Source organism: Pristis pectinata, chromosome 11, assembly GCF_009764475.1.
Source record: "Pristis pectinata isolate sPriPec2 chromosome 11, sPriPec2.1.pri, whole genome shotgun sequence".
Lineage (NCBI taxonomy): Eukaryota > Metazoa > Chordata > Chondrichthyes > Rhinopristiformes > Pristidae > Pristis > Pristis pectinata.
In genome coordinates, this window is record NC_067415.1 from 27,821,207 (window position 1) to 27,928,169 (window position 106,963).

General features: G+C 39.0%; 1 protein-coding gene across 5 annotated transcripts; it reads right to left on the bottom strand.

Moving 5' to 3' along the window:
• Positions 1-7,917: 7,917 nt before the first annotated feature.
• On the bottom strand, positions 7,918-75,362 carry LOC127575907 (actin-binding protein WASF3-like). 5 transcript variants are annotated; one of them, XM_052026132.1, is made up of 10 exons: positions 75,240-75,301; positions 63,841-63,964; positions 52,603-52,764; positions 33,310-33,444; positions 29,965-30,118; positions 27,377-27,494; positions 18,573-18,739; positions 13,073-13,336; positions 10,593-10,963; positions 7,918-9,398 (listed from the first exon to the last, which is right to left on the bottom strand). In XM_052026132.1, the coding sequence occupies exons 2-10, from the start codon at positions 63,944-63,946 to the stop codon at positions 9,241-9,243; spliced, it is 1,635 nt and encodes a 544-aa protein (XP_051882092.1). In that variant the 5' UTR covers positions 63,947-63,964; positions 75,240-75,301; the 3' UTR covers positions 7,918-9,240. The 5 variants fall into 5 exon arrangements, with proteins under 5 accessions (XP_051882092.1, XP_051882091.1, XP_051882095.1 ...); XM_052026131.1 differs by lacking the exon at positions 18,573-18,739 and adding an exon at positions 21,738-21,913; XM_052026135.1 differs by lacking the exons at positions 18,573-18,739; positions 63,841-63,964 and adding an exon at positions 21,738-21,913 and having other exon boundaries at positions 75,240-75,362.
• Positions 75,363-106,963: the final 31,601 nt, after the last annotated feature.

The window sequence follows — 106,963 nt, forward strand, 5'->3', positions numbered from 1 at the left end:
TAATGAGTGAGCAAAAGTTTTCTCAGACTGAAAATTGGGAAGATCAAAGCAATTGCATTAAGCTCCAAACACATAATTTGCTCTCCAGACAGAAATCCATCCCTTTCTCTATAAAGCGTATAAACCAGTCTGCACAGCCCTAAGAACTGGAGGAGACCATAAGCCATCACTAAAACTGCTTCCACCTCTGCAACATCACCTGATTGTGCCCTGTCTCAGTTCATTTTCATGTGTAACCTTGATTTGTGCCTTTATTTCCAAAGCTGACTGTTCCAACACACTCTAGGACAACCTCTGTAAATATGATGTTATCTAAAATTTTGCTGTCTGTGTCATAACTCACCACAAGTTCCATTCATTCATAATCCCTGTGCTTGCTGATCTCCATTGACTCCCAGTTAAACAATACCCCAGTTTAAGAATTCTCATACTTGATTTTAAATTTCTTCATGCTTTACTCCTCCTAAATTCTATATTCACTTTCAACCCTACATCTCACTGAGAGTTTCTTGCTCTTCCAGTTCTGGCATCTTGAGCACCCATAGATTTAATTACTCCAGCACTGGCAGCTACACTTTCCCTCACCTCTAGATTTCTTTCCTAAACCTTTCAACTACCACTACCCAACAAAACTCCCACCATCACTCTTTCTTCTGTTGTAATAACTAAGAATAGTCATTCAATTTTTTTTAATAACTAAACTTCATACTCTACAAATCTTACTACTCTTCCATTCATTGAGTCTGCATAACAATTTCTAATGTACATTGAAAATTTTTATTGCTCTCTAATTTATACAGCTGTGGTCTTATGAATTCTGAATTATGCTGGGCAAAATGCTGAAAATAGATAATGGAATTGTAATCTATGGATGAAAATGTTTGTCTTATTCATAACAATAATTCATTTGAATTACATTAGCAGAAATATCAACTTTCTAATTCTGAATCACTGTATAACATTTTGTATCAATATTTACATTGATTGAAGTAATGCAAACTGGGAGTCCTCTCTTTTGAATAAATATACTAAATCTAGACCTCAACACAGATGTTGTTTTCATAGCAAAATAATGGCCAAAATGATGAAACTCTGATATGGCAGGCATGAAACTTACATTTGTTCTGTGATATAGTCTGATCTAACATTTGCAGAAATAAATAGACATTTAGGTCTAAAATCTCCCAAAGGCCACCCATCTGATCAGCCATCCATTAACCCAGCAGGAGCTTCCATTTCTATAAAGCTCAGTACCCCAGTGAAATTTCCCAGGCTATGTGTCAGCAGATGGTCCATGTTACTAGCAAGGTGAATAAGTCCATTGGAATATCAGGACCCATATTGAAAAAGGTGCCCTGGGATGAGCCTTTCATTCACTCTCCAGGCAATGGCAGGAAGATGGAAACTTTGCCCCAGCCTGAGGGGTTGCCAACCAAGAGACCCAGCTTGAAGGAGCAGGAAAAGGAGGAGGAACTGATTCAAACCATCATCAACAGCTGATCGTAGCCATGGACCAATTGGTGTCCACAGGACAACTGAGGTGGGTTTAGGTAGTGGATGAGTTGACAATGTGGTTTCAGCCCATTGTGGCATATTGATAATCTTGTAGAAGAAATTAGTGTGGAAACTGATAAGGGAAATTAACAAACAGCTTCCTGAAAGGCATTATAGTGACCCAGAGTCACAAAAGTCTGGGGGACCACCAGTTTATCTGACAGCTGTCAAGCTGGGCAGGGTGGGCGTCACTGGCTGTGAAGAGCACAATGGCTGCTTATAGTCAGATAGGTCCTGGACTCTTCAGTTATGGGACAGCTGCCTCTGGGAGAAAGCACACCGGTCATGCTAGAAGAAACAATCTGCTCCATATACCATGTGATTTGTGAATTCAAGTGGCTTGTCTGTTATTGAAATCTGCGCCCTTTATATTTCACTGTGAGGACCAAAGACCATCAATTGATCGATCGAGGAGAAATGAGTTGGCACAATTTGTGAAGAGCTTTGAATGAGCAACCCTGCCTACAGACAGACTTTCCACTCTCACTTCAAGTTTCCCTCCGCCTCACCTCACCCCTCCTTGGCTCCAAGATAGAGAAACAATTTTTTCTGCAAAAGTCACACTTGCATTAATCACAAAGCCATGCTGACATATTTTGTTATTACCACTGAGCCTATTCATGAAAATTCATCGCAAATATCTGACGTATAACTAGTACTCTTGTTGCTGTGTTGGCACTTTCCCTGTCTTTAAAAACCAAGTGAGAAAATAGGCATATTTTCATCAATCCTGCCTTACTGAATCGCAGCATGTTTCAATTAGTATTTATCTTGCCTCTAGATGGCATTGCTTAACCAATTAGAACCAATCATTACTGTTAGTTGTTCTGTAAATATAATCCAGGAATTTAAGGTTCCATTTTTGTTTTGCTTGAGTCAGCTTAATCTGTTAAGAAGAATGTTACACATATAAACCTTTAGCTCTGAATTACCTGCTGATTATGAGATGAAAAAGAACTTGCCTTCATCAAGACACCAGCATCTTGTGTGGGCTGTGAGGATCCTAATTGATAGCCAGAAACTCAATGCTGTTTGAATGATTTAAATTTAAAATATTATTGTTGTAAAATTAGTAAAAAGAAACAGTGGAATGGTTTACTAATTAAGAGGTCAGTGCAAAATTATGTAGCACATTTATATAAAGTAGTGAAGTAAACAAATTTAAAATGTAATTGAAGCTTAAATTCTGTTTAGATCAAAGTACCACCGGAAGGACTGCACAACAGTTGACAGTAGAAACAATTTGCTCTTTACAATTCCCACACCATTCAATTTACTCATCTTCTTGTTACTTTTTAGTGCCAATTCTGTTTAAAAGTCCTGCAGATTACCTGACAAAAAAGACTCCAGCTTCAACATGGAGCTGCTCCTAAAATTCGTTGGCAGAAGTCCTGCATAAGGCAGACACCTTAAGTAATTCAGCTTTCTGACAATCGTTAGCATTAAAGGAACTTTCAGGGTAATTATGCATCATGTTATTAGAAATAGCAAATCTTACCTTGTTTGAGATGTTGCTGGCATTAAATGAAACAAACAGCTTCCCAGTCCAAAATGTAAAATTACCTGTCAGTATAAAAATAATTTAGCAGCATCACTGAGGTGGTTTCTAGCTTGACTGGCTATGCATTATGTTTAAATAGGGATTATTCAAGTGGAGGAAACTGTGAAGTGGCTAATGAGACAATGCACTGAAGCACACACAAGGTTTGGTTGCTGGTCTGCAGGGAGTTAACTGGTGGTTATTCATGTTCCAGTAGCAATTATACCATAGCCTTCCTGTCTCTGTTCCTGATCATAGTGCAATGACTTCGGCTGATAAATCCAAGTGTGCAAACTGGGAATTCTCAGTGCAACCTGTTCTTTAGGGTAACATAAAAGGAAGAAAGAACTTGCCTTTAAGTAACTCCTGTTGCACATTAGGAAGCCAAGAATAATTGTAAAAAAACAACAGAAAATGCCAGAAATACTCAGCAGGTCAGGCAACAACAGTGGAGAGAGAGAAATAACATTTCAGATCAATGAGCTTTTGTTAGAACGAGGAAACTTTTAAGTGGCAAAGAAGGGGAAAGAGTAGGAAGAACAAAGAGAACATTGGTGATAGAGTGGAGACCAAGAAGGGATGGTTGGCACAAACTGGTGTTGACTGAGAGAAGGCAATAAAGGCATTTAACTTAGTTCTTTTTTCCCTCTCTCCACTAAATTGCTAACTGGCCACTGGGATTGCCCAGTATTTTCCTTTATTTCAGATTTTCAGCAGATTTGTAGCAGCTGCTGTGCTCGACATCTCACATTTCCAGCTGGTTTTACTTTTATTTCTCTCACTGTTCATCTCTATTTCAACCTCCTCTGACAGATTAGCTGCTATTAACAAGCCTTCACTACCCTCAATGGCAGACACCAATCTGTGTCATACATCTTCTCTTGGTCTCCACCCTATCTCAGACATTCCATTTCTTCTCCCCACTCTACCCCTACCTTTCACTGCAACTTAAAACATGCTTATTTTACAAATTTTCCCAGTTCTGACAAAAGTTATTGACCTGAAAACGTTAGCCCTGTTTTCTTTTTCTCCATAGATGCTGCTTGACCTGCTGAGTGTTTTCAGAATTTTCTTTGTAAGAAGAACAGGACAGCAATTCCGAAGTGACAGCCTAGGTCACGTCATTAAATCTCCTGAATAGAATTAGAAAGCTTTCATCTCCGACTCATGGACTGTATGTTTATACTGAGGAAAGGCTAATATTTAAATGTATGAATAAAGCAATAATGCTTAATTCCTATAAACAAGCATTTTCTGAGATCAAAACTGATTGGTAAGATGCTTGCAAACTTGTAAGTTCACACTATAGATCAAAAATACATCCTATATAAGTTTTTTTGACTACTTTTCTATTTTTGATGTAAAAGAATGTATTTTGAAGATCTTGTTTATAATATCCTCATTCTGTACACGTTAGCCTCTGCTATAATTTGGGCTATGCTTATTACTTCAGCACTTTACAATTGCAAACCTTTAGGCCAACACTTTATAATTGCAAGCTCCGAGTTATTGTGTCACAATTGGAGGATACCTGTCACCAAGCGTACTTCCCCACGTTGCAAACTGCTCTGTACAGATCTACTCATTACCTTTACTATAATCGTTCTTCACTTTTAAATTTCTACCCCACAGTGATAAGACTATTGAACAGTTCCCTTATACAATGAGTGATGGACTATGACCTCACGATCTACCTTGTTGTGACCTTGCATCTTATTGCACTGCACTTTCTCTGTAGCTGTGACACTTTGTACTGTTATTGTTTTTACCTGTACTACATCAATGCACTCTGTACTGACTCAATGTAACTGCACTGTGTAATGAATTGACCTGTACGATCGGTTTGTAAGACAAGCTTTTCACTGTACCTCAGTACAAGTGACAATAATAAACCAATACCAATACCATCTTACTGTTTGCTCCTTCACCATGAAGTGTTCCCCCTTCATTTCTTGACCATGAGGTCTAAACTGCTCTCAGCTTAAGCCTCTGCTGCGTATTCAACCATTATCTGAACTTCCATATTACTTCAGATGTTCACCTTTCCAAAGTCGTCAGTTTTAACATTTATCATAATCATTAGATCTCGCAGAGATTCTTCCAGGTGCTGTTTCTTTTGTTCTATCATCCATGTACCCATCACCTGCCATTTCAGGCTGCCTCAGAAAAGTAACTTCTATCTTAACCTTTCCGGGTTCCCGGTTGCATTTGAAATGTCTATTAATTTGCAGTATTCAATCTTCATGCATGTTCTGTGCTCACCCCAACTCCACCTTCACACACACATAGAGCTGGGTCATTGTCCTAGACAAAAACCTTTAGATCTTCCAATTTTTTGATGAGTTCATGGTTATCAAAGGTTTGGTACTTGAAACACTTTTTTAATGTATGTAATGTGTAGCTCAGGAGGGGCAGTTAAAGAAAAAGGGATAGGCACAAGAAGGGTTATGAGTGAGGAGGAAGGGTTAGGGTTGATGAAAATATCGCTCTACTTCAATGCTATTCATAATTGGAATTGTCATGGATTGCTTTAAGTGGAACATAAGAATATAATTGGAGCAGGAGGTGGCCGTTCATCCCTCAAGCCTGCCCCACCTTCAATATGATAGTGGCTGATCTGCCCCAAGCTTCATCTCCTTTTGTGCCAATTCCTCATAGCCATCAATTCCCCAATCTTTCAAAAATTTGTCTATTTCCTTTTCAAATACCCCCAGTGAACTAGCCTCCACAATCCTCTGGGTAAAGAATTCTAGAGATTCATCACCCTCTGGGAGAAGAAATTCCTATGCACCTCAGTTTTAAATAATCCTCCTCTTAGCTTGTAAATGTATACCTTTGTTCAAGATTCTCCCATTAGCAGAAACATCTCAACATGTGCTCTATCATGCCCCCCGACCCCAAGGATCTTGTGTGTTTCAGCAAAATCATTGTTTATTCTTCTAAACTACCAAAGTATATAGATCTAACTTCTTTAGCTACTCACGATAGCATGATCTGCTCATCCCAAAATTAGCCTCATGATTCTCTTTTGTTCTGCTTCCAATGTCAGTATATGCTTTCTTAAATAATGGGACCTAAACTGCGCACAGTTATGGTCTCACCAATTTTAACAGTACTTCCCCATTTCTAAACTTCAACCCACTTTCAATAAAGACCAATTAGTTATTTACCTTCCAAACCACTTGCTGCACCTGCCTGCTAACTTATTGCTGTTTGTGCACAAAAACAACTAGATCCCTCTGTACCTCACTCATCTGCAATCTTTCTCCATTTAGATAAATCTGCTTTTAGATTCCTGTTACCGAAGTGAAAAACCTCACATTTTCTCACATGAAATTCCATGTGACAAGTTTTCACTGACTCATTCAATCTACCTATAACTTTTGCAGAGTCTGAATATTCTCAACACTACATGTTCTCCCACCTATTTTTGTGTCATCAAACTTTAAACTTACTTTTCATGTGGTGGATTAAGTATTTTCTATCAACAGAGATTATAAAGATTTGGAATGTTAATCAGGGTATAACCACAATGAAATATTTTGTGCCTGAGCAGCAAAGAAAGAACTTGCATGAGTTTCTACAGCACTTTTTTTTTGTGTGTTGCTCCAGATTCCAGCATCTGCAGAATCTCTTGTGTCTCTGTTTACATTTACATAGCACTTCTTGCAACTTTAAGACATCAAGTATTTTGCAGCCAGGAAACACTGCTGTAAAATAGGGAAACACAGCAATTTGTGCATTCTAATAAATTACAAATGATAATAAAATACATTTTTAAGCAGCTTTGACAGAGGGTTAAGTATTGGTCTGTATGTGGGAAATCACTTATCAAACATAGCATGGAATATTTTAATTCTACTGAGAGATTAAAGAGGGCAGTCATGCCTCATCCAAAGGATGGCAGGAACAACAATAAAGCCACTGTCTTTGCATCAAGTCTAATTCATTTTAATATTAAGACAGTAAGAAGAAATGGAGAGAAATTGATTATTTTCACACTGAAATCTGTATACTATATAATAGTTTGAAGCTACATTTCATCTGGATAGAATGTAATTTCAGTCTATTTCTCATAGGGACAGGGGAATTCAGGATCATATCATCATTTACTGAGATACTGGACAGAATGTATACACTCCCTGGGAGGAGCATGGGCCACATGATTTCATACACTACCAATAAAAGGGTCTGCTGCTGTTGAGCTGTAGATGCACAGCAGAATAAAGCATGAAAGTTATGGTATCTATTTTACCTGGAACAATTTACATGCTGACATACCCTTCTGATTTATTTGGAGGAACAGTACAATTTCTGAATTAGATTAGAAGGGAGTGGAAAGGGGGGCAGGAGGTGGCAGTGGAGAAGGAATCTTAGGTATCTCTTCATTGTGCCAAGAGCTGCCAATTGGGAATAGAGGACTCTCTGGCTCCCAACCCCATCTCAATGTCAGCAGACCACCAATCCATAATACAGTAGCAAATTGTCACTATGAAATCCCACAGAGGCTACAGAATGGTCACTCGAGCAGTTCCAACAAGGATGTGGGCACTTAACTTTGAATAACTTTGTCACTGAGATTTTGGATGGAGTGAAAGAAACTCAGCCAGGTAAACAGAAATTCTGCACTTCTAAGTTCCAACAGTGTAAATGGACCTAATGGAATTTCTGAGTTATGATTCTAAAGGTTACAATCCACATTTAAGAGAGTAAGGTATATCCTCCACAATATTAGGAAGTTTGTTTGATGAAATGCAAGAAAACTGGGAACAACATGTTTTCTTTTTGTTGTTTATTTGACTTCAATTTCATAATTTCAGCCATTATAATTTTACACATCTATAAGATTAGAAAATAAATTGTTGTAAATGGAAATTCAGTATGAAACAAATCAAGCATAACCTATGTTTACAAAGTGGCTTTGATGCATCATTTTTAAAATTGTTAATACTGCAAATATATTAAAACAAGAACAGTAATACCAAAGAAATGGGACTTATTCGAATTACATAGAAGATCTATGACAATGTATACAGGAATTAAAATAAAGCCTGAACTACTGGCAATATATCTTGATGTCTACCTCATAAGTATTGTACATCAGCAGAATAATATTACATTTCTGTGTAATATTATAATATAATTTTTCCAATTTAAGGTACTATTTAGAGGGGTAATAATTTAAAATATCAAAATAAAACTAGTAGATTGAGAATGAATGAGTTGCAAATCTTGACTGCAAAATAATAGTGTACCTAGCTATTTTGCAGTTATTATTCTCAAAGTTTATACTGTATGGATAAATAGTCCTTTAAGTTTAATGAAAAGTTAACTCTAGTTTATCTAATCCTTAACTAGTAACTTTCCTCCTTTGTGAAGGGGAAAATGTGGAGTCTTGCTGAGTTCAAGTTGAAAGGATATTGAATCCTGTGCTAAGCAGATTCATTTCTGTCCAGGGATCCATTCATTCTCGATCTGTGGAGCTACTTCAAAGAAAGAACAGCAGGCTTGGATTTATATAACAATATTCACATCCGTTTTATGAAAATTGAAAGCTGTCTGTTGCCCATGATGTGCTTACAAGTGAAGTCACTGTTGTAACAAAAAAATGATTAATAACCTGTTGTTGTTTGTTTATAGGAGCAATGTATACATTAATTGCTGGATTCAATAACTTAGGTGGCAAATATTTGCCAGGACACTGGGGATAATTTTCACCTGCCAAAATCGAAAATATAATGCTCAATTTCTATGTTTCGAAATTTAACAATTTTTTCATACATCAATGAAGCATTTTCAATAACACTGAAGCTGATAATGAAATGGCATACTAATTGGCATTTGATTATGAGTTTCTTAATCTGTTCCTACAAGGTATGTTCATTGTAAATAAACAGCTGTACTTCTACAATCCTAACAAAAAAAAGTAAATCGGTCACACTCCTGGGTGGTGTGTTTAAATAATTCAATTTATGAATAAATCTTGTAAATCATTAGCTATCGAAACAATCACAACACTCCAGCATTCTTTCTTACTTCATCCAAAATCCATTTAAATAACTATATTGTTTCAGATTTGTTCCATATTACTTTTTGTAATAATTTATGAAATAACATTTAATAAAACTATTGTAGCACCCATGCTGCTAGTCAGACCAATCATTCTCATCAAACTCCGAATCATCATCTGAATCACTATATTCCACAGCAATACGTCTTGACAGAATAGTTGCCACATCATTCCCAACTGGCTCTCGCTTAGCTTCTTGCTCGCGTTGCTCTTGAACTTTTTTCAGTTGAATTCCTAGAGAAAAGAAACATGGCAGAACCTGTTGAACTACAGGAAATATACCTTTTGCTTAGAATGAGGCATCAGAACAGGACAAGTCTAAATTGCACCTTTATACAACAAAATCATAATTACTAAATCAAAACTAAAAATTTCCACAGAATATATTTTTACTTTTTACTGAAGTTGCTACTGTGAGTAAACTATCACTGCTGAGAGTTATAAATCATATTCAACAATAATAAACCTTGCGACAGACAACTAATTTAAACAGGAAATGTTATCCTTACACTTGGAAGTACAATTATCAATGGCAATTCTGGCTGAAATCAATTAAACCAGGCAGAATATATCAATTTGGTTTCTATTTCCAAGGTATTTGTATTTGTCAAAAGATAACCATAGACAAAAATTACTATTTTACTAAATATATCTTGTAACTGTGTCCCTATTTGGTCAGGATATTTTATAATAAAAACAGGTACAACTATTCTATGTTTAAATGTGATTCAAAGTAATAAATAAAGAAATTATCATCACTAAAACTGTGGATAGGACATGAAAAAAACAATCATATTCCAAACTGCACAAATTACTCTAATTATTCCAGAATTATACACCACTGTTCATTAATCTGCACTAATTGATTTCTATCCAGTTTTGGCCTGGGATCATGAGGAAGAAAAATAAACAAATCAAGAATAGAAATGTTCAAAAAGAAAACTTTTTCTTCCACTCCTTATAAAAGAGTGGAAATACTGGCAATTAACAATAAAAAGTTTAACCAAATCTCTAGAAATATTGTGATGAATGTGATGAGCTAATAACAGGACAGTCTCACTTTCTAAACAGTGTTAAATCTCATTTTTAGCTTTATCCCCTTGTTCTAATGAATAGTTGGGTCAACTGCAACATCAAAATTGGAAACTATTTCCAGATATTATTCATTTTACAATGTGAAGTGCAGGGTTCTTTCAGGTGGGGGTAGTCAGATGTGGGCAAAATAGAGAAAAATACGAACTATAAATCACAGGTACAGTTCCATTCAGTTAAATTGTTCTCAGCTTTCTTTAGTTCTTCCAATAAGATTACAGATAAAAAAAGGATGAGAGCTTCTGTGCAAACTTATACCACTAATACCCCTGCCCCCACTCAATGTTAAACAAAGAGGTTTGCAAATTAATAAAATTCTCCACTGTTATTACTTACCCACACGAATAGCAGCAAGGAGATCACTTCTGGCATCATTGAGGGGAGTACTTGCTGGTTCATGCCGTTTGTTTTCAACTACAAGTTGACAGTGCATTGGAGAAGATGCAAGGGAAGAAGGTGGTGCTGGCAGAGCCGGAGGCGGAGGTGGAGGAGGTACCGGAGGACCAAGTGGAGTAACTGCCCCAGGTGGCATTGGGGATGAAGTAAGAGCAACCCCTACCATTGATCCAGGATGGGAAGTTGGAGGAGCAGGCACTTGGAGTGGACTGACAAAGGCTGTTTGTGCTGATGGAATTACTGGGTCAGGGGGAAGCAGAGCAGGGCCTGTTGAATTGTAATATTCCATCATCTGAGGAGGAGGTGGTACACTACAATAAATGATATTTATTTAGTTTAAAAAGCATGCAACATACCCATTTCAACAATTTCATCTAGGATAGATTTGCTCTTATCATATTTTAAACCTTATAATTAAATAAACTCTGATATTCTAGAATCTCAAAATATTTTAGTAGAGTGGTGACATAAAACACAGAAATGGTTCATTTATCCCCACCAACAAATTAAAAGTTACTTTTTGTCCAACTCCCAACCAGGAGAGCTGAATATACAATCAAGAAACAATTAAAACTGGGTTTTGACATACCTGAACACAGAAAATGTGCTAATATGTAAATCTATTTTAAAATGATATATTGGTCAGAAAGAAAAGTTTAGAATCTTTTTATGTCTTCTTCCAATTTACTTTTGTTTATCAAACTTAATTATAAGATTTTGTTGCTGAAAATCTTAAGTTCATTTCATTCACATTATTAAGCTCCAAGTGACCATCCAATAACACTTTTTAATTTCAAAATTGTTTCCTTAATAACAGAACAGCTAGAAAGTCAGCCATCTGTATCAAGCATACTTAACATCATAATCATGGCAATGTGTTGGTTGCCTGGTATAATCATTATTGTATCAGTGTCTGAGTACCTTTAAAACGAGGGGAGGGTGGGTAGTAGAAATCATCAATGAGGGATATTCTTCTGTACTTAAGAATAGGTAGCCTTCTACTCAAGAACAGTAGCTAAAGTAAGTACCTGGTAACTTTGTGATAAAATTCAACTTTAAAGAATGAGGCCAGGTGATACACAAGACATTTCTGGCAATACATACTTCTTCTTAGGCAGCCCCTCGGGATCAAGGATGACTTGGTCCCACTCTGTGGGTCCTGAGGTGCCAAATGAGGCCAATATGGGAACTACAGACTCTTCCACAGATGGAATAGGAAGTGCCTGAGGGTACAAGCAGGTGGATAGCTTATGAGCTGGTCCCCTCTTTCCACCACATACACAGGGGCTTCTGTGTACTCCCAGAGCATGAACAAGGTTCTTAATAGCATCTGAAATGATCCTTCTCCGCACAGATTGGTCATGGCCAAAGATACCCAGGAGAGGGTGGTGCAGTTGCCTTTCTTCAAGGAGGCTTTGAGCACATCCTTGAATGTCTTCTTCTGCCAATCTGATAATCTCTTCCCATGAGAGAGAGACCAGAATAAAATTACTGTTTCAGGAGTGATATGGGACATGCAAGCAGAATGGCCTACCTAACATAGCTGACTGAGTGTACTTAGGACTTCGTTGCTGGGGATGTTGACCTGGGAGAGGACACTCATGTTGGTTTGCTTATCCTTTGGAGGATTTTGTGGAGAAAGAATTGGTAATATTTTTCCAGAGCCTACAGATGCTGGCTGTAGGTAGTCCAGATCTCAGAAGGATATAGGTAAGCAGGGATTACTGCTACCCAATAGACCATACGTTTTGTGCTGGGTCACAGATCCTCAAGTACCTTTGCTCCTCAATCGACCAGAGACTGTGCTCGCGCACTCAAGGTGGTGGTGAATTTCTTCAGCGACGTCTCTCTTTATAGAGAGGTGACTCCTCTCCATGACATTATGTTCCCTTAAGATGTTTGAGATATGCAGAATTTAATGGCTTAAAGCTGTGTTCTGTGCCAACTTTTAAAACCTAAAAAATATTTAAGGACCTTGTGTTTTATTGCACCCAGTTGTCAACCAGAAAGATGTAACTATGTTATCCTATTGTCAATCCAGTCAATTAGAAAAAGATTAGCACATGTTTTCATATAAAAAACAGAACAATAAAAGCATTATTGCTTAAGAATATCAATTTTCCCCTAAACGTAATTAGATAGCTAGATTTTCAGCGTAACAAAACTACTGAAGCACTACTTATATTAATATATGAGGAACAAAATGCTGTAAATTTCTAGCTCTAATATAGTTAAATCAATATCGGAAGATTTAATAGCAGTACAATATAATTGGAGTTTAAATTCTATCATATACAAGACAGGAAAAAAAAAAGAAATACGGCTCCAAATGTTATGCGATAAATTAGTTTTGCTTAATGGAGTTGGTTTATTGTTCAGGATTCCCTAATTGAACAAGTGATAAGATACAAGCAAATTACCTGTGGTCCACTGGTTGTTGTGGTAATGGACGGGCATCATTTACAGTAGTTGGTGGTGGAGGTGGTGGGGGTTGTTGAGGTCTATTCAATGTAGTGTGTCTAAATCCTGTTGCAGCAGATCTGCAATCATGTTCCTGAACTTGATTTCCAGTTGCCAGTTGTTGGTTATCATCTGGCAAATATGAAGCTGGCATTTGTTGCTGCTGCGAATGATGGTTTGGGGTAGCAGGGTATGAATAATCTGTGAGATCTGATCCATGGGATCTGGTGTCAAAGGCATAAATGAAGTATTTAATAATCAGCAAATATAATGGCAAGTATTCCAGAGAGGTTTTCCACAATTCAGTTTCAAAGCATAGTATCAAAGCTGGGAAATTTCTACAGAGTACTGTATGTAGCATTCAAGTATACAACTTAATCAAATACATCCAAAAATAAATTATTTTCAGAAAACTATAGTAGAAAGCTAAAAATTTGTGATCAACATTTCCTTTGATTTATCTGAAAGCTGGGAAAGAATAAAAGATAACTTCTATAAAGACAAATATGTAGACAGACAGAAATGAGTTTTAGTAGATGTTGTATGCCACCCTGTCACACAGTCTTCCCCACTAATGCAGAACACTAAAGCCACAGACTGACACCCACTCTAGAAGGCAAAGAAAAACAATTCAAAAACTTACTATTTCAGCCTCAGTCTCCCAATAACAACACAATTCTATCAAATAACTACAAAAAGACCTAGGTGTTTAAAATAATGTAATGATAATAGAATTATTCTTTTGCTTCTGAGATGGAAGTGTTTTTTTTGTAGTTTCCAACTCTAGCTACCCCAAATCTTTAGGATTTAGAATGGAAGATGAAAAAAAGACATAACTGCTGAAGATGAATACCATGTATATCACAAACATCTCAAAAGGGAGACTAAAATTTCATGTTAACAACAACAATAACTTGTATTCATATAGCACCTTCACCACAGTAAACATCCTAAGGTGCTTCACAGAAGTGTGATGAGATACACCTGGGTGTTATCAGGTAATACGTGGAACCTGTGACTGTGTGTTAGGAAGATATTGCTGAGGGGGAGTTACAGAAATAGGTGACAACCAAGGATGGATCCTTGAACACCCTGTAATGGTGTGGAGGCTAGAAAAGGCATAGTAGGATCTCTAATCAAGACTGGGAAGGTTAAAACAAAGGACAGCCTTACCCAGATTTGATGCAGAAGAATGGTGTGGTTAACCGTGTCAAAGGCAGAAGACAGAAGCAGGTAAATGAAGCCCTTTATAAAATTGAACAATGTGAATGGATGGGAAAGAGAAGAAATCCCTAAGTACTCTGATTCCTCTCAAGAGGCTGAATCACAGAAAGGTCGGCAGGGATAATTTCAATCTAGTCACAGAAAGACAAATAAAAGCACCAATGTGGAGAGAAGTAAATCAAAATGTGGATAAGAATATTCGAAATTCACTGGTTTACATTACCTTTAATTGGAGCAGTATCAAAACCCAACATTAGGAAGGTCAAAGTGAAAAAGGAGAATTAATGCAACAAATCATAAAAAAGTCAGGATCATACTGAAAACAGAAGGGAGATGCAGTTATCTATTACATGGTTAGTCAATTAATACAGAGGACACTGCAGATGCAATATGTAGGATTATAAGGAGTACATGAAAATTGCTATTCTGCAGGGAACAAATGTTTAAGGACTTGGATAATGTGTGGGAAGAAACAAATGTAGATGTATTACTATGCCACAGTTGCAAGAGAAAGTGTAAGGAAATGCCACAGGAAGTTGGACTGAGAAAAGAAAGCAGAAGGTATAAACTGGAAAGAAAAAATGCCTTGGTAATTTAGAAAGATATAGCACATATATTTGTTGGTCGGATTCTGTTCTGGATAATGAACCATGGAATAAGGGAAATTCTAACCATGAAGAAAGATCAATTCAAAAGCTCTAGTGGGGAAAGTAAATGTCTCAGAGCATACATAATGAAGAGAGGAAAACTGAGAGGAATGGGTGGAAGGAATGGAATATTTCACAAGAAGTCAAGTGAAAGGGAATACAATTAATGTATTGCAGCAGTTTGTATGCTTGTTACAGATAGGCATGTAAGAGAGGGAGAGGGAGAGAGAGTGGGAGAAGAGGGATTGGCTGTTAAAATGCTAGAAAACATCATCAATTAAATTATTTAGGTTAGTGAAAGAGGAGGAAGTCACAGCAACTAACATATCAGAGAGAAATTAGGAAGGCCTCTAAGTCAAAAGATGTTTCATATTTGAAACAAAAAAGAGAGATGGTTGGCATTCCTATGCAATACCACAGATATATCTGCCTTCAGTTTAAAAGAACATAAGAACAGAACTGGGTAATTCAGTCATTCATGCTTGTTCCACCTATCTAATAGATCATAGCTGATCAGTGCCTCAACTCTGTACACCCATGTTAAATCTAACTTATTGTTTTATCTCCTACCAGGGGAAATAGTTTGCAGTTATCCTATTGAATTCTTTTATCATCTTAAACAGCTAAATTAGATCATCCCTCAACTACCAAACTGAAGTACGTACAAACTATGTTTATAAGGCCTGTATTCATAATTTGATGACGTAGAACCCGGTATAATTCTGACAAATTTGTCCCATTCCAGACTAAAGAATACCCAAAACTGAATGAAGCATTCCAGATGGGTGTGACCAAGGTTCTGTATTACTTCAGCACATATACTATCCTTTGTGCACCTGCTTGAAAATATACTCTCTATATCTCCAACTAAGTATCAAACCATGCCACAAAGTTACTTCTAACTCCATGTGCTTTGATTTTAATTATTAAGAATAATTAATCAAGAAAATTCTTTAATCAAGTTTAAGAGATAGAGATGTTTGAGATGCCTCTTGACAAAGAAGTACAGAGACAAGAAATTGTCCTGTTCTCTGATAGTGGGAACTTGGGTTGCACATGCCTGGGAAAATAAAGGTGGTTACAACAAAAAATTGCCAGATAACCCGAAGCTGAACGGAGCACTCCAAATAGGGTATGGACAAACCTATCTATTACTTCAGCATATATGCAATCCTTTGCATTTTATCAAGACTGAGATGAATGCAAAATAAATGCAAAAGCTGTGAGAATCATAGTTTTGGGTACAAATTGAAAAAATGGGAGAGAATTGAGTAAAAACAAAATTGGCATTGTGACACAGAATAAAGGGCCTGCTAATTTATGTCTTCATCTCATGATATCACTAGCAAAAGCAGACATATTACTTTATATATCTAATTCCTCTAAAGCAATCCTTCAGAATCAAGGATGATTTGCTTTCACTCCAGTTTGTTGAATTCTAATGGGACTAATGAGGCCAATATGGGAACTGCAGACTCTTTCACAGATGGGAAAGGATATGCCTGATGGGGTGAGTGGGTGGGCAGGTTGTGAGGTAATGTTCTCCCTCCATGCTTATACAGGGCTTCTGTCTACTCCAAAGGCATGGGCTTAAGGTTCTCAATACCCACCAGAATGCTCCTTCTCAACTATGACTTGTGATAGACCAGAGGTAGGAATTGGTGGCAATGCTGAATTTCTTCAAGGAGGCTTTAAGCACATTCTTGAATTGTTTCCTTTGTCCACCTGATGACTTCTTTTCATGACAGTGTCTGTTTCAGGGCTGGTATCAGGTTGAGGGAAAAACATAACCTTTCTAACGTAGCTGACTGAGTGTAACTCGGGCCTTAATGCTGGGCATTGGCCCAGGAGAAAACAATGACATTGGTTCATTTATCCTTCCAGTGAATTTTGAGGATTTTGCACACAAATTTTTAGCTGTTGTTTTCAGAGTGCACTGTGTAGTTTAGGTCTCAGAAGCATACATGAAGGCAGGGATCATTGCTGTTCAGTAGATCATGAGTTTTGTGCAAGGTCAGAAGTCTTGATCTTCAAGTATCCTATTCGTCAATCCATCAAAGCTGTGCTAACTTATTGAAGGCAGGGATCAATTTCATGATGAAGTGGCTCTTGAGATGGTTTTCCAGGATCTCACCATGAACCTCTATTTCAGAGGGCAGTGTGGTGCAGTGGAAGCAGGTTGGCAGAGAACCTTTGTCTTGTGGATATTGAATGTAAGGCCTATCCTCTAACATGCTTGGAGCTTGACTTTCAAGTGTGTGCAAAAGTAAGTATCAAGCTGCCAAAATGTAGGTTGATTACTGAGGTTCATGACACCTTAGTTCTAGAGTGAAGCTACCATAGGTTGAACAGTTTCCCATTAGTTCTGTACTCTGTTACCTCCATCAACCTGACTCCAGAACATCAGCATCAAGAGAAGTATTACTGCAAGAAAATCAACAAAGCTTTCAAGGACACCAGAAAGGCAGCTCTTTTCAGGCTTTGCTTCACAAGCAACCTGTCCCTCCAAGCTTACAGGAGCCACAAAGTGTCCACAGCTAACAGCCTGCCCTGAAGTCCATCATAATTGGCACCTGCAAAAAAACTTGTGGCTTCTCTATCAAGAAGGACCAGGACTGGTCTGATCAGAATGCTCAGGTGGTTGAGGAGCTAATTAACTGGAGGCATAAGATGTTCTTGGATTGGAAGCTCCATCTTTAGAAACAGCTCTATAGGCACCTGAAAGAAAACCACTGACCTAAACAGGAAACTCAGTAACCCACTAACAGCCATGATTTGCATAGATTCTTCAGAGCTGTAAAAGATATCTACAGCCTAAATACCCAAGACTCATCCCACTGAGGGACAAGACAGGGGTGTGGTCTTCAAGGACAGAGAGAAAGCCAACACACTGGAAAGAGCTTTTCAAAGACCTCATCAACTGTGATTCTGTCCTTGATATGAGTGCCCTTCATTCCATCCCACAGCAACCTAAAATTGAATACATTGATATTTAAAAGCGAAATTATGTATGGTTTTATCATTGGTGTCGCAAGACCTGTAAATTAAGAAGATAAGCAATGTATATTTTAATACAAAATAATGTTGTATTTGGCTGAGAAATAATGGTACTGCTGTTAAAGAGTATGTATAAAATTTAAGTTTTATCTTTCCCTTTTCATTAATACTGATTATTCTTTAAACATTAATTAAAATATGACTTTCAGTTACAAATATTAAACAATTTATCATAAAACATCAAAAGTGGCAATGCAGATAAATGGAACAGATTGATTGATTAACTGCACTGAAAATGTATCAGAGCACTTAGGAACAAAACTAAGAAAAAAGAGATTTATCATTAATAATTAGTTGAGCAGAGAGTTCATTAGATAGAAAGGCCCAGCATATTCAGAAAGATTATTTTGATGCATGAAGATGCTTTATTAATATGTAGAGACATATGTTCCCCAGCAAGCCACTGGTCTGAGCAAGTGACCAATTAAAAGGAAATTAGGATACTGCTGTTCTCATGCAACAAAAACTCACAAAACAAGATCAGCAGCAGGATTGGTACCAAAGCATTCAAGGCTTTGATGATAAAACAAACCCTTTAGGCATTTTCTCCTCTTTCATGACCTCGGCCTGCTCCATTTCCTTTGCGTCTGTCATGAACTCTTTGCCCATTTTCATTCTCTCCCATTCTTCTTTTCTTGTTCTGACTTTTCTCACATTAACTTGGTGATTTCTGTTTGAATTCAATTTATGTTTCTCTCTCTGGAGGGAAAACCATACCAATATAGGAAGTAAACAAACGACCAGAAGTAGCTACTTAAACTAAGTTCCAGAGGAAACCTCAGTTCAAGTTAAGTTGCAAGTTAATCAAACAATAATATGGGTACCAATCTCAGAACAGTCTCAACTACTGTTCAAAAGCAGCACTCCTATTTTAAAAATATGTAAATTCATATTTTACAGTAATTATGATTAACATTATTAGCAATAACAATATTCTTAAAATATGGTTAACAAAATGTTACTGTCAATAATTTGAGATGTGTCAATTAAATTGCATGATTATAACTGATGATAATACTGTAGAATGTTTCATTACTAACTCATGGCATCATGAATTTTATCTAGTTGTTTGTAATTTTTAAAAGTTGTTTAATGCAGTCTCTGCAGTAGACTCTACTAATGGGAATATTAAATACATATGAGAACTTAATGAGTCCAATATGAAGTTTCAATAGCAATCTCAATCCAGTGCCCAGTGGAAAAATTTGACATTAATTTACAATGATATCAAACAGGTGCATTGACGGTAGGTGCAGTAAGAAATGTTCTTCTGTGTGTGACACTGTAGAGGGAGCTCTACATCTGGCTAAACAGGAATGCTCAATTTTGGTACCTGAAAAGCAAAGCATTCTATTGCCAAATAGAAACAGCAATAAGCACAAGAGAATTGTTTTATTCTGCTACTGAAAAGTCTAGAGCTAAAAAATGTCTTTGAATGCAAATTAACAGGCCAATAGTTTTGGTTTAGGTACAATTGTTAATCCAAGTACAAATTGAACTCATCATGAGAAATATTCTTCTGCTTATATTTCCACTTAGTCACTTATGTTTCACCAAATCTTTACTCTTATGAGTAGGAAAGGCTTCTTCTGTTAATTTTTTTAAACTAGTATAAAATATTTACAGAAATTCAATTTGTACCTAAACTGAGTTTGTTCTTTGATCTTTTGCAATGATTTGGCCGATTTCAGCCAAATCGTGCTGAAAAAATTAACATTACAACCCTTTCTAAACTACCTAATATACTTATGAGCCACACTGTAAAACTCAGATAGTCTGCTATCCGATTGTTCAGAAGTCCTGATGGTTTGGCATCTGGCACACCAGGTGATGTCTCACTTTAAAAACTCACTTTGCCCCATTCCCACACTCCTTAGAAACTTACCGGGGCAACCTTCTCACTCTCCTTAGAATCTCTCAGGGGCCCCACTCCCACACTCCTCAGAATCTCACCAAAGCCTCATTCCCATGTTCCTTAGAAACCCATGGGGACCCAATTCCCACACTCCTTAGAAACACATCTGGTCCATTGAAAAAAGTCATACTACCGTGCAAGATCTAAAGAAAGTGATTTAAAAGTGTGTTGGGGAATTAAGAGGGAGTAGCATCCAATATTTCTGAAAATTTACTAGTCCGGCACCACCAAAATACTGCATTTCATATTTCAGTTAAGTTTTTGTGCAAGTGTTGATTCTTAAGTTTTTAGGATGTCTTTCCATAACTTCCTGTAAGAAAGCATATAGTAAAAAGAGTGGGATTCTCATTTGAGTTACATTTAGCTGTATGAGTTGCCTTCATTTTTGCACGTTGAGATATGAAGCAGATGTGTATATAAAAATAACATGGAAATACTTTTGCACATTATCATTTAAATCATTGTTTCAACAGAATCCTTTGCAAAGTTAAATGAAAATGACAGAAGTATCTGTGTCAATACTGAATAACTCAGTTATGGCACTAATCTACTTTAAAAAGCTTTAATTATCTTCTCACCATTAGAAATCTGAATTCAAAATTACTGATTAGTTGAGAAAAATATACTTAGGGGTTTCCTGGATAACACAACTAGTTTATTTAGAGAATTAAGCTACATGGCTCAGAAAGACCACAAGTTTTTATCCTCAGACTCTGATAAATTAGCTGATCTCAGATAAAGCAACATCACTGGTATTATAATTGGCTCCAGATTAGGAAAAGAGAGGGAGGACAGTTGGGCTGGGAGCTGGGATATTCATAACTAATCACTAGACTGCTGGAGGTGCACCCTTGATGATTAGAATTTCAGTCAACAGAATTTGGAATATTGACTGGAGTTCAGTTCTTTTTAGTCAAAATTTAGTGACAAAGCTCAGATGGTCAGAAGAGAAAGTAAGGAAAATAGCAAGAACACTCACATTAGACACAGAAGTGAAACTCACTGCTCTGTCTTTAAATTTCATAAGAAGTATCTACACTATTTGGGGCAGGAAGTGTGCCAATTGCCATAATAACATTCTAGATAACTTTTAATTATGCACCTTTCCCAAGCAGGAATTAAACTGTGTCCAATAACAGTTTAAGGATCTCAATGGCAAAAAACTAGTTAAAATGTGTAGTGTTTGTACTGGAGTAGTTATACCTAACTGGGACATGCTAATAAGCATTTTTAAAAATAAAATACAAGTTTTATTTATTTGGACTCAGCAAGGTCCACAAGAAAAAATTCACCTGCTTGCCACTGGAATGCTTAACACACTATAACTATCATCAACCCACAGCTAATCTCACACAACTCCATGAACACCAATTCCCATCCTTCCCACCTCCTAAACACAAACCTCTAGCCAGCTGTTTTCATGTACTACCCAACCATTGTATCTGTTTAGAACCTACAGGTCATTGGTATGACTTAAAGAAGTTCAAATCTGGGACAGCCTCAATTTGCAATTTGAACCTCTACTCTAATAATGTCATTGCTGTTACCTGTTCTTGATTTTAATCTTTGTTATTTACAAGTGCTGGAATTTTTAAATAAAAAAGTTGGAATATATTTATATTTCAATTGAATTTGTTTCATCAGTACAAGGCCTCAGTAGACTACTCTTGCTCATTGTACAACTATTGCTTATCACATAGGGGGAAAGAAACAAAGAATTCTGGAAACACTGTTACTTTTCCAAGTTCTTATAGACCAGGGAGCTTATATATACACACAGACCTATTGCTTGGGGAAACTGATCCCTCTGAAGATACTCCATGGCACAAATTTTGAGATAACCTGTTGTCAGGTCTAAGTTCTTTGTCATACGCCATCATATTCCACTCCTGCCGCCTGTTCTTGGCCTTTCTAACTTTTTTCACCTCACGGGTTGTGCCATCTACACGTTTCTGCTCCTATGATATGAAGAAAGCATGCCAAGAGATAGGAAAGACGAGACATACAGTGGGTAAAAGTTGCTAACATAACACAAAGAAAGTGTGACGCTTCAAAGAAGGAAACCTGCACATAATGTGAATTTTCATTTTTGGATTATAAATATAGATTATTAATTTTTATAAATTCCAATTTAAATTTATTGATATTTTGCTGAGCACTTTATTGTTACTTATAACTTTCACCTCCATTGAGGAACTAAACAGTTAAAGCTCTAATGAATTGGAGTAGATTATCTAAAGTCAAAATTAAAGCAGTATGACTAAAAGCTGAAAAAATAAAACTCATAAATGCAGTGGAAAGAAAGCATATGTCAAAATAGAATTAATGTAACAGAATCAATTTGAAAAAGTTTGGTGATGCATGTGTGTTTCAATTCTTTTTTTTTGCTATAAAATATACTTTTTTGCTTTCATATTATAATATTAAACCTGCTTTCAGGAATCACACCATTTTGTTTTGCTAAAGATGTGAACAAAGAAATAATTGCTGGTGATCCTTAATACAGCTTTTCAAATCTTTAACACAGTTGTATTGGCATACCTCCGGCTGCCATTTTATTGTACCACTAAATTATTTATTTTAAGTTAAAACTGCCACTGAAATGGCATACAGGGAAATGATGTACGTAATAGGTTATGTGAACATCAAGTAATATTGTCAACACTTACCTCCAGACCCTAGATCAAAACTGTATTTTCAAATGAACCAAGTTTCCAACAAAATATATAAATTTGCTTAGATCTAACAATACTGAATATTAATTAATATCTTATGCCAATATTTATGGTCATTATGATACACAGAAGTTTATTTCCTGATCACTTACTATCATAAGCAGCAAAATGCTAGCTTTCCGATTACGGATCGAATGCACGACAAATCTAGTTGTTGATTTGTTATACACAATTAAAGACTGATAATTGCTTGCAACTATTGTGTTGAAAAGTTAAAGTTGAAGCACAACTTTTTGGTGCAATACACAGATGGCTTATTTTATTTCTATTTTCAGATCTGACAGATTGGCCCAGAAATTCTTATGTGACATTTTTAATTCAGATCATGAATAGTCTGGACATCAAACTATAAACTAGGCTTGAGCATGAGAGTTTAGACTTATTCCAGCATTACTTTTGAGGCCTGTCCTTACCTCGCCTGAGGTCCTAAGTCAAAATGGAACAGCAACAGCCTCAATATTCCATGATTAGCCATCTTAAGGTAAGTGAACGAGGTAAGTAAATTGATTGCTTCAGCAGGAGGCCTTCTATGACAATACAAGATTTGTATGTCAGGGAGTTTTAATCAGCCTCACAACCCACCCTGCCACTCAAGAGCAAAAGAGTCCCAAAGTGGTGCAAGTGATTGGCAGCAGCTGAAAGCAGATAAGTAAAATTACGAAAATATCTAGGTAATGGTGACCATAACGTAACATGTTTTAGAATGGTAAAACAGAAGGATATAAGTTTGGTGGAAGCCACTGTTTCAAGGTACTTACCAATCTTTCTATCTCTTTTGTTCTCTCTCTCTCGCTCCCCTTTTGCCCTCTCCTCAACCAGCCATCTGAACACTCTGGCTCTCATCGACCCTCTCCTAACCCTGGGCTTTTGCCAGCGATTTTTCAACACCACAATTCTCACAAGCTTCCCAAGCACCAAACCCCAGCATTAACCGGCTCCCATTGTCTCTCACCATCTTTTTCCCCTACCAAGCTTACTGTGAACCCTGTGCCCTCACCCACTAATTCTTCTCCAGCTCTCGACCTTCCCAACCCTTCCACATGACTGGGATTTCAAATGCCATTTATTGCTAACATTAAGCATGGTTTGTTTAAAAAAAAGCTTTAAAAAAAGGCTAAATGGAAGACACTTGCATTAATAGCAAAAATTCATAAATAGATCATTTGTAGATTAAGGGATATTCATAAATATACAGTACAGGAGTGCCTGATAAGAGAAAATATGAAGAGATTGGGAGACAAATTAAAAATACGAACAGGAAGGCAAAGGGGAAATATGAACATAAAACAAGAGTCAATATTTTAAAGACATGTCAATATTTAAAAAAAAATGAAGAGGGAATAGCACCATTAACAAAATGACAGGACAATAACCACAGGTAACGAAAGGCAACATTATTGACTTCAGCATTTCCCTGGAAGATGGAACAGGTTGATCTAACATTGGATGATGGGATGAGTAATAAAATGAGTATATACAAACTGAAACAGGATATATATTAAATTTCAGATATGTTGGGAATTATTCCGGACTATCCTCTTGATGGTTTGAAGAAATCCAAACAATATGCTGTACCTACATCTGCTATATTGATCTACTAGCTTTGATCCTGGTACTTTAAGTAGAGTTTAACTTAGAAATGAGGTCTGTGCAGGATGAGTTACTATGCATAAATAGAAAAGAGTCAGGCCATGGGGAAATGGTAGCTCTTATGTAAGTTCTAGGAGGACAATGATTTCTATGGTCAAGCTACAGGTGAAGGGTGTAGGCTGGAGGAAATTTAGGAAACAACAACGAAAGACCAAAATGTTCATAAAGAGGGAGAAGGTAAGGAGGGATGAGACAAAATTAGCATAAAATATAAAAAAGATTTCAAGAGTTCATACAATTATTAACAGAGCTACAATAAATGTGGGTCCAAAGGAGTCAATTACAGGGGAAATAATAATGCGGTATAGAGAAATGTCTGAGAATTTGAATAATTATTCTATATCTGTCTTCAGCGCAGAAGGCATGAAAATTAAATTTTAAATGGAAGAGAACTAAGGATCTAAAGACAGTGAGGAATTTGTCATTAACTTATCCGAGGAAGTGTTATAATATTTAATGGGGCTAAAACTGGGCCTGCTAGCCTGCACCCCAAGAATGTAAAAGAAGTTGCTGCAGCGAAAGTGGATGTGTTTGTTTAGATTTTTCTAAATCTCCTAGGTTCTGAAATAGTTCAGCAGATTGGAGACTAGGAAACGTAACACAATTACTTAACCAATGCCAGTTAGCCTCACATCGGTCATCAGCAAAATGCTGGAAACATTCATTAAGGATGTGATAAGATGGCAGTCAGAAAATCATAATATGATTAAGCAGAGTCAATATGATTTTATGTTAGGAAAACTGTTCAAGTGATTGAATAGAGTTGTGAGGATGTCACCAACAGGGTAAATACAGAGAATCAATGGATGTAGGAAATATGGATTTTCATGAGGCAAAACTTCATTACAGGTCCTCCCCATTTTATGAATGCCTGACTCACTGAAATCCTGTTTATTGCACTCTCTGCATTAAAGTCTAAGTTATTAAGACAAACAAAAAGCAAGGGGCCTCACAGAAACCCATTCAATACAACTATCTAGTCACAAAAACACTCATCAGTCATTACTGTTTCCTGCCACTGAGCCGATTTTAATTCAATTTGCCACTCTCCCTTAAATCCCATATGCCTTTATTACGTTTTTGGCCAGCCTGTCATGCAAGACCTTATGAAAAGGCCTTGCTGAATTCTGTTTAGACTACTTCAAGCACACTGTCTCATGAACCCTCCTTGTTACTTCCTCAAAAAATTCTATCAATTTAGTCAGACATAAGTTCCTCTAAACAAATCCATGCCGACTTTCCTTGATTAATTTGTGTTTCTACCATCTGTCAGAATTGATTCCAATAATCTGCCCCCCAATGAAATTAAACAACCTGGCCTGTGATTATTCAATTTACCCCTTCTTGTCTTATTAATGATGAATACTTCTCTATTCATTAGTTCAAATTCATTCCATTAAAATGAATGTCAAGGCAATAAGTACCAATCACTATTATTAGCCCATTTTAATTCAGTGAAAAATTTAATAAATAGGGTTTTCCATAATGGTGAAATTTTGTCTTTTAATTTTGCATTTCAAATGTACTCAGCATCATGGGTTTCCAGATGTAGCTGGAGGTACAAGTTTGAACTAGTTGTCAAAACCACTGATTTCACTGCAGTCACAGAAGGCATTATCAGGCCTGATAACCAGGTACCTGAGATGCAAACATTCCACACAAAACCAGCCAGGTAGGAATAACAGTGATAATGAACTTCCCCACCATTACCTCTTCCTACAGAAGTACAGTCCGCAGCAGGAAGGGACCATATCAATGCAAAACGTGTTTACCATTTATTGTTATAAATCACATTCTCCTTTCAAATGTTTACCCTGCAGCCAAACACTATTACCATAAAACCATAGAACAATACAGCACAATACAGGCCCTTCAGCCCACCATGTTATGCCGACCTTTAAACCACACCTAAGACTATCTAACCCCTTCTCCCCACATATCCCTCTATTTTAAATTCCTCCATATGCTTATCTAACAAATTCTTGAACTTGACCAACGTATCAGCCTCCACCACCACCCCAGGCAGCGCATTCCATGCCCCAACCACTCTCTGGGTAAAAAACCTTCCTCTGATATCTCCCTTGAACTTCCCACCCATCACTTTAAAGCCATACCCTCTTGTATTGAGCATTGGTGCCCTGGGAAAGAGGCGCTGGCTGTCTACTCTATCTATTCCTCTTAATATGTTGTATACCTCTATCAAGTCTCCCCTCATCCTCCTTCTCTCCAATGAGTAAAGCCCTAGCTCCTTTAGTCTCTCCTCATAATCCATATTCTCTAATCCAGGCAGCATCCTGGTAAATCTCCTCTGCACCCTTTCCAACGCCTCCACATCCTTCCTGTAATGAGGTGACCAGAATTGGACACAGTACTCCAAGTGTGGTCTAACCAGAGTTTTGTAGAGCTGCATCATTACCTCGCAGCTCTTCTAAAGACAATGAGCAGCCATTTCCAGGCTCAGCCAATGATACACAATAACTAGTCTCTAAGAGTGCAAGATATGTGATTCTTTCCGACTATCACAGATATTGACCAATCTCGACATCACTTAGTGAAACAGCAAAGGTGCAAGCTTTATGACATATGCAGTGAATCATAAACACTAAAAAAAAAGGTGACGATATTACTGCAATTGTTTGATCAAAAGTCAAAATGTTTAAAAGTATTTTCTTAAACGTGCAATCAAAAATACTACTTTTAGGTCTCCTTCTTTGAAAAGCAGCCTACATGTATTTTAATGTGCAAAGCATTAAAACCACTGCTAAGTGATAAAATTTTAATAGATGCATTTGCAAAATTGAGTTTGAAAGCAGTCTATTTTTAAACAGCTTGCATTAGTCGGGGTTAAGATAAAAGTATCTCCAAATTTAGCAATATAGAAAGTTAATTCCACTATTTTTAATGACTTTAATCAAATTATTTTGTGATGCTTCACCATAGGAAGACAGTGCATGGTATAAAGACTTTAAAATTATTAATTATTCTTGGGCCATATTGCAGTTTTAAAAATCCACCACCCCTTGCCATATTTTGTACCTTCTGTCTTCTTTTCTCTTTCCTCTTATCTTCAGTATCCTGTAGCATCTTCTCTTTCCACAAGTCAAAGAAATAAGATGGATCTGTGTAAAACTTAAGCCCATCTTTTTTGTCATCTCTGCAATACAAAAAATAATAGTTTCTGCTCGAGTACAGAGGAGTGAATTCTGTCCCAAAGTTCACATGGATGATTATCTACGACTAATTAAAATTTCATTAATGAACTAACCATGCCACAATGGATCTGAACAGTGGACAAACAACAGAAAAAACATCACTTCATTACTCTGTACATTTGTATGTTCTCTCCATGTCTGCGTGGGTTTCCTCCGGGTGCTCCAGTTTCTTCCCACATACGAAAGACGTACAGGTTAGGAAGTTGTGGGCATGCTATGTTGGCACCGGAAGCGTGGCAACACTTGCGGTCTGCCCCCAGAACACTCTATGCAAAAGATGCACTTCACTGTGTGTTTCAATGTACATGTGACTAATAAAGATATCTTTACAGCATTCTCTGCCTTGATCAGCTGAACAGTCTTGTTGGTTCAACAAGATATAAAGCAAAAGAAATAGATTTACCTTCAGCAGCTACATTCCTGAGAATTTCTCAACCTACTCAGAAATCATTAGGTACAATCAACCAACTACAATGGTGATCCTTAGGGACCAGTGCCATGATTTGAGCTTCTATATCAGGAACAAGACTACCATCCACACTCTTAGCTCTCTCAGTACTGATTGGAGCAGAAAGACAATCTGTCATTCTTAGTTTAATCAGAGCAGCTGTATTGTCATGCTGCTTGCTGCTCCAAATAATGTGCTGGAGGAACTCAGGGGGTTAAGCAGCATCTGTTGGAGGGAAGAAGTTGCAGATGTTTGGGTCAAAACCCTGCATCAGGACTGAGAATAGAGGGTCCTGATGCAGGGTTTCAACCCGAAATGTTGACAATTTCTTTCCACCTGCACATTGTTTGTTGCTCCAGATTCCAGCATCTGCAGTCTCTTGTGTCTCCATTGTCATGCTATTTGTCTTGTTGTGAAGGTGCAGCACTGTCATGAGTGCTTTTTTTAAAATCAGAGAAGCAAATTATGAGGATATGTTCCAATCCTTCACTGCAAATAAATGTTACCACATTGAACACTTCAGCAAAGGTGGTGATGCAGAAACAAGTACTCAGTGTATCAACCATCACCAATGAGAGGAATGGAGATCATAAATGCTCCAAATCACTGTACTCCCTCAGACATATTTGATATTGCTTTTCCAAATACTAAGAAATCTGGGAGCATTTGACTGCAGTTATGTCATTGACAGGTTCAATAATAGTATTAATGAAGGTGGCTGTCCATTCCAACCATAGACCAAGTATTAGGACCTGGACATTGGAAAGTGAGCAGGCAAGAGATTTGAGGGCGTGGGAGAGAGAATAATGATCATTCCCATGACATAATTTCACCTCCAAAGCTCTAATAATGTCATCCCACCCACAGTGGATACAGAAATTACATCAGGTGTACAAGATTGAATCACTCAGGGAAGTGTCAGGTAAAATTTCTAGAGTGATACAACATGGTAATTCTCATAACTCCCTTGAGATAAAGTCAATTTTTAAATGCATGTCGATGAAGTAGTGTTATGTGATGGAATTTCTAGGCCTTCGGGCTTTAATTATGAATACTGTGTATATTCAGCATTCTACGTGTATATTCTCCCTTTTGTCTCAATAGAAAATTCTGCAAGAGGTTGGAGATGGATTCTTCTGAGCTCCTTAATATCTTTCAGAAGGCATTATGCAAGTCAGACAATGAGGCAAGCACTTCAATGTGTAGACAGATCACAGTCCCCAGTTAACGTCCCCCTAATTAATCCTTATCCTTGTCTCTCTAGGAAAGAAATTACTTGTGACCTCATTCTCTGGGGAGGAGGAACACCAACCTCCCTAACATTCTGAACTAACCAGAGTCAACATGTGCTAGTTGCCTTTCCACGTGAAATATACATCACTGATGTTTTCTGCTTAACATTTGCAGTGGTCAGCCATTGAAATTTCTGTGTACACTACTTGCAGGTGCAGGGGAACTCAATGTGATTTTTGCTGCCACTTCTTGCTACATCTTTTTCATATTAGATAAGGCATCCTGGCATTAAGCACTTGCCTCTTCTACTCAACCTCATCCATAAGGATATAAAAGTTTATGCAGTGAAGTAGGGTGGCAGACTCTCTCCACTGTATTATCTCCCTTACAGACATCTGAACTATGTGTACCACAGACACTTTCAGCAGTGCAGTGATTGACTGGTATCATTTGCGGACAGCAGCACCAATATTAATTAGTAAATAAATACCATATGCTGAATAGCTTTCCATGTCTCGATGCTTCCAATTTTAATACTATTAACACAAAGTCAAGGAACAAGTAGAAAGCAATAGAAGGGAAATGAGGATCTTGGATCCATAGCAAAACTATAAAGGTAACTGAGAATTAAAATCAACTGAGAAGCATTGTGGCAGTGAGAAGTCCCGTTGCAACAAAGATGTTCCAAGCTCCAAAAACAGGATATGTCTGCTTTCATATTATACCTATACCTGTACTGTGAGAGAATGTTCAGTGGAGGAGGCTTATCACTCTTATTATACATTTCCAACACTGGGTTTGGAGTTGAACGCTTTGAAACAACTTGTTGGTCTTGCATTGTGGAGCTCTTGAAAGCTTTCCTCATGTTAATATCCTGTAAGGAAACTGTATAATACTTCATATTAAAACATTGTATTCACTTTGAGATTATTCCTTGCACAATACAGTAATCATTGGCATACTGAAAAAAACCTTATCAGTTTCCAAAATGTGTGTATATGAGATATAGATATGTTAACTTAATTAGTACATTTTTAAAATTGATTTATTACTATAAGAACTCAGATTCAATGGGTCAGGGGATGTTTTTAAACTTCATATTCTTCCATTTTTATTACTACTCTCCTATTGGCCTTCTCCCAATTCCTATGCTCCAGCATAATACAAAATTCCATCAGAAGACCACGGGAAGAAATTCATCTTTGATCACTAGCATTAAAGGAACTATAGTATCCGCTGCACTCCCCTGTTGACGTTTAGGTTCAATAACTTAAATGACACTATCAGGACAACAAAACAATGAGTTACAATACTATATAAAATCTTTAGTACTTCTGATCAAAGTTGAATTCTTACTTGTGTCTCTTCTGAACTGTTACTTGTGCCTTTGAGAATCACGAGTATCACTGAAACTAGCAGTTTTCCTTTAAACTATGAGGAACTCAGCAAAGGTCACATAAGCACTCAGCTCCACCCTATGTCTACTCCAAGAGACAGTAAGTAGCATGGTTAAGACCAGATGTATTTTATATGGGAGAATGAGAAATTGCCCATTTTGGCAGGGAAAAAGAAATCAAAATGGTGAAATTCTGCAGGGCTCCAAGATGTAGAGGGATCTAGGTGTCCTAATGTAAGATTCACAGAAAGCAAGTAAACAAAAGCAGCTAGTTATTAGGAGAGCTAAGAGAATGTTAGAACAAATTGTGAGTGGAAATGAACACAAAAATAGGGAGGTTATGCTTCAGTTATATGGGGCATGGATGAGATGACTTAAATAACACTGACTATCAGGACAGTACAGTGTACAGCATTGTTCTTATTTAAGGAAGGTTATAAATGCATTGGAAGCAGTTCAAGGAAAGTTTACTAGACTGATACCTGGAATATTTCAGTTTTCTTATGAGAAAAGGTTTGTATCCACTGGAGTTTAGAAGAATAAAACTAAAAGGACCAGATTGAAACATATTGGATCTTGAGGGGGCCTGACATGATGGTCATGGAGAGGAAGTTTTCACTTGTGGTGCAGTCTAGAACTTGCAGTGACTAAGAATAAGCAGTTGACCATTTAAGACAGTGGTAAGGCAAAATTGTTTTTCTAAGAGAGTCATGTATTTTTTGAACTCCTTCCTCAAAGGGCAGTAGAATCAGTCTTTCTATATCTATAAGGCAGAGATAGTTAGATTCTTGATAAGCAAGAGATGAAATCTTACCAGTTAAGAGGGAATGTAGCTATGATGAATACATTGAATGTGGAACAGGCTCGAGGGAGCTAAGTGGCCTATTCTTATTCTTAATGTATATGTTTGTACATGTGTGTCTAGATTCAGTAATACTTGGCACATAGTTATAAACTATTGTGGCACAAGAGGAGCCTTTGCTTTTTTTTTTGCAAATAGTTTATCTTTTTATACTCTAAATCCTTGACAATTTTTACTCCACTCCCCGCAACGCCACCCCCACCTATCAAACCACCCCTTAACCTCTCCTCTTCTAAGAGTAAACCCAGTTTCCCTTTATTTCCCAATAACTTATCTTGCATCACTGGCATCATTGTAGTAATTCACTCTTCTCTCAACATGGCCTTAAGTTTCATCCTTGAGCATTTTGACCAGAATCAGTTACAATATGCAAGGCCAACTGGACCCTAATTAGCTACCTATAAAGATTTATCACAACATCCTTGTTTTAGTACTTTTTAACTCCATTTATAAAACCTAAGATTCCATATACTTTTCAACTTTTCAGCTTCAAAGATTGGTGTAGGAATATCCATAATTCCCTCTGTTCTTGAAAATCTTTTAAAATCGTACTAATTGCGTAAATATATAAAAGTGATTCACAACAGAGTGTGATTTTTCTGGAATCTGCATGCTGTTGCACAAGATTCCTTTCATCTTTAATAATTATCTTACAAGAACTCAGGCAGATTAGCTTGTGAAAGGACATTTAAAATTCAGCAAGTAAAACCAATGCTCAAAGATTCAGTTCATTGCAAACTACTACCGTGGACAAACTTGCAAATGGAAGAATGGTATTGGCTAAGAATTTTCCTGGCATCCCTGCATAGGCAGTAAGCTGTCACAGCATGGTGCACCAGTGGCCACTTGGCCATGGGTCTGCCTCTTGAAAAATCAATAGCACCCAAAGCTCGAGGTATAGGGAAGTCATTGGAAAAAAAAGACTCAGATATTGGGGGTGCCGAGAGGCAGCTACTAGTGATTGCTGATTGTGGAATGGTAGGGGAGGGTTGGATGTTTGCTGGGAATTGGGAAGGGTAATGTGTGGGTAGGGGAGGCAAGGGTTCAGTAGGTGCATATCGGTCATAAGCTTTTGGGTTGGGCAGGTCACAAGGAAGAGATAAATAAATAACTTACAAAGGGCATCACACCCGATTCTGAGTGCTAGGCTCAGGGACATCCCTTTTAAGATGCATGAAAATAAGCCTGACAGGCACTTTGAAGGGCTACTATTGCAGGAATGACTTATGAACTGCATAGCCCATTCCAAGACAAATGAAGATCTCAGAAGTGGCAGATGATGGACACCTGTGTTTATGTTCAGGCCCTCTATACATTATGCAGTAGAAGCTAGGTGGAACCTGGAACAAAAATCACAGACTTCACAAATCATTCTGTAAGTTCTCGATTTTCATTTATGGTTTAATTCTCATTGAAAATAAACCACGTAGTACACAAAATCTTTTTTTCTGCTTGTTTAAAACACATAAAGGTGGATAACTTAATTGTTTTATTACTGAATTCACATCTACTTGTAATTTAAAATTTGAGTAAATTTATATTCAATGTTTCATTTTAAAAGAAATTTAAACTTTGGGAAAGGTTTAGCTGGATCAGCTTTCTATTCCTGGTACCAAAAAGAAAGAAAAAAATATGCAAGATGTACATCATTAATTTGCAAGAATCTGTTTTCTTTCCATATTGTAACCTTGTAAATAGTCATTATTTAAAATCTAAGAAAAAACATATATATCTTTAAGTGAACTAATGGAAAAAGATATCAATTCTTAAGGTAACGTAATAATCATCACAACATTAGCACACAGAGGAATTACTCACCTTCCTCCACTGTAGAGTCCAGTTGAGTAACTTTGACAGCCAAACGATCAATTCTATCTTGAAGAGAGTTTGCTCGGATATGGAAGTTACTGGCTTCATTAAACAGTTCACCAAAAATGTCTTCTGCATGTTTGCCTGAATAAGTTTAAGGTACAGAACAAGTTTACAAAAAAAAAATTATCAATCTTCAATATTTTACCAGTACTAAACAGCAAAAAGCTGAATTAGACTCAGTCTAACCATTTCATCACAAACAAAGGTAACAAGGAACAGTAATATACAAACCATATTAAATTCAATATACATATTTTAAAAACGGCTTCGTTCCTTTTCAACATGCTGCTATAAAGCTGGATTTAGTGAAATATTTTCAGCAGTATTTCTCAGTTATCATTAAATATGTCAAGCAAATTTCTGTGAAATTTTATATCTCAATTTTGCAACAGAGAACATGCCATCAATGTACTCATGCAATGAATAAAAATATCAGTTACTCATAAGCAAAATAAATGCCAAAAACTGAAATTAGATTTTAGACTCCAAGCTTAACAATAGCTGCCATCAAGACACACACTTCAGCCATGCCAGGAAAAATAACAACTTATTTAATGTAGCAAAATACAGCATATTTAATGTAGCAAGTCTCCCAGGAGACTTCAGAGGTCTATTATAAAACAAAATTTTACATCAAGCCATATAAGGGCAGGTGACCCATGCTTGTTCGGAGCTCAGTTTTAAGAAGTGCATTAAAATCAGGTAAAAAGGCTGGAAGTCTTTAGGAAGAACTTCAGAACTTGGGGCCTTGGCAGCTGATGGCACAGTGACAATGATGTAATTAAATTTGAATATGAACAGGGGGTCAAAATATTGCTCTGTCATGCTTCAGTCTGGAACATTTTTCATACCAAATGCCTGGAAAAAGTGTAACAAATAAAAATATGAAAAAAAAATGTTTGCTTTCTTTTATCCCATGGGATATTACATAGGGCAAACAGCGAACCTTGTTGGAATTTCAACAAACTTCATGTGGTTTAAACTGTAGACTTTACACCTTTAAATAGAATTGCAATGAAACTTGTGAAACCAAATTCTAGTTATGCTGAAACAAGCCTAAAATTCTAAAGGAATTTGCAACAATCATTGCAAGCTTATCATAGGAATGCCTGAAGATGACAAAAGGGGAAATATTAATGAAAATGAATTAACATATGGGTAGCTCTGTTCCTTTGTATATCACTCAACTCGTCAAGTACTCATCACACTGAAGATTCTTGTCAGTGTCAATGTTTTATCTTTAGTTTCAAATGACTTGAAATTACTTTGATTCCAAAACCAGTGTGATTTGTAGCTCATGTCTTATAATGAAATATTTAATTAACTCGCTTCCTTTAGTTATGCTATCACTTAAATAAATACAATTTGATAACAGGATGAACAGAGCCAGGGAAAAGTGACTGTACCAAGTATCGGTGATAAAGTTTTAGTTTACACCTTACTAGTTTAGGTTTAGACAATACAGGCCAGATCCTCCAATCTTATGTGTGATTTGAATGAGGCAGAAATTTGATGAGTAGCACAAAGAGAACCAGCTAGCCTGTCTGACAGATACATTATCTACACATGGAATTTATCTCAAAGCATTATAATCTTATATTAACATATTTCTCTGAAAATAAATCATGGTAAAACACAATCCCATAGCTAAATTAACCAGTCTAAATCCTTTTATTGTCTTTTAATCTTATAGAATCTGTGCAAGGATTTTGTTTTTCCAAGCAACCCTGACACGGGCCTCACATAATGTGGAACTACTAGAACTGCAAAATGAAAGAGGAAAAAAATTCCAAAAGATGCTAAATCTGTAGAACTGAGCAGTTCAAAGGTAATTAGTCCACCAAATCACCTACCTGACCAGATCATGTAAAATTTGCAGTCACAGGCACTATAAATACTGATTAATCATCTGAGAACGTTTAACACAAACAACAATTCCATACAAAAAAAATGAATTATCTTTCCAACCACTGAAGGCACTCAATCAGAAAGTCATCACAGTAAAGCTCCAAGTTTGTGTCAGTGTTTTATCTTTAATTTCAACTGACTTGAAGTTACTTTGGATCAATTATATTCCACAAGTAAGATTTCCACAATCTCAAAAGAACTGGAAGATTATTCCATATTGTAAATGGTTGCTTGATGATGGGTGTGAACTTGGTGAGGTGAAGGGCCTGTTTCTATGCTGTAGCACTCTGAACTTTTCCAGGCCAGCAAAGTGATAATTAGTAGTCCAACATGACATGTCATGGAAAAGGTTAAACTGTATCCAACAAGCAATATTTGTAATATTTCTATGATCTCAAAAGACCTAGAAAATTATTCCATATTGTGTAGATGAGTGGTAGAGTCAGTGGGGGGGGGGGGGGGGGGGCAGGATGGTTGATGGGAATAAGATCCTCTGTGTTAATATTTACGTCTTTAACTTTCTCTCTCTTTCATAACCACATTCTGTCAAAATACTTTACAGAGGATAACTTACAAAGCAAGCTACTTTTGTTGAAAACTTAATCCACATGCATAACTTCACAGTGAGGATTGATATTTATATTCATATTAACAAATCCAGTATTGGCCATTACACTACTTATTGGCTAAAGGTGGCTAATTGGGAATCTGGGTATAGTAATAATAAATTTTTTTTGATTAATTAATAAAAATGAGCAAGAAACATGAGCATATGAATAGATTGTATTTGTATAACACTTTGATGTGTATCTGAAAAAATTATTCTTATTCAGGTGATTAACCAAATTTTTTTTACATGTATAAGAAGTTTTGAACGTTGTATATGTTTTACTTTATTTGTTGCTGCTGAGTGGTTAAATAACAAAATGATGTAAACGTTGGTGAAAATGCTCGACTTCAACACCTAGGACACACCAGCAACACTCTATAGAGAAAGATGCCATAGTCTTTCAGGGTCAGCACAATGGTGCAGCTAGTAGAGCTGCTGCATCATAGCTCCAGTGAATCGTTTAAACCTGACCTTGGGTTCTTGTCTGTGTGGAGTTTGCATGTTTTCCCTGTGACCCAAGTGGTTTTCCTACAGATGCCCTGGTCTCCTCCCACATCCCAAAAACATGCAAGTTGATAAGTTGATTGGCCACTACAAATTACCCCTAGTGTGTCGGTGAGTGGTAGAATCTGGGGCATTGGGAAGAGGGAATTGATGGGAATATGGGGAGAATAAAATGGGATTAATGTAGGATAAGTGTAAAATGGGTGTTTGATGGTTGGTGTGAACTTGGTGAACCAAGGGACCTATTTCTGAGCTATATCACTCTATGACCCTCTGAACTTTTCCAGGCCAGCAGACAAAGTAGACTCAAGCAATAATTAGTAGTCCAACATGATATGTCATGGGAAAGGTCAAACAGTATCCAAACACATGCCAAATCCCAAACTCAGTCAATCCAGCCTTACATTTGGAAGACCTAATTGTCCCAAGAGCAACCAAAATGACAGGCAATCTCAGTCAACTTGGATCCATTAGAATTTCTAGGCAAGCTTGCAAAAATTCCAAACTTTGGAAGAGAAAGTTGCAAAGTTTCAATCTGAATCCTTTCGACAATGAAAGAAGATATGGTCACAAAAGTGAGAATGGTTTCATTGTTTAAAATGGTAGGGCAAGAAGAGAAGGGAAAGGGGTATTTTGGTTCATGAAATTAGAATTATTCCTGCTTGACAGAAACAAAGTGGAAATAAGAGATGAAGAAAATTAATTTAAAAACATCAAATCACCAGAAACACACAAAAATACACAAAATTATAAAATGGAATTAAGAAAAATCTACAATATAGTTATAACACATAATTGAGGAACAGAGAACATGAGAAAGCAGATGCAGAACAAATTGCAGAACTACATCAGAATTAAATATAAATAAATAACAAAGAAAGGAACAGCAAGTGAAAACTTGAAAAACAGTTTTCTTCTCTTAACTGAAACATTTAGCAACTTCCAAAAGGATAGTATTCCTGACATTAGTTGATTCCATTCAATACATAATTTCAAAACAAGAAGGTCAAATAGAAAACAATCATTATTCATCTGAATTAATGGACTTTACAATGTGCAAGCTTTTGAATTTAAATGCAACCAATAACTTCACCAAAACAGCTCAAAAAACAACAGAAGATTGTACAAGAAAACCTTAAAAGGAGCAGAGTGGATAGAAGGTTGAAAATATGACTTTCATCAAAGCCTTCACTTGAGATCAAGCAAGATAAAACTCTGGTGCCAGCTGGACAGTATGAATACCACTGAATGGACCATTACTTTTTTTTTTAAGTAGTTATCACAATTTTACATTCATAGTGCTAACTTCCACATCGCAGCTCTAGGAGATAGTGGTAGCAAGAAATCCTTCACAATCACAGGCTCTACCTGACCACCACCACTACCCAGCACTATTGGCAGAGGTAGGGAGGAAAGGAGTGGAGAAGCAGTGGAGGTAAAATACTAATTGGGTTGTGGGGTACCAGTAATCCACCACAATCCCACATGATTTTTAACAGAATACGTGTATCCCCATAAACAGGATTGGATGTCACTTCATATCAAACAAAGTCATCAGATTGATGGCTATTATGATTTCATTTAAGTTTTTAGTCTTACATAAATAGATTATCTTTTCCAGTTTTTCATCTTTAAAACATTTTAGAAATTGTTTCAAGTTTATTCACAATTGTCCCAAATCGTAGTTTTTGTTCACATTAAGTGAAAACATGTCATCTTCAATTTTATCACTGAATACCTTTAGTGCTATTTTGCTGCGTAATCTGCACAGCAAAACCAAATAACTTATACAATCATGTTTATATAAACAAACACTGCTCAGGATTTAAAGTGAAGAGGATATTCCTCCACTATTATCACTCAAGATGCACTTACACATCTTGATGAGAAACTGAAGGAAAGGGTAACCTTGAGCTTCCAGTCTCTTGCTATTTTTCTCCTACTCCCATTTTAAATAATTAGTCCTTGGCCTCTGGCATTATGGTTAAAAAAAAATCGAGGAGGAGCAGTATCACATCTTTCAAATAGGCACTGTGCTATATTCCAAAGGCATTGCTTCCCAAAGTTTCAGATCATATTCATTGTTCCTGCAACAAAAATCCATTATACTGTATATGGAGTTACAAGGCCTTAGCCCAGTACACAACAGTAGTGATTCATTCTAATCTAGTATTTTTTAAGAACATCAGCAGCTCCAAGGAAATGATCAGTCAGTTTCTGTCTTCATCACATAATCTGAGAGTAAATTTCACCTTCTGCAAGGGTCAGTATGTAAAGTTTTTTCTACCTTTTGCTCTAAATCTATTACAATTCGTACCTATGCCCTCCTCATTTTTGACCTCGCAATGTCTGGAAATAGTCTCTTTCTAATAGAAGACAGTAATGGAATTTAAAATGGAGAGAAGCTACATGCACAGACAGGAAAGAGAAGAAACTGTCCAGTAACAGTAGCAGTGTTATAGTAAGGGGTATTACCCAGAATCCAGATGCTTGGGATGGCTCTGGGACCAACACAAGGAGCATAGGTGCTAGCAGTATTGGACTGGGAATCTTGACACTGATCAGCCTTCTCACTGGACTTTCCTAGGTCCAACAACAAAGGGGAAGGGGGAATTCAAGGAACATTTAAGATTCCTAGAATCTGGATCACTGAAAGAAAATCTTCAAAGTTATAGATATGGGAGAGAAGGCTCTGGGGTCAGTTATAGGCTTAGGGGCCTCAGAGAATGTGGTCTGGCATACTACTGAAACAGTATAGTGGTCCTGCTTGAAGGATTTAGATTTAATTTGTTTCCTTCTTAATATGAAGGGATCAAAACTCGAAGGTTGCGGTGTACAATTTTTTGATGTACAGTTCCAAGATGCACCAAGAGCGCAGACGTCAAAAATGTAGGGTATTACTATTTGTTCAAAATTAATTGATGCAGTTCTTAAGTTTACATTGTCACAATAGTTAATATTTGACAAAGTTAATAACTTCTGAAATTTATTAAGAATTTTCTCTCAATCTATTTCAGAAAAAAAACAATGAAACTCTCAAATCCTCACAGGATGAGGGAACACCCTTTATTCCTGTTAGTGGATCAAATGCCAGGGAAGTCTGCAAACCGCATATGTTCAGAATGCACAGATATTACAAGATAAAAGCATCCAGTTGAAGCCCAAGTTGATGACAGAAATCTTCTTAAATAAAAATCTTCACAATGCTCTTGGTGAACATAAAATGTAAATAAATTTGCATTTCTGTATTATGACCTTGTTTTGATTAATTAAAATGTGATTTATTGGGGACAAAAATCAAAGTGTTGGAAAAGCATGTTTCCATAGGAAAATTCAATTACATTTATCTGGGGTATTTTAACAAAATAAGCATGCAATGAAGTATTGTAATAATTGGAAATGACATTTTGCAGAGGAAACGGTCATATCCGCAAGATTTGTAATAATATCAAACGTAACAATCATATTTTAATGAAAACAAAAATTCTGGAAACACTTGGGTCATGTAACCTCAAATCTCTGTGTAGTGTTTGCAAGTTCTCCTATGACTGGGTGGGTTTCCTCTGGGTGCTCCAGTTTCGTCCTACATATGAAAGATGAGTACATGGGTAGGTTAATTGATAACTGTAACATGCTCCTAGTGTGCAGGTGAGTAGCAGAATCTGGGAAGAATTGATAGGAATACGAGGATAAAATGCAATTAAGGTTAGTATAAATGGGTGCTGGTGGACCAAAGGGACTGTTTCCATGCTGAATGACTCTGACTCTGATTTCAACAGAAACTTTTTTCACACAGATGTTGCCTGTGCTGCTGAGTATTTCTAATATTTTCTGGTTTTAGTTCAAATTTCCAGCAACTTCAGTCTTTTGTTTTTCTTCGTGATTTATTACACTGAAATGTTCCTTTGAAGGAAACGCAAATGAAATGGGTGCACTAAATTCCAACATACTACACCATAGAGTGACAGGATGTAAACTCACTGCCACGATCTTTGAACAGTTTCCATAAAAGGTTCCCCACATGATTACAGAGCACATCATTAAGTGTTTCTCAGTTCATGGCTCTTGCTGCATTCTGAGATCCACAATCAAAAACCATGTACCAACATATGCATACTCTTCAGCAGCAACAACTCACTATTTCTCAAAGCAACCCTAGCCTGTATCCTTATCTTTCACTCATAGTCCACTCCATTCTTATCCTATTGCAATGTTTTCACAGAAATCTTTAGTTGTGTGCCTGTGTCCGACAACAAGTGCATCACAGAACCACGTGGACCAATTTCCCCAACTGCATTCTAAGGCAGCATTACATGGTGATTCATGTCACTTAGCGCAAATCTGACGTGAAAAGTACAGCATATGACACAAACATAATTCACAATCAAACATGTCCAGTAAAAGCTTCCAGCTTCGCATGATTCAGCCTATGAAGTCATAATAGTCATTCTACTTCAGAAAAAGATTTTTATTTACATAGCCCAGAAAAGAAATCAGCATCTCATATCCAAATTTCTGGGCCACAGTTGACAAGTGTTAAAGCTTTGTCAGAATTACAAAGTCTGATTAGTAAAATTGAGGCCCATGGAAAAAAAAATCAACTCTAAATCTCCCAAAGCAATTATTTTCCTCAAAAGCCACCAATAGCCTCACATGGGCGTTATAGTTTTGTGGTAAACCAAGCATGTAGGTTTCTGTATAAATTTCAATAAACATCTCCAAACACTTTCTGTTCCTTTCAGATAGATATCAAGCATTGAATTGTGAAAGTACTATATTTAAAAACAAGAAGTATTGTTCCATTTAAAGATTTTTATTACTATTATTAGTTTTATGGTTTTCAACTGAGAATTCTGTCACAACCATCAAGCATCTACCTTACTGTTAGACTGCATATGTACAGTATGCAACCAACATTTTACTTTTCCTGATTAACGAACTAAACTTTCCAAATAGCCCTTCCTGCGTCATGAACAGAATGAACAAAATATTTATCCTGATTAACATTAATTATTATTGTCAAATAAATCCTAACACCCTTGTCTTTGTTCTTGTTGCCATCAAATCCTGGTTGGTATCTCAGCCAGTTTGAAATTGAAATACTTTAGTCTACTGCTTGATCCTGCACTCAGTCCCCTTTCTAATATTAATTGGAGCTTGCTGTGCATATGCAGGCCATCACATGTCCCATCTTACAATACTTTGAAAAGTATTTTGTAACCTGCCTTGGGATGTCTTGTCAGTAGAAGGCACTGCAAAAGGCACATTGACATCCTTCAATAAAACCCTGAAATTGAACTAAACTGCTTCAATTTTTTTTCAGGTTATTAATTTTTCTGACTCAATGTTTAAACAAACTGTTGGATCCTATTTATTTCTGATCTTTTCCTCAATATGAGGATCAGTTTGATATAATCCCTGCATCAAACCTAGCCCCTGTTTAGCATGGTCTAAAACAGTCCAGAAAGAGCAGGAGTGATTTTTGATAAGAAGCCATTGTGGCCCAAAGGCTTCAGTATTGTCCACAGATCAATCTGTAGATGTGAGCGAGATTGATGTGACTGCAGGCAATATCAAAAGGTATTTCTGCTTCTTACTATACTCATACCTGGTCCCTCAGCTTAATGTTCTCCATACTTCCCCTCACAGTTTTGTGTTCCTGATTTTGTGTTGTGCTTTCAGGCATCTCCTTATGCATTCAAAAGTGTAATAAAAATGAAACTTCTTGTTATTTCACTTCATAGCCTGACTACAGATTTTGCTAATGCTGACATTTTTAAGGAAATAGCCAAAATGATACAAACAATTTAGCATTTATTTCATCAAAGGGTGCCAGTTGTGAGATCTACGATACACACAGGTTTGGAAATCATGAAATTAATAATAAGCCAGTAAACTTAGCAATAGAAACTTTGTCAACATAAACTTAGTAAATAAATTTGTACATGTTTCACCTACTGACATTTATCCTTTCCAACCACCTCACAAGCTATCTACCCATCAACAACCTTTTGACCTGTCTGTGGAAGAGATTGCAATTCTCACACTGGCCTTATTAACCATCTCAAACCCCACAAAACCGGAGTGGAAGTCAGTCATACTTGGTTCCGAGGAAATGCCAAAGAGGTGGGAACACTTACGGTCTAGGAAAGCGATCTATGATTAAAAGGTGGAAGGCATGGCTGTAATACATAATGAGTATTCTTTAAACTACCAACAGCTCACAGGAGCCAGAGTGGAGATGCTTAGGTGACCCTGTTCGAGGGCAAAGAGAATTTAGTGAGTCAGTTTATGCAGAAGAGGATGCTGCCAAAATCTCAGTGGACGGGGAAGCAGTAGAAGTAACCAGTGAGGTGAAAATTGTTAAATGGGCAGAGCTAGAGAGGCTGGACATGCTTAAAGCAAATGTCTCTTGGTCTGAATGGGATTCGTTCTTGGTTGCTGACAGATGCAAGGGTAGGAATTGCAGAAAGGCCAGCCATAAGTATCCAGTCCTCTGTAGATACAGGGAAGGTGCCAGAAGAATGGTTTGACAAATGTGATACCCTTGTTCATAAGAGGACTATAAGGATCAAGCCTGGCAGCCAGTGGTACAACAATTTTAGAAACAATGATCTGAAAATAAATTAATACGCACTAGGAGAATTTTGAACTAATAAAGTAGAACCAGCAAAAAGGAAAACCCCATTTAGCCATTTGATTGAATTTTTCGATGAGATAACAGAGAAGGTTGATGAAGGGAATGCAGTACATGCCATCTGAATGGAGACTCAGATGGTTTTTGACAAAGTGCCAGGTAGTAGGTTAATTAACAAAATTGAGGTCCATGGAAAATAAAGTATCAGTGGCTGTATGAATGAGAAAATGGCTTACAGGCAGAAAGCTGAGATTTGTGATAAACAATTGTTTTTCAAATAGGAGAATGGTAAACTCTGGTGTTTCCCAGGGGTCAGTGTTAGAACCACTTTTTTTTTAATGAAATACTACTGAATATTGGCATGCAAAGTAAGATGTCAACAAACTGCACATGACACTGAATCCAGGAGGGTGCTTCTGTGATGACCTTCAGTGTGTTGGTGTCTTCCATTTCTATCAGCAGGTAATATGATGTCCTGGCAGGTTCTGAAAGCTTCACTATGACATTCAGCAGGAATCCACAAAGCTGAATCCTTTGCCAACTCCTTTGTGTCACTAATTCCAGAATCCATAAAATGTCATACTTGGAATGCAATTTCAATCAGCAGAGCAGAAGTTTACTCATGTATTATTAATGTCACTAATTAGTCAGGAAATGGCAAAATAATATGTTAGGTTAACCATAGAACATAATAGCACAGTACAGGCCCTTCAGCCCATGATGTTGTGCTGATATTTTATCCTGTTCTAAGATTTATCTAACCCTTCTCTCCCACATATTTTCTATCATTTTTCTATCATTCATGTGGCTAAGAGTCTCTTAAATGTTCCTAATGTATCTGCCCCACAACCTCTGCTGGCAGTGCGTACCACACACCGAACACCCTCTGTGTTAAAAACTTACCTCTGACATCCCCCTTATACCTACCTCCAATCACCTTAAAATTATGCCCCCTCGTGTTAGCCATTTTCGCCCTGGGAAAAAGTCTCTGACTGTCCACTCAATCTATGCCTCTTATCATCTTGTACACCTCTATCAAGTCACCTCTCATCCTCCTCCTCTCCAAAGAGAAAAGTCCTAGCTCACTCGACCTGACCTCATAAGAAATGCTCTCCAATCCAGGCAGCATCCTGGGAAATCTCCTCTGCACTCTCTCTAAAGCTTACACATCCTTCCTATAATGAGGCGACCAGAACTGGTCTAACCAGAGTTCTACAGAGCTGCAGCATTACCTCGCGGCTCTTGAACTCAATACCCTGCCTAATGAAGGCCAACACACCATACGCCTTCTTAACAACCCTATCGACCTGCGCGGCAACCTTGAGGGATGTATGGACGTGGACCCCAAGATCCCTCTGTTCCTCCACATTGCTAAGAGTCCTGCCATTAACCTTGTATTCTGCCTTCAAATTCAATCTTCCAAAGTGTATCACTTCACACTTTTCCAGATTGAACTCCATCTGCCACTTCTCAGCCCAGCTCTGCATCCTATCAGTGTCCTAATGTAGTCTACAGCAACCTTCTACACTATCCACAACACCTCCAACCTTCATGCCATCAGCAAACTTACTAACCCATCCTTCCACATCCTCATCCAAGTCATTTATAAAGTCACAAAGAGCAGGGTTCCCAGAACAGATCCCTGCGGAATACCACTGGTCATCGACCTCCAGGCAGAATACACTCCATCTACCACCATCCCATCTTCTATGGGCGATCCAACTCTGAATCCACACAGCCAAGTTTCCCGGGATCCCATGCCTCCTAACTTTCTGAATGAGCCTTCCATGAGGAATCACAGTATTAAAGTAATTCTGACAAACTACTGTAGAAAACTTAGGATCAGTACCTTTTGCAGTCACTACTACCAACACAGCAGGAACTTTAAAATTCAGCTCAATACCTATTATAGCTCATGTACCCTCTTTCACTCAGCACAGAGGTCAGAATAAGAAAGAGTGGAAGTGGAACCCTTTTTACAAGTGGCAACCCAATGAAAAGATGCACAGTACACACAGAAGGAAGTTAAATAATCCATACTAAGTGGTCTATATGAATCAGTCTTTCCCATCCACAAAAATGCAAGATTGCCTATATGCTCTGCAAATGCATATTCTTACTTTTTTATATGAAGAACATGGCCAATACCTGTATACCGTATGCTGCCACTTTAACAGGAAAAATAAGAAAGCATATTATCTAAATGGTGAGAGGTTGTAGAGCTCATAGATGGGGGGGGGGGGGGGGGGGGGTGTCCTAGTGCATAATTTGCAGAAAGCTAGGAAACAGGTACGGCAAATTGGGAAAGGTAAAAGAATGTTATCATTTATTGCAAGGGAAAAATAGGTTGTGCTTCAGTTATGTAGGACATTGGTAAGACAACATCTGGAGTACTCAGTACTGTATTGATCTACTTAATTAAAAGAAGGATATAAATACATTGGAAGCAGTTCAGAGAAGCTTTACTAGACTGATGCTGGAAGCAGGTCGAGCAGTATCTATTGAGACAGATACAGAGTTGACATTTCAGGTCAAGGACCCTTCATCAGAACTGGAAAAATCGAGAAAACAAGCATGTTGCAGAGAGGAGGAGGGTGGAGACAACAGAGGAATGTCTGTGAAAGGGTGAAGGTGTAAATTGTCAAGATAACAATTACTTTAAATATCAGCAATTGGAGATAGAAAAGGAAAAAGATATTGAAACAAAAAGAAAAAATTAAAAACATAGAACAGGCCCTTCGGCCCACAATGTCTGTGCTGACCATGGTGCCAATTTACACTAATTCCATCAGCCTGCACATGGTATATCCCTCCATCCCCAGCCCACTCACATTCCTGGCTAAATTCGTCTTAAATGCTACTATCATATCTGCCTCCACCACCTCCCCTGGCAGCACGTTCCAGGCATCTACAGTTCTGTGTAAAAAAATTTCCCTCACAAATCTCCTTTAAACTTTTGCCCTCTTGTCTTAAAGCTTTGCTCTCTGGTATTTGACATTTCCTCCCTGGGAAAAGGACTTTGACTATCTACCCTATCTATGCCTCTCATTATTTTATGTATTTCTATCAGGTCGCACCTCAGCCGCTAACACTTCAGAGAAAACAAGCTCTCCTTATAGCTAATGCTCTCTAATCCAGACAAAAACTTGGTAACCTTCTTTTTCACCCTCTGCAAAACCTCCAGATCCTTCTGCTGTGATTAGAATTGCACACATTTTCTCCAAATGTGGCCTAACCAAAGTTGCTGCAACATGACTTCCTGACTTTTATGTTCAAATGCTCCGACTGATAAAGGCGGAGCATTTGAACACTCTATCCTACTTATGTTGCCATTTTCAGGGAGCAATGGATTTGCACCCCAAGATCCCTCTGTACATCCATGCTCTCAAGGGTCATGCCATTTACTATATATCTTCCTCATACATTTGACCTCCCCAAGTGCAACACTTCACACTTGTCTGGATTAAACTCCGTCTGCCATTTCTCCACCCATATTTTCAGCTGATCTACATCCTGTTGTATCCTTTAACAACCTTTCTTACTATCCATGACTCCACCAGTGTTCATGTCATCAGCAATCTTACTAATCAGCCCACCTACACTTTCATCCAAATTATTTATATATATCATAAACAATGGAAGTCCCAGCACTGATCTCTGTAGACCACCACTGGTCACGGACCTCCAGTCACAATAACACCCCTCCAGTACTACCCTCTGACTTCTATAGCCAAGCCAATTTTGAATCCAATCTACCAAGACTTTATGTATCCCGTGTGCCTTAATCTTCTGGGCCAGCCTACTTTGAGGAATCCTGTCGAATGCTTTACTAAAGTCCATTTAGTTAACATCCACTGCCCTACCCTCATCAATCATCTTTGTCACCTCTTCAAAAAAAACTGAAGCAAGTTTATAAGACATGACCTCCCATGCACAGAGCCATGCTGACTATCCCTAATAATCAAGTTTATTCATTCATACTATTTTGGAAGATATGATTAAAAACACATAGAAAAAAAACCTGTGGATGAAATGTTTGTGAGGAAACTTTAAATATCCAATATTTAAATGGGAAAAAAAAAGCATAAAATGCCAGAAATACACAGCAGGGCAGGCAACATCTGGACAGACAGAAATAGGGTCAACAGTCATGCCAGTGACCCCTCATCAGAACCAGTTCATTGACATGAAACACTATTGTTTCTCTTTCCACAAGTGCTGCCTTACCTGCTGAGCATTTCTGGCATTTTCTGGTTCATGTTTCAGTTTTCCAGCATCTGAAGTATTTTGCTTCAACATTTAAATAGGATTAGTTTCCAATCTTTTCTGTGGAAAGCAGTCCAAAATCCAACTATATCCATTCATACACTCACAGGGCATGCACAGAAGCTGCAACTTACACCCAAAATCTTGGGTACACTTACACCTTTGAAACATTTCCCATGTTATTGTGAAAACTAAACCTAACTTAAGTAATTAAGAGATAAAGAATAAGGCAAGTCTTAACTTGGTGCATATGTTCCTTCAAAATGCATTGTGCAAATTAGCCTTCATTCCTTACAATACTAAGCTAACATACATACATACATATAAGAAAAGATACACAAAGTGGAGGAAAGCTCAAATAATAAAGGTTCTCACATCTTGGAGGAAGTTAGCATGGAGATCATTGCTTATTATAAGAGCAATTTGGAATGAGGAGAGGGTGTCCCTCAAAGTCAGGACTACTACCATCCCAATTGTACATTTTGATTCTAGTATCAATTCCTTTCAACTTTTCATCAATGCAAAAAATTAAAACAACAATTGCACAGTAACAAAAGGTGCTATCTGTTGACAGCACCTTCAGTGACAGAGAAATTCATCAAATATATCTAGCATTTCAAGAGATGGGGCGGCATGGTGGCACAGCTACTTGAATTGTAGCTTTACAGCTCCAGTGATCTGGAATCAATCCTGACCTCAGGTACTGGCTGTGTGGAGTGTGTATGTTCTCTCTATGACCAAATGGGTTTCCTTTGGGTGCACTAGTTTCCTCATACAACTCAAGATGTGTGGGTTGATGGGTTAACTGACCACTGTAAATTGTCCCTAATATGCAGTAGTGGTAGAAAGAGGAGAGTTGATGGGAGTCTGTGTGTGTGTGTGTGTGTGTGTGTGTGTGTGTGTGTGTGTGTGTGGAATAAGAAAAAATGCAATTACTGTAAATGGGTGGTTGATGGTTGAAGGGCCTGTTTCCATGCTGTATGACTGAGTTTATAGTCTATGCTATACCAAATGCGAGTAAATCCTTTTCCTAAGAATTTTCTGAAACACTCACTGACCAGATTCCACTTTCAATGGATCAGCCTACATAATTTCTGACACCTCTAAATGGATTCCATCACCAGATCTTCCCCTCCCTTTCCCTCTTAGAAGAGTAGATCAGGGAATCATGGAACGAATGGTTCCTTCAACATGCTATCTCCACCAACCATTCCCATTCTCATGACACTTTTCCATGCAACTGCAGGAGATGCACACCTATCTTTTAGCTCTTTCCTTCCCACAATCCAGGGACTGAAAGAGCCCTTCCAGGTGAAGAACCAATTCAGCTTTGTAGAACATCTCCGTTTAGTCCGTGCGAGTAACCCTGATCTTCCGGCCTCCTGTCACTTTAATTCTCTGCCTCACTCTCATTCTAACATCTGTCTTTGGCCTCCAATATTGATCCAATAAAGCCCAATGTAAGCTCAAGGAACAGAACCTTATCTTCTGTCCAGGTACACTGCAGCCCCTTGGGACTTAATACTGAATTTAACTATTTCAAATAACCACTCCTTTATTTCCTCTCTCTCTCTCTCCCCACGGATGTGGCTATATCTTTCTGTTTCAATTTGTTTTTTCTTTCCTATTTGCTCACCTGTTTTAAAGTAATCAATACCAACACAACTTTGGTTTGTACCCGATCAAAGACATTCCATTTGCTCCTTCCATCTTGCCCCTTTCTGCAACTTAATTTACGTTTTCTCATGTTTCCAGTTCTAATGAAAAGTCCTTGACCCAAAACATCAGCAATGTTTCTCTCCCCTTTGAAATTACTTGACCGCTGTGTGCTTTCAACATGTTTTTTTAAGTTTCCAGAACCTGCAGGATTTCTTTTGCTCCAATACTAAATTGATGGGTGGGTTGCCTTACGGACAGACTTGGCTTGTATGTACTGAGAAGAATTAGAGGTGATTTGACTGAAACATCTTGGCAGAGTGGATGTGGACAGAATGTTGCCTCTTGCGCAAGAATTTAGAACTAGGAGGTCAGTTTAAAAAAGGGTCACCCATTTAAGACAGAGATGAGGTGATTTTTTTTTCCTCTCACAGAGCCATGAATCTTTAGAACTCACTTCCTCAGAAGTCAATGGAACCTGAATCTTTGAATATTTTTTAAGACAAAAGTAGAAAGATTGCTGGGGCTAGACAAGAATGTGGAGCTGAGGTTAGTCAGATCAGTCATGATCTTATTGAGTGGTGAAGCAGGCTTGAAGGGTGCAGTGGCTTACTTCTGCTCTAATTAACATGTTCATGTACCATCTATGTTAACTAAACAGTATTTGTAGAATTCAGAAGAGTTTTAATACTTCCTGATATGGAACCGTTAAAAAAGTGTATAAGTTGATATTCTATCTATTAAAAAAAATTGGTGTACACTCAAAATAATAACCTGCATTATTCTACTGAATAAAATATTCAATAGAAGCATCTTAGAAATTATCTACTGTACTTGATCTTTCCCAGTAACAATTTCGTATAAATTTGGAAACATTAAGGAACATCAAAATTTTGCACATATAGTTTCTCTTTAGACGCATGAACAATTTATCAATAATGTACTCACGATTAAACCAATAGCAGCAGCTCTAAATTACAAACAGCGTGTGTACTTATCAACTATTTCAGGGATTACATTTAAAACAGTGGCCTAGAAATTGGACCCATTAATACAAATCATGCATAAAAAGAGATTTAACTTGGATTAGATAGTGCTAACAATCGTTTCTAGATAAAGTTACGCCCATCAGGAAATTGGATGGGCATTTGTATTCACAAATGACCTTAACATGCACATTTTTCTGGCATCAGGTGCACATCTAACAATGTCAGTAGTTTGCCACCAGACATTTCCTCCCTTGCCAGCTTAAATTTAAGCTTTTATGTGCAACCACAACCTTTTCTCAACAGTCATAGCACAGCAAGGAGTACATCAGGTTCAGAACACAGTGTAGGCTACTCAAACATCTTCCAAAGTTCCCAGGGAGTGTTTACTTCATCATTTGACTCCTTGCATATCCATGCGATGAGTGCCTCAGTGGTAACATTACTGTGAACAACCTTTCACTGGAGACATCAGTGTGGCAATAACCATTCGTACATGATAAGTCAGGGACCTTGAGGCAAGAGGCAAGACATGCCCATCTGTGAAGAGCCAACTTCCACAGAGTCTTCAGAGACACCATATCCCAAGAGACAGCTATGAAGAGTAATATATAAACAGGCTCTGATTTTTCAAGGCTGTCATCACATAGATATTTGATTGCTTCAGGATCTTCAGCCACACTCTAGTTCTTGGGTAGTCTCTATGTAGTGATCAGATCACTTCAAGTTTCAACTTCCTGGCCAAGGCATATTCCAAACAGCCAAAGGGGATATCTGAAATTTTTTGCAATTTGCTGTTCATCACCTGATCAGAGTGGTCACCCAGGCACTGTATTGACAGATTTTGATACCTGTGAGAACTATGTGGTATCTCAGGCACTGGGATTTGCAGAATTACTGAAAAATGCCACGACTATGAACAAGTGAATATGAAGGCTCACCTTAATAACTAAGATCCTTTCATCACCAAGAAAGGTTTCTACTCCCTCAGTGTTCAGGTGTTGTGGATCATTAGAAGATTTTTCCTATGGTGAATACAGCAAGCAGACACAGAGGCCAAGCAATACAAGGCACATGCTGAAGAACAACAGGAGCAAGAAGACATGGAATGCAAGGAGAGGAAATCAGCAAAACACCACCTGCTTCACAGAGGAAGTGGAGGGACAGAATGCAACAATGTAGATCACCTCAATGAAGAGAATTTTTTCATAAGGGTATCCTATCTAGACAAAGCATATTTTTTCCACACTCTAATTCTTAATACCAATATAATTCACTTGTAATTAGCCAAGAGGGCCAAGATGACACATAATCTGTCACATCCTCCTCTGCAGGACCAGCTGCACAAACCATGATGCATCAATTAAGGATCCCTTTTTCAATTACTGAAAAGACTCACTACAACAGTTCTCAGTGGAATGCAATTTTGTGAAAACATAACATATCTGTGCATTGTTCCAAGGAGTGGGATGCTCAGAGCTGACAAGGTAAATGGAGCCACCTCCTGCCAGGCTCTACTTGTGCTCGCCCTAGTAAGACGCACAGGTCTTTCCTTCTCACTGACACAAATATCCAAGTATCTTCCAGTAAGTTTAAGGGCTCTCTCTCTCTCTTTCTTTCTTGCAGCCTCTGTCTCCTCCATGGAAGCCATAGTGTGTGTTGTGTGGTACATCTAGCTAGCATGGCAAATGTGACCTTAACGGCTGAGACATTTTACTGATTGCTGCAGAGGGAGATGCGCAAAATTGAGCGAGATGAGCAGTTTCAGCTTTTACACATATCACTGGGTGCACATTACCCTAATACCATTTCAGGTGTCTCCTTTGTCAATTTTATAATTGATTTTTGGAGAAGTCAAATGGAGAAGTTAATACACCAACAGGTGAAATCCAATCTCTAGGCACATCTATTTTTAGCATTCTTGACCTCTACAAATATCTTAAGTTGGTTTGCGTAACTCTCTTACAGTGCCAGTGACCTGGATTAAATTCCCGCCACTGTCTGTAAGAAGTTTATACGTTCTCCCTGTTTATCTACGTGGGTTTCCTCCAGGTGCTCCGGTTTCCTCGCTCATTCCAAAGACGTCTGGGTTAGGAAGTTGTGGGCATGCTACGTTGGCACCGGAAGCGTGGCAGCACTTGTGGGCTGCCCCCAGAACACTCGATCCAAAAAGATGCATTTCACTGTGTGTTTCGATGTACATGTGACTAATAAAGATATCTCTTAAATCAGATAATCTTATTTTTCACATTCCTCTTTTCTTTTACAATGAACAAAATGTGGCTATACAATTCAAGTGAAATCAAAGTAACACATCTTGTTTGGAGCACTGTAATATGGATTTTATGTAGATTTCATTGCCAAATCATCAGATGTGATCAATACAATTTAAAGGCATATGCACTTACTACAATTCATTAAAACCATCTTAAAGCTTTACTTTCATCACAGATTGATCTCTTTCATTTTAGACAAAAACTACCAACAGATATTAGTAACACCTGACAATCAAATGAGAAACATTTGTTAACTGAGATTTAAATGGGTTTTATATGAATATTTATATAAAAATACTTTGTGAGACATAAGCATCTGTTAAATGCAATCAATAAATATAATCAAAAAGAATAAAGTCAACAAATTTTTAAAAAAGAACAGGCTTCTACACTTACTGAGACTGCTGAGCTGACGAATGATAGCCGCTAGCGTATTGTTTGTGACACATTCCAGTTCATTGCTAATTCCTTCAGGCAAAGCACCATGACAGAGGTGCCTAGGTTCAATGTTCCTCTTTACTAATGGCATGTTTTCTTGTGAGCATAGAAAACTACCTGCTAAAAACAACATGCATTATTTAACAAGGGGACATGGTATTAAGCTTATTTCAAATTAATTTCATTTGCCCACCATATCTTATAGCTGCAATATAGATATAAAGTCAACACAAATAAAACTACTAAAACTTAGAGCATGCGGTATAAAACTGAATTACATTATATTATTGAAATGTAAACTGCATCAATTTCAATATCATAAATGAGAGATTTACTAATGAAAATAAACATACAGGTAAAGGAACAAATTTTTTTTATGTCAACTGTTAAGTCACTGTTCTGTTGTTCAAAACAAATGGCTGCTGGATTAAAGTATTATGGAAAGAAGAAAGACAATGACCTACATATCCTGTCTCACTGTGAAGGCCAATCGTATCTGGCCAGTACCACTCTCAACAATTGATAAAAGCTTGCCCGAGTCAGAAACATCTGTTGACCAACAGACAAATAATGTAAAGAAAACATACGTAAATAATTAGGAATAAATGTAGAAATTGCTAACTACATAACATCCATCACTGTATTTCAACACTCTGAAACTTCTTAACATATCCAAAAGACATTACTACCCTTTTTTGGTATAATGATATCAACAATGCTCGTAACACAAACATCCAGCTGATTTCCTTGCAAAAAATCGTTACTATTGGGCATAAAAACACTCAAATAGGACCCACACAGTTCCTGACAATACCTCACCCAATTAAGCACACCTACTGACACTCTTCTGGGCAACAATCAAAGCATCAGTCCTTCCCCATGACAGCCAGAAACCAGTCACAAGGAAGAGGCAAAGGCTGCGGAGGATAGAAACATAACCCCTGAATTTATCGAAAGAGACCTGAATATTCTTAACAGCATGATAAATACGAAGAGGTAGGACCCTTTGGTAGGAGACCTGTTTGGCCCAACATAGGAAAAGGCTTGAAGAGTGTGACTCTTGCTGTATCTCCAAAATGTCAGAATACTCACTTATTTGAGAATTGCTCAAATAAATCTGTCTTCACAAGATATGTCAAGGTGAGCCGCACTGAATATAGTCATAGTGTGCCATTTTAATAATTGATCAATGATCCCTTTATTGATGTATAATGATTAGTGCAAGAGGTCCAAGAAAGGAGAAGATGAAGGATTATCATGTGTCATCTGGGTTTAGTGGTAGATTCGCTGACCAACTATATTGGAATGTATAGATTATAACTTTGTCTCCATCTGGGAACTTTGATTTAGCAGGTTTCTTTTGAAAAAAATGTTCTTTTTAAAGAACCCATCATAGCTTGTACAATTGATGCCTCCCTCCTTTACTCTTATGTGAGAAAAACACAGTGGTGTTCTGCTTAGACCTCCTTTGGCTACCTTCCTCATCCAGTTGCTCCTGCTATTCTTCAGCCTGACCTTATATCCTCAGGCTCCGGGTCTGCAGGCTACTCCTCCTCTGGAACTAGCTGCTGTCTTCAGATCAAAAGGTGGTACAGCATATAGCAAACAACAATGAGGTCCCTGCATCTGGAGGGCATGTACTACAGGTGTCCCTGGAATGATGGATGCTGCAGAGCCTTGCTGACCAGAAGCCTGATTTGGCAACCAAGAGCAGGTAAGGGGGGCAGCAAGTGAAGGCAACTGCCTCTCGCTAATGCTGTGCAAGCAAATGCAACTCTCCCTCCGATCTTTCCCTTTAGGTTCTACACTCTTCCTCTCAGTGGTATCACTCACATGCAAATTGTCAGCCTCCACATATACAATGACCATCCCAAATACTCTGTCTCTCTCTCTCTTCCCCTCTGTCCCTGATCAATACCCCTTCTCTACTATGTCAGATAGCTTGTTGAGCAATTAATCTTGGATGCAGCACCACTTTCTTTTGTTAAAAGCTGGATTTCAAGCATTTGTCCTTATCCCCTACCACAAATTCCACACATTCCCATTGATTGTCCACCCTGGTTTCTATCATGGATTGTGCCAAACTGCCCACAAGCAGAGTTTCTTTCAGATTCTCAAACTGAGTTTACAAAACTACATACTCTCCATGTCAAGGAACACCCACTTCTAGTTTTATAACATTATTAATCTGTGAAAATAATGGTCAGTGAAAGGCCAGATGGTCTATCAAGCCTGTGCCATACACACCTATTGAATTATGACTTGATACTTCCTGAATGCCCCTTCATTCCTCTTCTGCAAATAATTAGAGGAAAAATGTTTGTGGTGAGGACTGGGAACTTCTGCATCAATTCTGTCAGGTGATCAAAACTAATCTAGGGATTTATATTGATCCTGTATATGTTATCAGTTAATCCATATACAATGGATAAGACTTCATGCTTCAATTAATTCTTTACATGTCTTTTTGCTGATGTTAACATACTTTGCTGTTCTGATTCAGCATTTATTTACTACTGAGGCAACACTGCTAAAAATAGTTATTTTCAAACTTCCAAGCCCATAAAGATCAAAACAATTGCCAGCAAGTAAGAAATAGAATATTATTTGATTGACAGGATTCTGGAACTGCTTGTGGTCAGTGCAATATCCTCTGCAAATCATTGTGTTAGAAAGAACTCAACAGAATTGTAAAGGACAAGATTGCCAAGTTCATAGTATTTATGACAAATATTCTCAGAAAAAGCTGAATTTATTATACTGCTTGATTCTTAATCATCACAAAGGTCAGAAAGTTTCATCTAAGCTTGGAACACTATTGGTACATGATAAGGCAGTGTATGATGAAATTATTACACCCAAAAAAAATCAAACCTGTTTTCTTAAATTTTAGAAACTATAAAATTGTTTCCCACGAAAAGTGACTTCAGGTCATCTGACCACAAATGGTAGACAAGTGTTTATCTGCTACAAAAACATGAACAATAATGGGACACAATAACAGGAAGTCAGCTGGAATTTTCAGCTGTAAAATAAGTAGCTTGTTAAAAATAACTCAAACATAAAATATAGGACAAACAATAGTCTTAAATTGCGATGTCTACATAATATTACATGCAATTGGTTAATATGTGATTATGGTTCTCAAGATTTAGCCAGATTAACACTGCAGAAACATTAATTTTAATTTATTCTGTGTCCACTACATTAATTTTGTTTCCTTTGGAGAAAAAGGACTGTCCATACGTCTTAACTGTGCCAATAACAATACTTACTTGAAATAATGGCTTAAAACAGGCAACTACAGATTTTACCATGTGTAAATTAACTCACCAAAATGCTTACAATCACTCTGAAGTTGATCTCAAAAGAAACTAATTTTTTTTAAATATTGTTGAATTGCAGCTGATTGTGTGGAATCCCTAAACTTACACACTAGATCAGTTACTGCCAAATTAAGAGTGCCATTATAAGAAATGACTCCTTTCCTCAACATAAAGGAAATTAAGTTTTTTTTTGCTTCAAATAACTTCTTTGTACTGTGCACATGACTTTGGTTGCCAGTAGATCACTCTTATCAAAGGATAAGCTAATTTCCTTATATAGAAATATGTAATGAGATGTGTAATTTGCTGTCTGGCTTTTACCCAGAATTCAATTTATTTATAGCTTTTATGTCTTAAATGTGATTTCTGACAAAGGTGAATATTTCATGAAATCCATGTAATTCTTCAGCTGAAAAGGAGGTCTGTCACTGCTGGGGAATGGCACATTTTCCACTTCCATAAAATCATAATAAAGCTTTCCAGGTCAAAGATAGTAGACTACAACCTCAATCACAGAAAAACTGCAATACAATTATTCAATTTCCTATATGAGTCTTCATATCATTTAAACATAATTGTATCTCATACCTATATAAAACTAATGTTTAGATTGGATCAGCAAGTACGAATACCAATTTGTTAAATGCCATCCAGCATTACACACAAGAGCTCAATTACACTTTGTACCCATGTAAATAGTTGTATGCGCTCCTGGTCGGTACAAATTGGCACACATTATGAACTATCTTGAACTACTGTCACAAGTCTACAGACATTTCACAACCTCCAGAGAAGCAGAATATCATTTTAAACAGTAATTTTCAAATCCTTCAAGGTGGTAAAAGCACTATCACCAAAAAAAACCTGCCTCCTCTGCCTATGCAGAGTGGCTACCTAAACTGACTAAAAATGAAACTTCCCATTACTGAAACTGCAAATTTATAAACTTAGAAATATTATATTTAGATCTTTTCTGTGTCACTTATACCTTGAATTTATCACTGAGATTCAATTCTTCTTTATGATCTAAGAACGGTCAATGTTCACACAGCTGCATAATATGAAGATTACAGCATATTTATCTATCATGCTGTATTGTCCAAATTAGCATGACCTTGTCATACTACAAACAATGTAGGAAAACTCAAGACTAGTTTCTGATGGGCAGTTTCATTCAGTACAATTCAATATTTATATTCAAGAGTGAGCAATGAATGGCATCAAGATTTCATAAAATGTGTTGAACAAAATGTTTGCGAAGATACTATTTTGTTCTTTCACATAAATTATTGATTATTTAATAAAAGCAAAGAGCAGGAGTGAACCCTTTGAGTCTGTTCCACCATAAGAAATGGCTGACTCTCAAACTCCACTCCATTCAAACTAAACCCCAACTTAATGACCTATTGCCTTTGCATTTCCTAGAACTCAAAACCCTATCTACCTCATTTTTGAATAGATGCAATGACTGAGCATCCACAATCCTCTTACATTGAAAATTCCAAAATTTCACAACTCTCTGATCAAAGATATTTTTCCTTACTTTAGTCATAAATGGCTAACCTTTATCCTGAGACTAACACCCTCCAACACTAAATTGTCCAGCATGGGGAAATGGTTTCTTGGCATCATCCCTCTTAATCCCTCACAAAATGTTATGTGTCTCACTGATGATACCTCTCATTACCCTAAACACCCATAAGTTTAAGCCAATGCTTGTTCAAGTTCTCCCAAAGCGTCGACCTTCTCATCCCAGTAATCAGTTTGATTAATCTAGCTATTCCTTAAGGAAGATTAAGCTGTATGTTGTTCACAGGTTTGGTGTCTCTAAAGTCCTGTAAAATTCATCCTTAATCTTGCACTCCAACCACCTTACATTAAAGATGGACACACTATTTGCCTTCTGAATTGCTTACGACATCTGCACTTTAACTTTCTGTATTTCACATATCAGCACATACAGATCTTTCCATATACTAGCCTTCATGAGTTTCTTACTACATAAAATTGTTTTCCTCATTCCAACACACCCTATGGGTTGAGGTAACTGAGCAGCAGGTGCACATATTTGGAAGCAGCAATGTGCCACCTGGTTCTCCTTTCAGGACCTAGCAGGTTAGAAGATGGGGGTTGGGGGTGGGTGGGAAGTTGGAGGAAGAAGTAAGTGGGGGACAGAGGAGTGCATCAGGGAGCCAGAAGTTGGGCAGTCATTAGTGATGGAAAGTAAATCATCTGCAATTAGCATTACAAAGTGTATGATGTCATCATATGTGCCTCTAACATAGATATCATGTCAAGGACACCAGGGTGACTCATGCCAGGAAGTAATGCAAGGAAATGCTTTGTCAATTTCCAAAATAACAATAGATCATCCAAAACACCAAAGGAAAGAAAAAAATAAATTTTAGTTGTACCATACTGAAAACAAAAGCATAATGCAAATGAATTTCTAAACAATTATGCTGATCTGGCCTTCCAACACTCACATTTTGCCATATTATTGGTGCATTTGCCACCTTCGTTCCTATATACATTCTTTTGCTACCACTTACCTTTGCTTCAGTGTTTCCCATGAACATTAGCAAACTTGGTATTGCACTGTCTTTTAACCCAAGTGATTAAAATGATTTCAAGCAGCTGAGTCTTCTTTATCAATTCTTGTGGGACCCAAGTAACAGCCCAGCAATTTGAAAACGATCCTTTTATTCCCACTCTATGTTTTCTATTCTTGAAACAAGCCCCTAATTTTACAGATGTAAAATGACTAATTCCATAAGCCCATAACTTGCGTAGCTCTCTGGACTACTTTATCTAAAGACCTAGGAGGAGGCAAAGGCAAGGGCATGGGTGTATGAGCCCACCAGGACATGTGACAGGCAAACACATGCATAAGTTCCTATGTATATGTGCTAATGTCCATGCAGCAGAGACTAGTCTCCAATCTTATTAACCCTCTTGCTATTGGTTAAAGACTTCACTGTCAAGTCTGTGTGATAGCTGCTGTGTAACAACTATCCTACATTAAAATATTATGAATTGGGATCTCCCACTTTTCAATATAAAGTATGGTATCTGGAACATCAGGAACCTCATAACAACCCCTCCATGCTCACACTCCTGCTTACATCAACGGTACTAAGGTCAAGAGGGTTAACAGCTTCAAGTTCCTAGGAGTGAACGTCGCCAATGGCCTGTCCTGGTCCAACCACATAGACGCCATAGCCAAGAAAGCTCACTAGTACCTCTACTTCAAGAGGCTAAAGAAATTTGACATGTTCCCTTTAACCCTCACCAATTTTTAATCAATGCATCCTATCTGGTTGCATCACAGTTTGGTATGGCAAATGCTCTGCCCATGACTGCAAGAAACTACAGAGAGTTGTGGACACATTTCAGCACATCATGGAAAACAGCCTCCCCTCCATGGACTTTGTCTATACTCCTTGCTGCCTCAGTATAACAGCCAATATAATCAATGACCCCACGCACCCTGGACATTCTCTCTTCTCCCCCCTCTCATGGGGGGGGGGGGGTGTGGGGAAGATACAAAAGCCTGAAAGCACATACCACTAGGCTTAAGGACAGCTTCTATCCCACTGTTATTTGGCTATTGAACGGTTCCCTAGTATAATAAGATGGACTCTTGACCTCACAATCTACCTCATTATGACCTTCCACCTTATTGCCTACCTGCACTGCACTTTCTCTGTAACTTAAACACTTCATTCTGCACTGTTATTGTTTTACCTTGTACTACCTCAAAACACTGTTGTAATGAATTGATCTGTATGAATGGTATGCAAGACAAGTTTTTCACTGTACATGTGACAATAATAAACCAATTTACCAGTTTATACACTTCAAAATGTAAGCTTAGGGGAAACAGGATAAAAAAAAACTGGGGTGGAGTTAGATGGAGAAATAAAGGAGATGGGCTGGAACAAGAGATTGTATAATTCTTCCAAGTTAATTTTAGTCTATTTTGAAAATAACAGTTACATCTTAAAGCTACTAATTATCCACCTATGTTTTATTAGCAGTTGGAAAAGGCAATTATTAACTCCTTACAACTGTGAATGTGATTCTATTAAGGAATTAATGGAGAGCCAAATGTAAATTAGTGATAATACCAGAGGGTGTGCTGGCTTCATTTAGTTATTTCCTTAAACTGAATGATTTAAGCAAACAAAGCCTTTGAGTGATATAGATAGAATGAGGTAATAGTAGGCTTTAAGGCCTCCTGGCATTTGACACAGAATGGAAATGGGGAGTGGGGTGATTGAATTGGATAGAAAGTTGAAGGGAAATAACTTAACAGCTGAGCAGAAGCTGGTGATGCTACTTATTCAATCGTCATTTTCAGAAAAGAGAGAAAGGTGACAATTAAGTGAGACGGAATAGTAGGACAGTAGAGAATTAAAAGATATGACAGATGGATATAGTATGAATGATTGGAGGGATTGAGGGAACTGGCATGAACTATATTTTCCTAGTAACCCCTACACAAGATGCTGCATGGTAATTGCTTTTCCTTTCCTCACCAAATAGCATATTGCTTACTACCAAAAAAGATAAAAGTAGAAAAGTAAAGGGCAGGAAAAAACTTAAGAGACACAGAAGAGGAAGAAAGAAGAAAAGTAGCAATAAAGAAGTGAATTCTTCAATTTAATTATTTAGATGCGTAGACCATACTGAAACATCTCTTACTTTATGGTGATTTGCTCTATCCTCTACAATGTGGCCAAAAGATGGATGGCTTTTGCCCTTGGCTGCACACCAGAAGAGCCCTCTCTGACTGTGACCAGTTAATTATTGTCCAGTTCTTTTGAGAAGTCCAGTGGAATTACCAAGGCTCAGATAATGAGAATCTGCACTCCCACAAAGCAAGAGCTAGACCAGGGTTGCCAGGGGTCCGCAAGCAAGCCAAGAAAAAAAAATGGAAAAGCAACCTGTCACAAAGACATAGCTTACTTGCTTGCTTGCTCCAGTTTTCCACTATTCAGAAAATCGGCCATATCTATTCTATCTGTTATAGGTGACAATCTTAGAGACTTAAGACAGTGTTCCCTTCTGGTAAGCTGCCGCTTAATATTCGATTTGTGTAGTCAGAGTAGTCAGTAGTGTTCGCTACTCTGTTGTGCACTGTAGTGTTAGCAAGACTGAGTGACATTGTTGGTGTGCCTTAATAATATTGCTTACTTACCATGCACTTACGCCACAGTGATGTCACTGTTAAACAAAAAGTACGCAAGCGTGTAAATTTTAGATTAGTTTTGATAATTTTGTTTATCAGTAATAGTAATTAAACTGTCCAGCGTGCATTGCTGAGTATGGAGAAATTTCTGAAGGGAAAAGCTGACCAGAAACCGGAAGATTCTGATGAAGGGGATAAGGGTGACTGAAAGAGAAAACAACACAAGTACAATCCAGAATACATTTCATATGGCTTCATCGCATTGGGAACAAATGCAGACCAACCTCTCTGTGTTGTGTGTTTGCAAACGCTGTCCAACAATGCAATGAAACCAGCGAAATTGAAGTGCCATTTAACAACAGCGCATCCAGATATTGCCAGTAAGCCGAAGGAATATTTTGAGTGGCAAAAGGAGCTGTACCTCAAGCAGAAAGGCAAAATGACAGCCTGCGCCACTGTAAATGATAAGGCTCTTCGCACATCATATTTGGTAGCATTACGAATAGCATGTTCCAGAAAGCCTCACACAATTGGAGAAGAGCTTATACTGCCTGCAGCAGTAGATATGTGCGAAGTTGTACTGGGAAAAGAATCCAGTCAAAAACAGAAAGCCATTCCACTGTCTGATAACACAGTAAGCAGAAGAATTGGCGATATGGTGGAAGAGATACAGAGCCAGCTGATAGCATGTCTTCAGCAAGTCAGATTTGCGATTCAGCTCGATGAAAGTACTGATGTTGCCAGTGATGCACACTTGTTGGTTTATGTTCGATATTGCTGGGAAGGAGAGGCTTTGGAAGACTTTTTGTTTTGCAAGGCACTCCCAGGGCATACAACCAGTGAAGAACTTTTCTGTGTGCTTGACACCTTTTTTGTACAATTGGCATTGGCGTGGACGCAGTGTATTGGAGTATGCACGGATGGTGCCGCCGCAATGACGGGACGGAAGTCGGGTCTAGTCGCACGAGTGAAAGAAGTAGCTCCACATGTAGCAGCAACCCACTGCATGATTCACCGTGAGGCTTTGGCTGCAAAGGATATGGATGAAAATCTTGCGGATGTGTTTCCCACATGCATTAAAATAGTTAACTTTATTAAAGCCGGGCCACTCAATCATTGTTTGTTTGAAAACATATGCCGTAAAATGGAAGCCAAGCATAAGCATTTGTTGCTACATACAGAAGTCAGATGGCTGTCACGAGGCCACGTTGTGCAGCGTGTATATGAATTTTGAGATGAACTGCTCATTTTTCTAAATGAGCATAACGGATCATTGGCACAGTTCTTGACAGATGAGATACGGGTTGCCAGATTAGCTTATCTTGCAGATATTTCCAACATGTTGAACAGCTCAAATCTATCATTGCAAGGACCTGGCTCAAATGTTCTGAAAACGCATGACAAAATCAATGCCTTCCAGAAAAAACTCCATATCTGGAAGGGAAGATGCGAGCAAGGCGTCTATGATATGTTTCTGTTGCTGGCTGACTTTCTGACAGTGAACAAGACTAAGACAGAGGCCATTGCGAGCACCGTTTTGAACCATATTCAACAGCTGTCACATTATTTCCATGAGTATTTCGGCGACGATGACACGAGCATGTTTGATTGGATTCGAAATCCGTTTGAATGCATGCTTACTGATTTAACTGGACGTGAACAAGAAGAATTGGCTGAACTGTCATCTGACAGGACTTTGCGCTTGCTGTTCAACCGAATGTCACTGTTGTCATTCTGGATAGCATGTTCCCAGGAGTATCCACTGCTGTCCAGCAAAGCCGTCAATGTTCTGTTACCATTTGCAACCACTTACTTATGCGAAATAGCATTTTCTGCGGTCACTGCCATGAAAACCAAATACAGATCAAGACTGAATATTGAGGATGACATACGCGTATGTTTGTCGCACACACCACCACGTTTGGACAAACTCTGCAGTGCAAAACAGGCACAACCTTCACAGTGAACTGAACACTGAAAGACACCGCTGGCAATTATGGATGATTGAAATAGTCTACGTGCAGTAATTTAAGTGTTGTATGCATGAATTATCGATTGTTTGATTTTGTGGGCTTTGGGGGTCTGCTGTCTAACAAAGACATGTTCTGGGGGGCCGCAGCATAAAAAAGGTTGAAAACCACTGAGCTAGACAATATTCAGATGGCCTGATAAGTGGCATTTAAGATTTGTTGTCACACAAGTGCCAGGCACTAACCAACAACACGACCAAATGCCTTTCTTGAAATTCAGTGCATTATTTAACCACTTTTCTCCACCCCCATCCCCACCCACCCTCTGACAAACACTATAACAAGGTGCAAGTTCTCGACACTTTTTAATTTATTCATTTTTTAGTAGTGAGCATTCCTACTTGAGCTTTGGACAAAGTTGGAATACAACTGAATAGCTTACTAGGCCTCTTCATAGGGAACTTAAGAATCAACACATTCTTCTCAGCCGAATTTCATATATAGCCCAGAACAGATAAAGACAGCAGGTTTCCTCCCATGAAGCATATTAGTAAACCAGCTGGGTTTGGAAAGAAGATTACATTGAAGGGAAGGGGACAACTAAGGGATTAATGCTTACACCATTACCAGCTTTCAAAATGGAAGAAATTGTGGGACAAGGAGGAAAACAAGATTTGAGAATAATGAGTGACAGCTTAAATATTACCTGTGTCACTGTTGGCTAATGGACTCAGTGACTGCAACAGTGAGCATTCCGTCAGCCAGTGTGCTTGAATCAATAGATGTAGGTTTGAACCCTGATGGTTTATCATGCAGGCATCAATGGTGGGCTACAATTTGCAGAAGAGATGGAAGTATATTAGTGTACATCTCAATCTATTGTGAAGTGCTTGCCAGATTTGAATAATTGGTAGTGTGCAGAAGTTGTTAATGCGTGTGCAATACTTGGTATTGGGGATTACGAGTACTGGAAAAGAGTCTTGGTTGATAAAGATGGTTAGATGAGTGACAGGGCTGCATTGCATGGACCAAACATGAAGTTAGTTGCTAGGGACGAGATTTGATGATACAGTATAACTGATGGCCATATGAGAAGTCACTAAAGTTTTTGCAGCTCTGCATCTGCATCTTTAGTGCTTCACCTCTAATATTAACCTTGAGTGTAATCTCTTTCCACTGCCGCATGACTGTTTATCTGGCTCCCAGGATTTCCCTCCTTCTACCTTGTCCACTGGAGCTGCAACAGAAAATCAGGATGTCCACTCTTGCTGTGTAAGCTTTTACTAGCCTTCTCAAGCCTCTGCAGTGATTTGCAGAAGTGGTGGCAGACAATGACCACCACTTCTTCAAGTTAATTTAACTCATCTTCGCACTTCATACACCTCAGCTTATTTAAACCCATCTGCAAACATGCAAAATTATTGTGGAAATTGAATTAATCTTATGCTTCAGGTTAAAATCAGCAAACACAGCAAAACCGTAATTCTGTCACACAATAAGAAGCTATTACTAAAATAATTTTGTGTTTTTACTTACTTTGTGATGATCAATGCAATGAAATTTTATTATAGCTGTAAATAGTACAACCAAACCTTTAGATTGCTCTCTAATGTGGTTGATGTAATTATAAAAATATCTGTTGAATTGTGCAATTCAAACATTGACCTCTGAGGCAAACTTAGAATCAAATGGTATTCAATGCTGTCATTTATTCATACTGATTAACAAACTGTTGCTGTGCTACTTAATTAGCAGTTTATGTAGAACAACTCAAAGGCCAAATTTGGAACTAGATATAAAAAGCCTTTGAGACAACCTCAAATTCAATCTACTTAGTCGACAATTTAGTCCACAATATTTGAAATAGAAAGAAAAAATCTGTGATATTTGAGGGGTACCCTTCCAGTAACATAACCCCTTTGAGCATTCGGATTCTTAAGCCTCTCCTGACATTAAATGATGGGGGGGGGGGGGTTAGACCATAAGATATAGCAGCAGAATTAGGCCATTCAGCCCATCATATCTGCTCCACCATTCAACCATGGCTGATTTTTTTCAACCCCATTGTCCCGCTTTCTCTCCATAACCCATAACCCCCTTACCAATCAAGAACCTATCAATCTCTGCCTTAAATACATCCAATAACTTGGCCTCCACTGCCCTCTGTGGCAACAAGTTCCACAGATTCACCATCATCTGGCTGAAGAAATTCGTCCACATCTCAGTTTTAAAGGGACATCCTTCTGTCCTGCGGCTGTGCCCTCGGATTCTAGACTCTCCTACTAATGGAAAGATCCTATCCATATCCACTCTATCCAGGCCTTTCAGTATCCGGTAGGTTTCAATGAGGATCCCCCTCATCCTTCTGAACTTCATCGAACGCTCCTCACATGTTAAGCCTTCCATTCCTGGGATCATTCTTGTGAAACTCCTCTGGACCCTTTCCAAGGTTAAAGGAGCATAGGTTTCTAGAAAGATATCCTTCAATTTTATCTACCTTTAAGTAGCCTTCTTCGATTCCAAAAATTGCACCCTGCACTATTAGTCAGATAGACTGAGATATGGCCTTTTCAACTTCTTGTCAAAGTCAAAGTCAAGTTTATTGTCATATGCACAAGTACATGTGTGCACAGGTGCGATGGAAAACTTACCTGCAGCAACATCACAGGCACATAGTATCATATAAGCAGCATTCACAAGAAAAATAAATTATACACATATTTTACAAGAAAGAACACAATTAGAACAAAAAAAGTCCATTTTAGTGCCAAGTGGTCATAGTGTTGCTAAACTGCTGTGGTGATTAGGGTTTTACTGGTTGGTTCAAGAACTGAATGATTGAAGGGAAGTAGCTGTTCTTGAACCTGGTGATGTGGGACTTCAGGCTCATGTACCTCCTCCCCGATGGTAGCTCCAAGAAGACGGCATGGCCCAGATGGGGGAGATCTTTGATGACAGATGTTACCCTCTTGTGGCAGCGCCTCATGTAGATACTTTCAATGGTGGGGAGGGATGTGTGCCTGATGTATTGGGCTGAATCCACTACTTTCTGCAGCTTCTTATGTTCCTGCGCATTCAAATTGCTGTATCAGACCATAATGCAACCAGTCAGGGTACTTTCAACAGTACATCTATAGAAGTTTGGAGCATTCTGTGACAAGCTGAACCTCCTTAACCTCCGAAGAAAGTAAAGACGCTGGGGCACCTTCCTTATGATTGAATCTATGTGCAGAGCCCAAGACAGGTCATACGATATGTTAACACCCAGGAATTTAAAGTTGCTGACTCTCTCCACTGCCAATCCCCCAATGTAGACTGGCACATATTCACCCTCCTTCCCCTTCCTGAACTCAACCAGCAGCTCTTTAGTTTTACTAATGTTGAGCAAGAGTTTATTGTTGCACCACTCAACCAGGTGTCCTATCTATTGATCAGGAGTGGCTGCAAGGCAAGACCAAATAGGCTGTTGTGGCAAGGAGTGAAGGATGCTCATGCCAAGGACAGAGTTGCAGTTGAAGAGATATTTGAGGTGTTCCTTTCAGTGTGTGCTATCTGTTTCTCTGTCATTGATAAGTTCACTACTGTTCTTGGCTCCCAGTAGGGTGGCACGTGGTGTTTGGAGAATAGAGAACCTGGACATCACTGAAGAATCATGACTTGCTATGACTTTTAGCCTCTTACACTCTTTCCACATACCATTTGATAAGCAGACTAACATCAGTGTCCTGTGCCAGGCGAACATCTCATGAAATGAGGTCCTAATTACACTCATTTGGCTACACTCTGTGGACCATGTCATTCACATGCCCAACAACAGACCCCAAAACGGACATTTTATTCCAACCTTTTCTGTAGGAAGAAACTACCAGGTAGACAGAGGAAAAGATTCAAGGATGTCCTCGAAGTCTCCTTGGAAAAATGCAAACATCCCCATGGAATCCTCATAATCCTGGCACATGTCTGCTCATAAAGAAGGAGGAACACTTGGAATGGTATTGAGAGCAGAGAACCCATGTATTATGGGCACACAGAAGTTCTGTGTAAACAGTGGAATGAATGCATCATCCAACAGACTACCTATCTGCCTGCTCTGTTAGACACTTCCTGCCTCATCTGTGCAAGAATCTGCAGTTTCCACATTGGCCTCAGTAACCTCAGAACCCACAAAACACACAGAACACTACAGCACAGTACAGGCCCTTCGGCCCACAATGTTGTGCCAACATTTTATCCTGCTCTAATATCTATCTAACCCTTCCCTCCCACATAGTCCTTTATTTTTCCATCATTCATGTGTCTATCTAAGAGTTTCTTAAATGTTCCTAATGTATCTGCCCCCACAACCTCTGCCAGAAGTGCATTCCACGCACCCACCACTCTCTGTGTAAAAAAACTTACGCCTGACATCCCCCTTATACCTTCCTCCCATCACCTTAAAGTTATATCCCCTCGTGTTAGCCATTGTCGCCCTGGGAAAAAAGTCTCTGACTGTCCACTCGATCTATGCCTCTTATCATCTTGTACACCTCTATCAAGTCACCTCTCATCCTCCTCCTCTCTAACCCTTAACTGATTTCCTTAAAACTGATGTTTCTGTGATATTTTATGTTTATCAATAGAAATCATTATTTTAATAACTAATAGATTTCACTATATCTTAAAATAGGAAGGCATTGAGGATAATGCATCCAAAGAGGTATTCCTCAAACTTGCATAAAATGTAAGGTTAATGATTGCAACACCATGCTTCCTTTCTGTCTTTTACAATTTATAGTTTAAAATCCCAAGAATCCAATACTCAAAAGGTCTGAAAGGAATATGATGTTGAAGAAGATAAGTTATGACCTTACTGAAAGACAGAGCAATCTTGAAAAACCATATGAATTTTTTCTCTTCCTATTTCTTGTGACCTGTTCCATTGATTTTCTCCATTTTGGCTACCATTTCAATTCCATGTTCCTGATTGTTCTGCACACCTTTTAACATGGGCCTGAAAATGCCACTGATGGCCAGTTTCTAATTTTTTATAAATTAATAAGTTTGACCTCTGAATACTGGTTCTTCTTCCTGAACTTAATTTTCCTTCCTAGGCTCCATATCTCTTGAAATATTAGGGTCTATTAATCTGTTTCTGTCAGTCTTGAATATGCAATTAACAGAGAACCTAAGATACTCCAGGGTAGGGAATTCAAGGTATGTAGAGTCCTCCGAGTGAAAAAATTCTCTTAGGACCCCCTAAGAGAAAACAAGTCATCCTCAATCCTGAGATACTGCCAAAGAAGAAGCAGAAGAAGAAATAAATCTGAATTTGAGTATCTAAATTCCAATAATCTACCTTGGCTGAATCACAATTTTATTCCTTTGTCTATGAAAAATGGTCAGAGATAAAACATCATTCAGCCATCATTTGCTGCTTTTTGACAGAGAGAGAGTTCAACACTTGTACCACCCTATGCAAGAAGTGTTGTCAAACTTCTTTGAACATAAAGCATAGAGCATACAGCACAGGAACAGGGTATTTGGCCCACCACGTCTGCACTGACCATGATACCAATCTAACCTAATCCCATCTACCTGCACATAATCCATATCCCACTATTCCCTCATGCCTTTTATGTGTGTGTATAAATAGTTCTTAAACATTGCTATCATATCTGCTTCCACCACCTCCCCAGCAGCAAATTCCAAGTACTACCACTCTCTGTGTAAAAAAAACTTGCTATATAAATCTCCTTTAAACTTTCCCCCTCTCTCTTTAAACTTATGCTCTCTAGACCTGACATTTTCATCTGGGAACTAGCCTTTAATAGCCCCTATCAATGCCTCTCATAATTTTATATACCTCTATCAGGTCACCCCTCAGCCTCCAAAGCTCCAGAGAAAATGATATAAATTTGTCTAATCTCACTTTATAGCTAATACTCTCCAATCCAGGCAACATCCTGGTGACTCTCTTTTGCAATCTCTCCAAAGTCTCCACATCCTTCCTGCAATGCGGCGACCAGAACTGCACACAATACTCCAACATGTGGCCTAGCCAGGATTTTATACAGCTGCAACTTGCCAATTTTTGTACTCAAATTTGGTTATAAGGTTTAAGGTGAGAGGGGGCAAAGTTAAAAGGAAATATGCAAGGTAAGTGTTTTGTTTTAACACAACGAGTTGTAGGTGCCTGGAATTTGCTGTCGGGGAGGCAATAGAAGCAGATAGAATAGCAGGGTTTAAGAGACACTTAGACAGACACATAAACAGGCAGAAGGGAATATGGACCATGTGTGGGCAAATGGACTTGTTTAGATTGGCATCATGGTTGGCACAGATAAGGTAGACCAAAGGGCCTGCTCCTGTGCTGTTCTAACAGTAGGTTCTTATGTTCTAAAATGTTTGGCAACACTCCTTGCATAGGGTGGTAGAAATGTTGTACACTCTTTCACACAAAAAAAACAGTAAATGCTAGCTGGATAATGTTTTACTGCTGACAATTTTTCATAGACAAAGAAATAAAATTGTGAAAGGCTTCTTCCAGTGCTGTATTATTCTACATTCAATGTACTAATACAGCTGCAAGATGACTTTTATACTCAGTGCCCTGACCAATAAAGCAAGCATGCCATACACTTTCTTTCCCACCTTATCCACTTGTGTTGCCACTTTCAGGAAGCTATGGACTGGCATCCCTCTGTACATCAATGCTCCTAAGGGTCCTGTCATTAACTATATGCTTTCATCTTGCATTTGACCTCCCAAAATGCAGCAGCCCACACTCGTCCAGATTAAACTCCATCTGCCATTTCTTTAGTCAAATCAGACCACCACCATTTTCATCCAAATTATTTATATATATTATAAACAACAGAAGTCCCAGCACTGACCCTTGCGCAATACCACTGGTCACAAACCTCCGGTCAGAAAAACACCATTCTATATCTACCCTCTTTCTTCTATGACCAAGCCAATTTTGGATCCAATTTACCAACTCACTGTGGATCCCATGTGACTTTATCTTCTGGACCAGTGTGAGGGACCTTGTCAAATGCTTTACTAAAGTTCGTGTAGACAACATCCACTGCCCTACCCTCATCAATTGCCTTCATCACTTCCTCAAAGGACTCAAATCAAATTTGTGAGATAAGACTTCCACGGCACAAAGCCACATTGACTACCTCCAATAATCCAAATGTGAATAAATCATGTCCCACGGGATCTTTTCTAATAATTTCCCTACCACTAATGTAAGGCTCACTGGCCTGTAATTTCCTTGTTTGTCCCTGTTGCCCTTCTTAAACAAAGGAACTACACTGGCTATTTTCCAGTCTTCTGGCATCTTGGCCATGACTAAAGAGGATACGAAGATTGATTCCAAGGCCCCCTTGCTTCCCTCAGTATCCTGGAATACATCCCATAAGGCTCTGGGGCTTATCCACCTGAACGTTTTTCCAAGACACCCAACACCTCCTCCTCCTTAATATCGACATGCCCTTCCTAATCTCACCATCATCCATGTCTATATCCTTGGTGAATACTGATGTGAAGTACTTATTAAGGACCTCACTCACATACTCTGGCTCTATGCATAAGTCTCAAGTGGACATACCCATTCCCTGGCTATCCTCTTGCTCCTACTGTATTTATACAATGTCTTGGGATTCTCCTTAATCCTACTAGCCAAGGATATTTTCTGGCTCCTTTCAGTCATCCTAATTTCTTGTTTTAAGTTTTTTCCTGCTTCCTTTATATTCTTCAAGGACCTTGTCTGATTTCAGCTTCCTTTTTCTTTTCAGAGAAACAAAGGACTGCAGATGCTGGAATCTAGATGAAAAATACGATGAGGCTGGAGGAACTCAGCAAGCCAAGCAGCATCAGTGGATAAAAGCAGGCGGTCAACATTCTGGGTCAGGAAGTGTCCTGACCCGAAATGTTGACTGCCTGCTTCTCTTCACGGATGCTGTCTGGCCTGCTGAGTTCCTCCAGCATCATTGTGTTTTTCATCCTTTTTCTTTTTAACTAAACTTACTATATCTGTTATCATGCAAGGTTCCTGAACCTTGCTATCTTTGTCTTTCATCCTCACAGGAAAATGCTGATCCTGAACTCTAAGAAACTGGCCCATGTCAGATGTGGATTTACCGTCATACAGCTGCTCACAATCTACTTTCTCCAGTTCCTATCTAATACTCTTGTAATTCCCCTTACCAAATGGCAAGGTCTCTGACTTCATGTTTCTACACTCCAACACCAGAGTGAAAAAGTCTTTTCCAAAATCTTCAAACTTCAACATTACTGTCTGTGTTCAAATGAGTACAAACCTAATTTATAATAGCTCTCATAAGCTAACCTTTGAACTAGTTCTACCAATACTAATAACAAGAAACCATTTCTTGTCACAGATGCAAGACCTTCAAAGATGTGGCAGGTTAAGGAGAACTGAACAATGCACAGCAGAGCTGGAACAATGGGTACTTCTAAATTCCCAGTGGTAAGGTTACAACTTGACACCAACAGTTTATATTTTGTAACATTCATCTCAAATAGTAGAAACATATTACTGTATACTTCAAAATGAAAATATTTCAACTTACTTCAGTATGACAATGCTATGTTAACTAATCAACACTGGTGGTCTGTAAAACGGGACCAACAGAATGTACTTGGTGGGAAAACTTATATGTCCGTCACCAACTGGCTCAGACTAACACCACTATTGAAAGGGTTGGCCAAATCCTGAAGGACTGATGTAAGGTGACAGACTGGATCTGCAACAGTTGGCAAGTGAACCACCATGAGGGAAAAATCTACTTGACCACATCGTCATCGACAGACCTATTATAAATGCATCTGTTAATGACATGTTGGTAGGAATAATCACCATATTATCCTCATGGAGGCATATTCCTGACTTCACACCAAGGAAAATTTCCATCATGTTGTACAACACTATCATTGTTCTAAAAGGGACAGATTCAGGATAGATATGGTAGATCAACACTGCGTATCGTAAGGCACTGTGAGCCATCAACAGCAGCAAATTTGTATCTCATCATAACCCATAACCTCATAATCTAACATCTTCTTCACTCTACCATGACAATCAAACTGGGAGATCTGCCTTGGTTCAATGAGTATAGAATGGAATGACAGGTGCTATCACAGGCATACCTAAAAATGAAGTGAAAGCCTAATAAAGCTGCAAAACAAGATTACATGCAATCTAACAGTAAAAGCCATATCCAGTAGAAAGAACCAAGTGATACCACAACCAACAGATTTATTCAATCCTCTGCAGTGCTCCATCGTGACAAACAATTAAAAAGCTCAAAGACAGAGGTAGCTCCAAGGACATCTCCATCCTCAACAAAGGCAGATCTTGACATGTGAGTGCCAGACAAAGCAAGGCTAAAGCCTTTGCAAGCACTTTCATCCACATTACTGAGCAATTAATCCACCTTCTCCTTCTCAGAAATCACTGGTCATGGATAATTAAATAACTAATGGGAGGAAATGACTCTGGAAATTTCCCTGTGCCCAACGATGGCAGGTCACAGCATGCAAGTGCCAATGAAAAGGCTGAAATATCTTCAACTATCTTCAGCCAATTGTACCAAGTGGATTATCCATCTCAACTTCCTCCTGGGAATTCACTTTGAACAGGCCAGTCTTCAGTCAATTCAATCTACTCCATATGAAATCAAGAAGTGGCTGATTATACTGGATACAGAAAAAGGCTATGAGACCAGAAATAATCATGGTTGAAGTGCTGAAGGTTCATGCTTCAGAGCTAACTGCACCCCCCACTAAGATGTTGCAGAACAGAACAGTTACAACCCTGGGATCTACTCAACAACCTGGAAAATTGCACAATGGTTGGAGTCACACTCAACACAAATAAAGATGGTAATGATTATTGAAGGTTGCAGGAACCCAGCAGGTCAGGCAGCATCTATGAAGGGAAATGGACAGTCAATGTTTCGGGTCAAGACCTTTCACCGTTTAGAAGAAGGGTCCTAACCTAAAACGTTGACTGTCTACTTTCCTCCATAGATGCTGCCTGACCCACTGAGTTCCTCCAGCTTCTTTATGTGTTGCTCCAGATTCCAGCACCTGCAGACTCTTGCATCTTGATTATTGAAAGTTGATTGAAAGGCATCACTGCTGGGATTTCCAGGGCCCAGTCATCTTTAGCAGCATTGGAAGTTGGACCAATTGCTGTTCACCATTCAATTCCATTCACAAATCCTCAGAAAATGCTTGCATGCAGGAAGACCGTGACACTATTCAATTATTGAGTGAATAGTGGGCAAGCAAAAAGTATCAGGAAATGATCATCTCCAACAGAAGATAATGGCTCCTTCCACTATCTGTGCACCATGTCATCAAAATGCAGCACAGTTAACTCACCTGGTCGAATCTGACATCACCTCCCAAACCCATGGGAACACCAAGTTTTCCCACAAGTCATACATCATTCTGACCTGGAAATACGTATAACATCCCTTCATTGTCATTGGTCAAAATCCTAGCCAACAGCATTTTGGGAGTATCTTCACCAAAAGAATGGGGGTAGTTCAAGAAGGTGGCTCATCACCAACTTGTCAAGGACAATTACAGATAAGCAATAAACTTTAGCTACGCCAACAATGCCAACATTCCAAAAACTAAATAAATATATCTTACCATCTATGTTGACATTCAACAGTACTGCCATTTGGAAGCTTTCCCTGGATGTGTGCTGCTCCAACAAGAAGTCAAGCAGCCTGATGCCAATCAGGACAAAGCAACACTTGATTATCTCCAAACCCACCACCCTCTATCATTGGCCAACCCCGCCCCGAAGTGTGTACCAAATGCAAAATACACCGCAGTTACTTGCCCAGGCTACTCCTACAGCACTTCCCAAACCCCTGACGTCTGTCACCAAGGAATTCTTCTGCACCAGACAAATGGGAGCATCACCATCTATAGGTACCTCCTACCCCGCCCCCGCCCCCACCCCCCCAACCAACCACACATCACTCCGACTTGGAAATATCATCACTGGAACTTACAACCGACAAAACTGTAAGAAAACAGACACTAGAAGGACTGCAACAGTAGAAAAAGGGCAATTAATCTCCAGCAATAAACATCCCTTAAACTATGAAAAAAAATTTTAAAATGTTGTAACTAGTCTTTAGAACTGCATGTACTCAACAAATGGGTTTTCAAGCGAATGTTCTTAATGGGTCCTCAAGGTTTTCAAATCTCCAATCAGTTGCTAGCGTGTGTTGATTATTAATATATATTATTTGTTTTATCTTATAATACTCTGCTGCATTTTTAGAACCAAGCATCAGACTGGGTCATGCAGAGGTTTATCAAAAAACTTCATCTCGTTTATCTATAATTTCCATATAAAACAATCCTAAATTACTACATTTTAAAAACACCATGTTTTGTTAGTTCCTATTCAAGCGGCGATTTTTTTTTGCGTTGGTTTCTCTTTACTCGTCCAAACAATGATCCTTAGCATTTAGTACTATAATTACTGTTACTGTAAACATCCAGATTTAAATTTTACTTTATCCCCAAAACTTTAATTTTCCAAAGCTAATTTTTACCCACTTGTACTATCAGTTAATATGTTAACGATTCTCGAACGTATTGCATATCAAACTGTATCATTTAAAAAATCGGCGTCAAAACGAAAATGTAAATGAATTGCACAAGTGCGCTGCAAATTAAAACGGTTATAAGGGGGAGAAGGGTCTTCCCCTCTTCCCTCACCCACCCGAAGGGAGCTGTCCTGTTGAACAGGGAGGCAATCCGCTCCATCGATCGCCTGCTGTCCTCATGCACCCGCATAACGATAACTAAAAGACCGCATTATCGGATTAGAAAGGTAGTCGCCATAGCCGCGGGTTCACATGGCCATCAATAAATGATCTATTTACGATTAAAACGCATTTTCCCCACATTTAACCTTTGGTTTTCAGCGAGCTACCATCTGCTCATAACTGCGGTGTAATTATTATAAACCAAACATCCGCCGGCTGCCCACCGCCCGGCCAGTCCCAATCGCACCCCTGACCACTGGCAATTCGTTAACTCTTTCCCTCACTCCGCACTAACCTCGGTTGGATTAGCCACAGGGCTCGGGATCTCTCGGCCCCCACTGGCCGTCCGTTCGAGAACCGTTAAGACACCAGAGCGCCCATCAGGGGAAAAAAAAGGAGCGCGCCGGCTTAACCTAACCTGATCACGGGCACGTCCTGATTGACGTGCGTCTTAGCCACTCGGGGCGTCGGCCCTGAAATTCCACCGTCCCAGGGACGTCGCCGCTGTCCAATGAGATGAGCGCTGCTGCAAGGTCATCCATCAGGTTAGTGTGGTGGGGGGGTGCCGGGGCGCGTGCTGCGGTTGTGATCTGCCGAGGCGGCGCGTGAGGGAGCGCGCGGCTTCACCGCTGCAGGAGGCTGCTGGCGACTCAAATCGGTGAAACTCAGATCAATCTTCACTTTAGTCCATTTGACTTTATCTTTAAAGTCACTGAAATCTAAGTATTTTATCTATTGAAAGGGCAAAAGGTCTCAAAAAGTACTGACTTTTGTTTGCTTGCAAAATATCCAACGCCGGGATACAGTTCACGGCGAAGCCTTGAAACTGCGCGAGCGTGTTTACTGCATTGGTAAATGTGCTTTAACTTCGTTCAAATAGCCCCCACAAAAAATACATCTCTGATAATCAGCGTGTTGCAAATAGTGCTCATTGGACTTCCATTATTTTGCTTGTATAGAGACATTTCGCTAAATGATGTGGCCGGTTTTAATTTCTTCGTCGAGTATTAATGTTGCAAGCTCAACTTGAAATACTGGATCCAACATCTAGCGTAACTCTGGTGACGCCCAAGATGTCCACTAACAACAATCCTTTCCCCCTCCCATTCCTCATCTCTTATGCAGTCATGGGGGGGGGGGGGGGGGAGTGAGGATGACCTACTTACACTCCAGTCCTGAGGTGGCTGATGAGGGCATTGTGAGACCTGCAGACTTCGCTGAAGGTGGAGCAGAATGTGCTTGATGAGAAGAACAGGTAACACGTTTGCGAAGTGGTGCACTGCTTCAATCATTTACACTGGGCTTTTGTGTTGTCTGGACAAAGGGATTTGAGTACCATCCTGAATGTTCCTTGCCAATTTTGAGTGATCATTGCTCATCTATATGTTGCCCTTTAACAATATTGTACTAAAAAGTCTGTTTCTACAAGTAGGCTTGTGACATCTAGAATTTCCACTTCCAAAGTAATATGACTGATAATCTATACCTGCCTCAACTCTTCTGCTGGTGGAATCTATGTCTTTGTTATATCTGCACTTGACTATTCCAATATTCCAACCAACCTTGAGCCAGTTCTCTCATTTTTCTGAGGTTATCCAAAATTCTGCTGCCCATGGCCTAACTCACAACAAATTGTATCCATTGATCTTCTTCTGAGGCAGTCCCTTAAGATTGAGATGACTTGCCTCAGATACAGTTCTGTGGTGACCAAGACCAATGTGGGACAGCAAATTCTTCTATTGATGGGGTAGGATGTGCCTGATGGGACAGGCAATGGGGTGGTTTGTGAGCTGGGGCACTCCTGTCATTTTTGCCCTAGGCACCTTGTGTGCTCCCAAAAGAAGGACTCATCATTTTCACTATCATCCTGAAAGCTCCTCCACTTTGAGCAATTATGAGCTAAGAATTCACAGGAGTGCCTTTCTTTCAAGGAGATTTTGAGAACATCCTTCAATCTGTTCTTGTACCAACTGAAAATCTCGGCCTGTAATAGAGCTGGGAATAAACTATCTGTTTTGGGCTTCTGGTGTCAGGTATGCAAATAAAATTGCCTGCCCAATGGAGCTGACTGAGTGCAATTAAGACCTCACTGCTGGGAATGTTGGCCTGGATTTACTTTATCCTACCAGTGAATTTGGAGAATTTTGCAGAGGCAGCCTTGGTGCTATCTTTCCAATGCCTGGAGATGCTGTTTTATGTGCCAGATGCATATAGGAGGGCAGAGATCACTGCTGCCTAGTAGACCATGTGTTTCATGCCAGCTTTCTGGTCTTGATTTTCAAAACCATTTTCCTATGTTGTCCAGAGGCCGTGTTAACACACTGGTGAATTGGTGAACTTGGTGATGGTGAATTTCAACACTGATATATTCTTTTGCAAAGACAAGGCTCCCAAGATGTGGGAATTGTTTCATGCTTTCCTGTATCTCAATATGATCCTTTATTGTTAGAAGGTGATGTTATAGACCAGGGTTTAAAGAAAACCTTGCTCAACAACATCAAGGGTAGAGGACTTTTGTCTTGTGGAAGTTGATTGTAAGGACATCTTGTTGGTTTTAGTGAACAAATCAACGATAGTGTGGAGTTTGGTGCCAGAACATAAGCAAACGCAACATTGGGTACTGAAACTCAACTACTGAGGTTGGGGTTTCCTTAGTTCTGGAGTGTAAGCACCATAGTTTGAACAGTGTCCCATTAATCCTGTAGATTAACTCCATTCCTGTGAGAAATTGTTGGAGATGAGGTGCCTCATTGTGCTAAGAACTATTGAAGAATTGCCTGCACAATGATGCAGCCTTACTTGACACTGAAACTGGCTGTGTGATGGACTTGTCAAGATCATGGCTTACGATCCATCATGAACCAAACGCGGAGTTGGGACAAATTTCTGCTTTATTTGATAAGGGTTCTCCTCAATCCCTGTAGATAGTCAAACACTTTAGTGGGGTACAAAAAAACCCATGCATTGTGGTTGGTACAGCTTCCTGTATTTCTTTTGGAGTTATTGTGTGGTGAATGCTGTGTCCACTGTGCCTCTAGATACACAGACTCCACACCGCAATTCATGAGGGAACTCTTGGACACTGGGACGAGGTAGTTGACAGCAAGATGAGAAACCCAGAGTTCTTCCATAGATGTCAATTATGGTGGACATCAGGGAATTCATATGCAGTGGACATTCTATTGCTCCTGTTGGCTTGGAGATGACAAATTGTCTGTGAGGTGAAGTCCACAAGAATTACCTTGTGGGAAATTGATCACTTAAGATGTTTTTGTCACATTGAAGGCCCTATACAAGTGGAAGTTAGTTGAAGTGTACTTATAGCAATGATTTATGTTTGCCTGAAATTGTTTGATATTCATACTGTGATGTGGTCTTGCCCAGATTGACCACAATCAGTGAGGATAGGCAGCAGTACCTCCAGCACAATTATTCTCAACACTTATGCCCCACAAGGCTGCATCCTCAGCCCTCTACTCTAGTCTCTATCTACTCATGACTGCGTGGCCGGATTCTGCTCTAACTCCATCTACGAGCTTGCAAATGACACCACCATAGTGGGCCATATCTCAAGCAGCGATGAGTCGGAGTATAGGAAGGAGATAGAGGGCTTAGTGACATGGTGTCATGACAACAACCTTTCCCTCAATGTCAGCAAAACAAAAGAGCTAGGCACTGACTTCAGGAAAGGAGGTGGTGTACATGTACCTGTCTACATCAATGGTGCTGAGGTTGAGAGCTTCAAGTTCCTCTGAGTGAACATCACCAATAGCCTGTCCTGGTCCAACCAAGTAGATGCCACGGCCAAGAAAGCCCACCAGCGCCTCTACTTCCTCAGGAGGCTAAAGAAATTTGGCATATCTCCTTTGACTCTCACTAACTTTTATTGATGCACCATAGAAAGCATCCAATCTGGATGCATCATGGCTTGGTATGGCAACTGCTCTGCCCGGAACCACAAGTAACAGCAGAGAGTTGTGGACACAGCCCAAGACGTCACGGAAACCAGCCTCCCCTCCATGGACTCTGTCTATACCTCTCACTGCCTTGGTGAAGCAGCCAGCATAGTCAAAGACCCCACCCACCTGGGTCATTTTTTCCCCTCTCCCATCAGGCAGAAGATACAGGAGCCTGAGGGCACATATGACCAGGCTCAAGGACAGCTTCTATCCCATTGTGATAAGACTACTGAACTGTTCCCTTATGTGATGAGATGGACTCTTGACCTCACAGTCAATGTTGTTATGGCCTTGCACCTTATTGTCTACCTGCAATGCGCTTCCCTGTAGCTGTGACACTTTACTCTATATCCTGTTATTGTTTTTACCCTGTACTAGCTCAATGCACTGTGTAATGAATTGACCTGTAAGATCGATATGCAAGACAAGTTTTCACTGTACCTCGGTACAAGTGACAATAATAAAACAATACGAATACCTCAATGCCTGCTGACCTACACTGACTCCCAGTTAAGTAACAGCTTGATTTTAAAAATTGCATCCTTGTTTCCAGATTCCTCCAATGCTTGTTCCTCAGTATCTCTGTAATCTCCTGCAACCCTTTAATCTAGCAAGATGACTTCACTAATCTAATCCTAGCCCAAATTTAATTGCTTTACTATCTGTTGCCCAGACCCTGAGTTGTGGAATTCCCTACTTAAACATCTTTGCCTCTCAACATTTCTTTCCTCTTTTTATGGCAGTCCTTAACATCTACTTCTTCAAGTAAATATCTAATTTGATAACTCTCCTGTGACATGCCTTAAGATGTTTTTGTCACATTAAAGACCCTATACAAGTGGAAGTTAGTTGAAATGTACTTATAGCAGTGATTCACGTTTGCCTGAAATTGTTTGATATATGTATTATGATGTGGTCTTGCCCAGATTAAGTTTTTATCTGAGTGGAAATCATGCTGTTAGTGGGAGATTTTTGGTGGGAATCTATTATAAATTTTAAAAGTAGGGCAGTTTCCATGCTACAGAAGATTGTGAACTTCAGGTTTAAAAAAATGCTTTATTATCATTTTATTCAAGGTGATTAAGTTCGTGCTGAAATTGAATTTTGTTAAGAGGTATTCCTCTCTTGAATTTCTACTTTAGTTTTTATATTACTGGAAGAGTTATCTATTCATTCTTCCTGCTTCTTTCAAATTATTGCATCACCTAAAACTGTCATAAATTGAAGGAGTCTTGGTTATAGCAGGAGACCAAGCATTTACGCACAAAATCTTAACATTCTGATTTCTCATTAAAAGACAGTAGTCCCACTCTATTCATGAAGCCTGAAATATTGTTAGCAAGTGCCAGTATGCTCACATGCATGATATCATTAATATCCTGCACTTCGGAGAAGTGCATAACAAACAAAAATGCAATGCTTTCTCCAACTGCTGCTGTTTCCCATGGGAAAATTAACAATTAATTGTGAATTACCTTGTATTGGAGATCTTCCAATCAAGGTCACCTCAACACAATTGGTAAATCAAGCATTGAGATGTGTCAATTATTAATAGAAAACAGAAAATGCATGGAATACTACACCTACCTCTAAGTCAGTCTTGACCAGAAAATGCCAACTAATTATTAAGTCCAACTTCATGGAAGTGGAGCAGGATATTTTATCACATGAGAGAGCATCTAGGTGACTACAAAGTCTAGAGTGCCATTTAACACTGAATTGCATAAAGCATCCAAAGACACTGACTAAGGCTATTTACCTAACAAGTGCATTTTTTTCAACTCTTCAGGTACAGCTAACCATGACCAATCTTCACAAGGGCAAGGCTTAGGTAATGTTTGCCAGGTGGTGTCACATAACACATGAAGCAGCTATAGTATTAGGAACTATTGAATGTTGCAAATCTAAATAACACTATGTTTCATGATGAAGAAGGAGCAAATAGAAAAGGATTCCATGGAATTCACCTGCAAAGAGACTGCAGGTGCTGGAATCTGGAGCAACAATGTGCTGAGGAACTCAGCGAACCATGCAGCATCTGTGGGAGGAAATGAATTGTCGCTGTTTCGGGTTGAAACCCTGCATCAGGATTGAGAATGGAGAAGCGAGGTGGCCAGCTTAAAGAGAGTGGCAAGAAAGGATTCCGAGGCAATTGGTGGACTGGGGAGGGGTGTGAGATGAGAGGCAGGTAATGCCAGGTAGGGCAGGTGAGCGGGGGCTGGAGTTGGAAGACTGTGGCAGGTAAATGATAGATGGATGCAGACAAAGAGAGAGAGGAAAAAGAAAAAACAGATGGAGCAAGGTGGGGGTGGGGGAAGGGAGTGTGAAGATGGGAGACAGCTGCTGGAGGGAGATAGGCAGGAACACAAAGCGCTACCAGATCTCGATTCGGATAAGTAAAGGAGGTTGAATGGAGGCCATTAGGGAAGACGTGGATGACAGTTGGAACCAGATGAGGGGTGGGGGGAACCTGTGTGAAATGGGTGGGGGATGAAGATGGGTGAAGGGGAGCTGAGGGGAGGGTGGGAAAGGGGACAAGAAGGAGAGGGGAGACAAAAGGGGAGGGAGTGGGGGAAAAGGGGGAGTTACCTAAAATTGGAAAACTTAATATTCATGCAAATGGGTTGTAGACTACCTAGGCGGAATATAAGGTGTTGCTCCTCCAGTTTGTATTGGGCTTCATCCTGGCAGTAGAGAAGGCCAATGATGGACAGGCCAGTGTGGGAATGGGAAGGGGAGTTGAAATGGTCTGCAACTGGGAGCTCGGGATAGCCACTGCAGACTGAGCATAGGTATTCTGCGAAACGGTCGCTGAGTCTGCGCTTGGTCTCACTGATGTGAAGTAGGCCACATCAGGAGCACTGAATGCAGTAGACAAAGTTGGAGGAGATGCATGTGAACCTTTGCTTCACCTGGAAGGACTCTTTAGGTCTCTGGATGGTGGTGAGAGAGGACGTGTAAGGACAAGTGTTACATCTACTGTGGGGCCAGGGGTAAGGGAGGGATGGGTTTGGAGGGATGAGCAGACCAGGGAGTCACGGAGGAAGTGGCCCTTACGGAAGGCAGCAATGTGTGAGGAGGAGAAGGTGTGGCTGGTGGTGGGATCTTGTTGCAGCTGGCGGAAATGATGAAAGATATGTTGGATGCGGATGCTCACTGGGTGAAAGGTAAGAACTGGGGAACTCCATTCTGTCTGGGAGGAGATGGGGTGAGAGCAGAAGTACAAGATCTTCCATCTCCTCTATAGAAGATTAGGCTCCATCAACCACAGCACAAGGGAAGCCATGCTTCCTGAAAAAGGAGGACATTTCTGTCCTGGAACAGAAAGCCTCATCTTGAGAGGAGATGCGGTGGAGAAAGCAACTGGGAGATAGGAATGGCATCCTTACAAGAGACAGGGTGGGAAGAGGTGTAGTCTAAGTAGAAAAGGATTCCATCTTGAGTGAAGTACAGAGGGATCTAGTCTGTGAATCACAAAAAGTTAGCAGGCAGGTGCAGCAAGTAGTTAAGAGGGCAAATGGCATATTGGCCTTTATTGAAAAAGAGCTGGAGTTTAGAAATAGAGAAGTTTTGTTACAATTGTTCAGGGTGTTGATGAAGCTACACCTGGAGTACTGTGCACAGTTTTGGTCCCCTTACCTAAAAAAGTAGCCTTCAAGGCAGTTCAGAAGAGATTCTTCAGGTTAATTCCAGAGATGAGAGGATGGGCCTATCAAGAGAGACTAAACAGGTTGAATTTGTAATTCTTTGGAGTCTGGCACATATAAGATCCTAAGGGAGTATGACGAGGATGATGTTGGAATGTTTTCACTAGTGGGAAAGTCACAAACAAGGTGATAAGATAAAGGGCCAATCATTTAAAATGTATGTATAGAAATTACTTTTCAGAGAGGGTGTTGAATCTCTGGAATTCAACAGAGGGTATGGAAGCTGGATCATTAGAAATATTTAAAGTGGAGGCAGATACATGTCTGAAAGATTGAGAAATTGAGGGTTATGGGGAATTGGCACAGAGAGGAGGTGAGGCCAGCATTGATCAGCCATCATATTGAATGGTAGGGCAGGCACAAGGGACCTGGTATCCTACTCCTGCTCCTATTTTCTTGTGTTCTTGTGGAGAAATATCTGATGAGGGTCAGGACTTGTTGCTTGGAGATTTGTGGGAGATAAGTGGATTTTGTACATATTCTCTACTGTGTTAGTAATAATTTCCCAGAGAAAATAGTGGTTGCTTCTGCTGCAATAAAATATATTTTCCAAGTTGCTAGAAATTCTGTGTTTGGACTGGCTATCTAAAGTAGTGAAAGTTGTCATCTTCCAAAACTGCAGATAGTCAAATGGAGTTTGTAAATGTTTACTACTGTGTAAATTCCTGCTCAAAAATATGGTGAAATGACAGCACCAACTTCACAGTCCAGTGTATTAATTTCCAATAAGAGATGTTTTTAGAAGAGGGTCGAGTTACTGTTTTCTCACATTATTGCTGTAGTTCTTTCCCCTCTAAAGTGTGAAAGAAATCATTGTTAGCTATACCTGAACTGTTGAAAAGAATGCACTTGTTAGGTAAAGTGTTTTTGGATCCTTTAAGGAATTATACTTCATTTTCATTTATGTATCTGATCATTAATATACCTCATCATTTAATTTTAAATGAAGACCCAAGAATGACAGACTTGTTTTAAAAAAAATACTTTTTTGTCAAATCTGACTTTCAGTTAACAAATTGTCAATTTGGATTCTGCCTTGATTCTTAAAATTGTCAACTGTCTAAATCATAGCTATAACATAATTCAAGCTAGGAATCAATTATTCTTTATGAAGTTGCAGTAGATAACAGTAGAAAGAAAGTCAAATTTTGTACCTAACTTTTATGGACTACCTCTGATTATGTTTTGAACCTGTTTTGTTTCCTAATTCAAGTCAGCAAATTCCATTTATACACTATAATACTTCCAGCAGAAGAAAATCTTTTAGTGTTTGGCAGAACAGTTATCAAAATCAAGGGCTTTCAAATACATATTAGGAGGGGGTGACCAAACATTGTCAAAGACAAAGATTTTAAACAGCATTTCAAAAAGGATATGAACAGACTGATTTGCTGAAGATGCAGTTACCAATGGTGAGGTGATGAGATTGGGAATCCACAAGATATAGGAGAATATCTATCTGACCAACCTTCCTATTATAAGATTCAATCTCTCAAGCACCTCTTACACTACTCTGAGCCACTGTGTTCTGTTTCTCTACAGTAAAGTACAGTCAGGAAGGCAACATCCATCATCAAAGAACCCCACCATGCCATCTTCTCACTGCTACCATCAGGCAAGAAGTACAGAAGCCTGAAGTTCCAGACCACTAGGTTCAAAAACAGCTACTTCCCTTCAACCATTTGGTTCTTTAACCAACTGCTACAACCCTAATCACTACAGTTTAGCAACACTTTGATCTCATTGCCCAAAAATGGACTTTTTTTAGTTCTAATTGTGTTCTTTCTTGTAAAAGTTGTGTATAGTTTATGTTTAACTTATGTTTTTCTTGTGAATGCTGCTTATGTGATGCTATGTACCTGTGATGGTGTTGCAAGTTTCTCATTGCACCTGTGCATACATGTACATATGACAATCAAACTTGTCAAGATAATGCACTGACACTGAATATTAACCATAGCATACAATAGACAGATTGTGAGCTATTGTTTGTACTTGGTGTTAGCAATTACATAATCATAGGAATTGTCTCAGCAATTATGGAATCAAAAGATTACCGGCCTTTAAAAAAAAATACCAGAAGATATACAAAATGAGAAGTAAATTACCTATCTGTCGTACAGCACGGATACCTCATGCTACCCAGTATAACAGCCCTAGAGATGGGAAGGACAGGATATTGGCCGACTCTATTACTGAGAGAGTTGACAATGTGGTTCAGTGGGGCTGTCAATCCCTGTGGGACCAAGTAGGAGCACGTAGGCCTTTCTCCAGAAAAATTGAAGAACAAAAGTAATTATTCACTTTTGAAGCACCATCTTCTTCTTAAGCAGTCCCTTGGGATTGAGGATGACTTGCTTTCACTTCAGTTTTGTGGATTCTGAGGTAACTGGTGAGGCCTGTGTAAGAACCATGGACTTTCCACTGATGGGGCAGGAGATGCCTGATGGGGCAGGTGGGTGGGTAGTTTGTGTGGTGGTGTCCTCCTTTTGCTGCTTTCACACGGCTTCTGTGTGCTCCTGATGTATGGATCCGAGGTTCTCAATAAGATTCTGGATGTCCCTTCCCCACTTTGAGTAGTCATGGGCCACAGATTCCCAAAATTCAGTCGGGGGTGTTGCATTTTTTTGTTTCAGGGAAGCTCTGAGCACATCCTTAAATCTTTTCCATTCTCTGCCTGGTAATCTCTTCAAGTGATAGAGCCCAGAATAGAATGTATCTTTTGGATGTCCAGTGTCAGGCACGCAAATATTGTAGCCTGTGAAATGTGGCTGACTGAGTATAATTAGGGCCTCATCGCTGGGATGTTGGCCTGGCAGAGAATACTGAGGTCAGTTCACTTGTCCTTCCATTGAATTCAAAGAATAATTGTGGAGACAGCATTGTTGTTATTTTTCCAGATGCATCTTCTAAGTAGTCCAGATCTCAGAAGCATAAGGGGAAGCAGGAATGTTGAGTTTTGTGCCAGGTTTCAATCACCCTTTTCTTCATTCGATCAAAAGCTGCAGTCATTCATTGAAGGCAATGGTGAAATTCATCGTCAATGATTGCCTTCGCCAAGACCTGACCCCTGATATGGGAAGTGTCTCATGTTTTCCATCATAACCCTTTATTTCAGAGGGCAGAGTGGTGCCGCAAGGGCAGGTTGGTAAAAAAAACCTTTGGTTGAGTGTAAGGCCTATCCTCTCATATGTTTCAATGAATGAGTTAATGTTGATTTGGAGCTCAGACTCCTATCATGCTCAAACTTGAGCACCATCTATAAATTGTGGTTCCCATACTGAGGTCACCAAGGAAACACCATATATAAAAAGGCCCACAACAGAATATGCATTGAACACAAGCCAGCAATTGTTCAATGAAAGTCACTTAGGAATCCCATTGCCACCAGCTTGAACATTCTGCTAAGAGGCTTCCAGTTCCTTGCAGAATTTTAAGCTTTGATACCGTGCACAAATGTAAGCTGAAATTCTCTAGTTGATTGATGCTGTCAAGCCATTTGTGTTCTGATGAAGGATCTCATCATTTATTCATTCTTTGGGATCTTGAGTTGCTGACAAGGCTAGCGTTTATTGCCCATCCCTAAATGGCGATGAACCATTCCTTGTAGTGCAGCACTGTGAAAATACTCCTAAAATCCTGTTGCAGCATGAGTTTCAGGATTTAGACCCAGTGATGATAAAGGATCAGCAATATATTTCTAAATCGGGATGGAGTGCTAGTTGGAGACTCAGTCTTGTTGATGATATTCATTGCCTGACACTTCTGTGGCACAAATGTTACTGTCACACATCATAGTGTCATAGAGAGATACAGTAAGGAAACAAGCCTTTTGGCCCATCATCCATGCTGACCATCAATCATCCATTTATATCAATCCTACATTAATCCCATTTTTTAATGTCTTGTAGCGGTTGCTACCGCGGAATAAAACAAGACTCTACTCGGAGGATTGCTAAACAGAACTGGTTTATTTTCCCGCCTTGTGCGGGCCCTTTAAGGGAGAAAAACTCCCGCCCAAAAAAACCGGCAATGACGTAAGTCCTACGTCATCAGGACTTTCCCGCGCGCGGGTTCTCCCCGTCGCTCGGAAAGACGAGGCCCGCCGCCATCTTGGGTCTCGTCGCTCCGACGCTGCGCGACCCGACTGCCGAGCCGGTTCGCCCGACTAGACGGTGAGTCGCCACAGTCTATATTTATATCAGAGCATGCCCGAATGTTGTTAGGTTTTGCTGCATATGGGCATGAACTGCTTTATTTGATGAAGAATTGTGAATAGAATTGAACATTATGCAATCATCAATGAATATCCCCTCTTCTGACCCTATGATGGAAGAAAGGTCAATGATGAAGAGGCTAAAAATGTTGGACATTGGATGCTGGACTGAGCAACTCCTGCGATGATGTCCTGGACCTGGGATAATTAATCTCCCAAAACATTACGGTCTTTTTTAACAAAGTATGACTCCAACATTAGAGTATTTTTCCACTGACGTCCATTGACTTAAGTTTCACTAGGGTTGTTTAATGTCACACTTGATTAAGTGTTGTATTGATATCAAGGGCAGCCACTCTCACTTCCTCTCACCTCCTCTTTAGCCTTTTGCTCCATATTTGGATCAAGGCTGTGATAAGGTCTAGAATAGCATGGTTCTCATGAAACCCAAACTGGACATCAATGAGCAGGTTATTGGTGAGTTGGGCCATTAGAAACATAGAAAACCTACAGCACAATTCAGGCCCTTCAGCCCACAAAGCTGTGCCGAACATGTCCCTACCTTAGAAATTACTAGGCTATGTTGAAGATTTTCTCGGAGCCTCCTCCTCCGATTGGCTGTTTAATTGTCCACCACCATCAATAACTAGATGTGACAGGACTGCAGAGCTTCGATTTGATCCATTGGTCATGAGGTTGCTTAGCTCTTCCAATTGTTTGCTGCTTTTACTATTTATTATGCATCTAGCCCTGTTTTACACGTTCAACAGCTAATAGCTGCGGTGCTAGTAACTGCAGTTTAATAGCACATGCTGGGGAATCTTCCCAGTGAAACAGTGCCAAGTTAGCCCTGGCACCAATTCAGTGACTCCACTCATCTCAATGAAGAAGAACGGCTGCGAGGGAAAGAAATAAGTTACATGTAATTTAATTCCTATTTAATTGAGTTAATTTAAATATATTTAATTTCAATGTTTTAAATATGTAGGAAAATGTTTAATAGCTTGTTTAATTTTTAATAATTCTTGAATGTTTTTGAATGCTTGCATATGTTTCTCTGGAATTGTCCATCAGTGAGAAGGACAATCAGTTCAGAGCTGGCATCTTTGCAGAAGTTCATGTGGGGGGATCTGTTCCACTTAAGAGTTAGCAAGCAAACAGGAACCACTGGAAGCAAGCAGCTGTATGACAATTCTGAATCACTGAAATAAAGTTCTTGCCTCTTTCTGCAGTAATTACAGCTTACTATTTCAAGTCTCATTTGAAAATCTACTTTGAGTGGCCAATAGGTTAGATTGGCTTTGAAATTGTTTGGTTTGTCCATAACAAATTTTCCAATACATTGACATTTTAATAAGTGATTTCTACATATAATGCAAATCATATTAATATCAGTATCTGGGCAGAGCTGATGGGAATGTGGGGAGAATAAAAAATGGGATTAATATTAGGATTATTGTAAATGGGTAGTTGTTGGTTGGTGCAATCTCAGTGGGCCGAAGGAACTGCTTCCATGCTGTATCTATCTATAATTCTGTGACTCTCTATGAGTTTGTGCTGTGAACAAATAAACATTTAGTAAAGGCATAACCATTCAGCAGGGAATTTATTTTTACTAACATTAACTGAATAGTTTATGCTGAATGAGTGACTAATGTGAATCCCAAAGATCAAATTATTAATTTAAATTACAGAATATTCTATGCCAAAGATGCACTAATTATTTACTTCATTGCTAATTGTTTTATTCTCTGGTTTAGTATTTTCTCATATACACAATGGCAACAAAAACATACTTAATTGCTATTTTATCATATCATTGATTGAATATAGTTATTTTTCTTTTATAACGTTTAGCAATGGTGTTCAAAAATGTTATGTTTCCTTCCTTGAGCACAACCTTGACTTCAAGTTGGTCACATGTCAGTTTTACTTGATAATGAGGCAAATGTAATCTTTGGTGGAAAAAATGTAGCAGTCCAACCAATGACTTCAACACAAACTTTGATGTTTTGTTGTAATTCATATTTGCCTTGAAATTGTTTGCTCCCTTTAAATTTTAAAATTAAGTTTTACAGCGTGGTAACAGGCCCTTACAGCCCAACGAGTCCGCGCTGCCCATTTTAAACCCTAAATTAACCTACCCATACGTCTTTAGCATATGGGAGGAAACCGGAGCACCCAGCGGAAACCCACGCAGACACGGGAGAACGTACAAACTCCTTACAGACAGCAACGGGAATCGAACTCCGATCGCTGGCGCTGTAATAGCATCGTGCTAACCACTATGCTACCGTGATTTTCTTCAATTTATTCCTGTATTTCAGAATATAGTTTTCTAGACAACAGATCATATTGCAAAAGAAACAGTTGAAAATATTAAATGATAAGTTTGCTGTATAGCATTAATATATTTTCTAATGTGGTGGCTGCAGGATTGATTCCATAATATGACCTGTATATGACCATTCTCTAATGTGGTGCTGGCTGCAGGATTGATTCAATAATTCCCCAAAGTTCCTCATCATGAATAATTTAATGAGTGACTGAGACAGGAAGAGGTGTCAAGCAGGACCAGATTTTTCCCTGGAGGGTGAGAGAAAGCAAGATTGTAAATTAACAAAGATCATGCTTTTCCATCTCCCACTTCAAGAATCCATAGCTCCTCAACTACAACATAAAATATGTAAGAAGAAATTACTTTTTGCTTAATATTACCCACTACTTCTGCCCACTATGTAAAATATATTCTTTAATGAATTCCACACCCATCTCTTTTAATTACCTGTTTCCTTCCTTTTGTCTGCTTCTTGAAAACATTAACCTTCTACAGTAGTGGATCTGGTAAAAGACCTCAGCTTCAGAAAAAGATGCCCAGTTATAATGGAGGAAAACCATTGATAGCAATTCCCCAGGTTTTTCTGAATCTTATGCCAAAATCTTCACAGATGTTTGAGGAAACCACCTGGGAAATTCCACCTCACTGCCTTCTTACTTCATCCAATCAATATTTGTTATATCAGCTAAAATACCGACCTGATTTCAGGAGACATCCAGAATAGGGATCCACCTATCCTCACTTTGTGCACAGTCACAAAGAATTAGTAGAAAGAACGTGAAAGCTCAGGAATTTTAATTACCTTTACATCTCAGCCATTCATTTCTGCCCTCTAAATAATATTCACTCCATTGCATTTGGAGGCTTGTAATTTGTATTCCAGCTGATCCATAGGTGGAGCGGTAGACAACGTTTAAAATGGAAGATCAACTTCAATATTCCCTTCCAATAATTTGCTTGAATCTGATCCAGTGCTTTCAATTTTTTCCATCTTGTGCAAGAACAGCAAGTACAGCCTGTTCAAACAATGTATTAAATCCATCTTGCAGAACAATGGGTATACAGTAAAAACATACCAGGCACATCCCAATATGTAAGTAAACATTGTATATAACTTCATTACAATTGTAATTGATCTTAATCTAACCTTGGTGACATGTTAATATTGCAATGCAATTTCTATTGCTTTTACTTTATTCATAGTAACTCTGAAAGATCCCACTTTACAACATTTTGGTCCAAAAGCTTGTAGGTTATGACACCTCACTGTGGGTTCACAAGCTTTTTAAATGTAACGAAGGTTTCTGTCTCTGCTGCTCTTTCAGACAATTAATTAAAGATCGCACAACCCTGTCTAAAATAATTTTTCCTCAACTTCCCTCTGATCCTTCAGTTGACTATCTCAAATCAATGCCTCCTGGTCATTTCCTGTGCTACTTATTAAGAGAAATGGATCCTTCTCTGGTGGGGAAAAAAAAACAAATGGCTCCAGCAGTCCAACCCCTGACTTCAGTATAAAGTGTGATATTCTGTTATAATTAACACAGATTGTCCTATTAAACCAACTGTCTCCTAAGAAAACAATCCTTGTGCAATCATATTCTCCCAATAACATGATCAAACCTGTACGTAATCCTCCTGCTATGGTCCAATAGTGTTTAAAAGAATTCAATCATAAACTCAATCCTCTTACATTCTGCAATGTGACTGATAAAATATCCCATTTTCCCATTTACTTTCTCAATGTTTATCTCCCTATCCTGTTACCTTCAGGGATCTGTGATTTGAACTTTAAGTTTCCTCTGTTACTCAACACTTCTCAAAATTTGACATCTATTGTATGTTCCTTGCCTTGACCAAGTCTTTGGACTTTTGATGCATATCTCCTTAAAAAAAACCTGATGTCACATTTAATAGCTCCTTTCTGAAGGGCATTGCATTGTTTATTCATAGATTTATGTATCCATCCTATATAAGTGCAAGATGTTCTTTAGTTATTGCTTAAAACAATGGTAATAGATTGAATGTTCTTTATTTATATATTAAGTGTAAATGAAATGGTAAAGCAGGTGCAGTATTAAAAGAAGACTGCCAGTCCACTTCCTGGCCATTTCATGTTCCTGCTGAACCTTCACTTTAAACTATGATTCAGTAACTATATCATCTGTTACTAAAGAATCACAAGAGACTGCAGATGGTGGAATCTGGAGCAAAAATTAAACTCCTGGAGGAAGTCAGTGGGTTAGGCAGCATCTGTCAAAGGAAAGCGATGGTTGACGTTCCTGGTTGAGATCCTGCGTTAGGACATGCTGTTACTGACTCTCATTTTAAGCAGTGAACATTTGAGTGTTCCTTTTTAACTACTCTACAAGGATTTGAACTGCTAGTTGTTTCTGCACCTTACACTATTTGTGCCAACTCTAAAAATGCCTTAATTGTTAGGATCATTTGTACTTTATTGCATCTTGAATTTCAAAATGATTACAAAATGTAGCCATGTGACTAGATCAAAGTAATTAGATTTGAAAATGAACAAAAGGCCAGTTATATGGAATAAAATTCAAACCAGACTCAAGCCCACTTTTTAATTTATGCATTCCCGGTTTGTAGAAGTAAATGGGAAGTAGGCAATTTTTTCTCATCCTTAATTGCCCTTGATGTAATGGTGATTAGCAACCACTTGTACTGTGAATATCCTTCCCTGCTGGGAGTTAGGGAGTTCCAAGATTTTGCCCTTGTGATGATGATGATGACATTTCACGATGATATGTAATTTGGAAGGAACTTGAAGGTGGTAAATTTCTTGTGTGGCTGCTTCCTTTGAGATATATGAGCTTCTTGGTTTGGGAGGTGGTGTTGAAAGGGATTAGCAAGTTCCTATGCTTGTAAATGGTACAACCTACAGCCAAGTTGCACAATTGATTGAGTGAATGAATGCCTAAACTGGAAGTTGGGTTGCCAATAAAATGAGCTTTTCTGAACTGGATACTGTTGAACTTTTTATTGGAGAGGTTGTCATCCAGGTAAGTGATGAGAATTCAATCATGTTCCTGGCTGTGCCATTTAAGTGTTGAAAAGGTTTTGGGGAGTACCAAGCTAAGGATACCCAACCTCTGAGTGCCCCTCTGATACTCCACCACCCCAGGATATTTATAGTGGGGTATTCAAAAGCAACATACTATTAACATTCAAGGGAACATATTTAGACTTTCTTTATTTGGTCATTGTCTCTCATTTTTTGAAAGTCATAAGTATTTCTTGCTTTATCAATACAAGACTGAATGTTGTCCAGATCTAGCTATATCTTGTCCAAAGTTTCCCTTGACATCACTCTTGTATTACTTCTGGAATTTAGTTCTTTTATTGTTGTTTGGACCAAGAGTGTAGTGGGATCCAGAGCCAATTGTTCCTGGCAGAACCGAAGCTGAGCATCAATGATCAGCTAGTAAATGTAAATCAAAAACTGCAGATACTGCAAATCTGAAACAAAAACAGAAAATGCTGGAAACACTCTGGAGGTTAGGCCAACATTCCAAAAGACGTACAGGTTAGGAAGTTGTGGGCATGCTATGTTGGCACCGGAAGTGTGGCGACACTTGCGGGCTGCCCCCAGAACACTACACAAAAAGATGCATTTCATTGTGTGTTTCGATGTACATGTGACTAATAAAGATATCTTAATATCTTAGGTCTAAGACTTGGCTTCCCTCTTTCCCAGTTCTGACAAAAGGTCTTCAATCTGAAATGTTAACTCCATTTCTCTTTCCACTGACGTTGCCTAACCTGCTGAGTGCTTCCAACAATCTCTGCTCTTGTAGCAGTGATCAGGTTACTGGCAAGTACAGTATGTGCCAGGACATGGAAGAGTACTGATTTATCAGCAGAAATAGACCTCCTTGCCTATATTTGACCTGATGTCATGACACTTCATGAGGTCCAGCGTCAATGTAACTCCCAGAGCTGTACTTTCCCAAACTTTTTCTGTCCGTACAGCCACCAGTGAGGAGGACATATCCTGGGATGGTGGTAGAGGATGCTAGAGACTGGCTAAAGTTCAATACTGTGAGCGTTCTCTACTTCCCCCTGGCCACTCACCCTGCCCTCTGTCCATATCCCAGGCCCCAATTGAGCTCTTTCCCCTCTGACCTGAAGTCAGTTCTGGGTGGCAAATTTGTAACCATGAGAGGTCAAAGGTTTACCTCCTGTCCCTAATCCTGAACTCATCGCTCCTCCTAGTTTCTCTCGTATCTAGTCTCTTACCCTTGCCAAATCTACAGTGCTTTAGTAAGTATGCTGCCAGGCTACCAGTCCAGAGATATCAGTCCAAATTCCACCAAAGTCAAAGTCGAGTTTATTGTTGAGTTTTTTTTTATGTAGAAGTACATATATGCACAGATGCAATGAAAAACTTACTTACAGCAGCATCACAGGCACATAGCATTAGAGACACAACACTCACAAGAAAAAAACATAAACTAAACATAAATTATACTAAATTATACAAGGAAGAACACAATTAAAACAAAAAAAAAGCAAAGTCCATTGTAGTGCAATGTGGTCACAGTGTTGCTATACTGAGGTAGCGATTAGGGTTGTGCAGGTTGGTTCAAGAATCGAATGGTTGAAGAGAAGTAGCTGTTCTCGAACCTGTGGTGTGGGACTTCAGGCCTCTATACCTCCTGCCCAATGATAGCTGTGAGAAGATGGCATGACCCAGTTGGTGAGGATCTCTGATGATGGATGTTGTCTTCTTGAGGCAGTGCCTCACATAGATACCTTCAGTAGTGGGGAGGGATGTGCCCATGATGTATTGGGCTGAGTCCACTGCTCTCTGCAGCTTCTTATGCACATGGGTGAGTGCTGTGAGAAGGGGTTTGTGGATTTGGAAGAGTGGACTTGAGAATTCCAAAGAGAAGTATCCCTTTGGAATGCTAAAGGGGGAGGGGAGGGGAAGATATGTCGAGTGGTGGATACCCTTTAGAGCTGACAGAAGTTATGGAAGATGATAAGATAAATGTGGCTAGTGAGATGGAAGGTGAGGAAAGGAGCAATGCTATCCTTGTTCTGGCTGGGAAGAGAAAGATGAGAGCAGATTTACAAGAAATAGAGAAGACCTGTTTGAGAGCCTCGTCAACTACCGTAGAGGGGGCCATGGTAAAGGGAAGAGGAAGAAATCTTAAAGGCATAGGCATTCCCCCGGTTCTCTCCACCCATTTCCCTCTTAAGCACATTTGTTTTCTCACATTTCCAGTTCTGTTGAAGGGTCTTTGACCTGAAATGTCAACTTATTTTCCCCCAAGCAAATAATACCAACCTTACCAACAATACCCAACATGTTGTGAAAGGTTAAAACATTGTCCATGGAACCACCCAACTCAATTCCCATTAAACTGCTGACCAGCCAATTTCCTTCCATACTTCCTGCCAAATGAAATTTTAAACCGTTCCCTCTCCCGAGTTGTTATTCCCCACCTTTCAACTCTGACATCACTAAATATCACAATTTCACTAATCTTTTTCCTTTCCAAAGGCCCTGAATATATTGTGTCCCACACTGTACCCACCTTTGTATAATTTCAAGTTTGTCTTTCTCCATTTGGGTTTCCATTCCTGCCATCACTGAATCAGGTCTAAATAAAGTTACAAAAAGGCACCTTCTGACTGATAAGATGCACAACCCCGCCTTTCTTTTTGAACTGCCTGAAGTCTTAGGCATACCTCACCTCTGATGCCTAGCAGAGCAGTTTGACCAGTTTTCTTTGGAGAATCTGTTGCAGTGGCTTCTCTTCCCATACTATTACATCAGGAACATAGAACTGTACAGCACAGGAACACACCCTTTGGTCCACCATGTTTGTGCCAACCATGATGCCAATCTAAACTAATTCCATCTGCCCGCACATGGTCCATATTCCTCTATCCCCTACCTGTTCATTTGTCTGTCTAAATGCCTCTTAAGCATTGCTATTGTGTTTGCTTTTACCACCTCCCCGGCAGCACGTTCCATACACCTACCATTCTTCGTGTGGACAAACTTGCCTCACAAATCTCTTTTAAACTTTCCTGGAGTCTAAAGACTTTCTCTAGCTTTGTCCTATTTCTGATCTGCATGCTTGGTGACATCTTCCAAAGATATGACTAATATTCTGACAATACCCAGCTCTACATATCTCCCACCTCCTTTCTTTACCTTTCCACCTGGACTATGTTATCAGGCTGCTCACGGTCCATCAAGCAGTCCCAGGTGAGCTGAAATTAAACCAAATCTATTGTTTATGTTCCCTGTTACAAATGCTCATCCTTAAATTCAAAACCATAGCTACCTACTGTCTCAAACTAGATGGGTCACAGCTTGGGAATCCTTTGTGATATTGAGATGAATTTCTAACTCCTTTTCCTGTGCATCGAAAGATTGCCTCTATCTAACTCTGTATTATTGCCTGTCTCCATCTCTGTCAGCTTAGCTGTTGCTGAAAAGTTCAGTGTTTTTGTTACTCATCTATTCCAATTTATTCCTGGCTGGCCTCCCTTCTTCCATAAATTTGAGCTTATCCAAAGCTCTGCTATCTGTATTCTAATGTCAAGAGATTTTATTCATGTCTTTGCTCTCTGACTTGGAATTGGCCAAAGAGTCTTGTGCAATGAGAATCATATTGATCTCTCTAGTGTTTACAGCACTAAACAGGTCATTATTCAACACTGATTGTTGAATATGTTTACAGAAAGGATGTAGGAATAGCTGCCAAGAGAGAATTAAAACATGGCACAGAAACAATTATGGGGCACAACCTTCTGCAATTCATAGTAGATTTTCAGTTGGTAATAAAATTTGAATGGTTTCCATAATGGGTGGGCAATCTGGTAGTAATCACTCCATACTGACAATTCTCTCCAAACTTATTTTTAGAAGAATCATAGAATTCATCCAATTAACTCATTGTACACATAGTTGATTGTGGTGGAAGATCTTTGTTATTCAGATGGAAAAATATTTTACATGGCAAGATAGATTCACAGAGTGAATTTTTGTATTTATAGCAGGTGAATTTAGTTGAATAATGTATGGAGACTAGTATAATATAAATCCAGCACCATTTACTGCTGGTAATCAACTACAAATAGTAAATCAATAAACATATCACCTTGACTTTGATTAGTTTGTCAATCAGCATGAGAAGGATACAAGTTATGCTATGATGCCACCTGTCTACCAATCTATTTGTGAACAATTTGGTAAATTGGTTTATTATTGTCACATGTACTGAGGTACAGTGAAAAACTCTTTTGCATGCCATCCATATAGGTCCTTTCATCACATCAGTGCATTGAGGTAGTACAAGGGAAAACAATAACAGAATGCAGAATAAGGTGTTATAGTTACAGAGAAAGTGCAGTGCAGGCAGACAATAAGGTGCAAGGCCATAATGAGTTACATTGTGAGATCAAGAGTCCATCTTATCATACTAGGGGACTGTTCAATAGAATTATAACAGTGGGATAGAAGCTGTCCTTGAGCCTGTTGGTGTGTCCTTTCAGGCTTTTGTATCTTCTGCCTGATGGGAGGGGTCAGAAGAGAGAATGTCTGGGAGGGTGGAGTCTTTGATTATGTTGGCTGCTTTACTGATACAGCGAGGTGTCCATGGAGGGGTGGCTGTTTTCTGTGATGTTCTGAGCTGTGTCCACAGCTCTCTACAGTTTCTTGCAGTCTTGGGCAGAGCACCAAGCTGTGATGCATCCAGATAGGACGCTTACCATGGTGCATCGATTAAAAATGAGTGAGGGTCAAAAAGGACATGCCAAATCTCTTTAGCCTCCTGAGGAAGTAGAGGCACTGGTGAGCTTTCTTGGCCGTGGTGTCTACATGGTTGGACCAGGACAGGCTGTTGGTGATGTTCAGTCCTAGGAACTTGAAGTTCTCGACCCTCTCGACGTCAGCACCGTTGATGTAAACAGGAGTATGTGCACCGCCCCCCCTTCCTGAAGTCAATGATCAGCTCTTTTGCTGACATTGAGAGAAAGGTTGTTGTCATGACAACATGTCACTAGGCTTTCTATCTCATCCTATACTCCAACTCATCATTATTTGAGATTTGGCCCACTACGGTGGTGTCATCTGCAAACCTGTAAATGGAGTTAGAGCAGAATCTGGCCACACAGTCATGAGTGTATAGGGAGTAAAGCAGGGAGCTGAGGACACAGCCTTGTTGAGGATAATCACAGTGGAGGTGTTGCTGCTTATCCTTACTGATTGTGGTCAAGAAGTCAAGGATCCAGTTGCAAAGGGTGGTATTGAGTTCCAGGTCTAGGAGTTTGGAGATGAGTTTGTTTGGAATTATAGTATTGAAGGCGGAGTTATAGTTAATAAACAATATTGATGGCGGAGTTGTAGTCAATAAACAATTTCATGTTAATATATTAGTAAAAAATATATCATTCAAGATGGAGTATACAACAAATAAGACAAAATTCTTGGATAATAAATCTGTACTCTGTATATAAGTAACATTGCATTCAACCACAAGAGTAAACTTGCAGGAAGCATAAAAAATGAATGCAAAAATCATCCTCCAGTTCTGGTAACATCCTTGTGAATCTTTTCTGCACCCTTTGCAGCTTAATGACATCCTATAGCATACATCCAGAATGCAGCTTGTATTTCAAGTGTGGTCTCAGCAATGTTTCATACAGTTGTATCATGATGTCCCAACTCTTGTACTCAATGCCTTGCAGATGAAGATAAGTGTGCCAAATGCCAACTTCACCACCCTGTTTGCCTGTATCGCCACTTTCAGGAAACTATATACCTGTATCCCTGGGGCTTTCTATTCTCTGACACTCTCCAGAACCCTGCTATTTATTGTGTAAGTGCTGCCCTACTTTACCAAAATGCAACACCTCGCACTTGTCCAAGTTAAATTTCATCTGCCATTCCTTGGCCCACTTCCCCAGTTGATCTAGATCCTGTTGTAGTCTTGGATAACCTTCTTCACTGTCCACTATACCATTAAACATCAATGTTGCAAACTTATTAACCATGCCAACTACATTCTCATCCAAATCGTTAGTATGTATGACAAACATCAGGTGACCCAGCACTGATCCCTGCAGTACACCACTGGTCACAGGCTTCCAGTCTGATAAACTACCACTACCACCCTCTGACTCCTACCATCAATCCAATTTTGTATCCAATTGGCTAGCTCACCCTGAATCCCACATAATCTAACCTTTCAGGCCTTGTTAATTTGATAAATTAATGTACATCAAATAATTCGAAGGGTAATAGTGTGGACTTCTTGAACCATCATAATCATCATGTGATGAAGCTCCTCCAAGAGTAATATGTAAGGAATTCTACCAGTGAGGCAGAGCAGTGGGAATATTTTTTTACTGTTGTAGCAAAGACACAGCAAAATGGTTGGTCATTTGGCTCCTTCTGTTTCATAAAGTTCTTTGTTTTCACTGTCAGTTCAAATATAATCTGAAATTAAAATCAGTTACATTCACTTACTGTTGGATCATAAAAATGGGTATTCTTCAAAGCAGCATATGATGAAAATTGTGTCTGACTCTCATATATGGCCTGATTGCCTCAGGCCCCTTTTATATCTTTTCCCTCTTACCCTAAACCTAATCCCTCCAGTTTTAGACTCCCTTACCCTGGAAAAAAAGTCTGTGACTATCCACCTTATCAATGCCCCTTTATAAACCTCTATAGGTCACCCCTCAGCCTCCTTTGTTCCAGGAGAAAAAGTCCCAGCCTTTCCAGCCTCTACTTAAAACTCAAGCCCTCCAGTCCTGGCAACATACTTGTGAATTTTTTCAGCACCCTCACTAGCTTAATCATATCCTTCCTATTGTATGGCAACCAGTAATTAAATGTGTTGTTCTGAACCACAGTGATACTGTATTGTTGATAAATAATTGGATAATTTCAGGCTTAAAATTAATTGTTTTCTGCAATCTATCCATCTGACTCTTTGTATGGATACCCCTACCAGGGGCCTAGGGAGTGAGCTATTGCAATATCTTTGATGGTCAGTATGAAGCACATCAGTGAGAATAAATGTGTGCTACACCTAGTCCCCACGAGAATCAGTCTTCCTTCAGCAAAAGCAGGGATATTTGTTGATGTGAATCTTCAGGCTATGATTCCAAAGCAAAATTGGGCAGAACTTGTTGCAAAACAATAATTTATTTCACAATAAAATTTATATTTCAGTGCTTACAAGGTTCTAAAGTGAAGATCTGGCTTTAACATGTGAATGAAACACATTTTGGCATTATATAAATGGGCTTAGTGATATCATGGTTAAGTTAATGGACGACCAGCCCCAGAATTCAGGACTTATCATCCGGAGACACTGGTTCACATCTCACTATGGCAGCTATGGAAGTTTAAATTCAAACAATGATTATAAAAATCAGGATTTTCTTTTTAAATGAAGGCTAGTCTCAGTAATAGCAACAATGAAACTACTGTATTGTCATAATAACTGTCTAGTTTACTAATGACCTTAAGGGAAGGAAATTCACATCATTACCAGTCTGACCAAAATATGACTCCAGATCCACAACTGCCTTTTCTGTCCAAAGGCCATTAGGGATGGACAACAACTGCCGGCATTGCCAGTGGTGTCCACATTCTGTGAACAAATTTGAAAAACAGATGAGCTTTAATTATATGTGGCATGCTTTTAATGGCTTCTCCTTGTTTTCTCTCCCCTCCAAAAAGTCACAGCATTGAAATGACAAGAGGCTCTTGGACATTTATTCACAGGTCCGGCTGTCATTGGGCACCATCAGGACAACATGAATTTCCTATTGTGGTGCTGGACTGGGACGTGTGCTAGGTAAGGGAATTATTTACCGTCGTCCACTTTTACAGTTAAGGAAGAATTTATCTTTAAGTGGATGAGACATATAATGGCACTGCTATTGCACCACAGCCTCTGAAGATGTGCATTTGTTTATACTGTACTTGTGACATTATAAGGAGATTAATGGATCATTAGATTCACTAATACAGTAGAAGACTGAATGCAGCAGTGATGATTTCATCAGTAGGATTGGCTGACGTGCTAGAGCAGTTACAGTATGTATCTACATGCCTTGGATCACAATATGAACGTCTCTTATTCAAGGACACTTCATGAAGGAGAAAATAAAACATAGTTATGAAGTTTTAACAAATGCAAGATCATTTGAATTGCATCATTAGAATTGTTAAGGATACTTCTGTGACATCTAATATCCATGCTAAGTTTAAGCAAGCCACTTTGCGAACCACTTACATACTTATGTTAAATACATCAAGAATATTTTTCCAAAGTAAAATACAAATGAATGGCAGAAACCCTACATGAGTAAACTCATGAGATATAGAAGATTATGCTAAAATAATGGGATTAAAGGATTAGCACAAAGGCCAGGAATGTTCACAGTTTAATATGCTTGTATGGCTGTTTATAAAGCTAATCACTTGGTTATTACATGTAGGGTAGAAATGAAAGGTTGATATACACTTGAAATATTATGGCTAGATGGAATTCTTTAAACCCTACAGAACGTAAAACAAATATATAATTATACATAAAGTAAATTACATTTTAGGAAATATATTTTAGAACTCCCGAAGCAGCTTTATTATTATGCACTTGGGGAAAAAAACCCTATCCATATATTTCTGCATAATTAAGTTCTTGCTTGCCCCTTCAGTTTAATTTATATTCGAAAATTGGTTTTCTGGTGTTGGTTTCTTAACTTTTGGTGCAAATGAACAATTTTCCTGTTAAATCAGATATTTTGGTTTCCTTTCCTCAATCTATTGTCCCAAGACACATGTATCAGTTCTGAGAATATAAATAATCATAGAGTCTCCCATGCTTAAGGAATGCATTTGTTTAATCCTACTTTGTACTCCACCCATTTCGTTACACTTACACTGCTTTTGAAGCACTTTCACTTACTGATGCATATGGAAATCAATAGAAAACTAGACTCTTTTATCAGAAACCTTTTTTCTAATTGTAATATGGTACCAACATTTGACTTTTTCTTTACCTTCAATATCTAGGTCGATGAAGATACTTTAAATGTAGCAGAAATGGTGTACATATAAAATCTGCAGTGTAAACTGTCGCAGTGAAAACCTAATGATAAAATGGTCTATTCAAGGGATTAACATAGAGTACTTTTTTTTATTGTCTGCTTATTTCCCTCTTTTTGTCTTTGTACAAGGAAGAGAAAGTATTTATATTTCTCAGGATGATAAATTACAAATTATTTAATAGTAACATGAAAGATACATTACAAAGGAAACCCTTGCTTATTTCTTAAGTATTTTGAGCATTATCAAGGATTATGCAGCAGATTAATAAAATCAAATGCAAGCAAAGCTCTTGGGTTAATTCCTGGAGGGATACAACTGAAATTCATAGAAGTTATGTTAACTTTCAATAGAACCTTGTTCAGATCACACCTGTCCTGTGACGAGTTCTGGGCTGTTAAATTTGGCTGCAAAATCCTTGTTGTCTGCTGCAACAGGTATTCATTTGCTTCCAATTGTCATTCAATACGGCCAGTGCATATTAGTAGGGTGAGCTGCATCAAATGACACTTTGAAATAGATTCTTAAGTATGCTTCATTATTGTGCATTAGAAATGTGCATGGTAAGCAGATGATGACATTAGTCTGCATACAATGCTGATTGCTGCCAAACTGGAGCTCAATGATGCAGTTTACACCATGTATAAAACAAGGATGGAAGATTGATAAAGATTCTCCAACGTGTGCCATTTAAAGGGATCAACAATTGCTTGCAGGTTGGTCATTGATTTGATTTCTACTGCTCTTGTTTTGTTAGCTAATAGCATTTTAGAGTTGTAAAAATTCACAGTAAATGGTGCGGATTAAATTTCACAGCTCTCCCTTAGTGTGTGAAGAGCCTCTAGCCACTGTGCAAAACAAGCACATCACTTCCTCTCCACCACAAAGTCCACCAAGGCTTCCAATGCAGCATCTAAAAACATTGAAGTCCACTCTCTTCTATATGTTGTGTCCACTGGGTTGTAATCACCTCCTAACTGACTGCCACCATCTGCTTAGCCACAACGCAGTTTCTCTTTAAGTACAGGCTGATATTAAGCAATGCAAGCCAGCTAGATGTGGTGTTAGCTATTTACAAAGCTTGGCCTCCTGCTTGTGAGCTAAGGCAATCAGCAGCACAATTAATGCTGACTGAATGCTTAAACCTTGATTATTAACAGGCAGAATTAATCTGGTACACTGCCTCCACCGAGTGTTAATTCTGTCAATTTGTAAGTAACAAAGAATTTCTAAAGTAAACTGTATTTTCCACCTAATTCTGACTTTAAAATTATATTTTTCTACTGATGCCCCTAAAGAAAAGCATTGTATGTTAAATTAAAAACAGGGGATTAGGGGGCTGTTAATCAACAGTACTTGTAACATGTATGCAGCAGATTTCTTGCTCCAACACTACCTACTGCAGGTCTTAATCCTATTTGTGAAAATGAATCCATTTTAAACCAGCAGTGTATTTACTCAGGAACTGGGGAAAAAAAATCACGACTTACAATAGGATCAGTCAAAATAGACATGCATCAGTTGGATCAAGAAGGAAAAAGTCAAATTAGCTAACAATTTAACCATTTCTTTTTGACAATAGAGACTGAATACATTGCTCCAACCTTTCCTTTAAAAGGCTGGTGATCTCAGAAATGGAATCTTAGATTCATAGAAGATTTATTGTGTCGGAAGCCATTTAGCCCATCGTGTCAGTATCAGATGAAAAAGAGCTATGCAGACTAATCCCACCTTCCAGGACTAAGCTCATAGCCCTGCATATCACGGCTTGAAGTGCACATCCAAGTACTTTTTAAATGCCACAAGGATTTCTGCTCCCGTCATCCTTTCATGTAGAATGTTCCAGGTCCCTCTAGCTGACAACATTTTTCATTATCTCCCCTCTATTTCTTCTACCAATTACTTTATTATCAGTGCCCCCTGGTTTTTGACCCCATCAGCAATGGACAATATGTCCATACTTACTTTACCTAGGTTCCTCAATAAAGTCTTCCCTGAGCTGACTCTGTTCCCCACCTCCACCCCAAATAAAAAAAAACTGCCCAATCTCTCCAGATAGTAAAAGTTCCCCAGTCCTGGCAACATCTCCGTAAATTTCCTCAGCACCCTTTCTAGTGCAGTTGCAGCTTTGATTTAATGTGGTGACCAGAACTGTTATAGAGTCATAGAGTTGCACAGCACAGAAGCAGGCCCTTTGGCCCAGCTCATCCATGCCGACCAAGATGTCTATCTAAGGTAGTCCCATTTGCCTGCGTGTGGCCCCTATTCCCTCTAAACCTTTTCTATCCATGAACTTGTCCAAGTGTCTTTTAAATGTTCTAATTGTACTTGTCTCTACCACTTCCTCTGACAGCTCGTTCCATATACTCACCACCGTGTGAAAAAGCCCCTCAGATCCTCTTTAAATCTTTCCCCTTTCACCTTAAAGATTTAGGGTTCCCTTTGCTGGGACCCTGTCTATGCCCCTCATGATTTTATAAACCTCTACAAAGTCACCCCTCAACCTTCTTTGTTCCATGGAAAACAGTCCCAGCCTATCAAGTCTCTCCTTATTACTCAAGCCCTCCAGTCCCAGTAACATCCTCGTGAATCTTTTCTGCACCCTTTCCAGCTTGATGACGTCCTTCCTATAGCTGGGCAACATGTATAGTACTCCAAGTAAAGTCTCACCAATGATTGTGCTCAGTGCTATGACCGATTGAAGGCAAGCGTGCCAAACATCATCTTTACTACCCTGTCTACCTGTACTGCCCCTTTTGGGGAACTGTGTACCTGTACCCCTTGGTCTCTCAGTTCTACAAAACTCTCCAGAGCCCCAACATTTACTGAGCAAGTCCTGTCCTGGTTTATCTGACCAAAATGCAACACCTCATACTTGTCAGAGTTAAATTCTATCTGCCATTCTTTGGCCCACTTCCCCAGTTCATCTAGATCTTAGATAACCTTCACTATCCACACCACCACCAATTTTGGTACTATCTGCAAACTTACTAACCATGTTAACAACATTATCATCCATATCATTAATATAGCTAACAAACAATAGAGGACCCAGCACCGATCCCTGTGCCACACCACTGATCATGGGCCTCCATTCTGACAACCCTTTGTCTCCTCCTACCGAGCCAATTTTGTAGCCAATTGGCTAGCTCACCCTGGATCCCATGTGATCTAACCTTCCAGACTAGAATCTCATGTGCAATCTTGTCAAATGCCTTGCTAAAGTCCATAAAGTTCTGAAATAAAAACACAATAGCAACCCTCCATACCTCACCTGTGGCTGAGGAAGATACAAAAATTTCTGCCAGAGCCCAAGCAATTTCTTCCCTTGCTTCCCACACTTCCTAGGTTACACTTGGTCAGGCCCCAGGGATCATTCCACTTTTATGCACCTCAAGACAACCAACACCTCTTTTGTAATATCAATGTTTCAGAACATAACTATTTTCTTCCCTGAATTCTCTAGCTTCCATGACCTTCTCCACAGTAAATACAGACAAGCATTCATTTACGACCTCACCCATCTTCCGCAGCCCCACACAGATGGCCACACTGATCCTTAAGGGGACCCATTCTCTCCCTAGTTACCCTTTTGCTCTTAACATACTTATAGAATCTCTTGGGATTCTTCTTTACCTTATCTGCCAAGGATACTTCATGTCCCCTTTTTGCCCTCCTGATTTCCTTCTTGTGTAGTCCTATATCCCTTATACTCCTCAAGGACTTTGCTTTATCCCTGCTACTTATACCTGACATACGCCTTCTTTTTCCTGAGCCTCAATATCCCTTATCACTTTAAAAGCCTTCCACTTGTCAGACATTCCCTTACCTGCTAACAGCCTCCCCCGATCATCCTTTTCAAGTTCCTACCTAATGCCATCAAAGTTAGCCTTGCCCCAATTTATGACTATAACTTGTGGACCATTCCTATCTCTTTCCACAATTTAAAATAGCATTATAGTCACTGGTCCTAAAGTGCTTCCCCACTGACACCTGCCCAGCCTCATTTCACAGGGGTCAAGCAGTTGTCTAACTTAAGGTTGCATGCAGCTCTAGCACAACCTTTCCAATCCTTTTTTTTGCCTCAGTTAATGAAGGAATTTATCCTGTTTTTATTTGTTATCTTTAAGAATCTGTAAAATACACAAGATCCTACTGTTGCTCCACGTCTCTCAGCATCATCCCAGACTACATTCCGCACCTATAGCACCCCCTATATGTATTACCTTACAATTCTCTGCACTAAAGTCCATTCTCCCCTTTTCTACCCAGCTATGTTTTCCTGCAGTCTAAAACATTGCACTGTCAACCACACAATGAATTTTTCTATCATCTACGAACTTCTTTATCATGCTCCCTATATTTGTTCAGATCATTAATGTATACTATGAAATGTAAGGGGCAGGGTACAGAGGCCTGTGGAATCCCAGTGGGAACAGCCTTCCATTACCAAAAATACCCTTTAATCATTATCCTTTTCTTCTTGCCCATTTGTTACTCACCCTTAGATTTATCTCCACTACCTCTCATAACATTTGCTGCATAAAGTAATCTCATTCTTTCAGTTACTGTATATACCTTAAATTGATGTTTAATGTTGAAGTGACTTAAATTTGATCTAGTACTGAAACTACTTTGAAATGACCATGGAAGCTGTGGCAAAAGAAGCACCATCACTTTCAGAATGCTATTAATTATGTCTAATGAAGGATTTTTTTGGATTTGGACTTTGAATATAAAAGCAATGTGATATAGCTATCTTCATTCCATAATTCTATTAGGTAGCTGCTACTAAACATTTCTCTCAGGCAGAGACCTTCAAAATTAATATACAAATAAGTTTTCTGTGAACTTTGACATACTTCATTTTCTGATTAGACACTCATTGTCCTTGTGGGGGGTGAGGGAGAGGGACTACCAACCTGCTCCTCTTGCCTACCTGGCAATCCCCCAGTTCCCAGTCTGCCTCTCTCTTGAACTGTAGGGGACCACCTCCCAAAACATGTTATCCATAAATCATTCAACATCCTGGACAGACTACAGCGATGCCAAGTGCCATTCAAGCTCTAAATTAGGAAGTGTTGGATTAGGGTCAAAATTGTTGTTTTTATTGTGTTTTTCCTTGTAGTTTTAACTTTCTTTATGCACTTATGTTTGTACAATCACCCGTTTGTCTAAACTTTTACTAGCTTGTAGTACAATTGGTTCTATACTTCTGTAGTTTCTTTGTCAGCAAATCTGAGGTGTGAGTCAGTCAGTACCTGCTAAACAGGCATTGGTCAGCCCACATTTGGAGTTTTGTGAGCAGTTTTGGGTCCCATATCTAAGGAAGGATGTACTAGCAAGAAAGGGTCCAGAGATGGTTTACAAGAATGATCCTGGGTTTGAAAGGGTTAACACATGAGGAGCATTTGATGTCTCTCGGCCTGTACTCGATGAAGTTCAGAAGGATGAAGGGGATCTCATTGAAACCTACCGAATATTGAAAGGCCTGGATAGAGTGGATGTGGAGAGGATGTTTCCAGTAGTGGGAGAGTCTAGGGCCAGAGGGCAAATCCTCAGAATAGAACAATGTCCCTTTAGAACAGAGATGAAGGGAAATTTCTTTAGCCAGAGGGTGGTGAGTCTGTGGAATTCATTGCCACAGACAGCTGCAGAGGCTAAGTCATTGGGAATATTTAAAGTGGAGG

Excerpts from the sequence above, each read along its gene's own strand:
- LOC127575907 (XM_052026131.1), bottom strand. The coding sequence starts at position 63,946 with ATGATAAACCATCAGGGTTCAAACCTACATCTATTGATTCAAGCACAC. Across the intron at positions 52,765-63,840 it reads ATTAGCCAACAGTGACACAG|CAGGTAGTTTTCTATGCTCA; the intron begins GTAATATTTAAG and ends TGTTGTTTTTAG. Across the intron at positions 30,119-33,309 it reads GGACTCTACAGTGGAGGAAG|TTTCCTTACAGGATATTAAC; the intron begins GTGAGTAATTCC and ends AGTATTATACAG.